Here is a 144,179-nt window from a genome sequence, read left to right on the forward strand (position 1 = left end):
TTATGATTTTCCCAATGGCAGGGAAATCAAAAATAACAAACGGACTAGCTCTCGGGTGATGGAAACTAAAGTGACTGTGACCTGAACCTGACACAACACTGGAAGTAGCCGGGGAGTGTTTCCTACGATGCCCTAGACACCACGCGCCAGCCGGAGATCTAACTACCCCTATCAGAGGAATATACAGGCCTGCCTTACCTCCAGAGATGAACCCCAAAAGGAGATAGCAGGCCCCCACAAATATTGACGGTGAGTCAAGAGGAAAAGACATACGTAGGATGAACAGCAGATTTAGCACAGTGAGGTCCGCTTACTAGATAGCAGAAGTACAGGAAAGAGTTACTTCACGGTCAACTTCAAAACACTACTCAAAACCACCATCCTGAAATTACTTTAAAACTCCAGTGACAACTCATGCCACTGGAGTGGCAATTCCAGTCCACGAGAGCTTCCAGCTACAGAGAGTCACATTGCAGATAGCTGGACAAAAAATAGCATTAACTAGGAACAAAATTCAACTTAGCTGAACTGGAACTTGAGGCAGGAGAATGCAACAGAATGCTACTGATACATTGTTGGCCGGCATCAGACCAGCAGCCAAGCAGGCTTAAATAGGAAACTCCCCTAATGGGTGTCAACAGGTGATCAAGGATAGAAGAAGGCAAATAAGTGGCAATACCATAAAACACCACCGGGGGAGCCCACAAACAGAATTCACAACAGTACCCCCCCCCTTAAGGAGGGGGCACCGAACCCTCACCAGAACCACCAGGGCGATCTGGACGAGCACTATGGAATGCACGAACCAAATCAGGAGCATGAACATCAGATGCTGTCACCCAAGAATTATCCTCCTGGCCATAGCCTTTCCACTTAACCAGATACTGAAGTTTCCGTCTGGAAACACGGGAGTCCAAGATCTTTTCCACCACATACTCCAACTCACCCTCAACCAGCACAGGAGCAGGAGGATCAGCAGACGGAACAACCGGCACCTCATACCTCCGCAATAATGACTGATGAAAAACATTATGAATAGTAAAAGATGCTGGGAGGTCCAAACGAAAGGACACAGGATTGAGAACCTCCAGAATCCTATAAGGGCCGATAAATCGAGGCTTAAACTTAGGAGACGAGACCTTCATAGGAACAAATCGAGAAGACAACCAAACCAGGTCCCCAACACAAAGACGAGGACCGACACGCCGATGACGATTAGTGAACTGTTGAGTCTTCTCCTGGGACAACTTCAGATTGTCCACAACCTGTCCCCAAATCTGATGCATTCTATCAACCACAGCATCTACTCCAGGACAATCCGAAGACTCCAATTGACCGGACGAAAAGCGAGGGTGAAACCCTGAATTACAAAAAAATGGAGAAACCAAAGTGGCAGAACTGGCCCGATTGTTAAGGGCAAACTCTGCCAATGGCAAAAAATCAAGCCAATCGTCCTGATCAGCGGACACAAAACACCTCAAGTAAGTCTCCAAGGTCTGATTAGTACGCTCAGTCTGGCCATTAGTCTGAGGATGGAATGCAGACGAAAACGACAAGTCGATGCCCATCCTGGCACAGAACGCCCGCCAAAATCTAGACACAAACTGAGTACCCCTGTCAGACACTATATTCTCAGGAATACCATGCAAACGCACAACATTCTGAAAAAATAGAGGGACCAGCTCAGAGGAGGAGGGCAATTTGGGCAAAGGTACCAAGTGAACCATCTTGGAAAAACGGTCACACACCACCCAGATGACGGACATCCTACGAGAAACAGGAAGGTCAGAAATAAAGTCCATAGAGATGTGCGTCCAAGGCCTCTTAGGAATAGGCAAGGGCAACAACAACCCGCTGGCCAGGGAACAGCAGGGCTTAGCCCGAGCACAAACATCACAAGACTGCACAAAAATACGTACATCTCGAGACAAGGAAGGCCACCAGAAGGACCTAGACACCAGATCCCTGGTGCCAAAAATTCCAGGATGACCTGCCAACACGGAAGAGTGAACCTCCGAAATAACTCTACTGGTCCAGTCATCAGGGACAAACAGTCTACCAGGCGGACAGCGATCAGGCCTATCCACCTGAAACTCCTGCAAAGAGCGCCGCAGGTCTGGGGAGACAGCTGACAATATCACCCCATCCTTCAGGATGCCAGTAGGTTCGGAATCACCAGGCGAGTCAGGCTCAAAACTCCTAGAGAGGGCATCCGCCCTCACATTCTTAGACCCAGGCAGATATGAGACCACAAAGTTAAATCGAGAGAAAAACAACGACCAGCGCGCCTGTCTAGGATTCAGACGCCTGGCTGACTCAAGATAAATTAGATTTTTGTGGTCAGTCAAGACCACCACCTGGTGTCTAGCACCCTCAAGCCAATGACGCCACTCCTCAAATGCCCACTTCATGGCCAAGAGCTCCCGATTTCCAACATCATAATTTCGCTCAGCGGGCGAAAACTTTCGAGAGAAAAACGCACATGGTCTCATCACTGAGCAGTCAGGACCTTTCTGCGACAAAACTGCACCTGCTCCGATCTCGGAAGCATCTACTTCAACCTGGAACGGGAGCGAAACATCAGGCTGGTGCAACACAGGAGCAGAAGAAAAGCGGCGCTTAAGCTCCCGAAAGGCCTCCACAGCCGCAGAGGACCAATTAGCAACATCAGCACCCTTCTTGGTCAAATCAGTCAAAGGTTTAGCAATGGCAGAAAAACCCGCTATGAATCGGCGATAGAAATTAGCAAATCCCAAGAATTTCTGAAGACTCTTTAGAGAAGTAGGTTGTATCCAATCACAAATAGCCTGAACCTTAACAGGGTCCATCTCCATAGATGAAGGGGAAAAAATATATCCCAGAAAGGAAATTCTCTGAACCCCAAAAATACACTTTGAGCCCTTCACAAATAGAGAATTAGCTCGTAAAACCTGAAAAACTCTCCTGACCTGTTGAACATGAGATTCCCAGTCCTCCGAAAAAATCAAAATATCATCCAAATACACAATCATAAATTTATCCAGATATTCACGGAAAATATCGTGCATAAAGGACTGAAAAACGGAAGGGGCATTCGCGAGACCGAAAGGCATTACCAAATACTCAAAATGGCCTTCAGGCGTATTAAATGCGGTCTTCCACTCATCCCCCTGCTTAATCCGCACCAAATTATACGCACCACGTAGATCGATCTTAGTGAACCACTTCGCCCCCTTTATGCGAGCAAAAAGATCAGTCAGTAAAGGTAACGGATACTGGTATTTAACTGTAATCTTATTCAGAAGTCGATAGTCGATACAAGGTCTCAATGAACCATCCTTTTTACCCACAAAAAAAAACCCTGCCCCCAATGGAGACAAAGAGGGGCGAATATGACCCTTTTCCAAAGATTCTCTGATATACTCCCGCATAGCAGTATGTTCAGGTACAGACAAATTAAACAAGCGACCCTTAGGAAATTTACTACCGGGAATCAACTCAATAGCGCAGTCACACTCTCTGTGAGGGGGGAGAGAATCAGTTTTAGGCTCCTGAAAGACATCATAAAAATCTGACAGAAATGCTGGGATCTCAGAGGGAGTAGATGAAGAAATGGGAACCAAAGGTGCATCCCCATGAATCCCCCGACATCCCCAACTCAGCACAGACATTGATCTCCAGTCCAAGACTGGATTATGAATTTGTAACCATGGTAATCCAAGTACTAATACGTCATGTAGATTATATAACACAAGGAAACGAATAATCTCCTGATGGTCTGGGGAAAGATGCATAGTCACTTGTATCCAATATTGTGGTTTATTGCTAGCCAAAGGTGTAGAATCAATACCCTTTAAGGGAATAGAAACCTCCAGAGGCTCTAAATCAAACCCACAACACTTGGCAAAGGACCAATCCATGAGACTCAGAGCGGCGCCAGAATCCACATAAGCATCCACAGTAACAGATGATAAAGTACAAATCAATGTCACGGACAAAAGAAATTTAGACTGCAAGGTACCCATAGAAAAAGATTTATCAACCTTTTTATCAACCTTCTTTATGCGTTTAGAGCATGCTGATATAACATGAGCTGGATCTCCACAATAGAAGCACAACCCATTTTTGCACCTGTAATTCTGTCGTTCGCCTCTAGACAATACACTATCGCATTGCATATGCTCTGGTGCCTTTTCAGAGGTCACCGCCAAATGATGCACAGGTCTTTGCTCAGAAGATACCGCCATATGGTGCACAGGTTTTTGCTCAGAAGATACCGCCATATGGTGCACAGGTTTTTGCTCAAAAGATACCGCCATATGGTGCACAGATTTTTGCTCAGAAGATACCGCCATATGGTGCACAGATTTGCGCTCCCGTAAACGCCGATCAATCTGGATAGCCAATTTCATGGCATCATTCAGACCTGTAGGCACAGGGAACCCCACCATGACATCCTTCACGGCATCAGAGAGACCTTCTCTGAAATTAGCTGCTAGAGCGCACTCATTCCATTTAGTAAGCACCGACCATTTACGAAATTTCTGGCAGTATATCTCAGCTTCATCTTGCCCTTGGGAAAGAGCTATCAAGGCTTTCTCAGCCAAAATCTCTAAATTAGGTTCTTCATAAAGCAACCCCAAAGCCAGAAAAAACGCATCTACATTTAATAACGCAGGATCCCCTGGCGACAATGCAAATGCCCAACTTTGTGGGTCACCCCGCAATAGAGAAATAACAATTTTAACCTGTTGCGCAGGATCACCAGCAGAGTGAGATTTCAGAGACAAAAACAATTTACAACTCTCTCTGAAATTCAAAAAACGGGATCTGTCTCCGGTAAAAAATTCAGGCATAGGGATCTTAGGTTCAGACATTGGAGCACAAATAACAAAATCTTGTAAGTTCTGGACCTTTGTAGCCAGGTTATTCAGACCTGCAACCAAACTCTGTGGATCCATGATTCAAACAGGTGTAACCAAAGCCATTCAGAGATTAAGAGGAGAGGAAGAAAAAAAAAAAAAAAGGCTGAAGACTGCAGTTTAAGCAAGGAGTACAAATAAGCACTAAGGTGCACTTTCCAAACACAGAAGGAAAAAAAACCTTTTCATATCCTTTCCTGCTTTAGTGCATAGTTTTAACACATGTGGGCCGGCCAAACTGTTATGATTTTCCCAATGGCAGGGAAATAAAAAATAACAAACGGACTAGCTCTCGGGTGATGGAAACTAAAGTGACCGTGACCTGAACCTGACACAACACTGGAAGTAGCCGGGGAGTGTTTCCTACGATGCCCTAGACACCACGCGCCAGCCGGAGATCTAACTACCCCTATCAGAGGAATATACAGGCCTGCCTTACCTCCAGAGATGAACCCCAAAAGGAGATAGCAGGCCCCCACAAATATTGACGGTGAGTCAAGAGGAAAAGACATACGTAGGATGAACAGCAGATTTAGCACAGTGAGGTCCGCTTACTAGATAGCAGAAGTACAGGAAAGAGTTACTTCACGGTCAACTTCAAAACACTACTCAAAACCACCATCCTGAAATTACTTTAAAACTCCAGTGACAACTCATGCCACTGGAGTGGCAATTCCAGTCCACGAGAGCTTCCAGCTACAGAGAGTCACATTGCAGATAGCTGGACAAAAAATAGCATTAACTAGGAACAAAATTCAACTTAGCTGAACTGGAACTTGAGGCAGGAGAATGCAACAGAATGCTACTGATACATTGTTGGCCAGCATCAGACCAGCAGCCAAGCAGGCTTAAATAGGAAACTCCCCTAATGGGTGTCAACAGGTGATCAAGGATAGAAGAAGGCAAATAAGTGGCAATACCATAAAACACCACCGGGGGAGCCCACAAACAGAATTCACAACAGCATCCGCCTTCACATTTTTAGAACCCGGTAGGTAAGAAACCACAAAATTAAACCGAGAGAAAAATAACGACCAGCGCGCCTGTCTAGGATTCAGGCGCCTGGCGGACTCAAGATAAATCAAATTCTTGTGGTCGGTCAATACCACCACCTGATGTCTAGCCCCCTCAAGCCAATGACGCCACTCCTCAAAAGCCCACTTCATAGCCAAGAGCTCCCGATTACCAATATCATAATTTCGCTCAGCGGGCGAAAACTTACGAGAAAAGAACGCACAAGGCCTCATCACGGAGCAGTCGGAACTTTTCTGCGACAAAACCGCCCCAGCTCCGATTTCTGAAGCGTCGACCTCAACCTGAAAAGGAAGAGTAACATCAGGCTGACGCAATACAGGGGCGGAAGAAAAGCGGCGCTTAAGCTCCCGAAAGGCCTCCACAGCCGCAGGGGACCATTCAGCAACATCAGCACCCTTCTTAGTCAAATCAGTCAACGGTTTAGCGACATCAGAAAAAACAGTTATAAATCGACGATAAAAATTAGCAAAGCCCAAAAACTTCTGAAGGCTCTTAAGAGAAGAGGGTTGCGTCCAATCACAAATAGCCTGAACCTTGACAGGGTCCATCTCAATGGAAGAGGGGGAAAAAATGTACCCCAAAAACGAAATCTTTTGAACCCCAAAAATGCACTTAGAACCCTTTACACACAAGGAATTAGAGCGCAAAACCTGAAAAACCCTCCTGACCTGTTGGACATGAGAGTCCCAGTCATCCGAAAAAATCAAAATATCATCCAGATACACAATCAAAAATGTATCCAAATATTCACGGAAAATGTCATGCATAAAGGACTGAAAGACTGAAGGGGCATTAGAAAGACCAAAAGGCATTACTAAATACTCAAAATGGCCCTCAGGCGTATTAAATGCGGTTTTCCACTCATCCCCCTGCTTAATTCGCACTAAATTATACGCCCCACGAAGATCAATCTTAGAGAACCACTTGGCCCCCTTTATTCGAGCAAACAAATCAGTAAGCAGTGGCAAAGGATACTGATATTTAACCGTGATTTTATTCAAAAGCCGATAATCAATACACGGCCTCAAAGAGCCATCTTTTTTAGATACAAAGAAAAAACCGGCTCCTAAGGGAGATGACGAAGGACGAATATGTCCCTTTTCCAAGGACTCCTTAATATATTCCCGCATAGCAGCATGTTCAGGCACAGATAGATTAAATAAACGACCCTTTGGAAACTTACTGCCCGGAATCAGATCTATAGTACAATCGCACTCTCTGTGCGGAGGTAGTGAACCAATTTTAGGCTCCTCAAAAACGTCACGATAATCAGATAAAAATTCCGGAATCTCAGAGGGAATAGATGACGAAATGGAAACCAAAGGTACGTCCCCATGAGTCCCCTGACATCCCCAGCTTAACACAGACATTGCTTTCCAGTCGAGGACTGGGTTATGAGATTGCAGCCATGGCAATCCAAGCACCAACACATCATGTAGATTATACAACACAAGGAAGCGAATAATCTCCTGGTGATCCGGATTAATACGCATAGTTACTTGTGTCCAGTATTGTGGTTTATTACTAGCCAATGGCGTGGAGTCAATACCCTTCAGAGGTATAGAAACTTCCAGAGGCTCTAAATCAAACCCACAGCGTTTGGCAAAGGACCAATCCATAAGACTCAAAGCGGCGCCAGAGTCGACATAGGCGTCCGCGGTAATAGACGATAAAGAGCAAATCAGGGTCACAGATAGAATAAACTTAGACTGTAAAGTGCCAATTGAAACAGACTTATCAACCTTCTTAGTACGTTTAGAGCATGCTGATATAACATGAGTTGAATCACCACAATAGAAGCACAACCCATTTTTTCGCCTAAAATTCTGTCGTTCGCTTCTGGACAGAATTCTATCACATTGCATAATCTCTGGCGCCTTCTCAGTAGACACCGCCAAATGGTGCACAGGTTTGCGCTCCCGCAAACGCCGATCAATCTGAATAGCCATTGTCATGGACTCATTCAGACCTGTAGGCACAGGGAACCCTACCATAACATCCTTAATGGCATCAGAGAGACCCTCTCTGAAATTCGCCGCCAGGGCGCACTCATTCCACTGAGTAAGCACAGACCACTTACGAAATTTTTGGCAGTATATTTCAGCCTCATCTTGCCCTTGAGACAGGGCCATTAAGGCTTTTTCAGCCTGAATCTCTAAATGAGGTTCCTCATAAAGCAGCCCCAAAGCCAGGAAAAACGCATCCACATTGAGCAACGCAGGATCCCCTGGTGTCAAAGCAAATGCCCAGTCCTGAGGGTCGCCCCGGAGCAAGGAAATTACAATCCTGACCTGCTGTGCAGGATCTCCAGCGGAGCGAGATCTCAGAGACAAAAATAATTTACAATTATGTTTGAAATTCTGGAAGCGAGATCTATCCCCGGAGAAAAATTCAGGTAAAGGAATTCTAGGTTCAGATATAGGAGCATGAATAACAAAATCCTGTAAACTTTGAACCTTCCCAGCGAGATTATCCAAACCTGTAGCTAAACTCTGAGGATCCATATTAATCAGGTGAAATCAGAACCATTCAAGGATTAGAAGGAGAGAGAGACGAAGGCTGCAGTAAGCAGAGATGCTAGTGAATCAACTAATGAGCAAACTCAGGAAAAAAAAAAAAATTCTCTGCAGACTTCTTTTCTCTCCTTTCTTCTGCCAATTATTTTAACCCTTGGCTGGCCAAACTGTCATGGTTCTCAATGGCAAGAGACCGTAGTAAAGCATACAAAGGACTAGCTCTTGGAAGATGGGAACTCGAGCTGACTGTGAGCTAAACCTACCGCACAACTAACAGTGGCCGGGTAGCGTGCCTACGTTTTATCCCTAGACGCCCAGCGCCAGCCGGAGAACTGACTGACCCTAGCAGAGGAAAATACAGACCTGGCTTACCTCTAGAGAAATTTTCCCCAAAAGGCAGACAGTAGCCCCCACATATAATGTCGGTGATTTTAGAGGAAATTGACATACGAAGTATGAAGATAGGTTTAGCAAATTGAGGTCCGCTTACTACATAGTAGGAAGACAGAAAAGGGAACTACACAGTCAGCTGAAAACCCTTTCAAAACACCATCCTGAAATTACTTTAAGACTCTAATATCAACTCATGACACCAGAGTGGCAATTTCAGCTCACAAGAGCTTCCAGCCTCAGAAATATTCAAACACAGAGAACTGGAACAAAAATGCAAAACAAACTTAGGACTCAAAGTCCAACTTAGCTGATAGTAGTCTAGGAGCAGGAACATGCAACAGAAAGGCTTCTGGTAACATTGTTGGCCGGCATAGAAATGACTGAGGAGCAAGGCTAAATAGACAACTCCCACATCCTGATGGAAACAGGTGAACAGAGGAGATGAAGCACATAAGTGCAGTACCACCAGAAACCACCGGGGGAGCCCAGAAACCAAATTCACAACAGCTCCCGCCCCGCCTCACATTACAAGCTGTTGTCATGTCGGACGCTGTTCAGACCAGGTCGTCCGACAGACAGCGGTAATTCCGCTTTTGACCACTATTTACTCATTGGTGTCTGCTAGATTTTCTCTAGCTGTTCCGGGGTTAATTTACCTGATCCTCGGATTGGAAGCTGGGCCATTTCCATGGCCTTTAAATAGTTCTCCTGATCATTGGGTGTCGCCGATTAGAGCTTCTGTCTTGCGTTGTTATCTCGGTCTGGAGTGGAGAGCTGGTGGTTGGAGATTCGTTGCTGGTGGTGTATATTCCTTCGTCTTATTTACTCCTTCCTATATATGTGTTTATTTTGCCCGGCACATTTATAGTGTATTCCTGAGTGTCTGCAGCGTGGTGTATATTTTCCTTTATCCTTGTCTGTGCTAACTGTGGGTATTTAAGTATTACCTCTTCACTGGGTGGTGGGTGGAGGTTTCAGCCTAGGGCTGAGCTCAGGAGTTAGGGTGAGTTTCGAGGCCTGAACATGCACACCATCAGTGTAAACTTCAGGTAGAGGGTCAGTCAGGATTTCCCTAGTCTTAGGGAAATTGCAGGAGCCCGGGTTATTAGCTCTCGCTCACCAAGTCTCTCCCTGACATTATAATCGGCCCAACTACATCAAAGAAAAAAAAAAAAAGGGGGTTTCTTTTTTTTTTTTTTGTCATGGATGCCATGACTTCCATAACCCGCCAGTTGGAGGCGCTGTCCCTACAGGTCACTGAGTTGAGGGGGGCAGTGGAGCAACAGGGACTAGCAGTGTCCAATGTGCAAGCTGGAGCGACAGGAAGAGTTACTGAGCCTAAATTTCCGTTGCCTGAAAAATTTGCTGGGGAACGCAGTAAATTTGTTTCTTTTTGTGAAGCTTGCAAACTATATTTCCGTATGCGCCCGATATCTTCGGGTAATGAGGCTCAGCATGTGGGCCTGGTGTTGTCATTGTTAAGTGGCGATCCCCAAGCATGGGCGTTTTCTTTGCCATCTGATTCTGCGGCATTTGTCTCTGTGGAGAGTTTTTTTTCTTCTCTTGGGAAAATCTACGATGAACCTGACAGAATGGCTCTGGCAGAATCTAAGATACGCTCTATTCGCCGGGAGCGAGTTGCAGAGGATTACTGTTCTGAATTTCGTCGCTGGGCGATCGATACCCAATGGAATGATGCAGCATTGCGGAGTCAGTTTATACATGGGATTTCTGGAAGGGTTAAAAAAGCCCTTCTGATGTACGAGACTCCTACTTCTCTAGATTCCGCTATGAGTCTGGTTGTCCGCATTGATCGCTGTTTGCGTCAGGGGAGCATGAGACACCGCCTATGGGAGAGGGTTTAGGTTCACGTGAGGTTGCTGCAGGTGAGCCCACAGAGCCTATGCAAATCGCAGGGGTGTCACATGTCAAGCATCGAGCCCCTGAGCTCAGGAAGCAGGGAGCCTGTTTTTACTGTGGTAAAACTGGTCATTTTATTAACAACTGTCCTCTGCTGCCTAAGAAAAACGCAATGGCGGAAAACTTCTGAGCTCAGAGGGTGTGGAGGAGACCAGTCTGAGCTTATGTATATCCTCCATGGTGGTTTCTCAGTGCATGCTCCCTGCTAAAGTTTTTGTTGCTGGCAGTGAGCTGCCAATAACTGTTTTTGTGGATAGTGGTTCAGCCACAAATCTCATTGATGAGGGGTTTGCGCGCACAGCAGGTTTTAGGATTGAAAAACTGTCTCATCCTATCCACGTGGTCTCCATCAATGCTGCTCCTATCTCTCAGGGGGAGATTACTGAATTTGTGGCTGAGGTGAAACTCCACATTGGAGTTCTACATTCTGAGCGGGTTACATGTAAGGTGCTCAGGAATCTTCCTGCTCAGGTGGTTTTGGGTTTTCCTTGGTTGTCTATGCACAACCCGGTAATTGACTGGAAAACTCAGGACATAATTCGGTGGAGCGAGTTCTGCCAGGAGAATGCCTGGCCAAGTGTGTGGCTGCGGTGACTTCAAGTGTTCCTGAGTCACTTCAGGATTTTGTGGATGTGTTCTCTGAGAAGGGTTGTTCAGAATTGCCGCCACATCGTCCTTATGACCGTTCTATCAGGTTTAAACCAGGGGCCAAATTACCTAAAGCAAGGATGTTTAACATCTCCGGTCAGGAGAGACAAGCGTTAAAAGATTACATTGCGGAAAGCTTGAGCAAAGGGCACATCAGGCCGTCATCCTCGCCGGTGGCGGCAGGGTTCTTCTTTGTGAAGAAAAAAGATGGCGGATTACGCCCATGTTTGGATTTCAGGGAGTTGAAACAGATTACGGTTCGTGATCCATACCCTATGCCTCTGATACCTGATTTGTTCAACCAGGTGGCAGGTGCTAAGTGGTTCACCAAGCTTGACCTCAGGGGGGCGTACAACTTCATAAGAGTCCGTCAAGGAGATGAGTGGAAGACGGCTTTTAATACCCCTGAGGGTCATTTTGAAAATTTGGTGATGCCGTTTGGGTTGACTAACGCACCTGCAGTGTTCCAACATTTCATCAATGATGTGTTCTCGCATGTTTTGGGGAAATTCGTTATCGTGTACCTAGATGACATTCTCATATATTCTTGCGACCGTGATGCTCATTTAGATCATGTCAGGCAGGTGTTACAGCTTCTCAGAGAGAATAAGCTGTATGCTAAACTTGAGAAATGTGTATTTTCTGTTCAAGAGTTGCCTTTCTTGGGTTATATTGTGTCTGCTTCTGGTTTTAAAATGGACGCCGCTAAGGTGCAGGCGGTGCTGCATTGGGAACGTCCTGATAACCTGAAAGCACTTCAGCGGTTCCTTGGGTTTTCTAACTACTATAGGAAATTTATCAAGGATTTTTCCATCATTGCTAAACCGCTAACTGACATGACTAAAAAGGGTACCAATTTCTCTGTTTGGCCTGAGGCTGCTGTGCGCGCATTTGAATTTTTTTAAGAACAGTTTTGTTTCAGCCCCCATTCTTGTGCAGCCAGACGTATCTAAACCATTTGTTGTGGAAGTCTGAGGTTGGTGTGGGGGCGGTACTATCTCAAGGCTCATCTTTGAGTGGTTTACGTCCGTGCGCCTATTTCTCCAAGAAACTGTCGTCCGCCGAATGTAACTACGATATTGGCAACAGGGAGTTGTTGGCAATTAAGTTGGCCTTTGAGGAATGGCGACACTTCTTGGAGGGGTCGGTCCATCAGGTAACTGTTATTACCGATCATAAGAATCTGCTGTATTTGGAGTCAGCCAAGCGTCTGTCCCCCAGGCAGGCTCGCTGGGCATTGTTTTTCACGCGGTTCAATTTTGTGGTCACTTATAGACCGGGGTCTAAAAACACTAAGGCGGATGCTCTGTCCAGTTGTTTTCCGGGGGGAGAACCTCGGGAGGATCCAGTTCCCATCCTCCAAAAGGGTGTTGTGGTTTCGGCTCTCACTACCGAGGTTGAGGCTGAGATTGCCGAGGCTCAGGAGGAGGTACCATCTGAGCTTCCCATCAACAAATCTTTTGTTCTGCTTCATCTCCGCCTAAAGGTTTTGGCGGAGCATCATGATGCCGTCCTGGCTGGTCACCCAGGGGTTAGAGGTACCTTGGAGTTGGTGTCACGTCGGTTTTGGTGGCCCAAGATCCGACAGGACGTGGTCTCATACGTGTCAGCTTGTACCACGTGCACTAGGGCTAAGATGCCCTGCTCCCGTCCTGTTGGCACACTACTTCCTCTTGAGGTACCTAGTAAGCCATGGACGGAAATCTCCATGGATTTCATCACTGATTTGCCCTCATCAGCTGGAAACACGGTCATCTTGGTGATTGTTGATCGTTTTTCTAGAATGTCGCACTTTGTGTCTTTGCCTGCGTTGCCTAACGCTAAGACTCTGGCTCAGGTATTTGTGCAGGAGGTGGTCAGACTTCATAGGGTTCCGTCTGACATCATGTCTGATAGGGGGTCTCAGTTTGTGGCAAAATTTTGGAGAGCGTTTTGCTCACGGCTGGGAATCAAATTATCTCATTCTTCGGCGTTTCATCCTCAGTCAAATGGTCAGACTGAGCGTATGAACCAAAATTTGGAACAGTACTTACGCTGCTTTGTCTCTGATAACCAGGACGAGTTGTCTACCTTTCTTCCTTTGGCTGAGTTTTCCATCAATAATCACCGCCAGGAGTCGTCTGGGGAGTCTCCGTTTTTTTGTGTTTACGGGCTACATCCTCAATTTTGTACCTTGAGTCAGAGGGGCTCCTCCGGCGTTCCGGAGGAGGACCAGTTAGGAACACAATTGTCATCAGTCTAGAGGAGAGTTAAACAGCGCCTGTTGAGTGTGGGTGCTAGGTACAAACGTGTGGCTGACAGTAGGTGTGTGCCAGGTCCGGACCTGAGTGTGGATGACTGGGTGTGGTTATCCACAAAAAAACATAAGACTCAAGATACCGTCCCTTAAATTGGGTCCACGGTTTATTGGTCCATTTAGGGTCACCGCCGTCATTAACCCAGTTGCGTACCGATTGGAGCTCCCTACGGTGTATAAGATACACAACGTGTTCCACAGGTCTCTTCTACAGAAGGTGGTAGGTTCTGTGGACGCGGCGCCTATGCCACCTCCAGTCTTGGTGGATGGTAATTTGGAGTTTGAAGTCTCCAAGGTGGTTGACTCTCGTGTAGTGCATCGCACTTTACAGTACTTGGTACACTGGCGTGGTTATGGGCCTGAGGAGAGGTCCTGGTGTTGTGAATTAGACTTTTTTGGCTCCCTCTTGTGGTCACTAGTGGTATGACTCTGAGATTGTCTTTCCCTAGTTTTGCACCCACCTGGGTCGTTAGTCCAGGGGTGTTGCTATATGAACTTCCTGAATTCTTAGTCTGGTGCCTGGCATCGTTGTAATCAGTCCTTTCTGTTTGCTCCTGTCTGCTGGTCCTGGTTCTTGCAAAATTAAGCTAAGTCCTGCTTCCTTGTTTTTATTTGGTTATTTGTATTGCTCTTATTTTTTGTCCAGCTTGTACTAAATGTGATTCCTGATTTTGCTGGAAGCTCTAGGGGGCTGGTATTCTCCCCCCGGGCCGTTAGATGGTTCGGGGGTTCTTGAATATCCAGCGTGGATATTTTTGATAGGGTTTTTGCTGACCGTATAAGTCATCTTACTATATTCTGCTATTAGTCAGTGGGCCTCTCTTTGCTAAATACCTAGTTCATTCTTACGTTTGTCTTTTCTTCTTACCTCACCGTTATTATTTGTTGGGGGCTTGTATCCAACTTTTGGGGTCTTTTCTCTGGAGGCAAGAAAGGTCTATCTTTTCCCTTCTAGGGTTAGTTAGTTCTCCGGCTGGCGCGAGACATCTAGAACCAACGTAGGCACGTTCCCCGGCTGCTGCTATTTGTGGTGCTAGGATTAGCTATACGGTCAGCCCAGTTACCACTGCCCTATGAGCTGGTTTTTTTGTGTTTGCAGACTTGGTATTTATTTCTGAGACCCTCTGCCATTGGGGTCATAACAGTATGCCAGGCCAAAGTTGAATGTTTAATGCATTGCAGAAGTGGGATAATAAGAAAGGAAATTCTGAGGTTTGTTTTTTTTTTTCCTCTCTTTCTTCCTCCCCTTTACCTCTGAGTGGCTTAAGCTTGCTGCAGACATGAATGTCCAGACTTTGATTACAAGTGTGGATCAGCTTGCTGCTCGTGTGCAGGGCATACAAGATTTTGTTACCAGTAGTCCAATGTCTGAACCTAAAATACCTATTCCTGAACTGTTCTCTGGAGATCGATTTAAGTTTAGGAATTTCAGGAATAATTGTAAATTGTTTCTTTCTCTGAGACCCCGTTCGTCTGGAGACTCAGCTCAGCAAGTTAAAATTGTTATCTCTTTCTTGCGGGGCGACCCTCAGGATTGGGCTTTCTCGCTAGCGCCAGGAGATCCGGCATTGGCGAATATTGATGCGTTTTTTCTGGCGCTCGGATTGCTTTACGAGGAACCCAATCTTGAAATTCAGGCAGAAAAAGCCTTGCTGGCTATTTCTCAGGGCCAGGATGAAGCTGAAGTGTATTGCCAAAAATTTTGGAAATGGTCCGTGCTTACTCAGTGGAATGAGTGTGCTCTGGCCGCAAATTTCAGAAATGGCCTTTCTGAAGCCATTAAGAATGTGATGGTGGGTTTCTCCATTCCTACAAGTCTGAATGATTCCATGGCGCTGGCTATTCAAATTGACCGGCGTTTGCGGGAGCGCAAAACTGCTAATCCTCTGGTGGTGTTGTCTGAACAAACACCTGATTTAATGCAATGTGATAGAATTCAGACTAGAAATGAACGGAAAAATCATAGACGTCAGAATGGGTTGTGTTTTTACTGTGGTGATTCTACACATGTTATATCAGCATGCTCTAAACGCCTTACAAGGGTTGTTAGCCCTGTCGCCATTGGTAATTTGCAACCTAAATTTATTTTGTCTGTGACTTTAATTTGCTCATTGTCTTCCTACCCTGTTATGGCGTTTGTGGATTCAGGTGCTGCCCTGAGTCTTATGGATCTGTCATTTGCCAAGCGCTGTGGTTTTGTTCTTGAGCCATTGGTAAATCCTATCCCTCTTAGAGGTATTGATGCTACGCCATTGACGGATATGACCAAGAAAGGTTCTGATGTTGCTAACTGGGCTCCTGCAGCCGTGGAGGCTTTCCAAGAGTTGAAGCGCCGGTTTACTTCAGCGCCTGTTTTGTGCCAGCCTGATGTCTCACTTCCCTTTCAGGTTGAAGTGGATGCTTCTGAGATTGGGGCAGGGGCCGTTTTGTCGCAGAGAGGCCCTGGTTGCTCTGTAATGAGACCATGTGCTTTTTTCTCTAGAAAGTTTTCGCCTGCTGAGCGGAATTATGATGTTGGCAATTGGGAGTTGCTGGCCATGAAGTGGGCATTTGAGGAGTGGCGTCATTGGCTCGAGGGTGCTAAGCATCGTGTGGTGGTCTTGACTGATCACAAAAATCTGATGTATCTCGAGTCTGCTAAACGCCTGAATCCTAGACAGGCCCGTTGGTCATTGTTTTTCTCCCGTTTTGACTTTGTGGTCTCGTATTTACCAGGTTCAAAGAATGTGAAGGCTGATGCTCTTTCAAGGAGCTTTGTGCCTGACTCTCCTGGAGTCGCAGAACCAGTTGGTATTCTTAAAGAGGGAGTAATCTTGTCAGCCATTTCTCCGGATTTGCGACGTGTGTTGCAGAGATTTCAGGCTGGTAGACCTGACTCTTGTCCACCTGACAGACTGTTTGTTCCTGCTAAATGGACCAGCAGAGTCATTTCCGAGGTTCATTCCTCGGTGTTGGCAGGGCATCCGGGAATTTTTGGCACCAGAGATTTGGTGGCTAGGTCCTTTTGGTGGCCTTCCTTGTCACGGGATGTGCGGTCATTTGTGCAGTCCTGTGGGACTTGTGCTCGAGCTAAGCCTTGCTGTTCTCGTGCCAGCGGGTTGCTCTTGCCCTTGCCTGTCCCGAAGAGGCCTTGGACACACATTTCCATGGATTTCATTTCAGATCTTCCGGTGTCTCAGGGCATGTCTGTCATCTGGGTGGTATGTGATCGCTTTTCCAAGATGGTCCATTTGGTATCTTTGCCTAAGCTGCCTTCCTCTTCCGATCTGGTTCCTTTGTTCTTTCAGAATGTGGTTCGTTTACACGGCATTCCTGAGAATATCGTGTCTGACAGAGGATCTCAGTTTGTTTCCAGGTTCTGGTGATCCTTTTGTGCTAAGATGGGCATTGATTTGTCGTTTTCGTCTGCTTTTCATCCTCAGACTAATGGACAAACGGAGCGAACTAATCAAACTCTGGAGGCTTATTTGAGGTGTTTTGTTTCTGCGGATCAGGATGATTGGGTGACCTTCTTGCCGTTGGCTGAGTTTGCCCTTAATAATCGGGCTAGTTCCGCTACTTTGGTCTCGCCATTTTTCTGCAACTCTGGTTTCCATCCTCGTTTTTCCTCGGGACATGTGGAGCCTTCTGACTGTCCTGGGGTAGATTCTGTGGTGGATAGGTTGCAGCAGATTTGGAATCATGTGGTGGACAACTTGAAGTTGTCACAGGAAAAGGCTCAGCGTTTTGCCAACCGCCGCCGCGGTGTGGGTCCCCGACTTCGTGTTGGGGATTTGGTATGGCTGTCTTCTCGATTTGTTCCTATGAAGGTCTCCTCTCCTAAATTCAAGCCTCGCTTCATCGGTCCTTACAAGATATTGGAAATCCTTAATCCTGTGTCCTTTCGCTTGGATCTTCCGGTGTCGTTTGCCATTCACAACGTGTTCCATAGGTCTTTGTTGCGGCGGTACGTTGTACCTGTGGTTCCTTCTGTTGAGCCTCCTGCTCCGGTGTTGGTTGAGGGCGAGTTGGAGTACGTGGTGGAGAAGATCTTGGATTCTCGTCTCTCCAGACGGAGGCTTCAGTATCTGGTCAAGTGGAAGGGCTATGGTCAGGAGGATAATTCCTGGGTGGTTGCCTCTGATGTGCATGCGGCCGATTTAGTTCGTGCCTTTCACGCTGCTCATCCTGATCGCCCTGGTGGTCTTGGTGAGGGTTCGGTGACCCCTCCTTAAAGGGGGGGTACTGTTGTGAATTAGACTTTTTTGGCTCCCTCTTGTGGTCACTAGTGGTATGACTCTGAGATTGTCTTTCCCTAGTTTTGCACCCACCTGGGTCGTTAGTCCAGGGGTGTTGCTATATGAACTTCCTGAATTCTTAGTCTGGTGCCTGGCATCGTTGTAATCAGTCCTTTCTGTTTGCTCCTGTCTGCTGGTCCTGGTTCTTGCAAAATTAAGCTAAGTCCTGCTTCCTTGTTTTTTTTTGGTTATTTGTATTGCTCTTATTTTTTGTCCAGCTTGTACTAAATGTGATTCCTGATTTTGCTGGAAGCTCTAGGGGGCTGGTATTCTCCCCCCGGGCCGTTAGACGGTTCGGGGGTTCTTGAATATCCAGCGTGGATATTTTTGATAGGGTTTTTGCTGAACGTATAAGTCATCTTACTATATTCTGCTATTAGTCAGTGGGCCTCTCTTTGCTAAATACCTAGTTCATTCTTACGTTTGTCTTTTCTTCTTACCTCACCGTTATTATTTGTTGGGGGCTTGTATCCAACTTTTGGGGTCTTTTCTCTGGAGGCAAGAAAGGTCTATCTTTTCCCTTCTAGGGTTAGTTAGTTCTCCGGCTGGCGCGAGACGTCTAGAACCAACGTAGGCACGTTCCCCGGCTGCTGCTATTTGTGGTGCTAGGATTAGCTATACGGTCAGCCCAGTTACCACTGCCCTATGAGCTGTTTTTTTTGTGTTTGCAGACTTTGTATTTATTTCTGAGACCCTCTGCCATTGGGGTCATAACATCCAGGGTACCAGCCTCGGACGTTCATGCTGACCGGCTGGTCAGGTTGTTTCACCGCCGTTATCCGGACAAGCCAGGTCCTATAAGCCGTGAGGGCCCTGGGGTCCCTCGTAGAAGGCAGGGTACTGTCATGTCAGACGCTGTTCAGACCAGGTCGTCCGACAGACAGCGGTATTTCTGCTTTTAACCACTATTTACTCATTGGCGTATATATATATTGGCAAACTAGTTCCCTTTAGGGGAAAGAAGACACATAACTTTGGGTTGAAAATAGGACTCTCAATAACTGGACTGTAGTACTGAGCTGGGATGTGGTGAAGGAAGGTGAAATAGTGGAGATAGAGACCAATCTGAGTGTGAAAATGATTTGTGCTGAGAAGGAAACATTCATCAAGTTGTGTACCCACTATCTGTTGTACATAATCCCCACCAATTTGTTGTTCGGTAAAAAGTTTATTTTTGACTGGTAATTTCTCGCACTGAACTGTGCAACATCTTTCCCTGACCAACCCAATCCATCAGTAACAAGCAGCCTGATAGGGTGTAGCGCCCCATAGATGAAGTCCACAGACACAGGCAGGACCCCCACCTATATGTAACGTGTCGGAGCGTAAAAGATGAGTACCCTGCCCATGGCTCCCTCCCCGCCTCACATTACAGGCTGTTGTCATGTCGGACGCTGTTCAGACCAGGTCGTCCGACAGACAGCGGTAATTCCGCTTTTGACCACTATTTACTCATTGGTGTCTGCTAGATTTTCTCTAGCTGTTCCGGGGTTAATTTACCTGATCCTCGGATTGGAAGCTGGGCCATTTCCATGGCCTTTAAATAGTTCTCCTGATCATTGGGCGTCGCCGATTAGAGCTTCTGTCTTGCGTTGTTATCTCGGTCTTGAGTGGAGAGCTGGTGGTTGGAGATTCGTTGCTGGTGGTGTATATTCCTTCGTCTTATTTACTCCTTCCTATATTTGTGTTTATTGTGCCCTGCACATTTATAGTGTATTCCTCAGTGTCTGCGGCGTGGTGTATATTTTCCTTTATCCTTGTCTGTGCTAACTGTGGGTATTTAAGTATTACCTCTTCACTGGGTGGTGGGTTTCAGCCTAGGGCTGAGCTCAGGAGTTAGGGTGAGTTTCGAGGCCTGAACATGCACACCATCAGTGTAAACTTCAGGTAGAGGGTCAGTCAGGATTTCCCTAGTCTTAGGGAAATTGCAGGAGCCCGGGTTATTAGCTCTCGCTCACCAAGTCTCTCCCTGACATTGTTCAACAATAGCTGAAAGTGAATGCAAAGCCAAATTCTGATCCTCTATATATTCTCTATACATGGTGGTCGCAGTTGGATGGCTTTTATGCTTTTTTAATCAAAATAGTGTTTACTAAGTGCCCTATGTTACTTACATATACTGTTACTATTTACTTACTAAAGGGTATATGCTCAGTTTGTTTTTTTCTTGGATTGTGGCTATAAAATAGCCACAGTGTGAATGTGCTCCTACATTGCACATATACTAAGTTATGCTCCAGCTAATTTCTTTGGTTTTACATAACGATGGGGCAGTTATATTTCCTGAGCTTCTATTAACAGAATTCGAGAATTCGGAGATATAGCAGCCAAATGGACCGCAGACAGACCTAGATTGGAGTGGTTTATTGACTTATATTGGAGAACTTTCTCTGTCACCTGTGCAAAGCTCATTGACAAGGAAGGGTAAGAATAAAAATATTTTCATGCATTATTAATTGCAAGCTAAAAAAAAATCATCATTGAAAGGTGGAAGCAAAACATAGGATTTAAAAAAGAAAATAAAAAAAGATAACTATATTTCTCTACTATTAAGCATATCTTTTATGATCAAAATAGTATTGACAACTTTAATAAATTTAATGTCAATTTGAGACAAAGGACTTATGTTAATTAGGGCAGTTTTTGCACCTCATTCTATATGTAGAGATGGGAGGAGGGGTTGCGTTTGTATATTTGTCGCTCTCTGACTAATCATCAGGCTGTGCAATGCCTGTATACATTTATTAATTAATATATGGTATTAAAGGTTAAGTTTTATGCATATTTACAACAAAGTAAACAGAGTAAATTTTGGATTTGCTTTTATTTCTGCATTTGTCTTCCTAAATTCATTTTCCAAAAATATAAAATCTAATGGACATGCACGTAAAAATGATACTGCTTAAATACAACTTAACTTCACCCTTTCCCCTTCAAAAAATGCATTATACAGCTACCTCAATGGAAAAATAAGCCCAAGGAGCAATTGCTCTTATAAGTCAAAGATTGTATTGTGACTTTTTGTAATAAAAAAGTCATACATATTTCCTGATTAAAAAAAAAAATGTCAAGTGTCCGTAAACTAGTAAGTAAAAAGGCAAACAAGGTTAAGGCACCTCCAGAACATGTGCACGTGCTCGTCACAAATGGATTAAGCTGGGAAGATAGGTACTAAAATTAAGAAAACGAGTAAAGATAATGAATGTTTGCAACATAGGACAATGATTGTTAGAATATAGGCAAAATCTGAGGACACTAATGTTCGGAGTCGGTAGGTTCACATTTGACTATGGCAGTTGTATTGGGAGTTAAATGTATCTTCTTAAACTGTAATTGGAAAAAAAATCCTAGTAATTAAATTGTAATACAGTGGAAATGTAACTGTACAGACTGGCAATATTTGTCTAGGTGTTTAGAATAATAATTTGTCTAGACAGACGAAGACTGAGGGAATTTCCAAAGTATTGTTATTGTAATCATTTATTTATTGTGCTACATGATTAAAGGGAATCTGTCACCCCTAGGACATTTTTAATCTATCAATATGGGAATACAGGTGATACAATGGTAAAAAATAGTCATACCTGTATGCCTCATATCAGCAGTATTCGTTCTTCCAGGCTCTGGGGAATGCGGTGCTTGGAAGAAAACTCCGATCTTTATTTTTTTATTTTCATACCAGCCCCCTATCATCAGCGTCACACTACCCTGTGACATGTAGAGGTGGCCCCGGAATCCTGCACCTACGCTCTACAATAGCGTAATTACACATCACTTTTACCCCATTTTACCATTGTATCACCTGCATGACATATTAATAGGTTAAAAACGTTCCAGGGGTGACAATTCATATGCAGTAGACAGATTCCAGATACACCATATCACTGATCAATCACTCTGAATTTGTCTCTGCTGCCAGTGCCTCTCTCTTATCCTTCTCTGCATCACTATAATTGAATTTCTGCATTCATCCCAGACTAATACTCTCATCTTGCTCAGTTTTGCAGTTATTCAGCACATTACTGTTTGGAGTATTTTGCCAGTGTTTTAGGCATTTCTCTTCCTATATCTATTTCTGAGCTATGACCTCTGATATCTTCTCATTACTGTAAATTACAATAAAATGGCTGATGCATTTCCTGCCTAGGCTTTTAATTAGTCAATGATAGTCCCTCTTGATTGGTTGTGCTGTACCATTTGATGTGACAAATGCAAGGCAGTATGCAGAAGCTCATGCGGTCACATTTGTAGTCATATTTGCCTTCTGTAATTGATTAATTCATCTACAATTTGTAAATAGATAGGCAATTTTTTAGTAATACACATGCATCAAATCACAAATTGTTAAAATTTGCTGGAACCTGAGAACTTCAAAAAATTGACTTTAATTCAATCCACATTCACAGATTTGATTATCTTTAACCCATTATCTACCAATGTCCTTTTTTTGGGATGCCTAATCTTTTGCTTCTAGCAACTAAGATTTTATACTTTTTATAATTAGGTCCAATTTTTTGTGTTGTGTTTGTAAAATGAATGTTTTCAAAATAGGAAATCATGTCATTGTCATTTTTAATTGAATATTGGGACGCCCTTTTCTGGAAAATCCGCAAAATGAAAATTTCTAATTTGGCAAGTAATGGGTTAATAACAATGTGCCTAAAAAGACCACAAAATTTGATTCAAAGAAGATTTTGATGCATGTATAACACATATTAAAGTGATGATTGCTACTTTTTACAAAGTATAAATAATTGTGACAGATATAAGCTGCACTGGTGATTTAGAATTAACCAGCAACTATAAGAGTTAAAATCGTTTTAGCAGACAGGAAGTGGTTAGCTCAGCCCCAGGGGATATTGGGAAAGTTATAATTGTGTCCTGGATTTTCAAGAGTAAGGTGTGTGCAAGAGAGTCTCCTGTCAGACTGAAATCAGACAAGCTGTATAGACCAGTTCTTACTGGGAAGCAATTGCAGTAAGCATAGAAGCAGTCTGGACAGACAGAAACATCTATATTACCTCAAGATAGAAGTAAGAGAAACAGCACAGGACTCATCCTCCTCCGCCCACTTCACTGCATGAGCAAGGTACAGTTCTGATTAGGTTGAGACAATGTGTGTGAAAAAAGTTATCTGTGAAGAAAAGATATCTGTGAAGAGAAGTTTTCTGTAAAGAGACTTTCATATATGTTGATGAAGCATTGCATGAAGAAAAGTGATTCTGTGTGATGAAAAGAAGCTTGCATAAAACCCCTGTTACCTCTCCTCTACTGTGAAGAATTATAATTAATGGTCGACCTGAGTAAGGTTTCCGCAGGATTCCAACAAGAACTCATCTTTCCTTTGTATCACACTCATATCCTCAGTGACGTGCGTGCAACATTATATTGGAATGGATTAATGCACTGAAGAAATTACAAATAGTTAAAATGGATTTTTATAGCATTAATGTCTTATTTACCCATTTATTTTATGTTACAGTCCCAAATAATATTAATTAACAATGATTGCATCCTTTTCACTTAAATGCTAGTGCCAATGTGTGAGAAAATAATTCTGACAATCGCTCCTCAATATATAGGTTCACTCCAGTGATGTAGATAAAATAACGCAAAATTAGTATGAACACCCTAACTGTAACAAGATCATTGCATTGTTCATTACCATCCTAGGTGAGGACAGTTTGGCATGCCCTATCACCTTCCTATCATTTGAAGATAACAGTACTATATCATACAGTGGACTTCATACTTTGGCTTTCTAAAGAATTCTTTACACAGTAGGCAAAAGTTGGCCAAACCTACCTTTATTGGTGGGGTCATGTGACAATCTAATGTGTATGGGGACCTTCAGGTTTAATCCACATGGGAACCTTCCAGTCCCCTGACAGATAACATTGGAGAAAGGAATGATCCAGCGTGTTGGATTTCCAATAGGTGATCTGGACAATAAACCAAACCAAACATTCCTATGTATTGGAGAGTTGGAGGGATAGCTGTCAGACGAATGATCGTTCAGTCAACAGCTATCTAAGGGGTATGAAGCATTAAATGATGCAAAACTAAATCTCACTGTATCATTTGACAACTTTTTTAGTTAAAATTTTTACAACACTTAAGTGCCACAGATTTGAGACCTTTGTAACAATGCACAGATTCGTAGTGGCTGCAGGAAACAACTTTAGTACTAACTTTGGTTAGTGCTCCTATGGGCAACTTGGTAGTTGCACGGGTTCCTCTATACTCTACAGTCTAGTTTGTAATAGTCATTTTCTTGACAAATGTGCCAACATAATTGCTTTTGACATTTATTTAATCCTTATTAGAACTTGGAAAATTAATTTTGCTAGTTAGTTATTTCAACATCACAATGTTCTGAAGGTCAACTGAGAATTTCCATTGTGGACCAAAGCAAAAATACAATAGCTATGAATCTTGTTACAATTTAAAGGATTATACATGGAAAAGAAAATTGAAAATTACCAACAGTCATAAATAAAAGTATGATATTACACAAAAAACTTATTTTGGATAATTTAATACATATAGGAAATCTTAGCAACTGAGCAGTATAGTCAGATAAAGAATAAATCTATTGTCATGAATTATGAAAATATTTTTGTGTAATTCTTCCTTCTCTGCTATGTCTCTTTTTTTTTAAAGCATGATGAGCATGGAAGCATTGAAATAAGAAATTAGTCAAAAATAACAGTTGGTGTCACATGGGAAAATCACTGGCTTCATTTTATGTGACCTTTTTGTCATATTCCCTTTGTACCTGGACCACCGTTCTTTTTTTCCTATTTTACCTCCTGAGATGGAAGAAATAAGCGAAAATTGCCTCTGCTATCTCAGTTTTGGAAACCAGACATCTGCTCCTTCCTGTTGAGCACTTTAACTTAAAGGTAAAAAATAATGGACTTTAGGTCGTGTCATCAAAACGAATTAAGTTGGTGAGCAAAAGCCAATGCCAGCTGTTCTAGACCATGGGGTGAGCGAAAGTCAGCACTGCTGTTTTATCTGATCTGCACAAGTATTGTATTTTTTATCAGAGCATTGACATTTTCCAGCTCATCTTTCTATTTATTCGCTGTAATTAGTAGGTTGATTCATTTCCAGTTATCACAAAAGCCCAGCTAGAAAAAGAAGAAAAATATTTTTTTATTTTGCCTTTTACATCTGAAAATTCTATCTATTGTCTAATTAATTTCTATCTACAATGCTTGGTCAAATTCCTCAGGAGCACACAGAGAGTAAAATTTGATACCCTGCTAATTAAAAGATATAAGTTATCATCCAACTCAGGCAAACCTCTTCTATAAAATAATTATACAACTATATATATATAAATTTAAAGTATTCAATATTTAGAAGAGGTTAATGTAACCTCCCTGGTCAATCATTTATGGGTACAGGAACAACTTTAAGAGCTCATACTCACTTGCGAGCAAAACGGACGAGTACAATCCGATAAAAAATTGGATTGCACTCGGACCAATGTTATTCAATAGGTGACATCTCATTTGCGATTTTTTTCTCAGCTGAAATTGGACTGAGACACCCTTGAAACTGTTCTAGAAAATGAAGTATTCCTCCCAGAAAATTATTGCAATTACACTTTTTGTTATACACATGTTTATTTCCTTTGTGCGCATGAGAACAACACAAAGAAGGGTGACTTTTTCCAACAGCAATTTTAACCCCTTCCTGACATCTGACGTACTATCCCGACGAGGTGGGGTGGGCCCGTATGACCACCGACGGGATAGTACGTCATACGCGATCGGCCGCGCTCACGGGGGGAGCGCGGCCGATCGCGGCCGGGTGTCAGCTGCATATCGCAGCTGACATCCGGCACTATGTGCCAGGAGCGGTCACGGACCGCCCCCGGCACATTAACCCCCGGCGGTATAGGGAAGCATCGCGCAGGGAGGGGGCTCCCTGCGGGATTCCTTGAGACCCCCGGAGCAACGCGATGTGATCGCGTTGCTCCGAGGGTCTCCTACCTCCCTCCTCGCCACAGGTCCCGGATCCAAGATGGCCGCGGCATCCGGGTCCTGCAGGGAGGGAGGTGGCTTACCGAGTGTCTGCTCAGAGCAGACACTTGGTAAGCCTGCAGCCCTGCACAGCAGATCGCAGATCTGGCAGAGTGCTGTGCACACTGCCAGATCATCTATCTGTGATTTCCCCCCTGGGACAAAGTAAAAAAGTTAAAAAAAAATTCCCCACATGTGTTAAAAAATAAATAAAAAAAATATCCTAAATAAAGAAAAAAAAAAAAATATTATTCCCATAAATACATTTCTTTTGCTAAATAAAATAAAACAAACAATAAAAGTACACATATTTAGTATCGCCGCGTCCGTAACGACCCAACCTATAAAACTGCCCCACTAGTTAACCCCTTCAGTAAACACCGTAAGAAAAAAAAAAAAAAACGAGGCAAAAAACAACGCTTTATTATCATACCGCCGAACATAAAGTGGAATAACACGCGATCAAAAAGACTGATATAAATAACCATGGTACCGCTGAAAACGTCATCTTGTCCCGCAAAAAACGAGCCACCATACAGCATCATCAGCAAAAAAATAAAAAAGTTATAGTCCTGAGAATAAAGCGATACCAAAATAATTATTTTTTCTATAAAATAGTTTTTATCGTATAAAAGCGCAAAAACATACAAAAAATGATATAAATGAGATATCGCTGTAATCGTACTGACCCGACGAATAAAACTGCTTTATCAATTTTACCAAACGCGGAACGGTATAAACGCCTCCCCCAAAAGAAATTCATGAATAGCTGGTTTTTGATCACTCTGCCTCACAAAAATCGGAATAAAAAGCGATCAAAAAATGTCACGTGTCCGAAAATGTTACCAATAAAAACATCAACTCGTCCCACAAAAAACAAGATCTCACATGACTCTGTGGACTCAAATATGGAAAAATTACAGCTCTCAAAATGTGGTAACGCAAAAAATATTTTTTGCAAAGAAAAGCGTCTTTCAGTGTGTGACGGCTGCCAATCATAAAAATCCGCTAAAAAACCCGCTATAAAAGAAAATCAAACCCCCCTTCATCACCCCCTTAGTTAGGGAAAAATTAAAAAATGTATTTATTTCCATTTTCCCATTAGGGTTAGGGTTAGGGCTGGAGTTAGGACTAGAGTTAGGGCTAGGGTTAGAGCTAGGGTTAGGGCTAGGGTTAGGGTTAGGGCAAGGGTTAGGGCTAGGGTTAGGGTTGGTACTAGGGTTGGGGCTAGGGTTAGGGTTAGGGCTAGGGTTGGGCTAGGGTTAGGGCTAGGGTTGGGGCTAGGGTTAGGGCTAGTGTTACGGCTAGTGTTAGGGCTAGTGATAGGGCTAGGGTTATTGCTCGGGTTAGGGCTAGGGTTAGGGCTAGGGTTGGGGCTAGGGTTGGGGCTACAGTTAGGGTTGGGGCTAAAGATAGGGTTAGGGTTTGGATTACATTTACGGTTGGGAATAGGGTTGGGTGTGTCTGGGTTAGAGGAGTGGTTAGGGTTACTGTTGGGATTAGGGTAAGGGGTGTGTTTGGATTAGGGTTTCAGTTATAATTGGGGGGTTTCCACTGTTTAGGCACATCAGGGGCTCTCCAAACGGACATGGCATCCGATCTGAATTCCAGCCAATTCTGCGTTGAAAAAGGAAAACAGTGCTCCTTCCCTTCAGAGCTCTCCCGTGTGCCCAAACAGGGGTTTACCCCAACATATGGAATATCAGCGTACTCAGGACAAATTGGACAACAACTTTTGGGGTCCAATTTATCCTGATACCCTTGTGAAAATACAAAACTGGGGGCTAAAAATCATTTTTGTGAAAAAAAAAAAAGAATTTTTATTTTCACGGCTCTGCGTTATAAACTGTAGTGAAACACTTGGGGGTTCAAAGTTCTCACAACACATCTAGATAAGTTCCTTGGGGGGTCTAGTTTCCAATATGGGGTCACTTGTGGGGCGTTTGTACTGTTTGGGTACATCAGGGGCTCTGCAAATGCAACGTGACGCCTGCAGACCAATCCATTTAAGTCTGCATTCCAAATGGCGCTCCTTCCCTTCCGAGCTCTGTCATGCGCCCAAACAGTGGTTCCCCCCCACATATGGGGTATCAGCGTACTCAGGACAAACTGGACAACAACTTTTGGGGTCCAATTTATCCTGATACCCTTGTGAAAATACAAAACTGGGGGCTAAAAATCATTTTTGTGAAAAAAAAAAAGAATTTTTATTTTCATGGCTCTGCGTTATAAACTGTAGTGAAACACTTGGGGGTTCAAAGCTCTCAAAACACATCTAGATAAGTTCCTTAGGGGGTCTACTTTCCAAAATGGTGTCACTTGTGGGGGTTTTTAATGTTTAGGCAAATCAGGGGCTCTCCAAACGCAACATGGCATCCCATCTTAATTCCAGTCAATTTTGCATTGAAAAGTAAAATAGCGCTCCTTCCCTTCCGAGCTCTGCTATGCGCCCAAACAGTGGTTTACCCCCACATATGGGGTATCGTCGTACTCAGGACAAATTGCACAACAACTTTTGTGGTCTAATTTCTTCTCTTACCCTTGGGAAAATAAAAAATTGGGGGCGAAAAGATCATTTTTGTGAAAAAATATGATTTTTTATTTTTACGGCTCTGCATTATAAACTTCTGTGAAGCACTTGTTGGGTCAAAGTGCTCAACACACATCTAGATAAGTTCCTTAAGGGGTCTACTTTCCAAAATGGTGTCACTTGTACAGGGTTTCAATGTTTAGGCACATCAGGGGCTCTCCAAACGCAACATGGCGTCCCATCTCAATTCCAGTCAATTTTGCATTGAAAAGTCAAATGGCGCTCCTTCCCTTCCGAGCTCTGCCCTGCGCCCAAACAATGGTTTACACCCACATATGGGGTATCAGCGTACTCAGGACAAATTGCACAACAATTTTTCGGGTCCAATTTCTTCTCTTACTCTTGGGAAAATAAAAAATTGGGGGCGAAAAGATCATTTTTGTGAAAAAATATGATTTTTTATTTTTACGGCTCTGCATTATAAACTTCTGTGAAGCACTTGGTGGGTCAAAGTGCTCACCACACATCTAGATAAGATCCTTAGGGGGTCTACTTTCCAAATTGGTGTCACTTGTGGGGGGTTTCAATGTTTAGGCACATCAGGGGCTCTCCAAATGCAACATGGCGTCCCATCTCAATTCCAGTCAATTTTGCATTGAAAAGTCAAATGGCGCTCCTTTCCTTCCGAGCTCTGCCATGCGCCCAAACAGTGGTTTACCCCCACATATGGGGTATCAGCGTACTCAGGACAAATTGTACAACAAATTTTGGGGTCTATTTTCTCCTGTTACCCTTGGTAAAATAAAACAAATTGGAGCTGAAATAAATTTTGTGTGAAAAAAAGTTAAATGTTTATTTTTATTTAAACATTCCAAAAATTCCTGTGAAACACATGAAGGGTTAATAAACTTTTTGAAAGTGGTTTTGAGTACCTTGAGGGGTGCGGTTTTTAGAATGGTGTCACACTTGGGTATTTTCTATCATATAGACCCCTCAAAATGACTTCAAATGAGATGTGGTCCCTAAAAAAAAATGGTGTTGTAAAAATGAGAAATTGCTGGTCAACTTTTAACCCTTATAACTCCGTCACAAAAAAAAATTTTGGTTCCAAAACTGTGCTGATGTAAAGTAGACATGTGGGAAATGTTACTTATTAAGTATTTTGCATGACATATGTCTGTGATTTAAGGGCATAAAAATTAAAAGTTGGAAAATTGCGAAATTTTCAAAATTTTCGCCAAATATTCGTTTTTTTCACAAATAAACGCAAGTTATATCGAAGAAATTTTACCACTATCATGAAGTACAATATGTCACGAGAAAACAGTGTCTGAATCGCCAAGATCCGTTGAAGCGTTCCAGAGTTATAACCTCAGAAAGGGACAGTGGTCAGAATTGTAAAAATTGGCCCGGTCATTAACGTGCAAACCACCCTTGGGGGTGAAGGGGTTAAGATCTCTACACAGGTGTGGAACAGAATTCTACTTGAATATTACACAGGCCTCATCAGAACAGAAAGTTCAGACGTAGTGTGAACAGGCTTTGGGATTCAGCCCTCAGCATTGATAAGTGTAGAGTGTAAGCTCTTATAGACAGCGAGGTCATCTTTCTCACCTGTAAAATGAAAGGTTTTACGGTCAGCTGGGTTCTCTCTATCCTCTTCCCTATGTATTCTTTCCAAACAATTAGCATTGGCATGGAAAAATTAAGCAAGATCGGTAAATTTGCATTTCAAAAGGTCAGTTATATCTACTTGCCACTTACCTGTCAACCTCTGCCGGCTGGTGCTCTGTGGCTCTCCTTTTACACTTTCTCAGTTGCACACATCTTCTTCTGTCTCTTCAATCCAAGCCAGGGGTTCCAGCATGAGTAGGCCTCCCCTGGGCTGTCAAGGCACATGATGTGACATCATGTAATTACAACACATGGGCCTCAATGATCCCAAAGCTATGGCCTTGAAAACGGGAAATGGGAAAGAGGAGGTGCAGGTACAGGTGAACTGTGAGGTGTGCATTTTTTTTTATTTTTATATATCCTACAAGAGATGAGTGAATTTTTTTGAGTGTAATAGAATTCTATTTGTATTTAAAATAATCTTTTTCCCCTGTCACATGTCGCTTCACCAGGCCTGTTCATTGTATGCCTATACTTATGACGGTGTACAAGTCTCATAGGTTACCGTGCATCATACATTATGACATCATGAATATCCAAAGCACACTGATCTCTGAGGCCTAATTGTGACCAAAAGTCCCAGTTTAGAGAGAACAGGTAAGTTATGCATTGCCATAAAAAAGAGGACGTGACAGAGGCAGCTCTGATTGCTTCTTGCTGTCCTTAAGCTGGTCCTCAGTGTTGCTTCTTTCTGCCATCGTAGCTCTGACCAGTTCACTCTAAGCTTCCAGCCGTGACAAGGCGATCACTTTGTGTTGCACATTCTTGCTGTCACAATGTATGATGTGTAGTGTTGAGCATTCCAATACTGAAAATATCGGGTATCGGAATTCCGATACCGAGTTCCGATATTTTTGCGATATCGGAATCGGAAGTTCCCATAGTGCAATAATGCACTATAATTGAGTGTGGGCGGTGCGTGGGCAGAGACTGCGTGTCTCTGTGCGGGCGGGGTCTGTGCGGGACCGTGGGGGCTCTGTGCATGCCTGCCGGAGGTCTGTGCGGGCCTGCCGGGGGTCTGTGCGGCCTGGCGGGGGGTCTGTGCAGCCTGCCGCGGGGTCTGTGCGACCTGCTGGGGGTCTCTGCGGCCTCTCGGGGGTCTGTGTGGCCTGCCGGGGGGTCTGTACGGCTTGCTGGGGCTCTTTGCGGCCTCTCGGGGGTCTGTGCAGCCTGCCAGGGGGTCTGTGTGGGCTGCTGGGGGGTCTGTGCGGGCTGCTGGGGGGTCTGTGAAGCCTGCCAGGGGTCTGTGTGGCCTCTCAGGGGTCTGTGCGGCCTGCTGGGGGGTCTGTGCGGGCTGCCGGGGGGTCTGTGCGGGCCTCTTGGGGGTCCGTGTGGGCCTGCCGGGGGTCTTTATGTCTGTGCAGGCATCGTCCGATGGGACTACAAGTCCCATCGGACGATGCCTGCTACAATGACAGTGATTGACACATTAGCCAATGATGGAACAGTAGTAATCCCATCATCTGGCTAATGTATTGAATGTAAAAAAAAATACTACATACATGCTACATACATACTACATACATACTACATACATACAACATACTACATACATGCTACATACATGCTACATACATGCTACATACATGCTACATACATACTACATACATACTACATACTACATACATGCTACATAGATGCAACATACATGCTACATACATACTACATGCATACTACATACATGCTACATACATACTACATACATACTACATACTACATACATGCTACATACATGCTATATACATGCTACATACATGCTACATGCATACTACATACTACATGCATGGTACATACATGCTACATACAGTCATGGACAAAAAATTTTGAGAATGAGACAAATATTAATTTTTCCAAAGTCTACTGCTTCATTTTTTCTAATGGCAATTTGCATATACTCCTGAATGTCAGAGTGATCAGCTTAACAGCAATTACTGTACTTGCAAAGTCAATATTTGCCCAGAAAATGAACTTTAACCCCCAAAACACATTTCAACATAATTGCAGTCCTGCGTTAAAAGGAGCAGCTAACATCGTTTTAGTGATTGATCCATTAACACAGGTGTGGGTGTTGATGAGGACAGGGCTGGCGATCAATCAGTCATGATTAAGTAAGAATGTCATCACTGGACACTTTAAAAGGAGGCTGGTGCTTGGTATCATTGTTTCTCTTCAGTAATGCTACGTTCACATTTGCGTTGTGCGCCGCAGCGTCGGCGCCGCAGCGCACAACGCAAACAAAAACGCAGCAAAACGCATGCACAACGCTGCGTTTTGCGCCGCATGCGTCCTTTTTTTAATTGATTTTGGACGCAGCAAAAATGCAACTTGCTGCGTCCTCTGCGCCCGGACGCGGGCGCCGCAGCGACGCAAGCGGCGCAAAACGCAAGTGCGACGCATGTCCATGCGCCCCCATGTTAAATATAGGGGCGCATGACGCATGCGGCGCCGCTGCGGCGCCCGACGCTGCGGCGCGGACCGCAAATGTGAACGTAGCTTTAACCATGGTTATCTCTAAAGAAACACGTGCAGCCATCATTGCACTGCACAAAAATGGCCTAACAGGGAAGAGTATCGCAGCTACAAAGATTGCACCTCAGTCAACAATCTATTGCATCATCAAGAACTTCAAGGAGAGAGCTTCCATTGTTGTCAAAAAGGCTCCAGGGCGCCCAGGAAAGACCAGCAAGCGCCAGGACCGTATCTTAACCCCTTCACCCCCAAGGGTGGTTTGCACGTTATGGACCGGGCCAATTTTTACAATTCTGACCACTGTCCTTTAATGAGGTTATAACTCTGGAACGCTTCAACGGATCCTGGTGATTCTGACATTGTTTTCTCCTGACATATTGTACTTCATGATAGTGGTAAAATTTTTTTGATATTACCTGTGTTTATTTGTGAAAAAAATGGAAATTTGGTGAAAATTTTGAAAATTTCGCAATTTTCCAAATTTGAATTTTTATGCAATTAAATCACAGTGATATGTCACACAAAATACTTAATAATTAACATTTCCCACATGTCTACTTTACATCAGCACCATTTTGGAACCAAAATTTTTTTTGTTAGGGAGTTATAAGGGTTAAAAGTTGACCAGCAATTTCTCATTTTTACAACACCATTTTCTTTTAGGGACCACATCTCATTTGAAGTCATTTTGAGGGGTCTATATGATAGAAAATACCCAAGTGTGACACCATTCTAAAAACTGCACCCCTCAAGGTGCTCAAAACCACATTCAAAAAGTTTATTAACCCTTCAGGTGTTTTACAGGAATTTTTGGAATGTTTAAATAAAAATGAACATTTAACTTTTTTTCACACAAAATTTACTTCAGCTCCAATTTGTTTTATTTTACCAAGGGTAACAGGAAAAAATGGACCCCAAAAGATGTTATACAATTTGACCTGAGTACGCCGATACTCCATATGTAGGGGTAAACCACTGTTTGGGCGCATGACAGAGCTCGGAAGCGAAGGAGCGCCATTTGACTTTTCAATGCAAAATTGACTGGAATTGAGATGGGACGCCATGTTGCGTTTGGAGAGCAACTGATGTGTCTAAACATTGAAACCCCCCACAAGTGACACCATTTTGGAAAGTAGACCCCCTAAGGAACTTATCTAGATGTGTGGTGAGCACTTTGACCCACCAAGTGCTTCACAGAAGTTTATAATGCAGAACCATAAAAATAAAAAATCATATTTTTTCACAAAAATGATCTTTTCTCCCCCAATTTTTTATTTTCCCAAGGGTAAGAGAAGAAATTGGACCCCAAAAGTTGTTGTACAATTTGTCCTGAGTACGCTGATACCCCATATGTGGGGGTAAACCACTGTTTGGGCGCATGGGAGAGCTCGGAAGGGAAGGAGCGCCGTTTGACTTCTCACTGCAAAATTGACAGGAATTGAGATGGGACGCCATGTTGCGTTTGGAGAGCCACTGATGTGCGTAAACATTGAAACCCCCCACAAGTGACACCATTTTGGAAAGTAGACCCCCTAAGGAACTTATCTAGATGTGTGGTGAGCACTTTGACCCACCAAGTGCTTCACAGAAGTTTATAATGCAGAACCGTAAAAATAAAAAATCATATTTTTTCACAAAAATGATCTTTTCGCCCCAATTTTTTATTTTCTAAAGGGTAAGAGAAGAAATTGGACCCCAAAAGTTGTTGTAAAATTTGTGCTGAGTACGCTGATACCCCATATGTGGGGGTAAACCACTGTTTGGGCACATGGGAGAGCTCGGAAGGGAAGGAGCGCCGTTTGACTTTTCACTGCAAAATTGACAGGAATTGAGATGGGACGCCATGTTGCGTTTGGAGAGCCACTGATGTGCCTAAACATTGAAGCCCCCCACAAGTGACACCATTTTGGAAAGTAGACCCCCTAAGGAACTTATCTAGAGGTGTGGTGAGCACTTTGACCCACCAAGTGCTTCACAGAAGTTTATAATGCAGAGCCGTAAAAATAAAACAAAATTTTTTTCCCACAAAAATTATTTTTTAGCCCCCAGTTTTGTATTTTCCCGAGGGTAACAGGAGAAATTGGACCCCAATAGTTGTTGTCCAATTTGTCCTGAGTACGCTGATACCCCATGTGTGGGGGGGAACCACCGTTTGGGCGCATGGGAGGGCTCGGAAGGGATGGAGCGCCATTTGGAATGCAGACTTAGATGGAATGGTCTGCAGGCATCACATTGCGTTTGCAGAGCCCCTAATGTACCTAAACAGTAAAACCCCCCCACAAGTGACACCATTTTGGAAAGTAGACCCCCTAAGGAACTCATCTAGATGTGTTGTGAGAGCTTTGAACCCCCAAGTGTTTCACTACAGTTTATAACGCAGAGCCGTGCAAAGAAAAAATATTTTTTTTCCACAAAAATTATTTTTTAGCCCCCAGTTTTGTATTTTTCCAAGGGTAACAGGAGAAATTGGACCCTATATATTGTTGTCCAATTTGTCCTGAGTACGCTGATACCTGATATCTGGGGGGGAACCACCGTTTGAGCGCATGGCAGAGCTCGGAAGGGAAGGATCATCATTTGCAATGCAGACTTAGATGGATTGGTCTACAGGCGTCACATTGCGTTTGCAGAGCCCCTAATGTACCTAAACAGTATAAACCCCCCACAAGTGACCCAATATTGGAAACTAGACCCCCAAAGGAACTTATCTAGTTGTGTTGTGAGAACTTTGAACCCCCAAGTGTTTCACTACAGTTTATAATGCAGAGCCGTAAAGATAAAAAAAATAAAAAATTTCCCCCAAAAATTATTTTTTAGCCCCCAGTTTTGTATTTTCCCAATGGTAACAGGAGAAATTGGACCCCAAAAGTTGTTGTCCAATTTGTCTTGAGTACGCTGATACCCCATATGTGGGGGGGCACCACCGTTTGGGCGCATGGGAGGGCTCGGAAGGGAAGGAGCGCCATTTGGAATGCAGACTTAGATGGAATGGTCTGCAGGCATCACATTGCGTTTGCAGAGCCCCTAATGTACCTAAACAGTAGAAACCCCCCACAAGTGACACCATTTTGGAAAGTAGAACCCCTAAGGAACTCATCTAGATGTGTTGTGAGAGCTTTGAACCCCCAAGTGTTTCACTAAAGTTTATAACGCAGATCCATGCAAATAAAAAAAAAAAAATTTCCACAAAAATTATTTTTTAGCCCCTAGTTTTGTATTTTCCCAAGGGTAACAGGAGAAATTGGACCCCAAATGTTGTTCTCCAATGTGTTCCGAGTACGCTGATACCCCATATGTTGGGGTAAACCCCTGTTTGGGCGCACGGGAGAGCTTGGAAGGGAAGAAGCACTGTTTTACTTTTTCAACGCAGAATTGGCTGGAATTGAAATCGGACGCCATGTCACGTTTGGAGAGCCCCTGATGTGCCTAAACAGTGGAAACCCCCCAATTATAACTGAAACCCTAATCCAAACACACCCCTAACCCTAATCCCAACGGTAACCCTAACCACACCTCTAACCCAGACACACCCCTAACCCTAATCCCAACCCTATTCCCAACCGTAAATGTAATCCAAACCCTAACCCTAACTTTAGCCCCAACTCTAGCCCTAACCCTAACCCTAGCCCTAACCCTAATGGGAAAATGGAAATAAATACATTTTTTACATTTTTTTAATTTTTCCCTAACTAAGCGGGTGATGAAGGGGGGTTTGATTTACTTTTATAGTGGGTTATTTAGCGGATTTTTATGATTGGCAGCCATCACACACTGAAAGACGCTTTTTATTGCAAAAAATATTTTTTGCATTACCACATTTTGAGAGCTGTAATTTTTCCATATTTGAGTCCACAGAGTCATGTGAGGTCTTGTTTTTTGTGGGACGAGTTGACGTTTTTATTGGTAACATGTTCGGGCACGGGATATTTTTTTGATCGCTTTTTATTCCGATTTTTGTGAGGCAGAATGACCAAAAACCAGCTATTCATGAATTTCTTTTGGGGGAGGCGTTTATACCGTTCCGCGTTTGGTAAAATTGATAAAGCAGTTTTATTCTTCGGGTCAGTACGATTACAGCGATATCTCATTTATATAATTTTTTTTTGTTTTGGCGCTTTTATACGATAAAAGCTATTTTATAGAAAAAATAATTATTTTGGCATCGCTTTATTCTGAGGACTATAACTTTTTTATTTTTTTGCTCATGATGGTGTATCGTGGCTCGTTTTTTGCGGGACAAGATGTCGTTTTCAGCGGTACCATGGTTATTTATATCCGTCTTTTTGATCGCGTGTTATTTCACTTTTTGTTTGGCGGTATGAGAATAAAGGTTTGCTTTTTGCCTCGTTTTTTTTTTTTTTACGGTGTTCACTGAAGGGGTTAACTAGTGATATAGTTTTATAGGTGGGGTCGTTACGGACGCGGCGATACTAAATATGTGTACTTTTATTGTTTGATTTTTTTTTATTTAGATAAAGAATTGTATTTATGGGAATATTTTTATTTTTTTATTTATTTATTTAGGAATTTTTATTTTATTTTATTTTTACACATGTGGACATTTTTTTTTTTACTTTTTTACTTTGTCCCAGGGGGGGACATTACAGATCATTGATCTGACAGTGTGTACAGCACTCTGTCAGATCGACGATCTGCTGTGCAGGGCTGCAGGCTTACCAGCGCCTGCTCTGAGCAGGCACTCGGTAAGCCACCTCCCTCCCTGCAGGCCCCGGATGCCGCGGCCATCTTGGATCCGGGACCTGCGGCGAGGAGGGAGGTAGGAGACCCTCGGAGCAACGCGATCACATCGCGTTGCTGCGGGGGTTTCAGGGAAGCACGCAGGGAGCCCCCTCCCTGCGCGATGCTTCCCTATACCGCCGGCACACTGCGATCATGTTTGATCGCGGTGTGCCGGGGGTTAATGTGCCGGGGGCGGTCCGTGACCGCTCCTGGCACATAGTGCCGGATGTCAGCTGCGATAGTCAGCTGACACCCGGCCGCGATCGGCCGCGCTCCCCCCGTGAGCGCGGCTGATCGCGTATGACGTACTATTCCGTCCTTGGGAAGTAGGGCCCACCCCACATGGACGGAATAGTACGTCTAATGACAGAAAGGGGTTAAAACTGTTTCAGCTGCGGGATCGGACTACCAGCAGTGCCGAGCTTGCTCAGGAATGGCAGCAGGCTGGTGTGAGTGCTTCTGCACGCACTGTGAGGCGTAGACTCTTTGAGCAAGGCCTGGTTTAAAGGAGGGCAGCAAAGAAGCCACTTCTCTCCAGAAAAAACATCAGGGACCGACTGATATTCTGTAAAAGGTACAGGGAGTGGACTGCTGAGGACTGGGGCAAAGTCATTTTCTCTGATGAATCCCCTTATCGATTGTTTGGGACATCTGGAAAACAGCTTATTCGGAGAAGAAGAGGTGAGCGCTACCACCAGTCTTGTCTCATGCCAACTGTAAAGCATCCTGAAACCATTCATGTGTGGGGTTGCTTCTCAGCCAAGGGAATCGGCTCACTCACAGTCTTGCCTAAAAACACAGCCATGAATAAAGAATGGTACCAGAATGTCCTCCAAGACCAACTTCTCCCAACCGTCCAAGAGCAGTTTGGTGCCCAACAATGCCTTTTCCAGCATGATGGAGCACCTTGCCATAAAGCAAAGGTGATAACAAAATGGCTCATGGAACAAAACATAGAGATTTGGGGTCCATGGCCTGGAAACTCCCCAGATCTTAATCCCATTGAGAACTTGTGGTCAAGAGACGGGTGGACAAACAAAAACCAACAAATTCTGGCAAAATACAAGCATTGATTATGCAAGAATGGACTGCTATCAGTCAGGATTTGGTCCAGAAGTTGATTGAGAGCATGTCAGGGAGAATTGCAGAGGTCTTGAAGAAGAAGGGTCAACACTGCAAATATTGACTTACTGCATTAACTCATTCTAACTGTCAATATAACCTATTGGTACTCATAATATGATTGCAATTATATTTCTGTATGTGATATAAACATCAGACAAACACTAATAAAAACCAGAGGGCAGCAGATCATGTGAAAATATAATTTTGGTGTCATTCTCAAAACTTTTGGCCATGACTGTACATGCTACATAGTACATACATACTTCATACATACAACATACATATTACATACATGCTACATACATACTACATACATACATACTACATACATTACACACATACTACCTAACATACTACATACATACTATCTAACATACTACACACATTACATACTACATACATACTACATACATACTACATACAATACATTCATACATTGCATACAATACATACATACAGACATACAGTACATTAAACATAGATTACATACTCACCATTACTTGTCATTTTGTTTCCCGAAGCCAGTGTCATCTGTAAAAAAAAAATTAAAATAACAAACAACCAATATACTCCCTGTCTGCAGAAATTCACGAGTGTCCCACGACGATCTCCCGTGGAGAATGGAAGCATCAGCTGATGCGACCGCTCTCCAGGAGCACCAGGAATACAATGACGGGAGGAAGGTATCCTTCCGCACTGTATTTCTCAGCCGCTGTAAAAAAATAGTCCCTAGTTTCACTTTATGCCATTGCTGTGTGAGAAATTTTCCCACGCAGCAATTGCCATAAAGTGTGACTTTGAAATATAGTAACCTCAGTGATGCACTGCAGGAGCCATTGTCTCCTGTCAGTGTGTCACTGAGGGTCCTATAGAGCAGTGACAACACCCGATGTCGCTGTTCTATAGGGGAGATCGTCGTGGGACACTTGTTATTAATTGGACTACGGCGGACAGGTAGTATACGGTTTATTATTTTACGCTTTTTGCAGTCGCTAAAGTATGGTAAGTATGGTTACATGAAGAATATTAAAATACTTTTTTCCTAATGTGTGTGTGTTTTATTAACCCTTTATTACTATTGGATTAATAATAGATAGGCGTCTTATTGACGCCTCTCCGTTATTGACCCGGCTTAATGTCACCTTACAATAGCAAGGTGACATAACCCCTTATTAACCCATATCCCACCGCTACACGGGAGTGGGAAGAGAGGGGCTAACTGCCGGAATTGGTATATCTTACAGATGCGCCATTTCCGGGGTGGCTGCGGACTGGTATTTGTAGCCGGGGGCCAATATCCATGGCCCCTCTCTAGGCTATGAATATCAGCCCGCAGCTTTCTGCGTAGCCTTTCTGGCTATAAAATATAGGGGGACCCCACGTCATTTTTTTGGGGGTCCCCCTATTTTAATAGTCAGTAAAGGCTACGCAGACAGCTGTGGGCTGATATTCATAGCTGGCTACAAATATTGGCCCCCGGCCATCGGCTTTCCCCCTCTGGCACAAAAAATTGCACTTGAGCCCACGCCGTTTTTTTTTTTTTAATTCAACGCTCATTAAGGCCTCTTTCATACTTGCGTCAGTACGGGTCCATCGCTATGCATAGGGCCAACATACCGACGCATGTTGTGAAATTTGTGCACAACGTGGGCAGCGGTGTTATGACCCCAATGGCGAGGGTCTCAGAGATATCAGCAAGTCTGTGGAGTACAAAAATCCAGCTCATAGGGCAGTGGTAACTGGGTTGACCATATATCTACTCCTAACGCCAACACTAGAAGTAGCCGGGGAACATGCCTACGTTGGTCGCTAGATGTCTCGCGCCAGCCGGAGGACTAACTACCCCTAGAAGAGGAAAACAAAGACCTCTCTTGCCTCCAGAGAATAGACCCCAAAAGTTGGATACAAGCCCCCCACAAATAATAACGGTGAGGTAAGAGGAAATTACAAACACAGAGATGAACTAGGTTTAGCAAAGAGAGGCCCACTTACTAATAGCAGAATGTAGTAAGATAACTTATATGGTCAACAAAAACCCTAACAAAACTCCACACTGGAGATTCAAGAACCCCCGAACCGTCTAACGGCCCGGGGGGAGAACTCCAGCCTCCCTAGAGCTTCCAGCAAGAATAGGATACAGATTATGTACAAGCTGGACAAAAATGCAAACAAAAACAATAGCAAAAAGCAAGAAAGCAGACTTAGCTTAATCAAGCAGGAACCAGGATCAGTAGACAAGAGCACTACAGATTAGCTCTGATATCAACGTTGCCAGGCATTGAACTGAAGGTCCAGGGAGCTTATATAGCAACACCCCTGACCTAACGACCCAGGTGAGCATACAAGGAATGAATGACATACCCAGAGTAAAAACACTAGTAGCCACTAGAGGGAGCCAAAAGGTAAATTCACAACAGTACCCCCCCCCTTAGTGAGGGGTCACCGAACCCTCACCAAGACCACCAGGGCGGTCAGGATGAGCGGCGTGAAAGGCGCGAACTAAATCGGCCGCATGCACATCAGAGGCGACCACCCAGGAATTATCCTCCTGACCATAGCCCTTCCACTTGACCAGGTACTGAAGCCTCCGCCTGGAGAGACGAGAATCTAAGATCTTCTCCACCACGTACTCCAACTCGCCCTCAACCAACACCGGAGCAGGAGGCTCAGCAGAAGGAACCACAGGCACAACGTACCGCCGCAACAAGGACCTATGAAATACGTTGTGAATGGCAAACGACATCGGAAGATCCAGGCGAAAGGATACAGGATTAAGGATCTCCAATATCTTGTAAGGACCAATGAATCGAGGCTTAAATTTGGGAGAGGAGACCTTCATAGGAACAAATCGAGAAGACAGCCATACCAAATCCCCAACACGAAGTCGGGGACCCACACCGCGGCGGCGATTGGCAAAACGCTGAGCCTTCTCCTGTGACAACTTCAAGTTGTCCACCACATGATTCCAGATCCGCTGCAACCTATCCACCACAGAATCCACTCCAGGACAGTCAGAAGGCTCCACATGTCCCGAGGAAAAACGAGGATGGAAACCGGAGTTGCAGAAAAATGGCGAAACCAAGGTGGCAGAACTAGCCCGATTATTAAGGGCAAATTCAGCCAACGGCAAGAAGGTCACCCAATCATCCTGATCAGAAGAGACAAAACACCTCAAATACGCCTCCAGAGTCTGATTAGTTCGTTCCGTTTGTCCGTTAGTCTGTGGATGAAAAGCGGACGAAAACGACAAATCAATGCCCATCCTACCACAAAAGGATCGCCAGAACCTGGAAACAAACTGGGATCCTCTGTCCGACACAATATTCTCAGGAATGCCGTGCAAACGAACCACGTTCTGGAAGAACACAGGAACCAGATCAGCAGAGGAAGGCAGCTTAGGCAAAGGAACCAGATGGACCATCTTGGAGAAACGATCACATATCACCCAGATGACAGACATGCCTTTAGACACCGGGAGATCCGAAATGAAATCCATAGAGATGTGTGTCCAAGGTCTCTTCGGGACAGGCAAGGGCAAGAGCAACCCGCTGGCACGAGAACAGCAAGGCTTAGCTCGAGCACAAGTACCGCAGGACTGCACAAATGACCGCACATCCCTTGACAAGGAAGGCCACCAAAAGGACCTGGCCACCAGATCTCTGGTGCCAAAAATTCCCGGGTGCCCTGCCAACACTGAGGAATGAACCTCGGAAATGACTCTGCTGGTCCATTTAGCAGGCACAAACAATCTGTCAGGTGGACAAGAGTCAGGCCTACCAGCCTGAAATCTCTGCAACACACGTCGCAGATCTGGAGAAATCGCTGACAAGATAACTCCTTCCTTAAGAATACCCTCAGGTTCAGTGACTCCAGGAGCATCAGGCACAAAGCTCCTAGACAGAGCATCGGCCTTCACATTCTTAGAACCTGGTAAATACGAGACCACAAAGTCAAAACGGGAGAAAAACAATGACCAGCGGGCCTGTCTAGGATTCAGGCGTTTAGCAGACTCGAGATACATCAAATTTTTGTGATCAGTCAAGACCACCACCCGATGCTTAGCACCCTCGAGCCAATGACGCCACTCCTCAAATGCCCACTTCATGGCCAATAACTCCCGATTGCCCACATCATAATTTCGCTCTGCCGGCGAAAACTTCCTAGAGAAAAAGGCACAAGGTCTCATAGTAGAGCAACCAAGGCCTCTCTGCGACAAAACGGCCCCTGCCCCAATCTCCGAAGCATCCACCTCAACCTGAAAGGGAAGTGAGACGTCAGGCTGGCACAAAACAGGCGCCGAAGTAAACCGGCGTTTCAACTCCTGGAAAGCCTCCACGGCAGCAGGAGCCCAGTTAGCTACATCAGAGCCTTTCTTGGTCATATCCGTCAGCGGTTTAACAACGCTAGAGAAATTTGCGATAAAACGACGGTAGAAGTTAGCAAAACCCAAGAACTTCTGAAGACTCTTAACTGACGAGGGTTGAGTCCAATCATGAATAGCTCGGACCTTGACTGGATCCATCTCCACAGCAGAAGGGGAAAAAATGAACCCCAAAAAGGGAACCTTCTGTACACCAAAGAGACACTTTGAGCCTTTTACAAACAAAGAATTTTCACGCAAAATCTCAAAAACCATCCTGACCTGCTCCACATGCGAGTCCCAATCATCAGAAAAAACCAGAATATCATCCAGATAAACAATCAAAAATCTATCCAGATACTTCCGGAAAATGTCATGCATGAAGGACTGAAAAACTGAAGGTGCATTAGAGGGCCCAAATGGCATCACCAAGTACTCAAAATGACCTTCGGGCGTATTGAATGCGGTTTTCCATTCATCGCCCTGCCTAATGCGCACAAGGTTGTACGCACCACGAAGGTCTATCTTGGTGAACCACTTGGCACCTTTAATCCGGGCAAACAAATCTGACAACAACGGCAAAGGATACTGAAATTTGACAGTGATCTTATTTAAAAGCCGATAGTCAATACAAGGCCTCAAAGATCCGTCCTTTTTGGCCACAAAAAAGAATCCCGCACCAAGAGGGGAAGAAGAAGGACGGATATGCCCCTTCTCAAGAGACTCCTTGATATATGAATGCATCGCGGTATGTTCAGGTACCGACAGATTAAACAGTCTCCCCTTAGGAAACTTACTGCCAGGGATCAAATCTATTGCACAGTCACATTCCCTATGAGGAGGCAGTGCACTGGACTTAGACTCGCTGAAGACATCCTGATAATCAGACAAATACGCCGGAACTTCCGAAGGCGTAGAAGAAGCAATAGACAAGGGCAGGGAATCTCCATGAATTCCATGGCAGCCCCAACTTGACACTGACATAGCCTTCCAGTCCAAGATTGGATTATGGGTCTGTAACCATGGCAAACCTAAAACAACCAAATCATGCATTTTATGCAGAACAAGAAAACGTATTACCTCCCGATGTTCGGGAGTCATGCACATGGTAACCTGTGTCCAAAACTGCGGTTTATTTTTTGCCAATGGCGTAGAATCAATACCCCTAAGAGGGATAGGATTTTCCAATGGCTCAAGAACAAATCCACAGCGCTTGGCAAATGACAGATCCATAAGGCTCAGGGCCGCACCTGAGTCCACAAACGCCATGACAGGATACGATGACAGTGATCAAATCAAAGTTACAGATAGAATAAATTTAGGTTGCAAATTACCAATGACGACCGGACTAACAACCTTAGTAAGACGTTTAAAGCATGCTGAGATAACATGTGTAGAATCACCACAGTAGTAACACAAGCCATTCTGGCGTCTATGAATTTTCCGCTCATTTCTAGTCAGGATTCTATCACATTGCATTAATTCAGGTGCCTGTTCAGACAACACCATGAGGGAATTTGCGGTTTTGCGCTCCCGCAACCGCCGGTCGATTTGAATAGCCAGGGCCATAGAATCATTCAGACCTGTGGGAATGGGAAAACCCACCATCACATTCTTAATGGCTTCAGAAAGACCATTTCTAAAATTTGCAGCCAATGCACACTCGTTCCACTGGGTCAGCACGGACCATTTCCGAAATTTTTGGCAATACACTTCAGCCTCGTCCTGGCCCTGAGACATAGCCAGCAAGGCTTTTTCTGCCTGAATCTCAAGATTGGGTTCCTCATAAAGCAAACCGAGCGCCAGAAAAAACGCATCAATATCAGCCAATGCCGGATCTCCTGGCGCCAGCGAGAAAGCCCAATCCTGAGGGTCGCCCCGTAAAAAAGAAATAACAATTTTCACTTGCTGAGCGGAGTCTCCAGAGGAACAGGGTCTCAGGGACAAAAACAATTTACAATTATTCCTGAAATTTCTAAACTTAAATCGGTCTCCGGAAAACAGTTCAGGAATCGGTATCTTAGGTTCTGACATAGGATTTCTGGTAACATAATCTTGTATGCCCTGCACACGAGCAGCAAGCTGGTCCACACTTGTAATCAAGGTCTGGACATTCATGTCTGCAGCAATCACAAGCCACTCAGAGGTAAAGGGGAAAAGAAAAAAAAATGAGAGAGAGAAAAAAAAAACTCAGAACTTTCTTTCTTATAATCCCGCTTCTGCAATGCATTTAACATTTAATACTGGCCTGGCAAACTGTTATGACCCCAATGGCGAGGGTCTCAGAGATATCAGCAAGTCTGCGGAGTACAAAAATCCAGCTCATAGGGCAGTGGTAACTGGGTTGACCATATATCTACTCCTAACGCCAACACTAGAAGTAGCCGGGGAACATGCCTACGTTGGTCGCTAGATGTCTCGCGCCAGCCGGAGGACTAACTACCCCTAGAAGAGGAAAACAAAGACCTCTCTTGCCTCCAGAGAATAGACCCCAAAAGTTGGATACAAGCCCCCCACAAATAATAACGGTGAGGTAAGAGGAAATTACAAACACAGAGATGAACTAGGTTTAGCAAAGAGAGGCCCACTTACTAATAGCAGAATGTAGTAAGATAACTTATATGGTCAACAAAAACCCTAACAAAACTCCACACTGGAGATTCAGATTGTTCTCCAATGTGTTCCGAGTACGCTGATACCCCATATGTTGGGGTAAACCCCTGTTTGGGCGCACGGGAGAGCTTGGAAGGGAAGAAGCACTGTTTTACTTTTTCAACGCAGAATTGGCTGGAATTGAAATCGGACGCCATGTCACGTTTGGAGAGCCCCTGATGTGCCTAAACAGTGGAAACCCCCCAATTATAACTGAAACCCTAATCCAAACACACCCCTAACCCTAATCCCAACGGTAACCCTAACCACACCTCTAACCCAGACACACCCCTAACCCTAATCCCAACCCTATTCCCAACCGTAAATGTAATCCAAACCCTAACCCTAACTTTAGCCCCAACTCTAGCCCTAACCCTAACCCTAGCCCTAACCCTAATGGGAAAATGGAAATAAATACATTTTTTACATTTTTTTAATTTTTCCCTAACTAAGCGGGTGATGAAGGGGGGTTTGATTTACTTTTATAGTGGGTTATTTAGCGGATTTTTATGATTGGCAGCCATCACACACTGAAAGACGCTTTTTATTGCAAAAAATATTTTTTGCATTACCACATTTTGAGAGCTGTAATTTTTCCATATTTGAGTCCACAGAGTCATGTGAGGTCTTGTTTTTTGTGGGACGAGTTGACGTTTTTATTGGTAACATGTTCGGGCACGGGATATTTTTTTGATCGCTTTTTATTCCGATTTTTGTGAGGCAGAATGACCAAAAACCAGCTATTCATGAATTTCTTTTGGGGGAGGCGTTTATACCGTTCCGCGTTTGGTAAAATTGATAAAGCAGTTTTATTCTTCGGGTCAGTACGATTACAGCGATATCTCATTTATATAATTTTTTTTTGTTTTGGCGCTTTTATACGATAAAAGCTATTTTATAGAAAAAATAATTATTTTGGCATCGCTTTATTCTGAGGACTATAACTTTTTTATTTTTTTGCTCATGATGGTGTATCGTGGCTCGTTTTTTGCGGGACAAGATGTCGTTTTCAGCGGTACCATGGTTATTTATATCCGTCTTTTTGATCGCGTGTTATTTCACTTTTTGTTTGGCGGTATGAGAATAAAGGTTTGCTTTTTGCCTCGTTTTTTTTTTTTTTACGGTGTTCACTGAAGGGGTTAACTAGTGATATAGTTTTATAGGTGGGGTCGTTACGGACGCGGCGATACTAAATATGTGTACTTTTATTGTTTGATTTTTTTTTATTTAGATAAAGAATTGTATTTATGGGAATATTTTTATTTTTTTATTTATTTATTTAGGAATTTTTATTTTATTTTATTTTTACACATGTGGACATTTTTTTTTTTACTTTTTTACTTTGTCCCAGGGGGGGACATTACAGATCATTGATCTGACAGTGTGTACAGCACTCTGTCAGATCGACGATCTGCTGTGCAGGGCTGCAGGCTTACCAGCGCCTGCTCTGAGCAGGCACTCGGTAAGCCACCTCCCTCCCTGCAGGCCCCGGATGCCGCGGCCATCTTGGATCCGGGACCTGCGGCGAGGAGGGAGGTAGGAGACCCTCGGAGCAACGCGATCACATCGCGTTGCTGCGGGGGTTTCAGGGAAGCACGCAGGGAGCCCCCTCCCTGCGCGATGCTTCCCTATACCGCCGGCACACTGCGATCATGTTTGATCGCGGTGTGCCGGGGGTTAATGTGCCGGGGGCGGTCCGTGACCGCTCCTGGCACATAGTGCCGGATGTCAGCTGCGATAGTCAGCTGACACCCGGCCGCGATCGGCCGCGCTCCCCCCGTGAGCGCGGCTGATCGCGTATGACGTACTATTCCGTCCTTGGGAAGTAGGGCCCACCCCACATGGACGGAATAGTACGTCTAATGACAGAAAGGGGTTAAAACTGTTTCAGCTGCGGGATCGGACTACCAGCAGTGCCGAGCTTGCTCAGGAATGGCAGCAGGCTGGTGTGAGTGCTTCTGCACGCACTGTGAGGCGTAGACTCTTTGAGCAAGGCCTGGTTTAAAGGAGGGCAGCAAAGAAGCCACTTCTCTCCAGAAAAAACATCAGGGACCGACTGATATTCTGTAAAAGGTACAGGGAGTGGACTGCTGAGGACTGGGGCAAAGTCATTTTCTCTGATGAATCCCCTTATCGATTGTTTGGGACATCTGGAAAACAGCTTATTCGGAGAAGAAGAGGTGAGCGCTACCACCAGTCTTGTCTCATGCCAACTGTAAAGCATCCTGAAACCATTCATGTGTGGGGTTGCTTCTCAGCCAAGGGAATCGGCTCACTCACAGTCTTGCCTAAAAACACAGCCATGAATAAAGAATGGTACCAGAATGTCCTCCAAGACCAACTTCTCCCAACCGTCCAAGAGCAGTTTGGTGCCCAACAATGCCTTTTCCAGCATGATGGAGCACCTTGCCATAAAGCAAAGGTGATAACAAAATGGCTCATGGAACAAAACATAGAGATTTGGGGTCCATGGCCTGGAAACTCCCCAGATCTTAATCCCATTGAGAACTTGTGGTCAAGAGACGGGTGGACAAACAAAAACCAACAAATTCTGGCAAAATACAAGCATTGATTATGCAAGAATGGACTGCTATCAGTCAGGATTTGGTCCAGAAGTTGATTGAGAGCATGTCAGGGAGAATTGCAGAGGTCTTGAAGAAGAAGGGTCAACACTGCAAATATTGACTTACTGCATTAACTCATTCTAACTGTCAATATAACCTATTGGTACTCATAATATGATTGCAATTATATTTCTGTATGTGATATAAACATCAGACAAACACTAATAAAAACCAGAGGGCAGCAGATCATGTGAAAATATAATTTTGGTGTCATTCTCAAAACTTTTGGCCATGACTGTACATGCTACATAGTACATACATACTTCATACATACAACATACATATTACATACATGCTACATACATACTACATACATACATACTACATACATTACACACATACTACCTAACATACTACATACATACTATCTAACATACTACACACATTACATACTACATACATACTACATACATACTACATACAATACATTCATACATTGCATACAATACATACATACAGACATACAGTACATTAAACATAGATTACATACTCACCATTACTTGTCATTTTGTTTCCCGAAGCCAGTGTCATCTGTAAAAAAAAAATTAAAATAACAAACAACCAATATACTCCCTGTCTGCAGAAATTCACGAGTGTCCCACGACGATCTCCCGTGGAGAATGGAAGCATCAGCTGATGCGACCGCTCTCCAGGAGCACCAGGAATACAATGACGGGAGGAAGGTATCCTTCCGCACTGTATTTCTCAGCCGCTGTAAAAAAATAGTCCCTAGTTTCACTTTATGCCATTGCTGTGTGAGAAATTTTCCCACGCAGCAATTGCCATAAAGTGTGACTTTGAAATATAGTAACCTCAGTGATGCACTGCAGGAGCCATTGTCTCCTGTCAGTGTGTCACTGAGGGTCCTATAGAGCAGTGACAACACCCGATGTCGCTGTTCTATAGGGGAGATCGTCGTGGGACACTTGTTATTAATTGGACTACGGCGGACAGGTAGTATACGGTTTATTATTTTACGCTTTTTGCAGTCGCTAAAGTATGGTAAGTATGGTTAAATGAAGAATATTAAAATACTTTTTTCCTAATGTGTGTGTGTTTTATTAACCCTTTATTACTATTGGATTAATAATAGATAGGCGTCTTATTGACGCCTCTCCGTTATTGACCCGGCTTAATGTCACCTTACAATAGCAAGGTGACATAACCCCTTATTAACCCATATCCCACCGCTACACGGGAGTGGGAAGAGAGGGGCTAACTGCCGGAATTGGTATATCTTACAGATGCGCCATTTCCGGGGTGGCTGCGGACTGGTATTTGTAGCCGGGGGCCAATATCCATGGCCCCTCTCTAGGCTATGAATATCAGCCCGCAGCTTTCTGCGTAGCCTTTCTGGCTATAAAATATAGGGGGACCCCACGTCATTTTTTTGGGGGTCCCCCTATTTTAATAGTCAGTAAAGGCTACGCAGACAGCTGTGGGCTGATATTCATAGCTGGCTACAAATATTGGCCCCCGGCCATCGGCTTTCCCCCTCTGGCACAAAAAATTGCACTTGAGCCCACGCCGTTTTTTTTTTTTTAATTCAACGCTCATTAAGGCCTCTTTCATACTTGCGTCAGTACGGGTCCATCGCTATGCATAGGGCCAACATACCGACGCATGTTGTGAAATTTGTGCACAACGTGGGCAGCGGTGTTATGACCCCAATGGCGAGGGTCTCAGAGATATCAGCAAGTCTGTGGAGTACAAAAATCCAGCTCATAGGGCAGTGGTAACTGGGTTGACCATATATCTACTCCTAACGCCAACACTAGAAGTAGCCGGGGAACATGCCTACGTTGGTCGCTAGATGTCTCGCGCCAGCCGGAGGACTAACTACCCCTAGAAGAGGAAAACAAAGACCTCTCTTGCCTCCAGAGAATAGACCCCAAAAGTTGGATACAAGCCCCCCACAAATAATAACGGTGAGGTAAGAGGAAATTACAAACACAGAGATGAACTAGGTTTAGCAAAGAGAGGCCCACTTACTAATAGCAGAATGTAGTAAGATAACTTATATGGTCAACAAAAACCCTAACAAAACTCCACACTGGAGATTCAAGAACCCCCGAACCGTCTAACGGCCCGGGGGGAGAACTCCAGCCTCCCTAGAGCTTCCAGCAAGAATAGGATACAGATTATGTACAAGCTGGACAAAAATGCAAACAAAAACAATAGCAAAAAGCAAGAAACTTAGACTTAGCTTAAGACTTAGCTTAATCAAGCAGGAACCAGGATCAGTAGACAAGAGCACTACAGATTAGCTCTGATATCAACGTTGCCAGGCATTGAACTGAAGGTCCAGGGAGCTTATATAGCAACACCCCTGACCTAACGACCCAGGTGAGCATACAAGGAATGAATGACATACCCAGAGTAAAAACACTAGTAGCCACTAGAGGGAGCCAAAAGGTAAATTCACAACAGTACCCCCCCCCCTTAGTGAGGGGTCACCGAACCCTCACCAAGACCACCAGGGCGGTCAGGATGAGCGGCGTGAAAGGCGCGAACTAAATCGGCCGCATGCACATCAGAGGCGACCACCCAGGAATTATCCTCCTGACCATAGCCCTTCCACTTGACCAGGTACTGAAGCCTCCGCCTGGAGAGACGAGAATCTAAGATCTTCTCCACCACGTACTCCAACTCGCCCTCAACCAACACCGGAGCAGGAGGCTCAGCAGAAGGAACCACAGGCACAACGTACCGCCGCAACAAGGACCTATGAAATACGTTGTGAATGGCAAACGACATCGGAAGATCCAGGCGAAAGGATACAGGATTAAGGATCTCCAATATCTTGTAAAGACCAATGAATCGAGGCTTAAATTTGGGAGAGGAGACCTTCATAGGAACAAATCGAGAAGACAGCCATACCAAATCCCCAACACGAAGTCGGGGACCCACACCGCGGCGGCGATTGGCAAAGCGCTGAGCCTTCTCCTGTGACAACTTCAAGTTGTCCACCACATGATTCCAGATCCGCTGCAACCTATCCACCACAGAATCCACTCCAGGACAGTCAGAAGGCTCCACATGTCCCGAGGAAAAACGAGGATGGAAACCGGAGTTGCAGAAAAATGGCGAAACCAAGGTAGCAGAACTAGCCCGATTATTAAGGGCAAATTCAGCCAACGGCAAGAAGGTCACCCAATCATCCTGATCAGAAGAGACAAAACACCTCAAATACGCCTCCAGAGTCTGATTAGTTCGTTCCGTTTGTCCGTTAGTCTGTGGATGAAAAGCGGACGAAAACGACAAATCAATGCCCATCCTACCACAAAAGGATCGCCAGAACCTGGAAACAAACTGGGATCCTCTGTCCGACACAATATTCTCAGGAATGCCGTGCAAACGAACCACGTTCTGGAAGAACACAGGAACCAGATCAGCAGAGGAAGGCAGCTTAGGCAAAGGAACCAGATGGACCATCTTGGAGAAACGATCACATATCACCCAGATGACAGACATGCCTTTAGACACCGGGAGATCCGAAATGAAATCCATAGAGATGTGTGTCCAAGGTCTCTTCGGGACAGGCAAGGGCAAGAGCAACCCGCTGGCACGAGAACAGCAAGGCTTAGCTCGAGCACAAGTACCGCAGGACTGCACAAATGACCGCACATCCCTTGACAAGGAAGGCCACCAAAAGGACCTGGCCACCAGATCTCTGGTGCCAAAAATTCCCGGGTGCCCTGCCAACACTGAGGAATGAACCTCGGAAATGACTCTGCTGGTCCATTTAGCAGGCACAAACAATCTGTCAGGTGGACAAGAGTCAGGCCTACCAGCCTGAAATCTCTGCAACACACGTCGCAGATCTGGAGAAATCGCTGACAAGATAACTCCTTCCTTAAGAATACCCTCAGGTTCAGTGACTCCAGGAGCATCAGGCACAAAGCTCCTAGACAGAGCATCGGCCTTCACATTCTTAGAACCTGGTAAATACGAGACCACAAAGTCAAAACGGGAGAAAAACAATGACCAGCGGGCCTGTCTAGGATTCAGGCGTTTAGCAGACTCGAGATACATCAAATTTTTGTGATCAGTCAAGACCACCACCCGATGCTTAGCACCCTCGAGCCAATGACGCCACTCCTCAAATGCCCACTTCATGGCCAATAACTCCCGATTGCCCACATCATAATTTCGCTCTGCCGGCGAAAACTTCCTAGAGAAAAAGGCACAAGGTCTCATAGTAGAGCAACCAAGGCCTCTCTGCGACAAAACGGCCCCTGCCCCAATCTCCGAAGCATCCACCTCAACCTGAAAGGGAAGTGAGACATCAGGCTGGCACAAAACAGGCGCCGAAGTAAACCGGCGTTTCAACTCCTGGAAAGCCTCCACGGCAGCAGGAGCCCAGTTAGCTACATCAGAGCCTTTCTTGGTCATATCCGTCAGCGGTTTAACAACGCTAGAGAAATTTGCGATAAAACGACGGTAGAAGTTAGCAAAACCCAAGAACTTCTGAAGACTCTTAACTGACGAGGGTTGAGTCCAATCATGAATAGCTCGGACCTTGACTGGATCCATCTCCACAGCAGAAGGGGAAAAAATGAACCCCAAAAAGGGAACCTTCTGTACACCAAAGAGACACTTTGAGCCTTTTACAAACAAAGAATTTTCACGCAAAATCTCAAAAACCATCCTGACCTGCTCCACATGCGAGTCCCAATCATCAGAAAAAACCAGAATATCATCCAGATAAACAATCAAAAATCTATCCAGATACTTCCGGAAAATGTCATGCATGAAGGACTGAAAAACTGAAGGTGCATTAGAGGGCCCAAATGGCATCACCAAGTACTCAAAATGACCTTCGGGCGTATTGAATGCGGTTTTCCATTCATCGCCCTGCCTAATGCGCACAAGGTTGCACGCACCACGAAGGTCTATCTTGGTGAACCACTTGGCACCTTTAATCCGGGCAAACAAATCTGACAACAACGGCAAAGGATACTGAAATTTGACAGTGATCTTATTTAAAAGCCGATAGTCAATACAAGGCCTCAAAGATCCGTCCTTTTTGGCCACAAAAAAGAATCCCGCACCAAGAGGGGAAGAAGAAGGACGGATATGCCCCTTCTCAAGAGACTCCTTGATATATGAATGCATCGCGGTATGTTCAGGTACCGACAGATTAAACAGTCTCCCCTTAGGAAACTTACTGCCAGGGATCAAATCTATTGCACAGTCACATTCCCTATGAGGAGGCAGTGCACTGGACTTAGACTCGCTGAAGACATCCTGATAATCAGACAAATACGCCGGAACTTCCGAAGGCGTAGAAGAAGCAATAGACAAGGGCAGGGAATCTCCATGAATTCCATGGCAGCCCCAACTTGACACTGACATAGCCTTCCAGTCCAAGACTGGATTATGGGTCTGTAACCATGGCAAACCCAAAACAACCAAATCATGCATTTTATGCAGAACAAGAAAACGTATTACCTCCCGATGTTCGGGAGTCATGCACATGGTAACCTGTGTCCAAAACTGCGGTTTATTTTTTGCCAATGGCGTAGAATCAATACCCCTAAGAGGGATAGGATTTTCCAATGGCTCAAGAACAAATCCACAGCGCTTGGCAAATGACAGATCCATAAGGCTCAGGGCCGCACCTGAGTCCACAAACGCCATGACAGGATACGATGACAGTGATCAAATCAAAGTTACAGATAGAATAAATTTAGGTTGCAAATTACCAATGACGACCGGACTAACAACCTTAGTAAGACGTTTAAAGCATGCTGAGATAACATGTGTAGAATCACCACAGTAGTAACACAAGCCATTCTGGCGTCTATGAATTTTCCGCTCATTTCTAGTCAGGATTCTATCACATTGCATTAATTCAGGTGCCTGTTCAGACAACACCATGAGGGAATTTGCGGTTTTGCGCTCCCGCAACCGCCGGTCGATTTGAATAGCCAGGGCCATAGAATCATTCAGACCTGTGGGAATGGGAAAACCCACCATCACATTCTTAATGGCTTCAGAAAGACCATTTCTAAAATTTGCAGCCAATGCACACTCGTTCCACTGGGTCAGCACGGACCATTTCCGAAATTTTTGGCAATACACTTCAGCCTCGTCCTGGCCCTGAGACATAGCCAGCAAGGCTTTTTCTGCCTGAATCTCAAGATTGGGTTCCTCATAAAGCAAACCGAGCGCCAGAAAAAACGCATCAATATCAGCCAATGCCGGATCTCCTGGCGCCAGCGAGAAAGCCCAATCCTGAGGGTCGCCCCGTAAAAAAGAAATAACAATTTTCACTTGCTGAGCGGAGTCTCCAGAGGAACAGGGTCTCAGGGACAAAAACAATTTACAATTATTCCTGAAATTTCTAAACTTAAATCGGTCTCCGGAAAACAGTTCAGGAATCGGTATCTTAGGTTCTGACATAGGATTTCTGGTAACATAATCTTGTATGCCCTGCACACGAGCAGCAAGCTGGTCCACACTTGTAATCAAGGTCTGGACATTCATGTCTGCAGCAATCACAAGCCACTCAGAGGTAAAGGGGAAAAGAAAAAAAAATGAGAGAGAGAAAAAAAAAAACTCAGAACTTTCTTTCTTATAATCCCGCTTCTGCAATGCATTTAACATTTAATACTGGCCTGGCAAACTGTTATGACCCCAATGGCGAGGGTCTCAGAGATATCAGCAAGTCTGCGGAGTACAAAAATCCAGCTCATAGGGCAGTGGTAACTGGGTTGACCATATATCTACTCCTAACGCCAACACTAGAAGTAGCCGGGGAACATGCCTACGTTGGTCGCTAGATGTCTCGCGCCAGCCGGAGGACTAACTACCCCTAGAAGAGGAAAACAAAGACCTCTCTTGCCTCCAGAGAATAGACCCCAAAAGTTGGATACAAGCCCCCCACAAATAATAACGGTGAGGTAAGAGGAAATTACAAACACAGAGATGAACTAGGTTTAGCAAAGAGAGGCCCACTTACTAATAGCAGAATGTAGTAAGATAACTTATATGGTCAACAAAAACCCTAACAAAACTCCACACTGGAGATTCAAGAACCCCCGAACCGTCTAACGGCCCGGGGGGAGAACTCCAGCCTCCCTAGAGCTTCCAGCAAGAATAGGATACAGATTATGTACAAGCTGGACAAAAATGCAAACAAAAACAATAGCAAAAAGCAAGAAAGCAGACTTAGCTTAATCAAGCAGGAACCAGGATCAGTAGACAAGAGCACTACAGATTAGCTCTGATATCAACGTTGCCAGGCATTGAACTGAAGGTCCAGGGAGCTTATATAGCAACACCCCTGACCTAACGACCCAGGTGAGCATACAAGGAATGAATGACATACCCAGAGTAAAAACACTAGTAGCCACTAGAGGGAGCCAAAAGGTAAATTCACAACAGTACCCCCCCCTTAGTGAGGGGTCACCGAACCCTCACCAAGACCACCAGGGCGGTCAGGATGAGCGGCGTGAAAGGCGCGAACTAAATCGGCCGCATGCACATCAGAGGCGACCACCCAGGAATTATCCTCCTGACCATAGCCCTTCCACTTGACCAGGTACTGAAGCCTCCGCCTGGAGAGACGAGAATCTAAGATCTTCTCCACCACGTACTCCAACTCGCCCTCAACCAACACCGGAGCAGGAGGCTCAGCAGAAGGAACCACAGGCACAACGTACCGCCGCAACAAGGACCTATGAAATACGTTGTGAATGGCAAACGACATCGGAAGATCCAGGCGAAAGGATACAGGATTAAGGATCTCCAATATCTTGTAAGGACCAATGAATCGAGGCTTAAATTTGGGAGAGGAGACCTTCATAGGAACAAATCGAGAAGACAGCCATACCAAATCCCCAACACGAAGTCGGGGACCCACACCGCGGCGGCGATTGGCAAAACGCTGAGCCTTCTCCTGTGACAACTTCAAGTTGTCCACCACATGATTCCAGATCCGCTGCAACCTATCCACCACAGAATCCACTCCAGGACAGTCAGAAGGCTCCACATGTCCCGAGGAAAAACGAGGATGGAAACCGGAGTTGCAGAAAAATGGCGAAACCAAGGTGGCAGAACTAGCCCGATTATTAAGGGCAAATTCAGCCAACGGCAAGAAGGTCACCCAATCATCCTGATCAGAAGAGACAAAACACCTCAAATACGCCTCCAGAGTCTGATTAGTTCGTTCCGTTTGTCCGTTAGTCTGTGGATGAAAAGCGGACGAAAACGACAAATCAATGCCCATCCTACCACAAAAGGATCGCCAGAACCTGGAAACAAACTGGGATCCTCTGTCCGACACAATATTCTCAGGAATGCCGTGCAAACGAACCACGTTCTGGAAGAACACAGGAACCAGATCAGCAGAGGAAGGCAGCTTAGGCAAAGGAACCAGATGGACCATCTTGGAGAAACGATCACATATCACCCAGATGACAGACATGCCTTTAGACACCGGGAGATCCGAAATGAAATCCATAGAGATGTGTGTCCAAGGTCTCTTCGGGACAGGCAAGGGCAAGAGCAACCCGCTGGCACGAGAACAGCAAGGCTTAGCTCGAGCACAAGTACCGCAGGACTGCACAAATGACCGCACATCCCTTGACAAGGAAGGCCACCAAAAGGACCTGGCCACCAGATCTCTGGTGCCAAAAATTCCCGGGTGCCCTGCCAACACTGAGGAATGAACCTCGGAAATGACTCTGCTGGTCCATTTAGCAGGCACAAACAATCTGTCAGGTGGACAAGAGTCAGGCCTACCAGCCTGAAATCTCTGCAACACACGTCGCAGATCTGGAGAAATCGCTGACAAGATAACTCCTTCCTTAAGAATACCCTCAGGTTCAGCGACTCCAGGAGCATCAGGCACAAAGCTCCTAGACAGAGCATCGGCCTTCACATTCTTAGAACCTGGTAAATACGAGACCACAAAGTCAAAACGGGAGAAAAACAATGACCAGCGGGCCTGTCTAGGATTCAGGCGTTTAGCAGACTCGAGATACATCAAATTTTTGTGATCAGTCAAGACCACCACCCGATGCTTAGCACCCTCGAGCCAATGACGCCACTCCTCAAATGCCCACTTCATGGCCAATAACTCCCGATTGCCCACATCATAATTTCGCTCTGCCGGCGAAAACTTCCTAGAGAAAAAGGCACAAGGTCTCATAGTAGAGCAACCAAGGCCTCTCTGCGACAAAACGGCCCCTGCCCCAATCTCCGAAGCATCCACCTCAACCTGAAAGGGAAGTGAGACGTCAGGCTGGCACAAAACAGGCGCCGAAGTAAACCGGCGTTTCAACTCCTGGAAAGCCTCCACGGCAGCAGGAGCCCAGTTAGCTACATCAGAGCCTTTCTTGGTCATATCCGTCAGCGGTTTAACAACGCTAGAGAAATTTGCGATAAAACGACGGTAGAAGTTAGCAAAACCCAAGAACTTCTGAAGACTCTTAACTGACGAGGGTTGAGTCCAATCATGAATAGCTCGGACCTTGACTGGATCCATCTCCACAGCAGAAGGGGAAAAAATGAACCCCAAAAAGGGAACCTTCTGTACACCAAAGAGACACTTTGAGCCTTTTACAAACAAAGAATTTTCACGCAAAATCTCAAAAACCATCCTGACCTGCTCCACATGCGAGTCCCAATCATCAGAAAAAACCAGAATATCATCCAGATAAACAATCAAAAATCTATCCAGATACTTCCGGAAAATGTCATGCATGAAGGACTGAAAAACTGAAGGTGCATTAGAGGGCCCAAATGGCATCACCAAGTACTCAAAATGACCTTCGGGCGTATTGAATGCGGTTTTCCATTCATCGCCCTGCCTAATGCGCACAAGGTTGTACGCACCACGAAGGTCTATCTTGGTGAACCACTTGGCACCTTTAATCCGGGCAAACAAATCTGACAACAACGGCAAAGGATACTGAAATTTGACAGTGATCTTATTTAAAAGCCGATAGTCAATACAAGGCCTCAAAGATCCGTCCTTTTTGGCCACAAAAAAGAATCCCGCACCAAGAGGGGAAGAAGAAGGACGGATATGCCCCTTCTCAAGAGACTCCTTGATATATGAACGCATCGCGGTATGTTCAGGTACCGACAGATTAAACAGTCTCCCCTTAGGAAACTTACTGCCAGGGATCAAATCTATTGCACAGTCACATTCCCTATGAGGAGGCAGTGCACTGGACTTAGACTCGCTGAAGACATCCTGATAATCAGACAAATACGCCGGAACTTCCGAAGGCGTAGAAGAAGCAATAGACAAGGGCAGGGAATCTCCATGAATTCCATGGCAGCCCCAACTTGACACTGACATAGCCTTCCAGTCCAAGACTGGATTATGGGTCTGTAACCATGGCAAACCCAAAACAACCAAATCATGCATTTTATGCAGAACAAGAAAACGTATTACCTCCCGATGTTCGGGAGTCATGCACATGGTAACCTGTGTCCAAAACTGCGGTTTATTTTTTGCCAATGGCGTAGAATCAATACCCCTAAGAGGGATAGGATTTTCCAATGGCTCAAGAACAAATCCACAGCGCTTGGCAAATGACAGATCCATAAGGCTCAGGGCCGCACCTGAGTCCACAAACGCCATGACAGGATACGATGACAGTGATCAAATCAAAGTTACAGATAGAATAAATTTAGGTTGCAAATTACCAATGACGACCGGACTAACAACCTTAGTAAGACGTTTAAAGCATGCTGAGATAACATGTGTAGAATCACCACAGTAGTAACACAAGCCATTCTGGCGTCTATGAATTTTCCGCTCATTTCTAGTCAGGATTCTATCACATTGCATTAATTCAGGTGCCTGTTCAGACAACACCATGAGGGAATTTGCGGTTTTGCGCTCCCGCAACCGCCGGTCGATTTGAATAGCCAGGGCCATAGAATCATTCAGACCTGTGGGAATGGGAAAACCCACCATCACATTCTTAATGGCTTCAGAAAGACCATTTCTAAAATTTGCAGCCAATGCACACTCGTTCCACTGGGTCAGCACGGACCATTTCCGAAATTTTTGGCAATACACTTCAGCCTCGTCCTGGCCCTGAGACATAGCCAGCAAGGCTTTTTCTGCCTGAATCTCAAGATTGGGTTCCTCATAAAGCAAACCGAGCGCCAGAAAAAACGCATCAATATCAGCCAATGCCGGATCTCCTGGCGCCAGCGAGAAAGCCCAATCCTGAGGGTCGCCCCGTAAAAAAGAAATAACAATTTTCACTTGCTGAGCGGAGTCTCCAGAGGAACAGGGTCTCAGGGACAAAAACAATTTACAATTATTCCTGAAATTTCTAAACTTAAATCGGTCTCCGGAAAACAGTTCAGGAATCGGTATCTTAGGTTCTGACATAGGATTTCTGGTAACATAATCTTGTATGCCCTGCACACGAGCAGCAAGCTGGTCCACACTTGTAATCAAGGTCTGGACATTCATGTCTGCAGCAATCACAAGCCACTCAGAGGTAAAGGGGAAAAGAAAAAAAAATGAGAGAGAGAAAAAAAAAAACTCAGAACTTTCTTTCTTATAATCCCGCTTCTGCAATGCATTTAACATTTAATACTGGCCTGGCAAACTGTTATGACCCCAATGGCGAGGGTCTCAGAGATATCAGCAAGTCTGCGGAGTACAAAAATCCAGCTCATAGGGCAGTGGTAACTGGGTTGACCATATATCTACTCCTAACGCCAACACTAGAAGTAGCCGGGGAACATGCCTACGTTGGTCGCTAGATGTCTCGCGCCAGCCGGAGGACTAACTACCCCTAGAAGAGGAAAACAAAGACCTCTCTTGCCTCCAGAGAATAGACCCCAAAAGTTGGATACAAGCCCCCCACAAATAATAACGGTGAGGTAAGAGGAAATTACAAACACAGAGATGAACTAGGTTTAGCAAAGAGAGGCCCACTTACTAATAGCAGAATGTAGTAAGATAACTTATATGGTCAACAAAAACCCTAACAAAACTCCACACTGGAGATTCAAGAACCCCCGAACCGTCTAACGGCCCGGGGGGAGAACTCCAGCCTCCCTAGAGCTTCCAGCAAGAATAGGATACAGATTATGTACAAACTGGACAAAAATGCAAACAAAAACAATAGCAAAAAGCAAGAAAGCAGACTTAGCTTAATCAAGCAGGAACCAGGATCAGTAGACAAGAGCACTACAGATTAGCTCTGATATCAACGTTGCCAGGCATTGAACTGAAGGTCCAGGGAGCTTATATAGCAACACCCCTGACCTAACGACCCAGGTGAGCATACAAGGAATGAATGACATACCCAGAGTAAAAACACTAGTAGCCACTAGAGGGAGCCAAAAGGTAAATTCACAACACAGCGGATGCAGTGCTCAGGGCCGGACTGGTCATTTGGCAATTCTGGCAAATGCCAGAAGGGCCTCTCTGGTTGTGGGCCACCTTGTCTGCTTCGCTGTTAATCGAATCTATGTTCTCAAGACACCCATACTGTTAAAAGTTGTGACGGAGGTATCATTAAAAATATATGTCTTGTAGTAAATCTTCCTTTCCTCCATGCAGGGTAATATTAGTAATCTACACCATCTGGTTCTTGGGGACAGGGACAAAATGGGCCTGTTTGATTTCAAATGCCAGGGCTGAATTTCAGTCCCAGTCCGTACCTGGCAGTGCTTCAACTCATAGGCTTCCCATTCTGAAGTCCGAGGAGGAGGGGGCGGAGTTTCGGCAGCACATGCGCGGTAGAAAATGGCGGACACGACGGACAGAAAAACGTTCACTTGAACGTTTTTTCGTGCCGACGGTCCTCCAAAACACGATGGATCAGTTGCACGACGGACGCGACGCCTAGCCATCCCTCGCGATCCGTCGGCAATACAAGTCTACGGGTAAAAAATTCATCCTGCGAGCACATTTGCAGGATCTGTTTTTTTCCGCCGGATCCGTTTTTTCCATCGGATCCTTTTTTTATTCTGCCGGATCTGTTTTTTTCCGCTGGATCTGTTTTTTTCCGCCGGATCCGTTTTTTTCTCATAGAGTTGTATTAGCGCCGGATTGAGCCTGTAATAATTATAGGGGATAACTCAGGAGACTCTTTGCGTGGAACAAGACAACTACAGGACACAGTTTTATAAGTGGTAAAGTCTATATTATCACACGGTGATTCAAACAGGTGCAGAGAGAAACTCAAGTCCACAACACTTGATGCAAATAATAAACGCAGCTTAGCAGTCTATAGGAAACTTCAGAGGAAAATGCAAACAAGCAGAAAGTCTATGAAGCACAATTATTCTTGAGGATACTTGACATGAATAAATCCTTGTCTTAGTCCAGGCACAGATAGATATGCTTATTAGGCAGTTCAAATCATATCTTAGCTCAACCAGGGAGGCTTGGTTAACAGTCTCAGGTTATTGCAAAGCAGAAACAGCTTACATGTCCAGCAAATGCAGATGGAAGTAAACACGAACAACAGATGAAGGAGGATTACTGGAAACTTGTGTATGCAGCAGGAACTCAGAGCTGAGTAGCAGGATCACCACACAGGTTCAGGGAGTAATCAGAGGTCAGGAGCTGGATGCAAGGCAGAATACTCTAGCACAGACTGAAAGTTGGGGTGGAGTTTCATAGCAGGAAGACACAGTGCACATGAGACCAAAGACGCCGTCTTGGAAAAGGGCAGTAATGCACAAAAGGTAAAAAATGTTCAGAGTCCTGACAGTGCCTGATGGCCACACGTTTCATCCGTTTTTTGCCGGATCCATCAAAAAAGCTGTTTCCGCCGGATGGAAAACACAAACGGAGGAATGTTTTTTCTGTCCGGTGAAAAAACGCACAGTGACGGATCCGGCAAAAAACGTATGAAACTGAGATGTGAAATGATGAGTCCGGCCTCCTAATTCCTTTTTTTATGCATGTTTCCATTCAAATCATGCACATTTTCCGTTTATTTATTTATTTCCAAAAACTGCATCAAAACTGCGCAAAAACTACACCAAAAACTGCATCAAAACTGCATCAAAAACTGCATCATAACTGCACCAAAAACTGCATCAAAACTGCAACAAAAACTGCAACAAAAACCGCATCAAAAACCGCACAAAAAACTGCATCAAACTGCACTAAAAACGGCATCAAAAACAGCACCAAAAACCGCATCAAAAACTGCACCAAAAAAGTGCACCAAAATCTGCATCAAAAACAGCATCAAAAACTGCATCAAAACTGCACCAGTTTTTGATGCAGGTTTTGATGCAGTTTTTGGTGCAGTTTTTGATGCAGGTTTTTGGAGCGGTTTTTGATGCTGTTTTTGATGCAGTTTATAATGCAGTTTTTGGTGCTGTTTTTGGTTGCGGTTTTATATGCTGTTTTTGATGCAGGTTTTTGGTGCGGATTTTGATGCTGCTTTTGATGCAGTTTTTGATGCAGTTTTTGGTGCAGGTTTTTGGTGTGGTTTTTGATGCAGTTTTTGGTGCTGTTTTTGATGTAGGTTTTTGGTGCGGTTTTTGGTGCAGTTTTTGATGCAGTTTTTGGAGCAGTTTTGATGCAGTTTTTGGTGCGGTTTTTGATGTAGGTTTTTGGTGCAGTTTTTGATGCTGTTTTTAATGCAGTTTTTAATGCAATTTTTGGTGCGGTCTTTGATGCATTTTTTGTTGAAGTTTTTGGTGCTGTTTTTGGTTGCGGTTTTATATGCTGTTTTTGATGCAGTTTTTGATGCTGCTTTTGATGCTGTTTTTGATGCAGGTTTTGGTGCAGGTTTTTGGTGCGGTTTTTGATGCAATTTTTGGTGCTTTTTTGATGCAGGTTTTTGGTGCGGTTTTTGATGCAGTTTTTGGTGCAGTTTTGATGCAGGTTTTGATGCGGTTTTTGGAAATAAATAAATAAATGGAAAATGTGCATGATTTGAATGGAAACATGCATGGAAAAACAGGCCGGATTCATCATTTCACATTTCAGTTTCATATGTTTTTGCCAGATCTGTCCCTGTGCGTTTTTTTGCCGGACAGAAAAAATGTTCCTCTGCATGTGTTTTCTGTCTGGCGGAAACAGGTTTTTTGATGGATCCGGAAAAAAAACAGATGAACCGTGCGGCCATCAGGCGCAATCCGGCGCTAATACAACTCAAAGAGAAAAAACGGATCCGGAAAAAAAATGGATCCAGCGGAAAAAACAGATGCGGCGGAAAAAAACTGATGCGGCGGAAAAAAACGGATCCAGCGGAAAAAAAACGATCCTGCAAATGTGCTTGCACGGTGGTTTTTTTACCCATAGACTTGTATTGCCGACGGATCATGACCGATGGCCACACGTCGCGTCCGTCGTGCAACGGATCCTTCATGTTTTGGCGGACAGTCGGCATGAAAAAACGTTCAAGTGACCTTTTTTTGTCCATCACGTCTGCCATTTTCTACCACGCATGCGTGGCTGAAACGCCGCCCCCTTCTCCCCAGACTTCAGAATGGGCAGCAGATGCGTTGAAACATCCGCTGCCCACGTCATGCACAAATTTCACAATGTGCGTCGTTACGTCGGCCCGACGCATAGCGCCGGACCCTGTTGTGATTCGGTTATTTGGTTCCCCCAGTGGTCGCTTATGGTACTATGTCTTGTGAGCTTTTCACCTGTTTCTATCAGGATGTGGGAGTTTCCTATTTAGCCTTGCTCCTCAGTCATTCCTATGCCGGCCATCAATGTAACCAGAGTCTTTCTGTTGCATGTACCTGCTCCCAGTCTGCTGACCAGCTAAGTTGGACACATTTGTCCTTAGTCTATTTTTGTATGTTTTGTCCAGTTTGCAGTTATGTGATTCTCTGCAACTGGAAGCTCTTGTGGGCTGAAATTACCACTCCGGTGTCATGAGTTGGCACATGAGTTTAAGGTAATTTCAGGATGGTATTTTATAGGGTTTTGTAGCTGACCGCGAAGTCCACTATTGTATCCTTCTGCTATCTAGTTAGTGGGCCTCGCTGTGCTAAATCTGCTTTCATACTACGTTTGTCTTTTCATCTGGACTCACCGTTATTATATGTGGGGGGCTACTATCTCCTGTGGGGATTTTCCTCTGGAGGCAAGCCAGGACTGTGTTTCATCTACCAGGGGTAGTTAGCTCTCCGGCTGGTGCGAGACGTCTAGCGAAAACGTAGGTACGTTCCCTGGCTACTATTAGTTGTGTGTATAGGTTTAGCATCGCGGTCAGCTCTAGTTTCCATCACCCGAGAGCTTGTCCGTTTTTCTATGCTCCTGATGTTCCCCTGCCATTGGGAACCATAACAGGACCCGTACCAAGGCAAGTATGAAAGAGGCCTTAATGAGTGTTTAATTAAAAATACTGAAAAAAATGGCGTGGGCTCCTGCGCAATTTTCTGCACCAGAGGGAGAAAGCTGACGGCCGGGGGCCAATATCTGTAGCCTGCTATGGATATCAGCCCGCAGTTGTCTGCGTAGCCTTTACTGGCTATTAAAATAGAGGGACCCCCCAAAAAATGACATGGGGTCCCCTTATATTTTATAGCCAGAAAGGCTACGCAGAAAGCTGCGGGCTGATATTCATAGCCTAGAGAGGGGCCATGGATATTGGCCCCCCCGGCTACAAATACCAGTCTGCAGCCGCCCCGGAAATGGCTCATCTGTAAGATGCTCCAGTTCCAGCACTTAGCCCCTCTCTTCCCACTCCCATGTAGCAGTGGGATATAGGGTAATGAGGGGTTAATGTCACCTTGCTATTGTAAGGTGACATTAAGCCGGCTTAATAACGGAGAGGCGTCAATAAGACGCCTATCCATTATTAATCCAATAGTAATAAAGAGTTAATAAAACACACACACATTAGGAAAAAAGTATTTTAATATTCTTCATTTAACCATACTTACCATACTTCAGCTCCGGCAAAAAACGTAAAATAATAAACCGTATACTACCTGTCTGCCGTAGTCCAATTAATAACGAGTGTCCCACGACGATTTCCCCTATAGAACAGTGACATCGGGTGATGTCACTGCTCTATAGGACCCTCAGTGACACACTGACAGGAGACAATGGCTCCTGCAGTGCATCACTGAGGTTACTATAGTTCAAAGTCACACTTTATGGCAATTGCATGGGAAAATTTCTCACACAGCAATGGCATAAAGTGAGACTGGGGACTATTTTTTTTACAGCGGTGGAGGAATACAGTGCGGAAGGATACCTTCCGCCCGTCATTGTGTTCCTGGAGCCCCGGAGAGCGGTCGCATCAGCTGATGCTGCCGTTCTCCACGGGAGATCGTCGTGGGACACTCGTGGATTTCTGCAGACAGGGAGTATATTGGTTGTTTGTTATTTTCATATTTTTTACAGATGACACTGGCTTCGGGGAACAATGTGACAAGTAATGGTTAGTATGTAATCTATGTTTAATGTACTATATGTCTGTATGTATGTATTGTATGTAATGTATGAATGCATTGTATGTAGTATGTGTGTAGTATGTATGTAGTATGCATGTAGTATGTATGTAGTATATAGTATGTATGTATGTATGTAGTATGTATGTATGTAGTATGCATGTATGTAGTATGCATGTAGTATGTTGTATGTATGTATGTTGCATGTATGTAGTATTTATGTAGTATGCTGTATGTATGTAGTATGCTGTATGTATGTATGTAGTATGTATGTAATGTATGTAGTATGTTTGTAGGTATGTATGTATGTAGTATGTATGTAGTATGTATGTATGTAGTATGCATGTATGTAGTATGTATGTAGTATGTAGTATGTATGTTTTTTATATTAAACCTATTAGCCGGATGATGGGACTACTACTGTCTTATCATTGGCTAATGTGTCAATCACTTTCACTGTAGCAGGCATCGTCCGATGGGACACATGCACAGAGCCCCAGCAGCCTGCACAGAACCCCGGCAGGCCCATACAGACCACTGGCAGGCATGCACAAACCCCCGGCAGCCCGCACAGAGCCCCCGGCAGCCCACACAGAGCCCCCGGTAGCCCGCACAGAGCCCCGGTAGCCCGCACAGAACCTCGGTAGGCCCGCACAGACCCCCAGCAGCCCGCACAGACCCACGGCAGCCCACACAGAGCCCCGGCAGCCCATACAGAGCCCCGGTAGGCACGCACAGACCCCCGGCAGCCCGCATAGACCCCCAAGAGGCCCGTACAGATCCCCAGCAGGCCCGCATAGACCCCTCCCGCACACACAGACACGCACAGTGTCCGCCCATGCACCATCCACACTCTTCCCCCCTCCAGATCAGGATGTAGAAGGACAGAAAGGGCTTATTTACATTCCGATATTTGTGTCCCATTGACTTGCATTGGTATCGGGTATCGTTATCAGCAATATCCAATATTTTTTGGATATCGGCCGATCCAATCTGATACCGATACTTCTGGATATCGGAAGGTATCGCTAAACACTCGTGATGTGCAGTAGCCTCCAAGGCAAAGGCCTAATTTCAACTGGAATTCATGGCCTAAAGTAAATAAGATGGGAGATACGGCTTGCGAAGGGTGAAAGAAGAAGCGGCTCTAAGGACCGGATGGCAAGCAGTGAACAGTGGAGAGATAGACAAGTAAACTGTGAGGTGAGTATGATTTTTCTTTTTTATTATGATCTGGTGCCTGGGTACACTCAAGAGTATAATGAATGAAATTCAGTTTGCAGATAATAACCTTACTGCAAATCAAATTTCCTGGAAAAATTTGAACGATTTAGCAAATTCGTATTTTGTCAGAACTGCTCCTCTCTACATTCTTCGGTAATTTTGCTTTGAGATCTCAACAGACTCTAGAGCATAATGAGAAAAATCCAAGTTCACCTGGAATAATTTCACGGTGATCAAATTTCTCTGTAAAATCCTTGCAATTTACAAATTTTAACTTTACTATGTATTATCAAATCTTAATTTGGACTGGAGTGTCGATGTAATGTCCAACCAAGAATCATACCATCCTAGAAAGCACACTACAAAAGCTTGAAATACAGTATATTACAAAAGAGAGTACACCCCTCACATTTTTTGTAAATATTTTATTATATCTTTTCAGGGGACAACACTGAAGATATGACACTTTGATATAATGTAAAGTAGTCAGTGTACAGCTTGAAAAACAGTGTAAATTTGGTGTGTAAATAACTCAACACACAGCCATTATTGTTTATACCGCTGGCAACAAAAGTAAGTACACCCTTAAGTGAAAATTGCCAATTTAGCCATTTTCCCTGCTTGGTGTCATGTGATTCATTAGTGTTGGCATTTCTCAGGTGTAAATGGGGATAAGGTGGGTAAAAGTTGATGTAATTGCTCAGACATGCTCTCATAATGGTCACTGGAAGTTCAACATTGCACTTTATGGCAAAGAACTCTCTGAGGATCTGAAACAGAGAATTATTGCTCTATGTAAAGGTGTCCTAGGCTATAAGAAGACTGTCAACACCCTGAAATTGAGCTGCAGGAAGACCAAACAGCAGTTTAACAAGACAGGTTTCACTCAGAACAGGCCTCACCATGGTATACCAAAGAAGTTAAGTGCTCATGCTCAGCATCATATCCAGAGATTGTCTTGTCAAAATAGATGTAGGAATGCTGCCAGCATTGCTGCTGAGGTTAACGTGGTGGGGTGTCAGCCTGTCAGTGCTCAGACCATATGCAATACACTGCATCAAATTGGTCTGCATGACTTTCAGCCCAGAAAGAAGCCTCTACTAAATATGATGCTCAAGAAAGCCCACAAACTAAAGACAAGCAGAAAGAGGACATAGCTTACTGGAACCATGTCTTATGGTTTGATGAAAACAAGATAAACTTATTTGGTTCAGATGGTGTCAAGCGTGTGTGATGACAACCGGGTGAGGAATTAATGTGTATTGCCTACAGTCAAGCATGGTAGTGGTGGTGTCATGGTTTAGGGCTACATGAATGCACCCCAGCTGTGGAGAGCTACAGTTCATTGAGGAACCATGAATGCCAACATGTACTGTGACATACTGAGCACAGCATGATCCCATTCCTTTGGAAACTGGACTGCAGGGCAGTATTCCAACATGATAACGACCCCAATCACACCTCCAAGATGACCACTGCCTTGCTAAAGATACTGAGGGTAAAGATGCTGGACTGGTCAAGCATGTCTCCAAATCTAAACCCTATTGAGCATCTGTGGGGCATTCTCAAATGGAAGGTGGAGGAGTGCAAGATCTCTAACATCCACCAGTTCTGTGACGTCTGTCATAGAGGAGTGGAAAAGGATTCCAGTGGCAATCTGTAAAGCTTTAAGGAACTCCATGCCCAAAAGAGTTAAAGGCAATGGTTGAAAATAATGATGGCCACACAAAATATTTACACTTTGGGCTCAATTTGGCCATTTTCACTTAGGAATGTACTCCCTTTTGTTTCGAGTGGTTTAGGCATTAATGGCTGGGTGTTGAGTAATTCACGGGACACACCAAATTTACAATGTTATACAAGCTGTACACTGACTACTTTACATTGTATCAAAGTGTCATACCTTGTGAGGGGTGTAATCACCTTTGTGACATACTGTACCTACAAGTATCCTCACATTTTTACAAAATTACACAAAGAATTGTAGAAAACATATTTTTTCGAATATCATAAATGCACCTTCCGAAATAAAAACACTATTAACAATAAGCATTATATGTTAAATCTAGATTGCAATCAGTATGAAAAGCAGAAATCAATCAAGCCAGGTGTAGACAAATGATGGTGCTTGTGCAAGAACAGTATGAGCTTACTATTGAACCCACATTGACTTACTAGCCATATACCACCCCATTCATTGTTAAACATGGGTAAGGATGAATATAGCTCTATACATGAAGTCAGTTGCACAGAACATGTTAAATATTTTGTTTCAATTGAAAGCTCTTGTAAAAGATAAAAATGTCCTCTTAACCCTGCGGGATCATAAAACACCGCTTTACAACTTAACACTAAGTTCATTTTTAATAAACATTGTGTTTGCTAAATACCTGTCTTATTATCACTCTAGGAGATGCCTTCGTGGGAAGCTCTTAAATTACTCTGAGTGTGGGTAGAAAATAATAATGTTTAGAGTAAGTTTTTTGATATAAAGATTTCCTTTTTATTCTCATGCTTTCTGGGGTAGAATAAACAAAACAGCAAAATCTTGATGCTTTGTTATTGCTCATAGAACATGTAAGAACTTGAATATTGATATATTTCTTTTGTGTTAAAATAGTGTGCTAATAAATAGGGTTTCATTATTGAGTAAAACGTGGATACATGTGCATAAAAAGAACTACGATATTTGCAAAATTTATTTTTCTTTTGGCATAAACAAATGTAGGCAAGCCTCAAATATGTTTTTCATAGTTTTCAACCATTATCCACCATGTCAGGTGTTATGTCAGGTTTCTCTCTCTTGGTCACAACAGGTATTCATTCACATAACAACAGTGCACATGTTGTCAGGGCTACCACCAGGAATTTCGGCGCCCCACACTGGCAACATTTTGAGACTCTGCTCAGGCTCTGACTCAGCTTCACTTCCTCCCCAGCTCCACCTCCACCCCTCAAACCTTCCAGAGTCCCACCACCCATTCTTGGAAAACTCCACTTCTGCACCATGTCCTCACCAATCACATAGTAACAGATCCCATTGAACACAATATCACACATATAGCCATCAGCTTTTCACCAAAAAATGTTTTAAGCCACCTCCACGACAAGGTAGACTCTTTTGGTCGGACCCTGCACTACTCAAACCTATTAAACATTTCTTAAAATACCCAATACTTATTTTAGGTATATTTTTCTATATGTTTCTTTAAGGGAATGAGTTACATACATTTTTAAAATGAACAATAACACCATATACAAAGGACAAATACCTTCACACTATGGCTGGTCCACATATTACCACCACATAATGACCAAATAATACCACATACAAGGAAAAAATAATATCACATGACAATGCCACAAATTACCACCACATAGTGACTGTATAATACCACATACAAGGGACAAATACCGCCACACCATGACCATACTACATATTAGCACCACATAGTGACCGAATACTACAATACTGATCATTTAAAGCAAAACAAAGCACAATATTAACATTATAATAAGTGCCATTACACACAGGAACTCTGTACAAAGTATACAGTGTATTGTGTCGGTGTACAGGTAATAAAGGGATGACTGATGACATTATATACAGGAGCTCTATATATAGCATCAGATATATAGTGTCAGTGTTCAGGTAATACAATGATTACCAGTGACTTTATATACAAGCGCTCTGTATATAGTGTCAGTGTACAGGTAATACAATGATCACCAGTGACATTATACACAGAAGCTCTGTATATAGTGTATAATGTACAGGTAATATCATGATCACTGATGACATTATACACATGAGCTGTGTACATAGTATCAGTGAACAGGTAATATAGTGATCAACAGTGATATTATACACAGGAGCTCTGTATACAGTATACACTGTAAAATGTAAGTGTACAGGTAATACACTGACTCACCAGTGACATATCTAGTAGAGTAGAGCGAATATGTTTGACTCCCTCCTTATTCAAATAGCTATAGCCCTTACCAAATAAGCTGCAGAGAGATGCCGGATACCTAGATTGCTCCTGCTGATCAGCTGTCTTGTGCCGCAGCTGCATGTGTCATGGGTGTGTGACATATGGTGCAGTATAATGTGGCACAACTGTAAAGGTGCACAAAGAAGGTTCCCAAACCAGAAGCTATATGAAGTAAACTTTGGCACTCAACTTTCGATGATATGCAAATTTTATTGGCAGCCACTTGTACAACAAACGTTTCGGTCATTGACATTGACCTTCTTCAGTGTACTTAATATTTTGGAAAGAATATTTTGTGTGTGGCTCAAGACCAGAATGAGGTCCTATATGGATCCTAGACCATAGAGGTGGTACAAGGCAGAGGGGTCAGTACCGTAATGCTCCTAGTCTGGATTGTAGGAGATATCTTAGGGTCATGAATAGCAGTTATAATTGGAGAAGTGGAGAAGTGAACACCGCGTTCTGCACATACAGCGCTGCCATTCACCGGCAGGGACCACTACTTCGGTCCACTTAGGATCCTATACACAATCTAGATGCACATATGATATCATTATAACCCCGGAAGAGGACTTCTCCAATTATAACTGCTATTCATGACCCTAAGATATCTCCTACAATCCAGACTAGGAGCATTACGGTACTGACCCCTCTGCCTTGTACCACCTCTATGGTCTAGGATCCATATAGGACCTCATTCTGGTCTTGAGCCACACACAAAATATTCTTTCCAAAATATTAAGTACACTGAAGAAGGTCAATGTCAATGAACGAAACGTTTGTTGTACAAGTGGCTGCCAATAAAATTTGCATATCATCGAAAGTTGAGTGCCAAAGTTTACTTCATATGGGTGTGTGACAGTCACAGCACATGCATGGGGAGCCCAATAAATACCCTGTAGTAAATAAATAAGCAGCATTAGTGCAAGAAAATAATATAAGGTACTTAGATAACATAATTTTGATTAAAAAAAAATCAAAAGCCATCCCACTACTCCACAGTAACCCTATGTGGGACAGTCCTAACGTCTAATATTAAAAACCTTACCATTTGTCAAGTGACCTGCATGTGGATAAGGGCTGAGAAGGACTGAGCCCGGCTACTGACAAAAATAGCAAAATCTTTAAACAGCCATCTGATTCTCTCTTTAACTATGAAGAGTACTGGATGAGTGCTCTCCCTAAATAGTAATAATATCACAGGTCTGCAAGGGCAAAATTGTTTAAAAAGTAAAATGTGATTTGTATATACCTTTGATCGCTGGAAGGACCACAAGTTCAAAACAAAAATGAAAGCTGGTGAGAAAAGGGGTCGTGATTCTTTCACAGAAGTCGAGAAGAAACTTCTAGATACCAACAAAGATCTAAAATTTAAGTTCATCATGGGGAACAAACTGAAACATGTCAAAGCCTTGGGTTGTCTGATGAATTTGAAGTTACGGTACATTTTTTACATTACCATTTGGACTACTTTCCTGAAAACCTTGGTGATGATAGCGTAGAGTAAGGATAAATATTTTATCAGGAAATCAGGGAGATGGAACAATGATACCAAGGTAGGTGGAGCATGAGCATGATAGGACTACCACTGCTGGATGCTTCACAGAGAAGATGAGAAGATGCGCAGACCTTTTATAAGAGAAAATGTATCATGAGAAGCTGTGAAGAGAAAAGGAAAAAGTTGCAGAATGAATGTTTAATACATTTTTATATGTAACAGTGTGTACATTTTTGGCTATAATAAAGATTTTACTTGTTCATCTCACTTGTATATAATTTCATGCACATTTTGTGCAAAATCCATATGTGATGGTTGAATATAGAGATTTTTTTTAAAATCAGGGTATAAGAATCAGTCATTGGATATTAAAAAAAAAAAAATTGTAAACCCAAATTTTGCCTACATGTGTAATTATAATAATATTGAAAAAACAACAAAGAGCTAACATATTCTGCAGCACTCTTCAATAGAACAGACCAGATTCTGAGGAACATTTAGGAATGGAGAACAGGGAATAAATAGATTAGGGAGGTAGGGTTATTAACCTATCTAAAGAGCTGTGTTTTTAGAGCAAGTTTAAACTGCGGATACTGGGAATTAACTGGATTGTCTGGGCTACTGCATTCCAGAGAACTAGGGCCACATAAGAGAAGTCTTGGAGAAGTCTATGTGCAAAACTGTAGAGAGCTTTGAGGGTGTGAATGATAAGTTCATATTGTACTCCTTAGCAGATGGGCGATAAATGCAATGATTGACACTGTGTAGGCATCATTGTAGCAGATGGACAGACATATGACCCTGGCTTCTGCATTTAGGATAGAATAGAAAGTGGAGAGTTTAGTAAGAGATAGACACTGATTAACCCCTTCACCCCCAAGGGTGGTTTGCACGTTAATGACCGGGCCAATTTTTACAATTCTGACCACTGTCCCTTTATGAGGTTATAACTCTGGAACGCTTCAACGGATCTTGGCGATTCTGACATTGTTTTCTCGTGACATATCGTACTTCATGATAGTGGTAAAATTTCTTCGATATAAGTTGCGTTTATTTGTGAAAAAAATGAATATTTGGCGAAAATTTTGAAAATTTCGCAATTTTCCAACTTTTAATTTTTATGCCCTTAAATCACAGACATATGTCACGCAAAATACTTAATAAGTAACATTTACCACATGTCTACTTTACATCAGCACAATTTTGGAACCAAAATTTTTTTTTGTGACGGAGTTATAAGGGTTAAAAGTTGACCAGCAATTTCTCATTTTTACAACACCATTTTTTTTTAGGGACCACATCTCATTTGAAGTCATTTTGAGGGGTCTATATGATAGAAAATACCCAAGTGTGACACCATTCTAAAAACTGCACCCCTCAAGGTACTCAAAACCACTTTCAAGAAGTTTATTAACCCTTCAGGTGTTTCACAGGAATTTTTGGAATGTTTAAATAAAAATGAACATTTAACTTTTTTTCACACAAAATGTATTTCAGATCCAATTTGTTTTATTTTACCAAGGGTAACAGGAGAAAATAGACCCCAAAATTTGTTGTACAATTTGTCCTGAGTATGCTGATACCCCATATGTGGGGGTAATCCACTGTTTGGGCGCATGGCAGAGCTCGGAAGGAAAGGAGCGCCATTTGACTTTTCAATGCAAAATTGACTGGAATTGAGATGGGACGCCATGTTGCATTTGGAGAGCCCCTGATGTGCCTAAACATTGAAACCCCCCACAAGTGACACCATTTTGGAAAGTAGACCCCCTAAGGAACTTATCTAGATGTGTGGTGAGCACTTTGACCCAACAAGTGCTTCACAGAAGTTTATAATGCAGAGCCGTAAAAATAAAAAATCATATTTTTTCACAAAAATGATCTTTTCGCCCCCAATTTTTTATTTTCCCAAGGGTAAGAGAAGAAATTGGACCCCAAAAATTGTTGTGCAATTTGTCCTGAGTACGCTGATACCCCATATGTGGGTGTAAACCATTGTTTGGGCGCAGAGCAGAGCTCGGAAGGGAAGGAGCGCCATTTGACTTTTCAATGCAAAATTGACTGGAATTGAGATGGGATGTCATGTTGCGTTTGGAGAGCTCCTGATGTGCCTAAACATTGAAACCCCCCACAAGTGACACCATTTTGGAAAGTAGACCCCCTAAGGAACTTATCGAGATGTGTGGTGAGCACTTTGACCCAACAAGTGCTTCACAGAAGTTTATAATGCAGAGCCGTAAAAATAAAAAATCATATTTTTTCACAAAAATGATCTTTTCGCCCCCATTTTTTTATTTCCCCAAGGGTAAGAGAAGAAATTAGAGCACAAAAGTTGTTGTGCAATTTGTCCTGAGTACGACGATACCCCATATGTGGGGGTAAACCACTGTTTGGGCGCATAGCAGAGCTCGGAAGGGAAGGAGCGCTATTTTACTTTTCAATGCAAAATTGACTGGAATTAAGATGGGATGCCATGTTGCGTTTGCAGAGCCCCTGATGTGCCTAAACATTAAAAACCCCCACAAGTGACACCATTTTGGAAAGTAGACCCCCTAAGGAACTTATCTAGATGTGTTTTGAGAGCTTTGAACCCCCAAGTGTTTCACTACAGTTTATAACGCAGAGCCGTGAAAATAAATTCTTTTTTTTTTTCACAAAAATGATTTTTTAGCCCCCAGTTTTGTATTTTCACAAGGGTAACAGGATAAATTGGACCCCACAATTTGTTGTCCAATTTGTCCTGAGTATGCTGATACCCGATATGTGGGGGGGAACCACTGTTTGGGCGCATGACAGAGCTCGGAAGGGAAGGAGCGCCATTTGGAATGCAGACTTAAATGGATTGGTCTGCAGGCGTCACGTTGCATTTGCAGAGCCCCTGATGTACCCAAACAGTACAAACCCCCCACAAGTGACCCCATATTGGAAACTAGACCCCCAAAGGAACTTATCTAGATGTGTTGTGAGAACTTTGAACCCCCAAGTGTTTCACTACAGTTTATAACGCAGAGCCGTGAAAATAAAAATTCTTTTTTTTTTTCACAAAAATGATTTTTTTAGCCCCCAGTTTTGTATTTTCACAAGGGTATCAGGATAAATTGGACCCAAAAAGTTGTTGTCTAATTTGTCCTGAGTATGCTGATACCCCATATGTGGGGGGGAACCACTGTTTGGGCGCATGACAGAGCTCGGAAGGGAAGGAGCGCCATTTGGAATGCAGACTTAAATGGATTGGTCTGCAGGCGTCACGTTGCATTTGCAGAGCCCCTGATGTACGCAAACAGTACAAACCCCCCACAAGTGACCCCATATCGGAAATTAGACCCCCCAAGGAACTTATCTAGATGTGTTGTGAGAACTTTGAACCCCCAAGTGTTTCACTACAGTTTACAACGCAGAGCCGTGAAAATAAAAAATCCTTTTTTTCCCACAAAACTTATTTTTTGGCCCCCAGTTTTGTATTTTCCCAAGGGTAGCAGGAGAAATTGGACCCCAAAAGATGATGTCCAATTTGTCCTGAGTACGCTGATACCCCATATGTTGGGGTAAACCCCTGTTTGGGCACACGGGAGAGCTCGGAAGGGAAGGAGCACTGTTTTCCTTTTTCAACGCAGAATTGGCTGGAATTCAGATCGGATGCCATATCCCGTTTGGAAAGCCCCTGATGTGCCCGAACAGTGGAAACCCCCCAATTATAACTGAAACCCTAATCCAAACACACCCCTTACCCTAATCCCAACATTAACCCTAACCACTCCTCTAACCCAGACACACCCAACCCTATTCCCAACCGTAAATGTAATCCAAACCCTAACCATATCTTTAGACCCAACCCTAACTGTAGCCCCAACCCTAGCCCCAACCCTAGCCCTAACCCTAGCAATAACCCTAGCCCTAACTCTAGTCCTAACTCTAGCCCTAAAACTAACCCTAATGGGAAAATGGAAATAAATACATTTTTTAATTTTTTTATTTTTCCCTAACTAAGGGGGTGATGAAGGGGGGTTTGATTTACTTTTATAGGGGGTTTTTTAGCGGATGTTTATGATTGGCAGCCGTCACACACTGAAAGACGCTTTTCATTGCAAAAAATATTTTTTGCGTTACCACATTTTGAGAGCTGTAATTTTTCCATATTTGAGTCCACAGAGTCATGTGAGATCTTGTTTTTTGCGGGACGAGTTGACATTTTTATTGGTTACATTTTCGGACACGTGACATTTTTTGATCGCTTTTTATTCCGATTTTTGTGAGGCAGAGTGATCAAAAACCAGCTATTCATGAATTTCTTTTTGGGGAGGCGTTTATACCGTTCCGCGTTTGGTAAAATTGATAAAGCAGTTTTATTCGACGGGTCAGTACGATTACAGCGATATCTCATTTATATCATTTTTTTAATGTTTTGGCGCTTTTATACGATAAAAACTATTTTATAGAAAAAATAATTATTTTGGTATCGCTTTATTCTCAGGACTATAACTTTTTTATTTTTTTGCTGATGATGCTGTATGGCGGCTCGTTTTTTGCGGGACAAGATGACGTTTTCAGCGGTACCATGGTTATTTATATCAGTCTTTTTGATCGCGTGGTATTCCACTTTTTGTTCGGCGGTATGATAATAAAGCATTGTTTTTTGCCTCGTTTTTTTTTTTTTTTTCTTACGGTGTTTACTGAAGGGGTTAACTAGTGGGCCAGTTTTATAGGTCGGGTCGTTACGGACGCGGCGATACTAAATATGTGTACTTTTATTGTTTTTTTTATTTTATTTAGATAAAGAAATGTATTTATGGGAATAATATATTTTTTTTTTTTCATTATTTTGGAATATTTTTTTTTTTTTTTTTTTACACATTTGGAAAATTTTTTTTTTACTTTTTTACTTTGCCCCAGGGGGGGACAATACAGATCGGTGATCTGTCAGTTTGCATAGCACGCTGACAGATCACCGATCTGAGAGAAGTGCAGGCTGCTTCACAGTGCCTGCTCTGAGCAGGCTTCTGTGAAGCCACCTCCCTCCCTGCAGGACCCGGATCCGCGGCCATCTTGGATCCGGATCTGGAGCAGGCAGGGAGGGAGGTAAGACCCTCGCAGCAACGCGATCACATCGCGTTGCTGCGGGGGGCTCAGGGAAGCCCGCAGGGAGCCCCCTCCCTGCGCGATGCTTCCCTGCACCGCCGGCACATCGCGATCATGTTTGATCGCGGTGTGTCGGGGGTTAATGTGCCGGGGGCGGTCCGTGACCACTCCTGGCACATAGTGCCGGATGTCAGCTGCGATATGCAGCTGACACCCGGCCGCGATCGGCCGCGCTCCCCCCGTGAGCGCGGCCGATCGCGTATGACGTACTATTCCGTCCTTGGGAAGTAGGGCCCACCCCACATGGATGGAATAGTATGTCTAATGACAGAAAGGGGTTAATAGAGTTGAGGTAGCCTAGATGAGAAAAGGCATCAGTAAGGGCATTAAGTAAAGAGTTTTTGTAGTCATAAAGGTAAGAAAAGGTTGGATTCTGGAGATTTTTTTGAAATGTAGGTGACATGAGTGAGAGTTTAATAGGATAAAAGGAGAGAAAGAAAGATCTGAGTAAAATATAACTGCCAGACATCAAGCATGCTTTATGGAAGTTATTGTAGAATCGCCCAAAGAATACTGAGCATGGGTAGATTAGTGGAGGGAGGAAGCACAAAGAATTCAATTTTTGAAAGATTCAGTTTCAGATACAGAGAGGATATGATGTTAAAGACAACAGACAGCCACTGACATTTTGTGGTAATGTGAGGGTGATGTCAAAAGAAGATATGCGTATCATAATCTTAGATATGGTATTAAAAATGAAATCTGCAGATAGTTTGTCTAGTAGTGACAGTATACAGAAAAAAGAAGAGGGGATCTAGAAATGAACAAGGAAGAATCCAAAAGTAAGGGGAAGAGGAGAGGAAGAAGAGCCAGCAAGTGGTATACTGAAGGAGGAACAGATAGGTGGGAAGAGACCCAAGAGAGAGGTATCCTTGAGACCAATGACAAGGAGTTGGTGATCCACAATGTCATATGCTGCAGAGAGGTCAATTAGAATAAGAAGGGATATGTGACTATTTGATTTAGCTGTTAGTATATCGATGGAAGTGTTAGTAGGGCCATTTTGATAAGAATTTAAAAAGCATAAACATATTGTAAAGGAGAAAGATAGCAGATTAGACAAGATTAGACCAGGCAATGGACTGCAGAGAGATGGCTTAGATGTTAGTAGTTAACATATCTCCTGGGATGTAACTACTTCACATTCCCAGCCATGCTCTGGATATGCACTAGTGACCAAGCTCCATGGAAACCAGATGTACACTATGAAAGATAAAAGCTTTTATTGCAGGAAAGTGACAGCAGATAGAAAAAAGCAAATCAATTGTAATTCTACTTATTTTCATGCTTTCCAATGAATAGAAGCAAATTAATATCTTGAAAATACCCCATTACGTCATCACTGTTCATTATATACTAGGTGTTTCCAGCTAGTTAACGCTCGGCACGCTCATTGCTATCTAATTAACGCTGCTGGTGATTAAACTAAAGTAAATAATGACAACATTCAATAGCGCTTACGCAGGTGGTAAACTAACGTGTGGTAATGTGTGGGGATGGAGCCTCGTGTGGTAATGTGTGAGGATGGAGCCTCGTGTGGTAATGTGTGAGGACGGAGCCTCGTGTGGTAATGTGTGGGGACGGAGCCTCATGTGGTAATGTGTGGGGACGGAGCCTCATGTGGTAATGTGTGAGGATGGAGCCTCGTGTGGTAATGTGTGGGGACGGAGCCCTGTGTGGTAATGTGGGGGGACGGAGCCTCATGTGGTAATGTGGGGGGCTGAATTATGTGTGGTAATGTGGTGGGGGGCGGGATTATGTGTGGTAATGTGGTGGGGGGGCGGGATTATGTGTGGTAATGTGGTGGGGGGTGGGATTATGTGTGGTAATGTGGTGGGGGGCAGGATTATGTGTGGTAATGTGGTGGGGGCGGGATTATTTGTGGTAATGTGGGGGCGGGATTATGTGTGGTGATGTGGTGGGGGTGGGATTATCTGTGGTGATGTGGTGGGGGTGGGATTATGTGTGGTCATGTGGTGGGGGCGGGATTATGAGTGGTGATGTGGTGGGGGGGGCGGGAATATGTGTGGTGATGTAATGGGGGCGGGATTATGTGTGGTATTATGTGTGGGGGGCGGGATTATGTGTGGTAATGTGGTGGGGGGTGGGATTATGTGTGGCAATGTGGTGGGGGGTGGGATTATGTGTTGCAATGTGGTGGGGGCGGGATTATGTGTGGTAATATAATGGGGGGTGGGATTATCTGTGGTGGTGTGGTGGCGGGATTATGTGTGGTGATGTGGTGGGGGGCGGGAATATGTGTGGTGATGTGGTGGGGGGTGGGATTATGTGTGTTGATAGGGTAGGGGGCGGGGTTATGTGTGGTAATGTGTTGGGGGTGGGATTATGTGTGGTGATGTGTTGGGGGGCGGGATTATGTGTGGTGATGTGGTGGGCGGCCGGGATTATGTGTGGTGATGTGGTGGGGGGCGGGATTATGTGTGATAATGGGGTGGAGGCGCGAGATTATGTGTGGTGATGTGTTGGGGGGGCGGGATTATGTGTGGTAATGTGGTGGGGGGCGTGATTACATGTGGTGATGTGGTTGGGGGCGGGATTACATGTGGTGATGTGGTTGGGTGGCGGGATTGTGTGGTAATGTGGTGAGGGGCGGGATTATGTATGGTAATGTGGTGGGGGGGCTGGATTATCTGTGGTAATGTGGTGGAGGGCGGGATTATGTGTGGTAATGTGGTGGGGGGCGGGATTATGTGTGGTGGGGGGCGGGATTATTTGTGGTGATGTGGTGGGGAGGGATTATGTGTGGTGATGTGGTGGGGGGTGAGATTATGTGTGGTGATGTGTTGGGGCGGGATTATGTGTGGTGATGTGGGGGGCGGGATTGTGTGTGGTAATGTGGTGAGGGGTGGGATTGTGTGTGGTGATGTTGTGGGCAGGATTATGTGTGGTGAAGTGGTGGGTGGGCGGGATTGTGTGTGGTAATGTGGTGGGGGGGCGAGATTGTGTGTGGTGATGTGGTGGAGGCAGGATTGTGTGTGGTAATGTGGTGGGGTGGCGGGATTGTGTGTGGTAATGTGGTGGGGGGCAGGATTATCTGTGGTGATATGGTGGGGGGTGGGATTATTATGTGGTAATGTGGTGGGGGGTGGGATTATGTGTGGTAATGTGGTGGGGGGCGGGATTATGTGTGGTAATGTGGTGGGGGGTGTGATTATCTGTGGTAATGTGGTGGGGGGCAGGATTATCTGTGGTGATGTGGTGGGGGGTGGGATTATGTGTGGTAATGTGGTGGGGGGGTGGGATTATGTGTGGTGATGTGGTGGGGGGCGGGATTATGTGTAATGATGTGAGGGGTCAGGATTATATGTGGTGATGTGGTGGGGGACAGGATTATGTGTGGTAATAGGGTGGGGGGCGGGATTATGTGTGGTAATGGGGTGGGGGGCCGGATTATGTGTGGTGATGTGTTGGGGGTGGGATTATGTGTGGTGATGTGTTGAGGGGGTGGAATTATGTGTGGTAATGTGGTGGGGGGCAGGATTGTGTGTGGTAATGTGGTGGGGGGTGGGATTGTGTGTGGTAATGTGGTGAGGGGCGGGATTTTTCTGTGGTGATGTGGTGGGGGCGGGATTGTGTGTGGTAATGGGTTGGGGGGCGGGATTATGTGTGGTAATGTGGTGAGGGGCGGGATTATCTGTGGTGATGTGGTGGGAGGGATTGTGTGTGGTAATGTGGTGGGGGGCGGGATTGTGTGTGGTGATGTGGTGGGGGGGCGGGATTATGTGCGGTGATGTGGTGGGGGGTGGGATTATGTGTGGTAATGTGGTGAGGGGGCAGGATTGTGTGTGGTAATGTGGTGCGGGGCTGGATTATGTGTGGTGATGTGGTGGGGGGCGGGATTGTGTGTGGTAATGTGGCGAGGGGGCAGGATTGTGTGTGGTAATGTGGTGGAGTGCGGGATTGTGTGTGGTGATGTGGTGGGGGGGCGGGATTGTGTGTGATAATGTGGTGGGGGCGGGATTGTGTGTGGTAATGGGTTGGGGGGCGGGATTATGTGTGGTGATGTGGTGGGGCGGAGCTACTGTGCAGGGGGGATTAGCAAGTAATCATGATGCCTCATATATATAGATATGCGTAGGCATTTTTTTTCATGGCCAGATAAAAAGTTATCCTTTATCACTTTCTACTATACTAGAAATAATGGTAAATTCAGAATAAACAGAGAGTAGGGAAAATTCAAGAATATACAATGGCAAATAGGATTCCTGAACAAGCATGTGGTTAGACAATATAAACAGTAATTGTTCCATAATTGGATTTCACATGGGAAAGTCACTTTTATTAGAAGTGCAAAATGTGTGACCTGTGAACCCTATGTAATATTCTAACTGCTTCTTTTATGAGATTGCAGCTTTATTTCCACTAATAAAATATTGTTTATCCAAGTATGTTAGAGCTAGAAATTGTAATAAAATACTGGATTCTCAATGTGTACTAATTATACAGAGGAAAAGTTGATTAAGAATGGATTTTTTCCAGTGAAATTTGAGCACAACAGAGTACTATGGACTGTGAGCGGAAAAGTAAAAATAAACATTCAGGTTTTAAAAGTTTAAAGAAAAATCTTGATTCATTTTTCTCTGCATGGTGTCAAAAGCACTGATCCAGGACTGGCATCTAGCTGATTATTCTATCGTTGTTGATAGCCTAATGACCTGTTCCCAGAACCATAATAAATGGAAATGCCAACCTGATTCTCTCTGGCTTTTAACCCCTTAACATTTTCCATTTTTGCTTTTAGTTTTTTGCTCACCTTCTTCCCAGAGCCATAACTTTTTTCATTTCTGTCAAAATGGCCATGTGAGGGCTTTGTTTTTGCGGAACAAGTTGTATTCTTGAACGACACCATTGTTTTTAACATATTGTATACTGGAAAACGGGAAAAAAATTCAAAGTGTGGTGAAATTGCAAAAAAAGTGCAATTCCAAATTTTTTTTACCATGTTCAGTAAATGGTAAACCTGACCTGCCATTATAATTCTACAGGTCATTGCGAGTTCAAAGACACCAAACATTTCTAGGTTCCTTTTATTTAAGTGGTGAAAAAAAAATTTAAACTTTGGTAAAAAAATAAAAAGGCGCTGTTTTCCGAGACCTGAAACATCTCCATTTTTCATGATTTGGGCCTGGGTGAGGGCTTATTTTTTGCGTGCTGAGCTGACGATTGTATTGATTCCATTTTGGTGCAGATAGGATCTTTTGATCAACTGTTTGTGCACGTTATTGCAATGTAGTGTCGACCAAGTAAGCGTTTTTACTTTTTTTCTCATTACGTCGGTTAGTGATCAGGTTAATTCTTGTCTGGCGATACCACATATGTGTATGTTTGATTTTTTTTTATTGTTTTATTTTGAATGGGGTGAAAAGGGGATGATATGAACTTTTATATATTTTTTTATTTTTAAAAACTATTTTTTTACTTTTTGCATATTTCAATAGCCTCCATGGGAGACTAGAAGCTGCAGTTCTCCGATCGGCTCTGCTACTGCTACATACAGGAGATGATCAGATCGCTTGTATGTAGCAGAAACGCTCACTTGCTATGAGCGCTGACCACCGACGCGGCACTCATAGCAATCTGGCTATGACACCATAGAGGTCTGTAGGAGAGTCCTGGTTGTCATGCCAACCCATCAGTGACCCGCGATCACGTGACGGGTCACTGATGGGTGGGATTTCCGGCACGCTTTCCCGGAAGGGCGAGTTAAATGCTGCTGTCAGAGATTGACAGTGACACTAAAAGCGTTAACATCCGCGGGTGGAACGCGATTCCACCCACGGCTGTTAGAAGCACATGTCAGCTGTTCAAAACAGCTGACATGTGCTGGGAAAGATGTGGGTTCAGCACCAAAGCCCACATCAAAGGGAGGAAGTCCGACACTGGTGTATTATTACTCCCAACGTCAGAAAGGGGTTTATTGTATCTCTTTTAGGAGGGGAACACAAATGAGTGTTGAAGAGATAAGTCCTACTAGGTCCCCCTACCCTGCCATTTCTTATCTTTCTGTGAGATATGGATTGTTACCTACTAAGGGAATAATGCCAAAATTTGATGGTACTGTGCAGGACAATTATTCAAGTCACTTATCCTTTTGGGAAATAATTTAGAGCACTTATCTTTCTCAGGTGGCTAAATGGGGCACATAAATTTTAGTACATACAACAAGTATGTCAGGCACTTATATTTATGGGGTATCATGTGCGCAAACTATTTTTAGGAGATGATACAAACTGTGGCACTTTTATTTTTCTGAGGCAAAGCTTAGTGCACAAGGTAGACAGGGGGAATAAGATATGATGCTATCTCTGACACTTTCATTTTAGGGACAAAAATATCTGAGCAGTAAACACTGTAAAAATGATTCATGTCAGAATAAGTTACTATGGAGGCTTAGGTCAAATGGTGAAGTACTGTAAATGAAATAGAATGACCCCAATTTGGCATCTTCGAGCCACTGAATGTCATTCCTAATTCAGCCTTTAACATAACCAAATCAGTACTCGAGTTGCTGCAGCGTGGATATTTATTTCTGCATTGGCTTTTGTTCTAGTACAGTTTAAAGTGATGCAGGATGGTAGGTAATCGTCTCCCGTGCCTCGGCATGTTACATGAAAGTGGGGGTCCTTGTTAGGTATGTGAACTTGTGCTGTGAGAGCAGCATGTAACTAAAGTGGCTGGTTTGCAAGGACAACATGTTGGACAACTCAAAGAAGGAGACCACCATTTGAAAATAAACTTTTTACTGAATGGGAATTTGGTAGGGAATAAATACAAGACATAGCAGGTAGGACTATCTTGTTGTTCTGCATCATTAGCGGCCATTACATAGTCCATTTTTAACACCATCTTTGACTGCATAATAATCACCATCTTCCATGTAATTTGAGCCTTCCCTGCATCATTTTGCTCTTCTAGCTTCAAGACTCAATGTTGCTGACTACGCCAAGTGTAATGTGGCATGGAGCGAAAGCCGTGGTACTCATCTCCTGCGTCCTGGCATCTGAATGAGGGAGACCACCATTTGCAAATAAACTTTTTACTGAACAGGAACTTAGTAGAGAATATATACATGAAATAGTGGGTACATAGTCTTATGAACGTTTTCTTCATAACTCAAAACATTTTCCACACACAGATTCCTACTTCTTTCTTCTATAGTTTTCTTTTCTACTTTACTTTCTCTATTGTTCTCTGTCTTCACTGCTTCTCACTACTTCACCACAACCCAACTCCACCCAACAGTCCTGCTTAGCAAGAGTCCTTTACTCGACCCATGGTTCTGGATCTTCTCTTCCCCCAGGGAAGATATGGTGCCAACATGACCATTACTTATCTTCTCTAGAGCTGATGCTCTGGAACTCCTGCCTGGGACAATTGATTTGTCTCACACACTCTGTCCTGTCTATGCCCGTTACTTTTAAGAGTTATAAACTCTGGGTCTTTCTGCTGCACTTCCTTTTTCAGGACCATTTTTCAGCAATTCAATCTGTCTCTCAGTCACTCTCCTCATTTCTGCTCCAGATATCACTATGTCTTTATACATAATGGACCTTAAGTCTTCTTTCTATGCACTCCAGGCCATATTTTACCTTCTAACAAGACATTGTCAATTTCCTTGCTGAGAGAAAGGAAAAGAGGACCAAGCTGATCTTAAGTGCTTACATTGTGCTTACATAAGAGCTTACACTTTATAGGAGGAGAACCCAGTTGATCATAACAGTTTACACTTTACAAGAGAGAGGACCCTGCTGGCCAAAAGAACTTATGCTCTACAAGAGAGAAAGGACCTTGCTGACCATGAGTTTTAAAGTCTTTAAAAAAAACATCTGCAATTACTGCTCCTGAAATAAAGATAATTTTTGGATCACCGTTTGTCAAAAAGTCATGGCTTCTTTCTTGTACACCATCTGTATATTAACACTGGCATGGCAGGCATCTGCCCATGAATGAAATATTTTTTAACCATTTTTCAGTCTTAAAAACATAAAAAGTTTGTTACTGCAGTGTGCTATTAAACAGGCTGTTACCAAAAACACCATTTTTTCCTATAGCCATATATGTTGAGATAACTGTTATATTACTAATGTTGTTAAAGAGCTTAAAAGATCTTTACTGCAATCTAAGGAGACATGCCTTTGATCACAAATTGGAGGCTTTGAAACAATTGTGATTAGCACAGAATCAACTAATATATATTATATTCATTTTTACAACCCTTAAAGATTTAAGTGATAATTTAAAGTCTTATAAGAACGCAATGGCAAAATTAGATATTTTTATTCTTTACATACTAGTGTTGCCACCGGCCACCATATACACATATACAACATTGTGTTTAGCACAGTAATATAGCTAAATGATTCAAGAATTAGTAGACTAAATTACCTTTTCTTCAGGCAGTAACCAGTCCTTTGTTGAATGATTAAAAGCATTGATTTACTAATGCATTCATGCGCTTTCATTTGTAAACGCAAACTTTCTCCGTATAACGGTATTGGCAGTGTGATTTACTTTTTTAATGATTTTGCAGGGCTGATATGATTTAAATGTTTGGGTAAATGGGACTTACTAAGTGAAATCTTTAATTCAATAGAATGATAACATTTCTAAAGAAAATTGGATTTTTACAATGAAACAATTGTTATTGTGAATCAAAGTTATAGTAAGCCTATTCAATTATTGTGACAATTTAATAATTGTAAGAAAAGTTAACTCTTAAGGAAACTCATGTAGGAACACCTAGTATGCCATTAAAGTAACTTTAAAACTGCCCGGAGTGCTCATTGAATACCCTGCTACGGGGAGGAACTTAAAGGGAACCTGTCACCTGAATTTGGCGGGACAGGTTTGCGGTCATATGTCCTCCGTAGTTCACACGTGCGCAATGCAATCTTGTCCTACGCACGCGCAGTATGCTTTGCCCAACTGCGGGCAAAGCCGAAAAGCATTAGTGCACATGTGCCGGCGCACTATGTCCCGGAAGTATTTTGCTGTGTTCCGGGACATAGTGCGCCGGTGCATGCACACTAATACTTTTTGGCTTTGCCCGCAGTTGGGCTAAGCAAACTGCGCATGGGCAAGGCAAGATTGCCTTGCGCAGGCGTGTACTACAGAGGACACAGCATGAACATCAATCAAATATTGCAGCCAGCATGCAGCCAGCGGGTAAGGAAAGGGTGAATCAAACAACCAAAACCCCCGCCCATATGACCGCAAACCTGTCCCGCCAAATTCAGGTGACAGGTTCCCTTTAACTTTTTTCCATCTGGCAGCCTCATGCTTTCAGTCATAAAAATGCAGATGCAGTCCCTTACATAGTGAGTGGCGGCTGAAAATACACCTCGACATTGACTGATTTCCAGCTCTGTACTGTACATGGATGTCGTTACAGCCACTGCTCACTATGTACTAAGTAGCGTCTGTACCCGAGCCGGACGCACCTCTATGACTGAAAGCCCAAGGCTGTTGGGAGGAATAAAGTTAATTTACTCCCAGCAGATGGGCTTTCAGTGTGGTGGCTGCATGGCTTCAGAATGCAGCTAACCTGCAGATTAACCTCATAAGTTTCACAAGTCGGGTTACCCTTATATCTAATTTAAAGGGGTTGTGCAGGTCTTTCACAAAAATCGGCAGATCTATGAATCCTTACATTGTGCACATTGTGCGCTGTGGGGATTTTCCCCTGCAAGCATCAAGACTAGGTCATCATGTGACCGTAATCATGTAACATGCATACTCCTTGGCCTCACTCAGTACAAGTAAATTGAGCAAGATTGCATATGTCTAGTCGGAATGTGGCCGATAGTATGTAAATTGCATGCTTGCGGTCAATGGAGAATCCTCACAGTGTTTGCTGCCCGCAAAATGAAGAGTTACAAGTCTGCAGTCCCATTGAGTGATTGCAGACTTTTGTAATAATCCTGGGCGACCCCTTTAAGCTTCTTCTCTGCCAGGTTTTTTCATACAGTTTCCGTGTTATTTCTCTGGTTACATTTATATATGTTCTACACTCATGTATACAAAAACATCTGTATCAGCAAGAAATCTGCAGATCAGGCAAAATTTGTATTCACCTGTCACTGTGGATTTTATCTGTGTAAATTCAATTTTTAGAGAAGTTATTCTCCATGAAGTGAATGTCCCTTACTGTGCTCCAGACCCCAGAGCACGCACAATAGAGGTAAGCTGTAAAAAATAAAAAAAATAATTATAATCATCTTACTGTCCTTATCTCTGGCCTCACTGCTTCACACAATCACCACTCTTGTCCTAATGGGCATCATCTTATCATTAATGCAAGAGCAGAATTCCTGGGATGCTTTATGCAAGGCTGGGACATCTGGCTCTGCTGAGCCCCGCAACAGTCTGTGCAAATGGATTTTTGTAGTATTTGAGTAGAATTCACTTTCACTGGAATAATTTAACTCATGTCTAGTAACAGCCAATGGTTTTTATCAAATAAAATCTGTTTAAGGCTTTAATCACTCAATCAGCAGCATCAACAACCTAGGGCTGAATGTAAAAAGCCTTTATTAGGTCTTTCTGTTTGTAGTAGTCCTCAATATATCATTCAAGCAAGGTCAAAATCAAGCCATCATGAGTCTAAATGATGCAGGTAAGTCAATACTAAAGATTGCAAGAAGATTGAAAGTGCCTTCAAGAGCTGTGGCAAGAATCATTAAGCAGTGTGATCAGGACTGCCAGAGGAAAGGCAGACCAAAAGATACATCCATGTGATATGTATATTAATGCCTTAACTTCAGAAATCATGAGTTATCAGTCCCGTATAGTCCAACTGAATTAACCAGCAAACAAGCCCTTCCAGCTTTGGACAATTTTCATGTTTCCCTTCATCCAAGAGCCATAAAGCTTATACAGGGTGGGCCATGTATATGGATACACTTAAATAAAATGGGAATTGGAAAAAATAAAGCTGGATCCAAAATGGCCGACTTCAAAATGACTGCCATGGTCACCACTCATCTTGAAAAGTTTTCCCCCTCCCATATACTAATGTGCCACAAACAGGAAGTTCACCAACAATTCCCATTTTATTTAGGTGTATCCATGTACATGGCCCACCCTGTATTTTTGTGTCTGCATAGACATATGAGGGCTTTGTTTTTGTGGGACGAGTTGCACTTTTGAATGACGTCATTCATTTTATCACTTAATGTACTGGGAAAAGGGAAAAACATTTCAAGTGAGGTTAAAGTGCAAAAAAAAAAAACAACACAATTTTGACACTGTTTTTTTGGAAATTGCTTTTATGGCACATATTGTGTGGTAAAAGTGACTGGGAAATATGATTCTCCTCATCAGTACAATTACGGCGATACCAAAATTGTTCAGCTTTATTTTAGTGTGAAATAAATGAAAATAGAAGCAATCAAAAATAAACAGGAAAAATAACAAAATAAAAAAGCCACTGCCAGTCTAAATCCCTGTGTCTAGCCTGACCCCTGACAAAAAAAAAACAGAACAAAAAACACATGTCCAATAAATTAAATAATTACCTAAAAGGGACACGATAATTTGACATACATCAAGAAGAGGAGACATTGCTCAATTTTTTGACTGAAAATACTTTGGTCAAAACCTGGTTAGCAGAAAAAAAATGTTGAAATCCTGCTCACCTAGTTGAAATGCAGTTCGTGGATGTTGTCCTAGGGTGGTGCAGTAATGGAAATTGTGTCAGCAGCAGGTAAAGATTCACATGTTGGGTTTATCTCACATTAAGTCCACAAATCAAAGTCCTTTATTTTTCCACGTTAAAACTAACGATTAACCCCTTGTGACCAGAGGTATTTCCTTTTTGCATTTTTGTTTTTTGCTTTCCTTCTTCGCAGAGCCATAGCTTTTTTACTTTTCTGTCAATATGGCCATGTGAGGGCCTGTTTTTTGCTGGACAAGTTGTGCCTTTGAAAGAAACCATTGGTCGTTTTTTTTAACCATTTTCACTAAATGCTAAAACTGACATTCAACATGATTTTCCAGGTCATTACAAGTTCATAGACACCAAACATTTCTAGGTTCTTTTTTATTTAACCCAGGGCTGGTTTTAGACATATTGGGGCCCCAGGCAAAATTCAAATTGGGGCCCCCATGTCAATATAAAACACATACATGTTACACCGATATCGGTGTCACCAGTGTTTTCATTCTGTGTGCCATCCATGTGCCATCCGTGTTTTTCGGGTATGGATAATGGAAATTAAATAACAAAGCTTCTCATATGCTTTCCATGTTAAACGCGTACAGCACATGGATGGCACATGGACGACACACGTTCAGCTCAGACAGCACACGGGAGGCACACAGACGGCATGTTTACATGGACTCATAGACTTGTATTGGACCTTGTCATCTGTGCTGCTGGGAAAACATGGACATGAGTGCACAACCGTAGGTCAAATAGGGCACACGTGGCATCTGTGAAAAACATGATAAGTCGTGTGACGGGGGCTGTACAGTCACATAATAGAAAACAGCAGAATTGCAAACTTTTACTACATCCTACCTCACAAACAGCAGAATAGAAAGCGATTAAAAAAAAAAGAAGTCCTACTTGTCCCCCAACATGCTCTGCTAAATCCCCTGTGGCTCCGTGTGGCCGATGGTTCAGGGGACCTGATGGCTATTATTCACTTTTTTTTTTTAAATTCGTTTATTAATTTCAGAATAAATCATACAATATACAGATTTGCATTCATTATTATCAATTACAGCATAAAGTACAGATAATTGCAATGCATTGTTGTGTCTATTATAGATAAAGTATTGCAAGAACAACAAATTGTGTATGTCAGATCACTGATGTCCTATAAATCATTATATAACATCAACTACAATAACTACTAGTAGTACGCCGCCTAAAAGAAAGTTCCACATTATTTCGCCCTTCAGATGATGCCCCTAAACCATAAACCCAGCTTCTTGTACAAATATCCAATTAGTGTGGACCTATAAAGTATGATAAGAGGAGTTCCATCTACCCCAGATCTTCTCAAATTTGCCTGGACATCCTCTATTTTGATACAATGTTTGTTCATATGGGATAACCGAATTCACCAAATCAACCCAAGCTCTAAGAGATGGGCAAGAACCACCCATCCATCGTAACGCCAATACCTTCCGTGCCATAAAAAGCGTCTCTCGTAGAAAGATCCCAGTATAATGGTCCCAGGTTTCCGTATCCCACACCCCAAATAAGCAGGTCAATGGCTCAAGAGGGACAGGGATCGACATTAGAGATGTTAATAATGTCGTCACCTCTTTCCAGTAATGAAGAATAACAGGGCATTTCCATATCATATGAATAAAATCTGCATCGAGTGAGTGACACCTCAAACAATCTGATGAGTGGAGGCGACCCATTTTAAAGAGTTGTGTCGGTGTCAAATAGGACTGATATATTATATACAACTGGGTTACCCTATTATTGATTGATGGGGAGACTTTAGTTGGAGATTCCAGGATATCTTCCCATTCTTCTCCTAGTACATCAGGAAGAAGTCCCTCCCATTTCCCCTTAATAGATTGTATAGTAGACCCAACTCCCACAGACAGCAGATAGGTATATTATGAGGAAATAAGGCCTTGAGGACCTTGCGAGTTGAGAATTCCTATTAAAGGTAAAGATGAAATAGCTCGACCTGTATCCATATTCCTCATGTGCGATTGAAAGGCTGACCTTAGCTGTAAATAACGGAAGAATTGAGATCTCGGGATATCATATTTATTCTGTAATTGTGCAAAAGACATAAAGGTCCCCTGGTTATGTAGATCGCCTACCGAGAAGACAACATGCGAAATCCAAAAATCAGTGGATGGGTGGTTCAGCAGTACTGGAAAATAATTATTGCTCCACAAGGGCATTTCAGCTACAGTATCTACAAATCTAGTGACTTTTTTAATTTGCCTCCATATTAATCGTGCCAGCCAGAGTAAGGACAACAAACGAGGAACACTAACTTTTTCCAGCTCCAAAAAACCTAGTGGGCAATCAATCCGGGCAGAATGGAGCAGATGGCTCTCGGAGTTTATCACCTTAGCCTGCCCGGCGAGATAATCTAAGTAAAAATCTGGTAAAGCCACTCCACCCCCCTGCTTTGGTCTCTACAGAGCAGATAACTTGAGTTTGGGCCTAGCCTTCCTCCATATAAAGGACGTACTTAGGAAGTTTAGATTCGCAAAGAAGGATTTAGGTATTGGCACAGCACTGTGTTGAAAGCAGTTGCTAAGTTTGGGGAGCAATATCATTTTAATTAGATTAATATGGTCAGCAACAGAGAGCGGGAGTTTGTTCCAGGTTGCAAATTTAGATTTGACCAAATCCAGTAATGGGTAGATATTAAGTTGTAAATCAAATTGACTATGTTGAGACATGAGGATGCCTAGATATTTGAAATTAGAGACAATGGGCAGCAACGAGAGAGTTTCAAGATGGGGCTTTGAGGTATGAGAAAGAAGTAACAGAGTAGATTTGTCCCAGTTTATATATAGACCAGAGAATTTACTAAATTTATCTATAGTGATTATTACTTGTGGTAGTGTTTCCTCTGCTTTATTCATAAATATCACCATATCATCAGCATAAAGACCAATGTTATCTACACGACCTGCTATATCTATTCCCTTAATATCAATGGAGGACCTTATGCGTATTGCCAATGCCTCTATCGCCAGGGCAAAAAGAGCCGGGGACAGAGGACACCCCTGACGAGTTCCCCTATGTAATGAAAAGGGCTCAGAAATGGAATTGTTTACAATTATACGTGCTTTAGGTTTCATATAAGTGTACCAATCCCTCTCAAGAATTTGTCCCCAAACCATATTTCTGCAAACATGCAGACAGAAAGGGCCACTCAAGAGAGTCAAAAGCCTTGGCTGCATCGAGCGATACTAGTGCCTAGTTATTATCTAATTCCAGAGAGCTATATTGAATCACAGACTGAACCCGCCTAATATTGATGGAAGTACTTTTACCAGGCATAAAACCAGTTTGGTCTGGGTGTATAAGATCTAATATGATCGTGTTCAGTCTGGTGGCCAAGATTTTAGTAAAAATTGTATAATCTACGGTAACTAGTGATATGGGGCGATAAGATCCACTGTCACGTCATTGTCGCTGCTACACTCTGCGCCCTGTCATACTTACCTGTCCTCGGCGTCCCGGCGCGAGTCCTCCTCTGCTGCATCTTCCTCTCAGCACTCGCTGCCGCCCTCTGCTGTCCGTCGGGGGCGCACACAGGCCAGGTTCTGCTCTGTGCATGCGCACTACTAATCTACCTGTCGGCGCTTGTCTCCTTCCTCTCTTTCACCCTGGAGGACTTTCACCCGAAACTGCTGTGTTGTGCCTGTATATTAATCTGTTTCCGTCCACTCTTCCTTGCCTGGTGATCATTTGTTTCTTCTAATGCTCTTGGCCGCACGCATGTCTTTGTGCTCTGCTTTGCATAACCCTGCTTTATCCTTCGTTTCTTCCAGCGCAAGTTCCGTGCCTCTGCAGCCTTGTGTCTTCTCGTGATCCTGCAGTCCCAGTACCTCTGCAGTCCCGTGTCTCCTCGTGACCCTGCAGTCCCAGTATCCCCGCAGCTCTGTGTCTCACTCTTCCCGTATCCCCGTGGTCTCAGTAGTACTGCAGCTCCGTATCATAGCCCTCTTGTGTCTTTACAGTCCCTTTATCTCTGCAGTCCTGTGTCTTAGACCTCCCGTGTCTCTGCAGTCTCAGTATCCTCGCAGCTCCGTGTCTCTGTCATCCTGTGTCTCCGCAATCCCTGTATCTCTGTGGTTCTGCGTCTCAGCCTTTCTCGCCAGTCTGGTTTCTTTTCCATTTCCTCTGGTTCCTGGTCTCCATTTTGTCTCTTTGTCTGTCTTGGTCCTTCAGCTTCCATGGCGATAGTCCTTCATGGGCCTGCCCCTAACTCTCCCTGTATAGGGTGCAGTCCACCTGGTCAGCTCATCCGTGGAGGGATCATCGTCACGTGTAATACTATTGTAGGAACTCGAGGATTCTGATAGCGTCGGGCAATGAACAGACAGAGACGGGTTTCTTTAGTGCGAATAGTGTATTTGTACAACAGCAATAACACCCAAAACAATATACTGATAACCCACAGTGTCCTGGAATGAAACAAGTCCTTGAAACATATACAGCAAATCGACAGAGTTCTTAAGGCAAAGTCCTCAGCAAGGTGATCCAAAGGTGAGTGTGACAGGTCACGTGGTGCAGATCCAAACACAGTCATTGCAGAAAGAGTCAAATCCAGATATGAAGTAAACACAGGGAAGTCCAGAACAAGTCCACAAGTTCATCCCAGGTGTGGCATGAACACAGGTAAGTCCAGAAACTAGTTCACAAGTTGATCCCAGATGTGGCATAAACACGGGTAAGTTCAGAAACAGGTTCACATTTAAGTATTATACTGGTGTTGTTTCCAACAGCTCCCACCAGGGGGAGTAAATGAAGGATTAAGTAGCAACACACAGTCCAGAAACAAAGTTCAAAAACATAGTTCCAAAAACACAGTTCTTACCAGGAGGAATGAACCAAGGGTTAAGTTCCAAGTCAGCAGACTAGTGATAACATAGAGAGTGTACGTAGCTTACATATGCAGGGAATGTCCAGAACCAGAGGTAGAGACACACTCAGAACCAGCAGCTGAGCTGAAGGAGAAAAGAATCACAATACTCCAGCAAAGAGGCTGACACCTGACCCGGGTTTTAAACAAACGAACAGGACGTAGGGCAGACAAAAACAGCAAACTCCATCTTGACAAAGGGCAAAATTATTCAGAAGGTGACTTGGAAAACGCGGAATACTGACATCCCGGTCCAGAGGGTCCACTAATTCTTTTCCCTTGTAGAATCGTCACAATAATGTTTAACGTCATAAAATGTTTCAGGCATAGATCCTCCCTCCCATACCCCCCAAAGCACCTTCAATAGGAGTGGCGCCAGCTTATCTCGATTGTTGTGAATTCTGCTCTTGGGCTCCCTCCGGTGGTTGTAAGTGGTAGCGCTGCTGTCTCTGAATCGCAGCATTTATCAGGTGTGTTCACTTTCTGCAAATCTGACTGGGCTATTTAGTCTTGCTTCACCCTTTAGTCAGTGCCAGTTGTCCATTGTTCCTGGAGGATTCACATCTTAGCCTGGTCTCTCCTGCTTTGCAGTTCTTTTCAACAAAGATAAGTTCTGGCCTTGATTTTTTGCTGTCCACATGCTGTGGCCTTATTGTTCAGTTCTTTTCCATGTTTTTGTCTTGTCCAGCTTGGTCTGTTTAAGGATTTGTTTAGCCAAGCTGGTATCTCTGGAGATGCAGATATACCCTCCATATCTTTAGTTAGCTGTGGAGTTTTTGTATTTTCTGTGGTGGATATTTTCTAGTGTTTTAATACTGACCGCATAGTACTCTGTCCTATCCTTTCTATTTAGCTAGAAGTGGCCTCTTTTGCTAAATTCTGATTTCAGTCTGTGTATGTTTTTTCCCTCTCCTCTAACAGTCAATATTTGTGGGGGGCTGTCTGTCCTTTGGGAATTTTCTCTGAGGCAAGATAGTTTTCCCTTTTCTATCTCTAGGGGTAATTAGTTCTCCGGCTGTGTCGAGATGTCCAGGGAGTGCTAGGTACATTCCACGGCTACTTCTAGTTGCGGTGTTAAGTTCAGGGTCTGCGGTCAGTACAGGTACCACCTTCTCCAGAGTACGTCTCATGCTGCTCTTAGGCCACCAGATCATAACAGTACAACTGGCCAACAATGAGTTAACTGCATCTCAGAAGAAGGGAAGGAAAGTGCTGAGCCATTTTTTTTCTGTAGTCTGTTGTGTTTTTTTTTTCTTCCCTCTTTACCTCTGGGTGGCTCAGGAGTTCGGCGCTGGTATGAATGTTCAGGGATAGGCTTCTCGTGTGGATCAACTTGCTGCTAGAGTACAGGGTATTTCTGATTATATCATTCAGACTCCGGTTTTAGAGCCTAGAATTCCAACTCCTGATTTGTTTTTTGGGGATAGGTCCAAATTTCTGAGCTTTAAAAATAACTGTAAACTGTTTTTTGCTCTGAAACCCCGTTCCTCTGGTGATCCCATCCAGCAGGTTAAAATTGTTATATCTCTGCTGCGTGGTGACCCCCAGGATTGGGCATTTGCCCTGGAACCTGGGAATCCGGCATTGCTTAATGTAGACACCTTTTTTCAGGCGCTTGGGTTATTGTATGACGAACCTAATTCAGTGGATCATGCTGAGAAGACCTTGTTGGCCCTGTCTCAGGGTCAAGAAGCGGCAGAATCATATTGCCAGAAGTTTAGAAAATGATCTGTACTGACTAAATGGAATGAGGATGCCTTGGCGGCAATCTTCAAAAAGGGTCTTTCTGAATCCGTTAAAGATGTTATGGTGGGGTTCCCCACGCCTACTGGTCTGAGTGATTCTATGTCTCTGGCCATTCAGATTGATCGGCGCTTGCGCGAGCGCAGAGTTGTGCACACTATGGCATTGTCTTCCGAGCAGAGTCCTGAGCCTATGCAGTGTGATAGGATTGTGTCTAGAGCTGAACGACAAGGATTCAGACGTCAGAATAGGTTGTGTTTTTACTGCGGCGATTCTGCTCATGTTATTTCTGATTGCCCTAAGCATACCAAGAGAATCGCTAGTTCTGTTACCATCAGTACTGTACAACCTAAATTTCTGTTATCTGTGACCCTGATCTGCTCATTATCGTCATTTTCTGCCATGGCATTTGTGGATTCAGGCGCCGCTCTAAACTTAATGGACTTAGAATTTGCCAGACGTTGTGGTTTCCCCTTGCAGCCTTTGCAGAGTCCTATTCCTTTGAGGGGCATTGATGCTACACCGTTGGCTAAAAATAAACCTCAGTTTTGGACACAGCTGACCATGTGCATGGCGCCAGCCCATCAGGAAGATTGTCGTTTTCTGGTGTTGCATAATTTGCATGATGCTATTGTGCTGGGTTTCCCATGGTTACAGGTGCATAATCCGGTATTAGATTGGAAATCTATGTCTGTGACTAGTTGGGGTTGTCAGGGGGTTCATGGTGACGTTCCTTTGATGTCAATTGCCTCCTCCCCCTCTTCTGAAATTCCTGAGTTTTTGTCAGATTTCCAGGATGTATTCGATGAGCCCAAGTCCAGTTCCCTTCCACCGCATAGGGACTGTGATTGTGCTATTGACTTGATTCCAGGCTGTAAGTTCCCTAAGGGCCGACTTTTCAACCTGTCTGTGCCAGAACATACCGCCATGCGGAGCTATGTTAAGGAGTCCTTGGAGAAGGGGCATATTCGGCCATCTTCTTCACCATTGGGAGCAGGTTTTTTTTTTATTGCCAAAAAAGATGGCTCCTGGAGACCCTGTATTGATTATCGCCTCTTGAACAAGATCACGGTCAAATTCCAATACCCTTTGCCTTTGCTTTCTGATCTGTTTGCTAGGATTAAGGGGGCTAGTTGGTTTACTAAGATTGACCTTCGAGGGGCATATAATCTTGTTCATATTAAGCAGGGTGACGAATGGAAAACTGCGTTTAATACGCCCGAAGGCCATTTTGAATACCTTGTGATGCCATTCGGACTCTCTAATGCTCCATCTGTGTTTCAGTTCTTCATGCATGATATATTTCGGAATTATCTTGATAAATTCATGATTGTATATTTGGATGATATTTTGATTTTTTCAGATGATTGGGAGTCTCATGTGAAACAAGTCAGGATGGTATTTCAGATCCTTCATGATAATGCCTTGTTTGTGAAGGGGTCTAAGTGCCACTTTGGAGTACAGAAGATTTCTTTTTTGGGCTTCATTTTTTCTCCCTCATCTATAGAAATGGATCCGGTTAAGGATCAGGCCATTCATGATTGGATCCAGCCCACATCCGTGAAGAGCCTTCAGAAATTTTTGGGCTTTGCTAATTTTTATCACCGTTTCATTGCCAACTTCTCCAGTGTGGTTAAACCCCTGACCGATTTGACGAAGAAAGGCGCTGATGTGACGAATTGGTCCTCTGTGGCTGTTTCTGCCTTTCAGGAGCTTAAACGCCGATTTACTTCTGCCCCTGTGTTGCGTTTCTCTTCCTTTTCAGGTTGAGGTTGACGCTTCTGAGATTGGGGCAGGGGCTGTTTTGTCTCAGAGGAATTCTGATGGTTCCTTGATGAAACCGTGTGCCTTCTTTTCTCGAAAGTTTTCGCCTGCGGAACACAATTATGATGTCGGCAATCATGAGTTGTTGGCTATGAAGTGGGCATTTGAGGAGTGGCGACATTGGCTTGAGGGGGCCAAGCACCGTATTGTGGTCTTGACCAATCATAAGAATCTGATTTATCTCGAGTCTGCCAAACGGCTGAATCCTAGACAGGCCCGATGGTCCCTGTTTTTCTCCCGTTTTGATTTTGTGGTCTCGTTTCTTCCGGGTTCTAAGAATGTTAAGGCTGATGCCCTCTCTAGGAGCTTTTTGCCTGATTCTCCTGGGGTCCTTGAGCCGGTCGGTATTTTGAAGGAAGGGGTGATTCTTTCTGCCATCTCCCCTGATTTACGACGGGTTCTTCAGGAATTTCAGGCTGATAAACCTGACCGCTGTCCAGTGGGGAAATTGTTTGTTCCTGACAGATGGACTAGTAAAGTGATTTCGGAGGTTCATTGTTCTGTGTTAGCTGGTCATCCTGGGATTTTTGGTACCAGAGATTTGGTTGGTAGGTCCTTTTGGTGGCCTTCTTTGTCACGGGATGTGCGTTCTTTTGTGCAGTCCTGTGGGACTTGTGCATGGGCCAAGCCTTGCTGTTCCCGCGCTAGTGGGTTGCTTTTGCCTTTGCCGGTCCCTGAGAGGCCTTGGACGCATATTTCTACGGATTTTATTTCGGATCTTCCGGTTTCCCAGAGGATGTCAGTTATCTGGGTGGTTTGTGACCGGTTTTCTAAGATGGTTCATTTGGTACCTTTGCCTAAGTTGCCTTCCTCTTCTGATTTGGTTCCATTGTTTTTTCAGCATGTGGTTCGTTTGCATGGCATTCCGGAGAATATTTTGTCTGATAGAGGTTCCCAGTTTGTTTCTAGGTTTTGGCGGGCCTTTTGTGCTAGGCTGGGCATTGATTTGTCTTTTTCTTCCGCATTTCATCCTCAGACAAATGGCCAAACCGAGCGAACTAATCAGACTTTGGAAACTTATTTGAGATGCTTTGTGTCTGCTGATCAGGATGATTGGGTGGCTTTCTTGCCATTGGCCGAGTTTGCCCTTAATAATCGGGCTAGTTCTGCTACCTTGGTTTCACCCTTCTTTTGTAACTCTGGTTTTCATCCTTGTTTTTCTTCGGGGCAGGTTGAGTCTTCTGATTGTCCTGGGGTGGACTCTGTGGTTGACAGGTTGCAGCAAATTTGGGCTCATGTTGTTGACAATTTGGTGTTGTCTCAGGAGGGGGCTCAGCGTTTTGCTAACCGTCGTCGGTGTGTTGGTTCCCGGCTTCGGGTTGGGGATTTGGTCTGGTTGTCTTCCCGTCATGTCCCTATGAAGGTTTCTTCCCCTAAGTTTAAGCCTCGGTTTATTGGCCCTTATAGGATTTCTGAGATTATCAATCCAGTGTCTTTTCGTTTGGCCCTTCCAGCCTCTTTTTCCATCCATAATGTTTTTCATAGATCTTTGTTGCGGAAATATGTGGTGCCCGTTGTTCCCTCTGTTGATCCTCCTGCCCCGGTGTTGATTGATGGGGAGTTGGAGTATGTGGTTGAGAAGATTTTGGATTCTCGTTTTTCGAGGCGGAAGCTTCAGTATCTTGTCAAATGGAAGGGTTATAGCCAGGAGGATAATTATTGGGTTGTTGCCTCCGATGTTCATGCTGATGATTTGGTTCGTGCCTTTCATTTGGCTCGTCCGGATCGGCCAGGGGGCTCTGGTGAGGGTTTGGTGACCCCTCCTCAAGGGGGGGTACTGTTGTGAATTCTGCTCTTGGGCTCCCTCCGGTGGTTGTAAGTGGTAGCGCTGCTGTCTCTGAATCGCAGCATTTATCAGGTGTGTTCACTTTCTGCAAATCTGACTGGGCTATTTAGTCTTGCTTCACCCTTTAGTCAGTGCCAGTTGTCCATTGTTCCTGGAGGATTCACATCTCAGCCTGGTCTCTTCTGCTTTGCAGTTCTTTTCAACAAAGATAAGTTCTGGCCTTGATTTTTTGCTGTCCACATGCTGTGGCCTTATTGTTCAGTTCTTTTGCATGTTTTTGTCTTGTCCAGCTTGGTCTGTATAAGGATTTGTTTAGCCAAGCTGGTATCTCTGGAGATGCAGATATACCCTCCATATCTTTAGTTAGCTGTGGAGTTTTTGTATTTTCTGTGGTGGATATTTTCTAGTGTTTTAATACTGACCGCATAGTACTCTGTCCTATCCTTTCTATTTAGCTAGAAGTGGCCTCCTTTGCTAAATTCTGATTTCAGTCTGTGTATGTTTTTTCCCTCTCCTCTCACAGTCAATATTTGTGGGGGGCTGTCTGTCCTTTGGGAATTTTCTCCGAGGCAAGATAGTTTTCCCTTTTTTATCTCTAGGGGTAATTAGTCCTCCGGCTGTGTCGAGATGTCCAGGGAGTGCTAGGTACATTCCACGGCTACTTCTAGTTGCGGTGTTAAGTTCAGGGTCTGCGGTCAGTACAGGTACCACCTTCTCCAGAGTACGTCTCATGCTGCTCTTAGGCCACCAGATCATAACACTCGATATTTCCTAAATTGCTCAATGGGAAACCCATCTGGTCCAGGGACCTTCCCAGAAGCCATGTCCGCTATAGCGTATTCTATCTCCTCCAGGGTAAACTCAGCCTCCATAAAGGCCCGTTGGGTTGAGCTCAATGTTACACCTGATATATAGTCTAAACATTCCAAAACATCAAGGTCGCTACTAGATTTATATAACGATTTATAGTAATCATGAAAAGAGTGAAGTATTTCGTCAGGGGAAGATTCTAATGAGCCATCTGGTGCATGAATCTGCAGTATTGTGTTAGAGGTATTATGCTGGTGCACTAAGAAAGCCAAGAATTTACTGGCCTGATTTCCCAGTTCAAAATAGGATTGACGAGTAAAAAGAATAATTTGCGCTTAGACTTTAGCGTCTGCATGCTGAGTATACAACCTCTGAGAAGCTAGCCATTCAACCCTATTACCATTAGTTTGCTATTATTCACTTTGCAGCTATAATATAAGGTAAAGCCACAAGACCCCTGCAGCCCAGTGCTACGACTGTAGAGACCCCAGGAGCCACAAGACTCCTGCAGCCCAGTGCTGAGACTGGCACAGACCCCCGGAGCCACAAAATGACTGCAGCCCAGTGCATAGACTGGCAGAGACCCCCAGAGCCACAAGACCCCTGCAGCCCAGTGCTGAGACTGGCAGAGACCCCCGGAGCCACAAAATGACTGCAGCCCAGTTCGTAGACTAGCGGAGACCCCCAGAGCCACAAGACCCCTGCAACCTAGTGCTGAGACTAGCGGAGACCCCCAGAGCATCAGTGCTGGAGCCGCAGGGGATTTATAATTTCATGCTAATTATTTATACATTCTCAGAAAACCCCTGTAGTGTCTGTTCACACGTACCATTTTTGCTGCAGATTGATCTACAGTGTTGGCAGGAAATATTCAGTGTTTTTGCAGCCTTTTCACTTGCATTTTTGTGTCCCATTCATTTGAATAGGGAAAGAAACGCTGAAAGACGACAGCAACAGATTTATTAAAAAAAGTGTCCTCTGGCCGCTGTTCGTGTCTGGCAGAATGCACAGGGAGCAGTAAAAGAAAATGTGAACAGGCCCTAATGTAAGACACAGGCATTAGACTTAACTTATTTTTTAGATTATAAGATGCACTGTTTTTCCCCAAATTTTTTTGGGAAAATGGGGGTGCGTCTTATAATGCAGATATACCTTACCAGCCGTGGTGGGGCAGGGTCCAGTGTCTCTGCAGGCCTCAGGCTTTGATGAAGGGGTGATCGCATGTGCGGTGGTGGCTGCGGGTGTTCGGTTCTGCGGGTGTACGGTGCTGTGGGGGCTCTGCCGACATTTTGTGAAAGGCCAGAGCCCCCGCAGTTGCATGGTTTCCTATGGGGTTGGCTCCGGGAAAATGGCTGCCAGGGGCTGCGCATGAGAAGATGGAGATCTCGGCACCAAGATCTTGGGAGATGAGATTTCAGCGCTGAGATTTCATCTCCCGAGATCTTGGTGCCGAGTAGGGTTGAGCGAAACGGATCGGTCATTTTCATAAAACGCCGACTTTTAGGCAAAGTCGGGTTTCATGAAACCCGAACCGATCCTAGTGTGGGATCGGCCATGCGGTCGGCGATCAGAGCGCCAAAGTCGCATTTCGTATGATGCTGTTACTGCCGTTTTTCATCCAATGAAGGAAGACGCAGAGTTTGGGCAGCGTGATGACATAGGTCTCTGTCCCCACCATCTTAGACAAGGGCATGGCAGTGATTGGCTTGCTGTCTGCGGCGTCACAGGGGTTATAAAGGGGCGTGCACGCCGACCGCCATCTTACTTCTGCCGATCTGAGCATAGGGAGAGTTTGCTGCAGTTAGTCAGAAGCAGGGACAGAGTTAGGGAGGAAATATAAACCCCCAAACCGCTTGTGCTGGAGCGATTTTCACTGTCCCACACCACCTTTTTGTGCAGGGACAGTGGAGGTCGTATTTTAGTGCAGCAGCTGAATAGCTGTGTGCACGGTGCTGTGCAAACCAACTGCTTTTTTCAAAGCAAAAATCCTGTTGCTCCTTTCTGCACAGTTACCTGTCTTGTTTATTTGTCTACCAATTTTTTTGCTCAGCAGTCCTTTCTATTGCTGCCATACTTGTCCTGAGATCATTGTAGGAAGCTTGTTATTGCAGTAATTTATTTATTTATTTTTTTTATAATAATTACAGCCACTTTCTGCCACGTTCATAGTGTTGTGTTATACCACTGGGCCAGAGTTGTGGTTCAGTGTCTCCCCCCAAAAGTGAGATAGTAATTCTCACACAGTTTATATTCTGCAGTACTGCTAGTGTGTCATATATCAGGCAGCCACTTCCTGCCAGGTTCATAGTGTTGTGTTATACCACTGGGCCAGAGTTGTGGTTCAGTGTCTCCCCCCAAAAGTGAGATAGTAATTCTCACACAGTTTAGATTCTGCTGTACTGCTAGTGTGTCGTATATCAGGCAGCTACTTCTGCCACATTCATAGTGTTGTGTTATACCACTGGGCCAGAGTTGTGGTTCAGTGTCTCCCCCCAAAAGTGAGATAGTAATTCTCACACAGTTTAGATTCTGCTGTACTGCTAGTGTGTCGTATATCAGGCAGCCACTTTCTGCCACGTTCATAGTGTTGTGTTATACCACTGGGCCAGAGTTGTGGTTCAGTTTCTCCCCCCAAAAGTGAGATAGTAATTCTCACACAGTTTATATTCTGCTGTACTGCTAGTGTGTCGTATATCAGGCAGCCACTTTCTGCCACGTTCATAGTGTTGTGTTATACCACTGGGCCCGAGTTGTGGTTCAGTGTCTCCCCCCAAACGTGAGATAGTAATTCTCACACAGTTTATATTCTGCAGTACTGCTAGTGTGTCATATATCAGGCAGCCACTTTCTGCCATGTTCATAGTGTTGTGTTATACCACTGGGCCAGAGTTGTGGTTCAGTGCCTCCCCCCAAAAGTGAGATAGTAATTCTCACACAGTTTATATTCTGCTGTACTGCTAGTGTGTCGTATATCAGGCAGCCACTTTCTGCCACGTTCATAGTGTTGTGTTATACCACTGGGCCAGAGTTGTGGTTCAGTGTCTCCCCCCAAAAATGAGGAAGTCTGGTGGAAGAGGCCGTGGGCGGGGGTTGCCAGCTAGTACTGATCGTGGTGGTGGTGCTGCATCTGTTGGTAGTGGCAAAAGCACAGTAGCACCTAAGGCTGGAGGTGTTGAGCCTGTGTCATCGTCTGGCTACACAAGGACTCGAAGGCTCCCTTACCTGGGAGTAGGAAAACAGCTTTTAAAGCCGGAGCATGAGGAAAAAGTTTTGTCTTTCCTTGCTGACTCAGCCTCTAGCTCTTTCGCCTCCTCTTCCCAAAGTTCAAAATCTAAGAGCAGCCAGTCGTCAGTGGATGCTTCCGGTCCGGAAAAAGATGTTTCCTTGTGTCCTTCTCCCAAACCAAAAGTGAAGGATGCGTCAGGCGACACTACAGGTTACTCCATGGAGCTCTTTACCCATATCGTGCCAGGGTTAGAAAGGGAAATTGTACACTGCCCGTTACAAGAAGAATCGGACATGGAGTGCACTGATGCACAGCCACAGCTAGATTATGATGCTGTTCCATTGACTCAGATCACTACATTGACCTCGCAGTTTCCTGAGCCAGAATGTGACCCTGATGAGACTATGGTACCCTGTCCCGAACGCTATAGCACCGGCTTACACGGTGACACTGAGGAAGGTGCACATGACATTGTGGAGGAGGAGGTGATAGATGACCCAGTTCTTGACCCTGATTGGCAGCCATTGGGGGAAGAGGGTGCTGCTGGCACTAGCTTACAAGCGGAGGAGGGTTATCCGCAACAAGACCAATCTACATTGCAACAGCTGTCATCAGCCAGGCCCGTATCAGGCCCAAAACGTGTGACAAAAACAGTTTTAGGACAGCATGGCCAACCGCTGAAAGTTGCACAGCGTGCAACGCCTGAAAAGGAATTCCATAGTAGAAAGAGTGCAGTGTGGCATTTTTTTGACCAAGATCCCAATGATCAGTCTAAAGTGATCTGTAAGAAATGCTCAAAGACCTTTAGCAGAGGGAAGATTCTTCAAAATTTAAATACAACGTGCATGCGTAGACATTTAACCAGCATGCACTTGCAAGCCTGGACTAATTACCAAACGTCCTGTACTGTTGGTGCACCTGGTTAGAATGAAGGAAGTCAGCAACACTACATTGCTTCCCTCACTGTAAGCCCACCGGTTCGGACACCACCAGCAGCAAATGTGGAGGGATCGTCGCAAGGCCAAAGCAGGCAGGGAATCAGAAGATTATTGGTAGGAAGAACTGTATGTAGGCCAACATCACCAACTGTCTCTCAATCCTCCATGTCCACCACCACAACCACCGCTAGTTCCACCATCTGCAGGTCTCCTGTCCAGCTCACCCTAGAAGAGACTCTCATGAGGAAAAGAAAGTACTCATCCTCTCATCCACGTACACAGGGTTTGAACGCCCACATTGCCAGATTAATCTCATTAGAGATGATGCCCTACCGGTTGGTCGAAAGCAAAGCTTTCAAAGACCTGATGGCCTATGCAGTACCACGCTATGACCTACCCAGTCGCCACTTCTTTGCGAGAAAAGCCATCCCAGCCCTCCACCAGCATGTCAAAGACCGCATTGTCCATGCACTGAGGCAGTCTGTCAGTGGAAAGGTGCACCTCACCACAGATGCATGGACCAGTAGGCATGGCCAGGGATGTTACGTGTCCATCACGGTGCACTGGGTTAATGTGGTGGATGCAGGGTCCACAGGGGACAGCCATAGTGGGACAGTTCTGCCTAGCCCACGGTCTAGGAAACAGTTGGCAGTAGGCGTTCGACACCCCTCCTCCTCCTCCAGAAGCGACAGCTCGTCCACAGAGCGCAGTCGCCTGGCAACTCCATCCCCAGCTGCCAGTGTTGCACATGAGGTGTTTCATTATGGAACAGCTAGTGGTAAGCGTCAGCAGGCTGAGTTGGAAATTAAGTGTTTGGGCGACAACAGACACACCGCGGAAGTACTGGCCGAGTTCTTGCAGCAAGAAAGTGAGTCATGGCTGGGCAGTGTACATCTTGAGGCAGGCAAGGTAGTCAGTGATAATGGAAGGAATTTTATGGCTGCCATAGCCCTTTCACAACTCAAACACATACCTCGCCTGGCTCACACTTTGAACCTGGTGGTGCAGTGCTTTCTTAAAAATTATCTGGAGTTACCAGCCCTGCTCCTGAAGGTGCAAAAACTTTGTTCGCACATCCGCCGGTCGCCCGTACACTCCAGCCGTATGCTGAACCATCACTGGTCGCTAAATCTTCCACAGCAACGCCTAATTATAGATGTTGCAACAAGGTGGAACTCCACACTGCACATGGTTCAGAGGCTGTGTGAACAGAGGCGTGCTGTCATTTATTTGTGGGAGGATATGCATACACGGGCAGGCAGTTGGATGGCAGACATGGAGTTGTCTGGTGTGCAGTGGTCGAAGCTACAAGACCTCTGTCAAGTCCTTAAGTGTTTTGAGGAATGCACACGACTGGTAAGTGCAGACGACGCCATCATAAGCATGAGCATCCCACTTATGCGTCTGCTGATGCAAAGTTTGACACACATTAAGGAGCAGGCATCTGCAGCCGAGGAGGAGGGAAGCCTTGATGACAGTCAGCCATTGTCTGGTCAGGGAACTGTCCAGGACGAGGTGGGGGATGAAGAGGATGAGGAGGATGATGGGGCTGAATATGTATGGGAGGAGGGAGCTTCTCAGGGGGCAATAGAAACTGGTGCCGTTGCAAGGTCTGGTACAGGTTTCTTGCGGGACACTTGTCATGTAGATTTGCAAGAAAGTGCTCCTCAACCCAGCAGAAGCAGTGAATTGACACCTGGAACATTGGCTCACATGGCTGAGTATGCCTTGCATATCCTAAAAAGGGACCCCCGCATTGTTAAAATGATGACCGATGACGATTACTGGTTGGCCTGCCTACTGGATCCACGCTACAAAGGGAAATTGCAAAATATCATGCCACATGAGAACCTAGAGCAAATATTCACTACCAAACAAGCAACTCTTGTAGACCTTTTGGTTCTGGCATTCCCAGCACACAGCGGCGGTGATGGTTCTCACACGAGCCGTAGGGGGCAACATGGCAGAGGTGCTAGCGGTGCAGAAATCCGAAGTGGCGTTGGACAGAGGGGTTTTATGACAAGGTTGTGGAGTGATTTTTCAATGACCGCTGACATGACAGGGACAGCTACATCAATTCAAAGTGACTGGAGACAGCATTTGTCCAGTATGGACTTTTCCTCCTTTATCGATGTTCTCCCTCACAGGTCATTCCCCTTTGATTACTGGCCATCTAAACTAGACACCTGGCCTGAATTGGCAGAATATACATTACAGGAGCTCGCTTGCCCTGCTGCCAGTGTGCTATCAGAAAGAGTCTTCAGTGCTGCTGGTTCAATACTGACCGAAAAAAGGACACGTCTGGCTACCCAAAATGTTGATGATCTAACCTTCATTAAAATGAACCAATCATGGATTTCACATTCTTTTGCCCCACCTTCCCCTGCTGACACGTAGCTTTCCTTTAAAAAGGTCTTGCTTTTGGACTCCTCTTACTGACTGCTCCAATTAGTCCATTTGCTGCTAAATGGGCTGACTCCCCCCACGGGCCCATGGTCACCACTTGGCGCAAGCACCCGTGCGAGTGCCGTTTGCCTGGACAGGTGGGTGTGCCCACATTTGGCCGACGGCACTGGCACAGGGTCCCTTATCGTACAATTAAGTGTCTCTGGCGGTGGGGGTGCACACCCAACGTCAGACACACCGTCGTAATATGAGGGGCCCTGGGCCAGTACCACCGCCTACGAGAGAGTGTTCCCCCCCAGCTCAAACTGTGCTCCACCGCTGTTTAGTCGGTGCTGTTAAATCCTTCAATGGCTCTGCCTATACAAATTGAGAGATGATAGTAAATATATACAGGGACCATGCCCTCCATTTTGACCTGTGAATACTGTGCGCGAACTACCACTATCTGGTACTCAGCAGAGGAACCGACCCCTGTACGTTGCTTTGCCACCTGTTTATTTACGAACATTTTTTTTGCAGACATTTAGCCCGCTTTACTATTTAGGCCAATGTACTGTGTCAGCCACTTATTCCAGTTGTCCTCCACTGAACAAAGCAGTGCCACCAGTTTACTCCTGTTACCAGTTTAGAACTGCATTGAGCCAACTTTTTTATTTTAGGCCTAGTAAGTCTGTCTGCGCCAGTCCTACTAATCGTCCTCCGCTGACCAAAAAAATGCTGCCTGTGTACCCGTTACCCATTTTGAACTGCATTGAGCCTACTTTTTTTATTTTAGGCCTAGTAAGTCTGTCTGCGCCACTCCTAGCAATCGTCCTCCGCTGACCAAACCAGTGCTGCCTGTGTACCCCTGTTACCCATTTTAAACTGCATTGAGCCAACTTTTTTATTTTAGGCCTAGCAAGTCTGTCTGCGCCAGTCCTACTAATCGTCCTTCGCTGACCAAAACAATACTGCCTGTGTACCCGTTACCCATTTTGAACTGCATTGAGCCTACTTTTTTATTTTAGGCCTAGTAAGTCTGTCTGCGCCACTCCTACTAATCGTCCTCCGCTGACCAAAACAATGCTGCCTGTGTACCCGTTACCCATTTTGAACTGCATTGAGCCAACTTTTTTATTTTAGGCCTAGTAAGTCTGTCTGCGCCACTCCTACTAATCGTCCTCCACTGACCAAAACAATGCTGCCTGTGTACCCGTTACCCATTTTGAACTGCATTGAGCCAACTTTTTTATTTTAGGCCTAGTAGGTCTGTCTGCGCCACTCCTACTAATCGTCCCCCGCTGACCAAAACAATGCTGCCTGTGTACCCGTTACCCATTTTGAACTGCATTGCGCCTACTTTTTTATTTTAGGCCTACTAAGTCTGTCTGGGCCACTCCGGTCCTGACAATCGTCCTCCGCTTAACAACGCTCTGCCGCCTGTGTACCCCTGTAACCAATTTTAAACTGCATTGAGCCAACTTTTTAAATTTAGGCCTACTACATGTGTCTGTCTGCGCCACTCAATACAGCTGTCCTTCACTGCACAAAGCAGAGCCTCAATTTGCAGCCGATATCACATATTAAAGTGCATTTGGCCTACTAGTTTGGTTGGGCCTACTAACGGTGTCTGCTTCTCCTTGGTATTCTACTGTGTTTTTCTCCTGAGCTTCAATCTTCAGGCTTTCGACCTATAGGAATTTTAAAACTGCATTTGGCCTACTGGTTGGGTTGGGCCTACTAACGGTGTCTGCCGCTCCTTGCTGTTCTCCTCCACTGAACAAAGCAGTGCTGCCTGTTTACTCCTGTTACCAATTTTGAACTGCATTTAGCATACTTTATTCTTTGGGCCTATATCTGTGTTTCCTCCTCATCCTGCCCATTGCCCAGCCACTGCTAGATGAGTCTGCCGATACATTGACCCAGACCACTACATTCCCCTTGCACTCTACATAGCCAGTATCTGACCCTGCAGAAAGTCTGGTTCCCCTTCCCGCATACTATACCACCTTACACGGGGACAAAGAGGAAGGTGCAGATGAAAGTGCAGGTTCCTTCAACAGGTGGGGGGGCATACTCGTTGGCGACATCACTGGCACGGGGCCCCTCATAGTACGCAAAAGTGTCTCTGCCGGTGGGAGGCACCCCCGCCGTCAATCACAACGCCGTATATTGAGGGGCCCTGTGCCAGTGGCAATGCGAATGAGTGTGCCCCCCCTGCTTGCTCAGGATCACAGCACTTGCAAAGTTGAAATACTTACCTCTCCCTGCTCCACCACCGTGACGTAGTCCGCGTTTCCTGGGCCCATGAAAAACTTGAGCCAGCCCCACTCCCCCCACAACTGTTGCCAAATGACCCCTAAATTTTCAATGGCTAACTATTATTATAAGGCAAATTAAGATTGACAAGCTTAAGTAACAAGAATTGATGTTTTTGGCATTAAAATGGGCTCTGTTGGTGTTTTCCTGTCCTCCACTCACTGCCTACTTTGATTCTCCATTGACTTGCATTGGGTTTCATGTTTCGGTCGGATCCCTGACTTTTTGCAATAATCGGCCGATTTCACCCGACCCGACTTTTGACAAAGTCGGGTTTCGCGAAACCCGACTCAATCCTGAAAAAGTAAAAGTCGCTCAACCCTAGTGCCGAGATCTCCTGCGCACGCGCCGCCCCAGGAGCTATTTTCCTAAGAGTCCACCACATAGGAAACCATGCCATGCAACTAGGGCGACATGGTGGCTCAGTGGTTAGCACTGCAGCCTTGCCGCGCTGGGGTCCTGGGTTCAAATTCCACCAAGGGCAAAATCTGCAAGGATTTTGTATGTTATCCCCGTATTTGCATTATTTTTCTCTGGGTACTCCGGTTTCCTGTACACACATTATATATACTTTATAAACATAGAGACACACTATATAAAGTATATACACACAGAAACATTCAGTTTATATATAGCATATACAGTATGCTCACATACTTATACAGTTTATCTATTTACACAATATACTGCACACAAGCAGTATACAAATATAGTATACATACTATATACTGTATGTACATGTGTGTATATATACACTCACATGCCCCACAGATATACACAATCATACTGTATACTGTAAATATGTGCACACATACTATATACACTTATACAGACACACACACACTGTATACTGCACATGTACACACAGATACACATATACATGTATACTTACCAGGTTTTGTGGCTTCACTTGTACAGATCCATTCCCAGGACAGTGCTAGGAGCAACCATGATAAGGGGAGAGGACACAGGGCTGCAGGCATCTTCCTCCTGGCCTGGCTCTGACCTCTGTCTGCTGTGCTGTAATCGGGCCCCTACCCCTCACTTGCAACTTCTAACCGAGAGAGAGAGAGAGAGAGAGAGAGAGAGAGAGAGAGAGAGAGAGGTGGAAGAGGGTTTGGGAGAGATGCTGCGGGACTCACTGCTTATTCACTGCTGTACACCCTCTGGGCACTTCATAAAGGGGCTGCAGTCACAGGATGCCCCATTTGTGAGTGGGGGCCCCAGGCTTCTGCCTGTGCCAAATGCTGACCCTGATTTAACCCCTTAATGACTGGAGCTTTGCTCCTCCCTTTACCAGAAGCATAGCTTTTTTATTTTTCTGTCAATATGGCCATTTAGGGGCTTATTTTTTGCTGGACGAGTTGTACTTTTTAACGACATCATTGGTTTTACCATGTTGTGTAGTAGAAAACGAGAAAACAATTCCAATTGGGGTGAAATTGCAAAAAAAGTGCAATCCCAAACTTGTTTTTTGTTTGGCTTTTTTGCTAGGTTCACTAAATGCTAAAACTGACCTGCCATTATAAAACCTGCAAGATAAAAAATTGCACATTTTTTTTATCTTGTAGGTTTTATATGTTTTGTGGCCAATGTGAACATGCGTTTATGTGCTGCATGTGTACCTACTTAAGTCAAGTTCAATTTTTTTTTTCTTTGTCTTATTGCATCATGTGCAAGCCAGGGTGTGGCCTCCCTTTTCTGAGCTGGAGATTGTATATAAAGCTTCCCCAGACTGGTGTTTCACTGGTTGGGCTCAGTCCTGTTGTCTGCTCTTAGGGTACCGTCACACATTGAAATTTCCATCGCTACGACGTTACGATTCGTGACGTTCTAGCGATATCGTTACGATATCGCTGTGTCTGACACGCTACTGCGATCAGACACCCTGCTGAGAATCGTACGTCGTAGCAGATCGTTTGGAACTTTCTTTCGTCGCTTGATCACCCGCTGACATCGCTGGATCGTTGTGTGTGACAGCGATCCAGCGATGTCTTCGCTTGTAACCAGGGTAAACATCGGGTAACTAAGCGCAGGGCCACGCTTAGTAACCCAATGTTTACCCTGGTTACTAGCGTAAACGTAAAAAAACAAACCGTACATACTCACCCGTCGGTGTCCTTCAGGTCCCTTGCCGTCTGCTTCCTGCTCTGAGTGCCGGCCGGAAAGTGAGAGCAGATCACAGCGGTGCTGCGCTCTGCTCTCACTGTACGGCTGCACTCAGAGCAGGAAGCAGACGGCAAGGGACCTGAAGGACACCGACGGGTGAGTATGTACGGTTTGTTTTTTTACGTTTACGCTGGTAACCAGGGTAAACATCGGGTTACTAAGCGCGGCCATGCGCTTAGTTACCCGATGTTTACCCTGGTTACCCGGGGACTTCGGCATCGCTCCAGCGCTGTGATTGCAACGTGTGACCGCAGTCTACGACGCCGGACCGATGATTATACGACGCTGCGACGTCACGAATCGTGCCGTCGCAGCGATGAAAATTTCAATGTGTGACGGTACCCTCAGTCACACTGAGGTCAACATTGACACATGGTAAGGTTTTTGATATTAGACAGTGTAGGATTGTCTTGATCAGAGTTACAGTGACGTGGTGGGATAGTTTTTATGCTATTTTTGATCAAAAACAGTATTACTAAAAACTGTATTATTTAGATGCACTTTTTTGCTTTTTAGTTTTTACTTATTTACAGCAGGGTTTTTGCACATTTTTTTGCAAGTTGTATATGTTTTATGGCCAATGTGAACTTGCGTGTATGTGCTACTGTACATGTGTATCAACTTAAGTCATGCTCAATATTTTATTTTATTTTATTTTTTTTTTACCCTGCCATTAAAATTCTCCAGGTCTTTATGAGTTCATAGACACCAAACATGTCTAGGTTCTTTCTTATCTAAGTGGTGAAAAAAAAAATTCCAAACTATTCAAAAAACTGTGCAATTTTCTATTACCCGTAGCATCTCCATTTTTCGTGATCTGGGGCTGGGTGAAGGTCTATTTTTTGCGTGTCGAGCTGACATTTTTAATGCTACAATTTTGGTGCAGTTACATTCTTTTTGATCACCTGTTATTGCATTTTAATGCAATGTCGGGGCAACCAAAAAAACGTAATTCTGGCTGTTTGACTTTTTTCTCACTACGCTGCTTAATAATCAGTTTAATTATTTTTTTTATTATTGATTCGGCGATTCTGAACACGGCAATCCTAAATATGTGTAGGTTTGATATCATATTATTTTTTTTTTTATTTATTTATTTATTTTATTGTGGAAGGGGGGTGATTTAAACCCTTCATGACCTTGGGATTTTCCGTGTTTCATTATCGCTCCTCTCCTTCCCAGAGCAATAACTTTTTTACTTTTCCGTCAATTTGGCCATGTGAGGGCTTATTTTTTGCAGGACGAGTTGTACTTTTGAACAATATCATTGGTTTTATCATGTCGTGTACTAGAAAACAAGAAAATTCCAAGTGCGGTGAAATTACAAAAAAAGTGCAATCCCACACTTGTTTTTTGCTAGGTTCACTAAATGCTAAAACTGACCTACCATTATGATTCTTCAGGTCAGTACGAGTTCAAAGACACCTAACATGACTCGGTTATTTATTATTATTATTTTTTATCTAAGTGGTGAAGAAAAATTCCAAACATAGCTTTAAAAAAAAAAAATAAAAAATTGCGCCATTTTCCGATACTCGTAGCGTCTCCATTTTTCATGATCTGGTGTCATTTGAGGGCTTATTTTTTGCGTGCCGAGCTGGTGTTTTTAATGATTGCATTTTGGTGCAGATATGTTCTTTTGATCGCCCGTTATTGCATTTTAATGCAATGTTGCGGCGACCAAAAAAACTTTAATTCTGGCATTTAGAATTTTTTTTCTCGCTACGCCATTTAGCGATCAGGTTAATGCTTTTTTTTTTTTTTATTGATTGGGCAATTCTGAACACGGCGATACCAAATATGTGTAGGGTTAATTTTTTTTATTTATTTTTTTATTTATTTTGATTGGGGCGAAAGGGGGGTGGATTTAAACTATATATATATATATATATATATATATATATTTATATATATATATTTATTTTTACTTTTGCCATGCTTCAATAGCCTCCATAGGAGGCTAGAAGCTGGCACAACGTGATCGGCTCTGCTACATAGCAGCGATCTGATGTTCGCTGCTATGTAGCAGAAATGCAGGTGTGCTGTGATCCCCGACCACAGGGTGGCGCTCACAGCTAACTGGGATCAGTAACCATAGATGTCTCAATGACCTCTATGGTTACTATTCAGAAGCATCGCCGACCTCCGATGAGGGGGTTGGCGATGCGCTCATTTCTGGCCGCCCGGCCAGAAGCGGTAGTTAAATGCCGCTGTCTGCGTTTGACAGTGGCATTTAACTAGTTAATAGGCACGGGCATATCGCGATTCTGCCCGCGCCTATTGCGGGCACTTGTCAGCTGTTCAAAACAGCTGATATGTCCCGGCTTTGATGCGGGCTCACCGCCTGAGCCCGCATCAAAGCGGGGCTTCTGACCTCGGACTATCCCGTCCGAGGTCAGAAAGGGGTTAAGCTTTTATATATATATATATATATATATATTTTTACTTTTTTCATATTTTTAAAAACATTTTGTTTTTAATTTTGGCATGCTTCAATAGCCTCCATGGGAGGCTAGAAGCTGCCACAACTCTATTTCCTCTGCTACATAGAGGCGATGATTGGATCGCCCTTATGTAGTAGAATTGCTGCATTGCTATGAGCACAAACCACAGGGTGGCACTCAAAGCAATCCGGCATCAACAACCATAGAGTTCTGCAGGAGACCTCTGTTTCTTAGGCACCCGTCAGGAAAGTATGCAGAAATTTCCTGAGAAAATCCTGAGGTTTTCCGCAGGAATTCTGCACGTTTTTTTTCTCGCGTATTTTGAGCGTTTTTTGTGTGGATTTTTTGCTTTTTTTACGGAGGTTCCCAATGCAATAATATAGTGGGAAATCTGCTTAAAATCTGCAAAATTAATGAACATGCTGAGTATTTTTCCGCATGCGTTTTTTTTCGGAAGAAAAGCGCAACATGTGCACAAATTGTGGAAACCGTTAAAAATGATGGGATGCTTAATGTATGTTTTTTAAGTGTTTTTGCCGCAGAAAGCCGACAAAGCGCAAAAAATGCAAAAAATCCACGAATAATCCAGAACGTGTGCACATACCCTTATGCCGATGCACCGATGACCCCCGATCATGTGACTGGGTCACCGGTACGCGCATTTCTGGATTGAAGCGCTTGTTAAATGCCGCTGTCAGTTTGACAGCAGCATTTATCTAGTTAATAGGTACAGGCAGAACGCGATTCCACCCATGCCTATTGTGGGCACATGTCAGCTGTTCAAAACAGCTAACATGTTGCGGCTTTGATGCGGGCTCGCCGCCAGAGCCCGCATCAAAGAGGAGGTTCTGCCATTGGACGCACTACTCCGTCCGATGGCAGAAAGAGGTTAAGTGGTGAAAAAAAAAAAAATCCAAAATTTGGTAAGAGAAAAAAAAGGTGCCATTTTCTGAGATCTGTAGCATCTCCATTTGTCACAATCTGTTGCTGGGTGATGGCTTGTTTTTTGCACACCGAGCTGAAGTTGTTATTGAAACCTTTTTGGTGTAGATACAATCTTTTCATCGCTCATCATTGCATTTTATTGCGATGTAGTTCAGACCAAAAAAATGTCATTCTGACGTATTTAATTTTTTTTTTTTTTTCTTGTTACGCCGTTGAGCGATTGGGTTAATTTTTTTTTTTTTTTATATTGATAGATGAAGCTATTCTGAACACGGCGATACCAATAAGTGTATATTTGATTTTTTTATTATTGTTTTATTTTGAATAGGGCAAAAGGGGGATAATTTGATTTTTATATTTTTAATATTTTTTACAAATCTTTTTTTTTTTTTTTTTTTTGCATGCTTCAATAGTCTCCATGGGAGACTAGAAGCTGCAGTACTTTGATCTCCTCTGCTTCATCCGTCCCGTCCTGACAACCATGGACAACATCTTCATCTTCTAACTGTTGTGCGCCCATCACCTCTTCCTCTTCCATATGCTCCTCATCTCCAGCATCTTCACTATCAGTTTGTCTTGTACCATGAGTCCCCCTCGATTGTTGTAATCCATCCTCCTATGGCACCCGCCTGCGACACCACAGTCCTCAACTTAGAGATATTGTTATCCCTTACGCATCCTCCTCTGCTTCCTTCTCTTCCTCTGGGACCACCACCTCCTCCCTCAGACTATTCAAAGCGTGCTCCAGCATCTAGATGACCAGAATAGTGTTGCAGATGATGGCATTGTCTGTGCTAGCCATCTTAGTAGCCATTTCGAAACTGTGCAGAGGTCCTTTATCTGTGCCCAGTCCACAAGCGTGATTTTCTCCATGTCCGTACTACATTGGCCAAAGCTATGCAAAATTACATACTGCACCAGGGCTTGTCGCTGCTGCCACTGTCCCTGCAACATGTGCAAAGTGGAATTCCACCACATCAGCACATTGCATATAAACCAGTTAACTGGTAGGCCAAAAGACCTCTATAGCGATGAAAGTCAATGACATGCAGGGTGTGAATGTCCGAAGTGAGCACAGAGCTATGGTGCTTTCTGCAGCAGTGCATCCAGGTTTGATTTCTGTACCACCAGGCTGAGGATGTGAGCCATGCAAGGCACGTGTGTGAGGTTGCCCTGGCATACAACATATTAATTTAAACAGTGCCTGACTACAGTGAGACCTGGCTGTAAAGATTCTTTCTGCAGTGTTAGGGTATGTGCACATGCTGCGGATATCGCTGCGGATCTGCAGCGTTTCTGCAGCTGCGGATCTGCAGCGTTTTCCCATGCATTTACAGTACCATGTGAAGCTATGGGAAACAAAATCCGCAGTGCATATGCTGCGGGAAAAAACGTGTGGAAACGCAGCGGTTTATTTTCCGCAGCATGTCAATTCTTTGTGCCGAATCCGCAGCGGTTTTCAATCTGCTCCAATAGGAAACTGCAGGTGAAAAAACGCACTAAAAAACGCGATAAATCAGCAGTAAAACCCGCAGCGGTTTTTCACTGTGGATTTTGCAAATCCGCTGCGGAAAATTCCGCATTGGAATCCGCAGCGTGTGCACTTAGGCCAGTCTCACACATCCAGATAATTCCGGTACCGGAGTTATCCGTGTCCGTGTGCTCACGTGGCACATTAGTGTGGCACACATGTGGCAGCAGTGTGCCGCCCGTGTGCCCACTGAGGACCACACGGACCGTGCAGGAGACAGCGCTAGAGATAAGCGCTGTCCCCTGCATCTAGTGCTGAAGCTGGAATTAATTCCTTCTTCCCAGCAGTGTTCGCTGGAGAGAAGGAATGAAAAATCATTGTTTTATTTTTTTTTTTCTGGTTAAAATCAAGTTCCCGGCAACCTCCCCCCTCCCACCCCCTGTGCGCCCGCCCGCTGGAAATAATGCACTCACCCAGCTCCCTCGATGCTTCTTCCTGTATGAGCGGTCATGTGGTACTGCTTATTACAGTGATGAACATGCGGCTCCACCCCTATGGGAACTTGATTTTAACCAGAAAAAAATAAAAAAAACAATGATTTTTCATTCCTTCTCTCCAGCGAACACTGCTGGAGAGAAGAAATGAATGGCGGCTTCAGCACCACAAGCTGGGGGACAGCGCTTACTGTAGTGCTGTCTCCTGCACGGCACACAGACAGCATCCATGTGCGGTACGTGTTTTACACGGACCCATTGACTTTAATGGGTCCGTGTGATCCGTGCGCTCCCACGAACACTGACATGTCTCCGTGTTTTTAAAACGGACACACGGTCTGTGAAAACACGCTGACATGTGCAGAGACACATTGATTTTAATGTGTCTACGTGTGTCAGTGTCTCCGGTACGTGAGAAAACTGTCACCACACGTACCAGAGCCACTGACGTGTGAAACAGGCCTCAGCCTGAGAACACAAGTCTCATTAAGGGAGAGGTTGAGGGTGCAGGTGGAGTCCCTAAATTAGGTGGAGGAGACAGAAGCAATGAAGGAAGTGTAGATATAGAGGATGGTCCTGCAAACCTTGGGAATGTCAAGATTTGTGCAGCAGCCCCTTCCCAATTTGTCCCCCCGTAGCCACCGGAGTCACTCAGTGCCCAGTCAGTGAGATATAATGCCCATAGCCATGTTTGCTTATCTAGCTATCAGTGGTGAAATGCACTCTGTCAGACATAGATTTTTTTCAAGGAACCATGATGTTGTCTGTAACATGCTGCTGTAGCACAGGCACCACTTTCTTAAAGTAATGGCAACTGAGCAACTGGTACTGGGGGACTGCAATGGCCATCAGCTTTCGGAAACCAGCTGTATCCACCAAGCAGAGGGGCAGCATTTCTGTGGTCAACAGGTTGGAGATAGTGAAGTTCAAGCTCTTAGCTTTGTTTCCTCCTACATATGGCAATCTTTTGTGACCACAACTGTGGGACCAAGGTCTGTCTGCGGTGCTGGGAGAAGATGAAGTAGGGTGTACACGACACACTGCTGGACTGTGAGTGAGGTGCGAGCAGAAATGTTATGGTGAATTGAGAAAGATGTGGTGTGCTTGGTGTCTGAAATCGGTTTACAACAGCAGGCATGTCCACTTTCATAACAGCTGACAGGCTCTCAATTACCCCTACTGTAGTGGGTAAACAAGTGAAGGTTCTGCAGCAGGAGACCTGCGTGAGAACACTTGCCACTAGTGTTGAGCATTCCGATACCGCAAGTATCGGGTATCGGCCGATACTTGCGGTATCGGAATTCCGATACCGGTATTCTGATACTTGCCGCGTATCGGATACCGGAATCGGAAGTTCCCAGATTCAAAATGCACAAATTCATCCAATGAGAATGATTCCAAGTGTGGGCACATCCTGTTCAGCATGGAGGGCATGAAACTACTGGCAAGGCTGTGATTGGCTGCTGAAATGATGTCATGATGCAGTTTAAAAGTCGCTGGCGCCATTTTGCGATCACTCTGCTGTGAATTCAGTTAGTGACAGGACGCTGTTTGCTGACTGAGGGACAGTTTAGAGATAGCGATTTGCTTCTTTGTGCTTTCCAAAGGCTAATTTAGCAACCGCTGTGTTCACCTACTATTCACCTTGCTTTTGCCTTGTAGCGCTGTTTTCACAGCGATCTGCAAGGTCTGTGTGTGTGTGTGTGTGAGTGCAGCCCACTCTCTAGTCTGAGTGCAGCCACATAGGCCATCCATAGCTGGTTGTATTCAGTTCAGGGAGGGTGGTTCATTGCCTCATACTGTTCGTTTTTTTTTTTTTTTTCCAAGTAGTGTAGTCTGCTGCTAATTTATTCAAAAAAATCCTATTAGTGTCTTTCCACCCGTCTCCAGCTAATTTGTGGAAAAACACTACATAGGATAATGTAGAGGAGGGTTTTTGGGCCTTGCAGCGCCGTTTACGGCTGTCTGCACGGTCTCCGTGTGACTGCAGCTCGCCCTGTAGTCTGTGAGCAGCCATAGCCTGGTTGTCTCCAGCTCAGGGTTCTTCACTGCGTCATACCGCAAAATCAATTTTCCTTTTGTTTTAAGTAGTGCAGGCTGCTGCACATTTTTTCAAAAAATTCCTATTAGTGTCTTTCCACCCGTCTCCAGCTAACTTGTGGAAAAACACTACATAGGATAACGTAGAGGAGGGTTTTTGGGCCTTGCAGCACCGTTTACGTCTGTCTGCACGGTCTCCGTGTGACTGCAGATCTATCTGTTGTCAGTTCAGCCCCCAAAAAATAAATAAATAATAAAGTTCACCAAACACACCAGTGACACCACTTTACATTTGTGTAGGCCACATTAGCTCATATTAAAGTCTAGTCCACACTTTAGAAAATTAGTGTTTCTTATACCTGTTAGGAGGAGTTGTTCAGGAATAAGCACACAAAGCCGTTAGTACTTTTCTGCTTATCTTTATCAGTCAACCAAGATGAAGAAGGCAGTGAGTAAGGCACGTGGGCGTGGGCGTGGGCGCGGAGCAGGGAGGGGACGTGGGGATTCTGTGCCTGCTGCGGGCACCGGTGACTCATCAGCACCCACTTTCACAAGGGAACAGTCATTCATGCGCAGCTTTGTCGCAGAGCGCCGTACACCGCTGCTGCGTGAAGAACAAATTGAAGCCGTTGTCGGATGGATGGCAGCTAATGCATCAACTTCAATTAGTGCCACATCCTCTCAGACACAGAGCACTGGAGAGCAGCCATCTGTCTCTTCACCACCTGCCAAATTGCCCAGGCAGACAGAGAGCCCAGGACAGGAGCCGTCTCTACTTCTGTTCTCTGAATCTCTTGGCTTGGAAACAGGGGGCCAGCCAAGCAGCATTGGAGAAATGGAAGAAGAGGCAGGGTGCAGTGATGCCCAACAGCTTTTTCTCTCTTCCTCTGAAGAGGCGGGTGGGCCAGTGGCTCCGTTCACCACATCGCAGGCCGCATCAGCTGATGATGACACTCAGGTGCCACTTACTGGTGCGTGCTCTGCTGCTGAGACTACCCAGGAGGAGCAGTTGGGGGCAGAGGGTAGTGTAGATGATGAGGTCCTTGACCCATCTTGGCGTGAGGGACAGGAAGGTGGCGGAAGCAGCTCTGAGGAAGAGATTCCCCGTACGGCCCAAAGAGGGAGAGGGAGGGGGAAGACTGCGGATCCTGCAGCCTCCGCTTTGGCACCCGTTAGGAGCATGTCTCTTCCAAAAGCCAAAAAGGGCGCTCCCAAGACTTGCAGTGCCTGGTCCTTTTTTGACACAGTTGCAGATGACATTTGCTATGTCAAATGCAAGGTGTGTCATCACAAAGTAAAAAGAGGTCAAAATGTCAGCAACCTCAATACCTCCAACATGTGGAAACATGTGCGCAACAGGCACGCGGCGGAGTTACAAAAACACACTGAAGAGCTAGGCCAAACAACAGCAGCAGCTACCACCTCTTCAGCTCGTGTTGCCTCTTCCTCCAGCTCACACGCAGCTGGTTCGGCTTCCTCCCAGGATCGCCGTGGAAGAACCTCTGGCCCTGTTGTCCAGAGACCCGCTGTAATTCCACCCGCAGCACCACTTTCCCAGTCATCCACACACTCCCAGCCCAGTCTACAGCCATCGGTAGTACAGGCATGGGAGAAAAGGCGGCCTTTCTTGTCAAACCACCCACGAGCACAGGCTCTGACTGCAGGCATTGCCAAACTTCTGTCACTGGAAATGCTGTCATTCAGGCTGGTGGAGACTGACAGTTTCCGTGACTTGATGTCATAGGCAATCCCACAGTACAATGTGCCCAGCCGCTTTTACTTAAGCAGGCAAGCCGTCCCTGCCCTGCACAAGCATGTGGAGGGACACATAAAACACGCGCTACTGAACGCCGTCAGTAGCAAGGTCCACCTCACCACCGATGCGTGGACCAGTCAACATGGACAGGGGCAATACCTTTCCCTCACTGCCCATTGGGTTAATGTCGTTGAGCCGGGTACAGACCGTGCGAGTGGCGCAGGACGTGTCCTGCCCACTCCAAGGATTGCAGGAATCCATTCTGTACACATTGACTCCTCCTCCTACACCAGTTCCTCAGAATCATCGCTGCATGAGCCGTCACAGTCCACCTTCACATGGACCCGTGATGAACGTGTACCTGTTACGACCGACATGAGCACAGCCGTGGCCAAACGTCAACAGGCCGTCTTGAAATTAATTTATTTGGGGAATCGAAGCCACACAGCGCAGGAGCTCTGGAATGCCATCAAGCAGGAGAGCGATGTGTGGTTTGTGGCAGCGAATCTCCAGCCAGGCATGGTAGTGTGTGATAATGGCCGAAATCTGGTGGCAGCTCTGGGCCTCGGCAACCTCACTCACATCCCATGTCTGGCACATGTGCTCAATTTGGTCGTGCAGAGTTTTCTGAGGGACTATCCGGATCTTGATGCACTGCTGCACAAGGTCCGCCTAGAGTGTGCTCACTTGCGGCGTTCCAGCACGGCAAAAGCGCGCATTGCGGCTCTGCAGCGCCGACACCGCCTGCCGGAACATCGCATCATATGTGACCTACCTACCAGGTGGAATTCCACGTTACATATGTTGGAGCGGTTGTGTGAGCAGCAGCAAGCTGTAATGGAGTACCAGCTGCTTCAGGCGCAAAGAAGTCGCAGTCAGCGCCGTACAGACTTCACAACCACAGAGTGGGCCACTATGAATGACGTCTGCCAGGTTTTGCGTCCCTTTGATTATTCCACGCGGATGGCGAGTGCAGATGATGCACTAGTCAGCATGACTGTCCCCCTTATCTGCCTGCTTGAAAAATCACTGCAAGCGCTAAGGGATGATGTTGTGGAAGAGGTGGAGGATGAGGATTCAGCATTTCCATCATCTTCTGGACAGTCAGTGCCACGTGGTTCCTCACAAATGCGTAGGCAGGGGACAGTTTGTGAGGAGGATGAGGAGGAGTCAATGGAGGAGGAAGACATCCGTCCAGAGGAGGGAGTTACACAATTGTCCAGTACTCAGTGTGTACAGCGAGGGTGGGGTGATGACGAGCGGGCAGAGATCACGCCTCCAGCAGGGGACAGCGTTTCTTGGGCAGTTGGCAGTCTGCAGCACATGGTGGATTACATGCTGCAGTGCCTGAGAAACGACCGCCGCATCGCCCACATTCTCAACATGTCTGATTATTGGGTGTTCACCCTCCTCGATCCTCGCTACCGGGACAACGTAGAAAGCCTCATCACACCGTTGAACCGGGAGCGAAAAATGCGGGAGTACCAAGACACACTGGTCAATTCCATCATCTTCTCCATTCCAACTGAGAGAAGTGCTGCTAGTGCATTCCAAAGCAGCTCAGTGCGTCCAGGCAGTGGTGGAGGCTCTGCACAAAGAGGGAGCAGAAGCAGTGCCTCTGCCCAAGGCAAGACCAGTATGGCCCAACTGTGGCACAGTTTTCTGTGCCCCCCACAAAAGTCTACACCATCACAGACGGCTCCAGTCAGCAGGAGGCAACGGTTCCGTCAGATGGTGACAGACTACATGTCTTGCCCTCTTGCTGTACTCCCAGACTGCTCTTCCCCTTTCAAGTTTTGGGTCTCAAAGCTGGATACATGGCCAGAGCTAAGCCAGTATGCATTGGAGGTGCTGTCTTGCCCTGCGGCCAGTGTATTATCGGAACGTGTCTTTAGTGCTGCAGGTGGTGTACTAACTGACCGTCGCATGCGACTATCCTCCGATAACGTTGACCGGCTTACTTTCCTGAAAATGAACAAGGCCTGGATCTTGCAGGAATTTGCCACTCCTCTTCCTGATTAAATAATTAGGTGACCGTCTACAGTATCCAGGTCTCCTGTTGTGTTCATCTTTCTACCACCTGAACTTAAATTCCTGGGCTCCAACACCGCCAGTTGAGGCTCAGAAGTGCCGTCTGCACAGTCAAAACATACGACCCAGTGTTACTGGGTTTCAGTAACGTCAGCTGATCCCCAGCTGTGTAGCCGGCGTTGTGTCAGCGTGGCGGTCGCAGGACACATTAACTGAAATGTAAGGGAACCTGTCCCCCCCCCCCCAAGGCGTTTGTTACTGAAAGAGCCACCTTGTACAGCAGTAATGCTGCACAAGGAAAAGGTAGCTATTTTTGTTTAGCTCCTTGCACACGCAGAACTTAACACTTATAAAATGTGTCCACTGATACCGTAAAACCGTCCCGGAGGTGGGACTTTCCTTCGTAATATGATGCAGCACAGCCGTCATTCCTACCCCCTTGGCGCCGTGCCCCGGCTCCTCAGCGTTGTTTGATTCCGTCCCGGAGCCTGCGCTGTTATGTTATCCCTTGGCCAGGCACACTTAGCGCTGCCCGTCTTCTGACATCATTTGGTGTCAGGATGGCTGCGCCTGTGCGGCCGCGCTGGCCGAGAGCCCGCCTCGCAGTGTCTTCTGATTTAATCCCGCTGGGGGCCTGAGATCCATGGACATGCGCAGTGCATATCTGAACCTCCACCTCTCACTCATCTCCCTACGGCTTCTTCAGACTGTGCGGTGTCAGCTGGTCCCTAATAGCATGCCACGGCCGTGACACCGCACAGTCTTAAGAAGCCGTAGGGAGGGGAGTGAGAGGCGAGGATATGCACTGCGCATGGCCACGGATCTCAGGCCCGCGGTGGGATTAAATCAGAAGACACTGCGAGGCGGGCTCTCGGCCAGCGCGGCCGCACAGGCGCAGCCAGCCTGACACCAAATGATGTCAGAAGATGGGCAGCGCTAAGTGTGCCTGGCTAAGGGATAACATAACAGCGCAGGCTCCGGGACAGAATCAAACAACGCTGAGGAGCCGGGGCACGGCGCCAAGGGGGTAGGAATGACGGCTGTGCTGCGTCATATTACGAAGGAAAGTCCCACCTCCGGGACGGTCACACGGTATCAGGGGACACATTTTATAAGTGTTTAGTTCTGTGTTTGCAAGGAGCATCATGAAAAGAGCCACCTTTTCCTTTTGCATCTTTTTTGCTGCACAAGCTGGCTCTTTCAGCTACAAACGCCTTGGGGGGGGTTAAAGGTTCCCTTTCGACTTTCTCCAATCAGGCTTCGGCCTATATTGTGTTCCTCTGCTTCTCCTCCTGTCCCTGGGCTCCAACACCGCTAGTTGTTGCCTGGTAGTGCTGTACGCACAGTCCCAACAGTCCCTCCTCTGTTAATGGGGTTCAGTAACGTCAGCTGTTCCCCTGCTGTGTGTGTGGCAATCCCTCCTACCTCCTCCACCTCCTCCTCCTCCACCTGTCCCTGGGCTCCAACACCGCTAGTTGCCGTCCAGTAGTGCTGTACGCACAGTCAACAGTCCCTCCTCTGTTATTGGGGTTCAGTAACGTCAGCTGTTCCCCTGCTGTGTGTGTGTGGCAATCCCTCCTACCTCCTCCACCTCCTCCTCCTCCACCTGTCCCTGGGCTCCAACACCGCTAGTTGTTGCCTGGTAGTGCTGTACGCACAGTCCCAACAGTCCCTCCTCTGTTATTGGGGTTCAGTAACGTCAGCTGTTCCCCTGCTGTGTGTGTGGCAATCCCTCCTACCTCCCCCTCCTGTCCCTGGGCTCCAACACCGCTAGTTGCCGTCCAGTAGTGCTGTACGCACAGTCCCAACAGTCCCTCCTCTGTTATTGGGGTTCAGTAACGTCAGCTGTTCCCCTGCTGTGTGTGTGGCAATCCCTCCTACCTCCACCTCCCCCTCCTGTCCCTGGGCTCCAACACCGCTAGTTGCCGTCCAGAAGTGCTGTCCGCACAGAGCCAAACACCTCGCCAATGTGTTAGTGGGGTTCAGCACTGCCAGCTGTTCCCCTGCTGTGCAGCCGGCAACGTGTACTGCGACCGCCACGCAGGCACAACAAGTTAAATTTAAGGGAACCTGTCCCCCCCCCCCAGGCGTTTGTTACTGAAGGAGCCACCTTGTGCAGCAGTAATGATGCAAAGGGAAAAAGTGCCTCTTTTCGTGGTGCTCCTTGCACATGCTGATCCTAACACTTATGAAAAGTGTCCCCTCCTACCGTGATACCGTCCGGTTGGTGGAACTTTCCTTTGTGATGTGACGCAGCACAGCCGTCATTCTTACCCCCTTGGCGCCGTGCGCCGCCTCCTTAGCGTTGTTTGAATCAGTCCCGGAGCCTGCACTGTTAGGTTAGCCCTTGGCCATGCACACATTTTGCGCTGCCCGTCTTCTGACATCATTTGGTGTCAGGCTGGCTGCGCCTGTGCGGCCGCGCTGGCCGAGAGCCCGCCTCGTACTGTCTTCTGATTTAATCCCACTGGGGGCCTGAGATCCATGGACATGCGCAGTGCATATCTGAACCTCCACCTCTCACTCATCTCCCTACGGCTTCTTCAAACTGTGCGGTGTCAGCTGGTCCCTAATAGCATGCCACGGCCGTGACACCGCACAGTCTGAAGAAGCCGTAGGGAGATGAGTGAGAGGTGGAGGTTCAGATATGCACTGCGCATGTCCATGGATCTCAGGCCCCCAGTGGGATTAAATCAGAAGACACTACGAGGCGGGATCTCGTCCAGCGCGGCTGCACAGGCTCAGCCAGCCTGACACCAAATGATGTCAGAAGACGGGCAGCGCAAAATGTGTGCATGGCCAAGGGCTAACCTAACAGCGCAGGCTCCGGGACTGATTCAAACAACGCTGAGGAGGCGGCGCACGGCGCCAAGGCGGTAAGAATGACGGCTGTGCTGCGTCACATCACAAAGGAAAGTTCCACCTACCGGACGGTATCACGGTAGGAGGGGACACTTTTTATAAGTGTTAGGTTCAGCATGTGCAAGGACCATAATTAAAAGAGCTAAGTTTACCTTTTCCAGCATTAGTGCTGTACACGATGGCTCTTTCAGCTACAAACGCCTGGGGGGGGGTTAAAGTTTCCCTTTCAACTTGCTCCAGTGCAGGCTTCGGCCTACACTCCGCTCCCTCTACTGCTCCTGCTGACCCTGGGCTCTAACACCGCTAGTTGGGGCCCAGATGTGCTAGCTGCACAGAGCCAAACACCAGCCAATGTGTCAGTGGGGTTCAGCACCGCCAGCTGTTCCCCTGCTGTGTAGCCGGCATCGTGTCCTGCAAAAGCCACGCAGACACAAGAACTGAAATTGAAGGGAACCTGTCCCCCCTCCCCCAGGCGTTTGTACGTTTTCCAGCCACCTTGTACAGCGGTAATGCTGCATGTGTGCAAGGTGGCTCATAAACGTATTCTCCTCGCACATGTGGAACTGAAAACACGTCTGAAATGTGTCCTCTGTGTGACCATTTAACCGTCCCGGGGGTGTGACTTTCCTTTGTAATGACACGCTGCAACCCCCTTGGTAGCGCTGCCCGTCTTCTGGCATCATTGTTTGGCTGCCTGCGCCTCTGCGGCCGCCCTGACCCACACAACGCCCCTCGGTGTCTTATTTCTTGGGACTGCGAGGGTGTGATTGATGGGCATGAGCAGTGCATCAGTTCGCCTGTCCCTCATCTCCTTCCGCCTTCTTCAGACTGTGCGGCTTCATGGCCGTGGCATGCGATAAGGGATCAGCTGACGCCGCACATTCTGAAGCGGGTGTAAGGACCCGAGTGTGAGAGGCGAACATATGTGCTGCGCCAGGCCATAAATCCCAGACCCGCAGTGTTTTAACAATGTTAAGACACTGCGGGGCTGGGATTCATGGTCATCGCGAACCGCACCGGCCGACATTAAATGATGTCAGAAGATGGGCAGCGCTAACAGCGCTAGGCCAGGGGATAACACGACAGCGCAGACTCCTGTACAGCAAATAACAACGCTCAGGAGGCTGCACCCAGCACCAAGGTGGGATTCTTGACATCTGTGCTGCGTCTCATTACGAAGGGAACTCGCGCCTCCAACACAGTTTGACTGTATAAAGGGCTAAATGTTATACGTGTTTCATTCAGCGTGTGCAAGGAGAAAAATTAAAAGAGCAACCTTTGACTTGTGCAGCACTACTGCTGCATAAGCTGTGGCTCTTCTACTTTGTAACACCTGAGGGGGGGTTAAAGGTTACCTTTGAAATTGGTTCAATTAGGCTTCGGCCTACACTCTGCTCCCCCTGCAGAGCCCGGGCTCCAACACCGCCAGTTGGGGCCCGGTACTGCTAGCTGCACAGAGAAAAACACCAGCCAATGTGTCAGTGGGGTTCAGCACCGCCAGCTGTTCCCCTGCTGTGCAGCCGGCAACGTGTCCTGCAACTGCCACGCAGGCACAACAGACCCAAAGCTGCCGCCAGTGCAGGCTTCGGCCTACACTCTGCTCCATCTCCTCCTCCTGCTGACCCCGGGCTCTAACACCGCCAGTTGGGGCTCTAGGAAGACCAAGCTTGAATAGGTCCCCATCCTGGTTCCAGCACCGTCAGCTGGTTCCGGGCAGAGCCTTTGGCTTAGGTGCCTCCCTCTGGGTATCCGAGTTCCACCAACGTCAGGTGGTCCTTGGTAGTGCTTTCAGGCACGGGTACCTCCTGCTTAGTAACCGGGTTCCAGTAACGTCAGCTGGTCCTCGGTAGTTCCATTGGCTCTTGGACCTTCGGCTACCCATCCGGGTTCCAGCACCGTCAGCTGGTTCTCGGCAGTGTCTTTTGCTCTTGTACCTTCTGCTCCCCATCCTGGTTCCAGTACCGTCAGCTGGTTCCGGGCAGAGCCTTTGGCTTAGGTGCCTCCCTCTGGGTATCCGAGTTCCACCAACGTCAGGTGGTCCTTGGTAGTGCTTTCAGGCACGGGTACCTCCTGCTTAGTAACCGGGTTCCAGTAACGTCAGCTGGTCCTCGGTAGTTCCATTGGCTCTTGGACCTTCGGCTACCCATCCGGGTTCCAGCACCGTCAGCTGGTTCTCGGCAGTGTCTTTTGCTCTTGTACCTTCTGCTCCCCATCCTGGTTCCAGTACCGTCAGCTGGTTCCGGGCAGAGCCTTTGGCTTAGGTGCCTCCCTCTGGGTATCCGAGTTCCACCAACGTCAGGTGGTCCTTGGTAGTGCTTTCAGGCACGGGTACCTCCTGCTTAGTAACCGGGTTTCAGTAACGTCAGCTGGTCCTCGGTAGTTCCATTGGCTCTTGGACCTTCGGGTAGCCATCCGAGTTCCAGTTCCATCAGCTGTTTCTCGGCATTTTCTCAGCCTTCTTGTACCTTCTGCTACATTTCCAAGTTCAAGAGACTAAACACGATGACCCGGAAGACCACCCCTAAGATGACGACGACACCAGAGACGACAACCACCGTGATGACGACGACCCTGGAGACGATGACCCTGAAGACCACCCCGATGACGACGACCCCGGAGACGACAACCACCGTGATGACGATGACCCTGAAGACCACCCCGATGACGACGACCCCGGAGACGACGACCCTGGAGACGACGACGACCTGGAAGACCGAGAAGCAGAAGAACAAGAGGCTGAAGAACAAAGAGCAGAAGAACATTAAGCATAAGACTAAATATCAGAGCAAAAGATATTATCTAAATTATAAGCAGAAGAAGACTAAGCAGTGTATGGGGGTGAGTCCGTTCCTCCTCGTGGTGCCCCTGGATAAAGCCTGATGCTGCAGGCCAAACTGAACGCGGACAAATGTAACTCTTTTGTGACAGGCAGAACGGAAGGTGTAATCTTCAAACTTTTATAGATAACAACTACGGGAATGTCTGTCACAAATAAGAATATGGTGAAGAAGTTGAATATGAAGAAGAACAATAGTTAAATAAAAAGAATATGAACAATGTAACAAAAAAAATAATGGGTAGAAGATGAAGAAGAAGATGAATAAGGTGAAGAAGTTGATGTCAAAGAAGCTGATGATGAGGATAATGAAGAAGAAAGTGTGGGAGAAGTAAAAAAGAAGGTGAAGGGCGTGGAAGTAGTGAAACATCAATATCTGACAAAATAAAAAAAAAAAAAAAAAATAACAGTCAAAATCTTTCTAACGCCGAACGTCATAAAAAAAATAAAAATCCTGCTATTCTATTTGATTGGGCTAAACCTCTGTGCCTTTAATGTCTCCGCCACCTCCCCCAATACATCCTACATTATTCTTAGTTGTTTTCCTTCATGTAGAATGAACCTACAAGTTTATAAAGGGTTTATTTTAATTCCGATATTTTCGTCCCATTGACTTGCATTGGGATCGGGTATCGGTATCGGATTAGATCCGATACTTTGACGGTATCGGCCGATACTTTCCGATACCGATACTTTCCGATATCGGAAGGTATCGCTCAACACTACTTGCCACGGTTATGTTTAAGAAAGAAGCAGATGCGTTTTATGGGTCAGACAGTGGTTGGCCAGGCCCGCTAGACCGCATTTTAGTGGAGAGATTCCCAGTCTAATACCTGTTGATCGCGCATGTGCTGGTTCATGCATGTAATAGTCAAATTATTGGAATTTTTGCCTCTGCTAAGTAGTTTTTTACAAAGATGGCAGATAATATGAGTTGGGTCCTGCTTTGCAGTCTAAGAAAAGGTCCAGGCTATGTAGTCTTGCCACCCCTGCAAACTGCAGACACACGACCACTGCTGACCACAGTCAGTTGTGGCTGTGGTTACAGTGCTTGTTTTGGTTGCATCACTCCGTGTCTGTGCGGGAAGCCACAACATAACTTCCTCATCTTCCTCTTCCTCCACTTCCTCTGCTGAGCTACTCAGCTGTGTGTCTCTGGATTCAAACCAAGTGGGATCTACAACCTCATCATCATCCTCTATTTTCTACAGTTCCTCGCCCTGAGAGTAACCCTACTCTTTCTGCCCTGACAACACAGTACAGTCCTTATGTGTCTGAGGTATGAGTCTCAACAGTATGACCTTGGTGGTACGCAATTTCAGCGTGCTGTTCGCAGTGCGTGATCCCGTTGACGACACAAGAAGACTAGCATCTCCGGAATCTTGGTTTACGCTTTTGCGTCCGCGCTACAGTTTCTCGCCTCCTGACCAGCTGCAGGGCCGAGGTTGAGGCTGGTATCGCGCATGCCTAAGGCCTTTTTCACACTAGCGTCGTGCACTGCACGTCGCAATGCGTCGTTGTGGAGAAAAAATGTGTCCTGCAAAGTTGTCTGCAGGATGCGTTTTTTTCTCCATAGACTTTTATTAGCGACGCAGCGCGACGGACCCTTACTGATGCTAGTGTGAAAGCAGCCTAAGTCTTATGACATGCCGGATGTGACGGTAATGTTTTCGCATGAGAGAAGTTTTCGCAATAGCCAGCTCTCACTTTTTGAAATGATGGAAAAAGCTACGTGTAGCCAGCTCTCACTCGGCCATTTAATTCACTGCTTGACAATGAACACCAGATGGCGCCTGTGCTTTACAAATCATTCAATAATTGTCAGTCGTAATTCAGCTGCATTTCTGCGAATTGAACACCGGATGGCAGCTTTAAGACCATTAATTCACTAATGACCAATGTCAATCTATGAATTGAAAAACCATTCAAATCTGTACAAAATAGAAAAAAATTGCGTATCAAGCGAGCAACGCCACGTTGAGTTTCGTGTCCATTAAACATTTTTTGGGGTGTGCTTTAGTTTTAGGCTTGTGTGCGGTTGCTTGTTAAAAAACACAATACGTTTATGTCCGATTTTGATAAAGTAGTGTCTCTTACAGAGCTTTGCACATGACCGTTTTTGTGGTCAAAACCGCATGCGTTTTTGGCAGACAGTTTTGTTAATCTGTGTAATTGTTGCTAAACATCAGATTTGTGCGATATATGAAAATGCGCACATGGTAAAAAACCGCATGTGTTGTTGGTGCGATATTGAAAATATGCGTATAGTACGCTCTAAAAACGCTTAGACGTGCGCTAATTCCTATGCAAAATTGCTGGTTCAAAAACCGTGTACGTTTTTGTCAGGATTTGACCAAAAATGAGAGCTGGCTATCAGGGCCCAAAATGAGTGCAATAGCCGGCTGTCATCCTCAGTATGTCATATTCAACAGTGAGAGCTGGCTAATGGTGCCAAAAATGAGTGCAATGGCCGACTCTCATCCTCAGTATGTCATTTTCAATAGTGAGAGCTGGCTAATGGTGCCAAAAATGAGTGCAATAGCTGGCTCTCATCCTTGGAATATTTTCAGATGCACAGAGGCAAAAAGAGGCACAGAGAGCTATAGAGAGAAGACTCACATCTTCTGTTGCCGATCGACAACAAGCTGGGCTGTTCAATGTGACATATTTGAATCACTTCACCAGTCTCTCAATTTGTGTTGCCAAGGCACAGTGAGAGACAGAGGCGCAATTAGGCACAGAGAAGCGCTATGAGGCACATGAAGGTGGAGAATTATAGAGAAGCAGAGCAAGGCACAGTCATTGAAAGGCACATATAGGCTTGGACAGTCACACAGAGGCACAGTGAGGCACAGAACTCAATAGAGAGAAGACTAACATCTTCTGTTGCCGATCGGCAACAAGCTGGGCTGTTCAATGTGACATATTTGAATCACTTCACCAGTCTCTCAATTTGTGTTGCCGAGGCCCAGTGAGCGAGAGAGAGGCACAGAGACAGGCGCAATTAGGAATAGTGAGGCGCAGAGAATGATAGAGAGGCAGAGAAAGGCACAGAGAGTCATTAAAAGTCACATACAGGCTGGGACGGTCACACTGATGCACAGAATGTGTTAGAGATAAGACTCACATCTTCTGTTGCCGATCGGCAACAAGCTGGGCTGTTCAATGTGACATATTTGAATCATTTCACGGGCCTCTCAAATTGTGTTGCAGAGGCAATGAAAGAGGCACAGAGGTGCAGAAAGGCACATGAAGGCAGAGATTGATAGAGAGGCAAAGAAAGGCACAGAGTCATTGAAAGTCACATATAGACTGGGACGGGCACAGTGAGGCACAGAATGCGATAGAGAGAAGACTCACATCTTCTGTTGCCAACCAGCAACAAGCTGGGTTGTTCAATGTGACATCTTTGAATCACTTCAAAGTCTCTCAATTTGTGTTGCTGGAGCGAGAGGCACAGAGGTGCAGTGAGGCGCAGAGAGGCATGTGAAGTCCAAGAATGATAGAGGCAGAGAAAGACAGTCATTGAAAGGCACATATAGGCTGGGACAGTCACACAGAGGCACAGAACTCAATAGAAATAAGACTCACATCTTCTGTTGCCGATTGGCAGCAAGCTGGGCTGTTCACAATGTGACGTATTTGAATCCCTTCACCAGCCTCTTAAATTGTGTTGCAGAGGCACAGTGAGTGAGAGAGAGGCACATGAAGGCAGAGAATGATAGAGGCAGAGAAAGGCACCGAGTCATTGAAAGGCACACAGAGGCACAGAATGCGATAGACTCACATCTTCTGTTGCCGATCGGCAACAAGCTGTGCTGTTCAATGTGACATATTTGAATCACTTCACCAGTCTCTCAATTTGTGTTGCCGAGGCACAGTGAGAGAGAGGCACAGAGAGATGCGCAATTAGGCACAGTGAGGCGCAGAGAGGCACATGAAGAAAGAGAATGATAGAGGGGCAGAGAAAGGCACAGTCATTGAAAGGCACATATAGGCTGGGACGGTCACACTGAGGCACAGAATGCGATAGAGATAAGACTCACATCTTCTGTTGCCAATCAGCAACAAGCTTTGCTGTTCAATGTGACATCTTTGAATCACTTCACCAGTCTCTCAATTTGTGCTGCTGGGGCCCAGTGAGCGAGAGAGGCACAGAGAGGTGCAATGAGGCGCATAGAGGCACGTTAAGGCCGAAAATGATAGAGAGGCAGAGAAAGGCACAGAGTCATTGAAAGGCACATGTAGGCTGGGATAGGCACAGAGAGGCTCAGTGAGGCACAGACAGGCACAAAAAGCAAGAGAGAGAAGACTTGCATCTTCTGTGATCGGCAACAAGCTGGGCTGTTCAATGTGACATTGAACAGCTGGGCTGTGCTGTGTGTCATCTCCTCCTGTATACAGTATATACCTGTGTCATCTCCCCTGTATATAGTGTATATACCTGTGTCATCTCCTTCTGTATATAGAATATACCTGTGTCATCTCCTCCTCTATATAATATATACCTGTGTGTCACCTCTATGGGCAACACAAGCCGTGTGACCTGTTGAGGAGAAGAACATGCATACATACACTGTTTTATACATAGATAATATATAATATTATATATTACAAAATATAATAATAATATAATATATACTCCTAAATCAGATGTTTCAAAGCCCTCTTCTGCAATTGAGCCAAAACTAAGATTGTTGCCACTACAATGGCCCTACAGGCACCACCATAGTGGTAAAGGGCCTTGGCCAACCATCCAAGTAGTCTACAAAGTTCTATATGTTCTTAATATCATTTATAGATGAATTAATGCATATTTTGTTTTTCTTTTTTAGCCCATCCACTGAGGAGCCTATGGTTCTTCCTACTGTTGTTGAAGACGCTAGGTAAGAACTACGTAACAAATTTCTAAAAACATTTGTAACCGCTTTAATATGAGTAATGGAAGCTTCTGGTGTCAATAATCACCTTAATATTTTCTTGCCTTTTCCAGTTCAAGTGCCAATTTGCCCCTGCAGAAAAAAATGACCTGTGGTTGGGTTTCACAATAAGCATGATTTAAAATCCACTATTTTACTGAGTTTTAAAAAATATTTGAAGGGGAAATGTTCAGCATCGACCATAAAGCCAATGGTAAGTGTGATTTTATCAGTTTGCGTGTATTTGATGAATCCTTACAGATGTGAACCCAATTGTATCATCATTTGTTTAATTTTAGATACAAATCGTTTCCCGCTTTCTCTATTTTCTAAACTCTGAAGAGATCTCTGTGGACTTTTTAAAAAAACTTGAGGGCTACCAGAGAATATTTTCTTTCCCTGGAAAGACTGAAGACCAGTGAAGAAACCATTTTAAAGCATATTAGTCACCTGCGGAGTTTTATAAGTTTCCTACTCTGAGGACTAACCCAGTGACCTCGACGAAGAAACTAAAAATGCAGTTGGTCCCTTTAAGGAGACCCTAAAGGTCATAGAAAATAAATTGAACCAGAAGCTTGCTAAAGGCAGGAAGAGGGGGTAAGTGGCTCAAGTTTATACTGCACCTGCAATTTGATTTTCTACTGTCATGGGGATGGAAAATGCCATAAAAAAATCATGGAAAAGCAAAGGAGGATTATCAGAGAGTCTAGATTTAATATTACTTGTTCTGCCATGCAAGGTTGGAAGAAAGTAATGTTTAGCTTTTAGAGTCACAGGCAAGTCTCCCATTTTCATACCATCAAATCAATTCCAACAAAAAGAATGAACCTGTAACATACCTACTTTTATCACCCACAGATTGGAAGAAGTTAGTAATAAATGAGGCCCTCCTTGTTTTTTCTGCCAAGCATTTTCCACTACTAACAAATGTTTTATCCGCAGGTATCAGCTGCCCAGAATAACATGGATGATGTCAATAAACATCTATAAAAAGTGGGCTGAAGAAAGTCTTTCCCAAGTGGAAAGAACAGGCCAATGCATATTTGCAGTTTGACACCAAACCAGACACCGTGGATACATCTCTATTGGCTGCAGGGATGTTATTAATGGCCACACTAAAGGGAGATGATCAAGCAGGAACCTCCAAGTAAGAGACCTAACTTTATCCCCACAGGCATTCCCAAAATCCATCTTTTCATTGCGTGAAACTTAAGTAATTATCTCTTATAGCATGTATCATTCGTACCAAGTTCTTGGTTAAGTAGACTACTAGGTATCAACACTTGTATCAGTTTTTCATATCTTAACGGTCTTTTTTTTAACTTCACAGATCTACATTGCCCAAGAGGAGGAGGATCAGGGGAGAAGAAGACAGTGAGGGACAAACCGATGAGTAGTGTTGAGCGATACTTTTCAATTGAAAAGTATCGGTATCGGATTGGATCGGCCGATATCCAAAAAATATAGGATATCACCGATACCGATACCCGATACCAATACAAGTCAATGGGACACAAATATCGGAAGCTATCCTGGATTGTTCCCAGGGTTTGAAGGAGAGGAAACTCTCCTTCAGGCCCTGGGATCCATATTCATGTAAAAAATAAAGAATGAAACCGGTGCAAGCGTCTGCCTCCGTTCCTAAGAATGCAGTGAGTTAAGGACCTTCGATGACGTCGCAGTCACATGAGCGGTCACGCGATCAATCACAAGATGCCGACGTCATCGCAGGTCCTACACTCACTGCATTCTTAGGAACGGAGGCAGACGCTTGCACCGGTGAGAGCCAGGGTCCATCGGAGGGGTGACTATATCCATATTTTTTATTCTTTATTTTTTACATGAATATGGATCCCAGGGCCTGAAGGAGAGTCTCCTCTCCTCCAGACGCTGGGAACCATACGCACCGCACACACCTGGGAACTTATAGGAACTTCCGATTGTGATATCACAAAAATATCGGAATTCGGGATCGGAATTGCGATACAGCGAATATTTGCCAATACCCGATATTTGCAGTATCGGAATGCTCAATGCTACTGATGAGCACTGTGTGATGCGCCCACAATTCCTCCACAATACCATCCACGCACTGATGACCCAACTGTACCCCCTTCAACTACCCTGGCAAAGAATGGTGGCCCCAACACAGTATAATCCACAAATGTGACCTCCCCATACAGCCCTGCTTGCAGTACAAGGGGCCTATATACAGTATAATGGCCCCTACTATCACTGCACATAGTATAATGACCCCCCACACAGCTCTCCGCACTGTCGGTTGAACCCCACATAAACTTCACATTGTATATTTGCTTGCTCACAATATAGTGACCCTCAAATAGGCCTCCATTAAGTATAAAGGCTCCCTCATAGCCATACACATAATATAATGCCATCCAAATATTATAATGGCCCTACATAGTCCTCCATATGGTATAATGTACCCCCATTGCCTTCTATAAAAAAAAAAATGCTTCCTCATAGTCTATATATGGCTACTTTCACACTAGTGTCGGGCTCGGCCCGTCGCAGTGCGCCGGGCCGAGGTCACCGACGCTAGCGTTGTCTCCGCAGCACAACGGGGGCAGCGGATGCATTTTTCCAGCGCATCCGCTGCCCCATTGGGAAGTGCGGGGAGGTGGGGGCGGAGTTCCGGCCGCGCATGCGCAGTCGGAAAAAGCAGACCGTCGGGAGCAAAAAACGTTACATGTAACGCTTTTTGCTCCCGGCGGACTGCCACAACACGGCTCAACCGTCTCACGACGGTTGCGATGTGTGGCAATCCGTCGCAATGCGTCGCTAATGTTAGTCAATGGAGAAAAAACGCATCCTGCAAGCACTTTTGCAGGATGTGTTTTTTCTGCAAAACGACGCATTGTGACGGATTGCAGTTAACGCTAGTGTGAAAGTAGCCTATTATAATACACCACATAGTCCTCAATATAATTTAATCTAGCCTCCATATATTCTAATGCAACCTGTATATAATATTCTGTAATCTCCATAGTATTCAATTATTAAGCAGTCTCTATAGTTCTTCATATAGTATAATGTAGCCTCTATAATCCTCCATGTAGCCTCTCTATTTATCAATATTGCGAAATGTAGCCTCTATACTACTCTGCGTAGGATACAGCCTCCATAATCCATATAGCATAATGTGTAACTACAGTCCTATCACCAATAGCGTAATGTCGCCCTACTGTCCTGTGATCCATAACCTAATGGGGCCATGCAGTAAATAATAGTTAATACACTTAATTTTGTATTAAACATAAATTGATTATATAGTCAATAATTTTTACCACAAATAACTTTGCGTTTCAGGATCTCATAACTTATAATCTCTCTCTTTTTAACTTTACAGAAGTTCCATTGGCATTGCAGTAGAAGGAGGCAATCGAGGACATTCTGAGGCGGAACAAACTGACGAGGAAAAAACAGTCCAACCGACTGACAATGCTGAGAAACTGTTCCATTACAGCAGACTAATTGAAAAGTACCCTGTAGGAGTGGACAATTATCCGCCATCCCTGTCCACCTGCAGTCAGTGCACAGAGAATTTTGCAAAGTACTGTCAGGATAAATGGAGGCAGCAACAGTACAATTTACGGGTTTCAAATGCAATCAGTAAGTTGTTTTTTTTTAATGGATTGTTTTCTAATTTTCATTTTAATTCTGTCTAGCAGAAGATGCATTCTTTGGGATGTGCTGCCTTAACATTTTATGTTTGCTGAATATCTTATAGTATTGTTTTTTTTTCTTGTATATTTTTTTTCAGGCATTTTCCCAAAGATAAAGACTTAAAGCACTATTTGGTTGTCCAATGCTGTTTTTTCAATCTACCTGGCCTAAAAATAGGGGATCCAGAGCACGTTATCAAGCTTAAAGAAATGGTGAGGTCACAAAACTGGAAAAGTCTTATCACAAATGATCAAATGAAAGGTGAAGGACTCCACACCACTCATGGATTTACTAAGGTGACATTGTTTGACTATCATGGGGCGCTTATAGCTGGAAATGAGGCTGAAACATTACATTCAACTGTGCGTGAAAATGAATGCTATATGTTTTTTTTTGTTTTTTTTTATATTGGTGAAAAGGTGTGGTGTTATGATTTCAGGGAGGCTCCATGCAAATGTCTCCCAGACATGCCTTCAACATTTGGACGAAAGATAAATCATTCACAAAAAAATTACAATGTGAAACCTGTACTTAAATACATACTTGATAATCACACCCCATCAATCCTATTTATGGCTATTTGTGATCTCAAACTAGGGGTAGAACTTTTGTTTGATTATGGAGTGAAACAGAATCAATTTGGAGAAGCTTCAAGTGTCTCCTGGCTAAACACATGACTTTATAACATTTAGAATATTTTACTTTGTTTCCCCTTGTTTGCGTAGCTTTCCTCAAGGTGATTTGGTTTCCTTCCACACCCCAAAGACATGCTGATAAGGAATCTGGATGGTGGACCCAATGTGGACAGTGTTTTGGGTTAACTGAACTGAAGTTAATTACACTTTATAAGTGAATAAATTATTGTTGTTGTCCAAAGTAATATAAATAAATATTTTCCTTTTACCATTTCCTTAGTGGTGTTATGTTTAAACTAGTTGGGCCACACTTTAAAAAAAAAAAAAAAATATTCAGAGGATGAGAGCCGGCTATTGTGCTCATTTTTGGCACCATTAGCCAGCTCTCACTTTTGAAAATGACACACCCAGGGTGAGAGCCGGCTATTGCGCTCATTTTTGGTACCATCAGCCAACTCTCACTCTTGAATATTACATACTAAGGATTAGGGTTGAGCGAAACGGATCTGACAAATTGAAAATATCGCCGACTTGGCAAAGTCGGGTTTCATGAAACCTGATCCCACTGTGGGATCGGCCATGAGGTCAGCGATCATCGCGCCAAAGTCGCTTTTTGTATGACGCTTTCAGCGCCATTTCTCAGCCAATGAAGGAGGACGCAGAGTGTGGGCAGCGTGATGACATAGGTCTCGGTCCCCACCATCTTAGAGAAGGGCATGACAGTGATTGGCTTGCTTTCTGCGGCGTCACAGGGGCTATAAAGGGGCGTGCATGCCAACTGCCATCTTACTTCTGCTGATCTGAGCATAGGGAGAGGTTGCTGCAGCTTCGTCAGAAGCAGGGATATTGTTAGGGAGGACAAATTAACCACCAAACCGCTTGTGCTGTAGTGATTTCCACTGTCCAATACCACCTTTTCTTTGCAGGTACAGTGGAGGCTAGATTTTTGTGCATCAGCTCTGTAGCTTATAAGGCTCCCTGATAGCTGCATTGCTGTTTGTACGCCGCTGTGCAAACCAACTGCTTTTTTAAAAGCAAAAATCCTGCTGCTCCTTTCTGCACAGTTCTATTGTTTATTTGTCCACACTTTTGTGTGCAGCAGTCCTTTTTATTGCTGCCATACTTGTCCTGAGATCATTGTAGGGAGATTGTTATTGTAGTACGGTCCCTTTTTTTTTTTAACCCCTTACTGACCTCGGACGGGATAGTACGTCCGAGGTCAGCTCCCCTGCTTTGATGCAGGGCTCCGCGGTGAGCCCGCATCAAAGCCGGTGTAACAGGCCAGATTATACCCCCAGGCCAGACTATACCCGGGGTTAAAGTGGCCTAGGCTAGATTATACCCCGGGTATACTTTGGCCTAGGCCAAACTATACCCCGGGGTATAAAATAGCCTAGGCCAAAGTATACCCCTCCAGGCCAGATTATACCCCCCAGGGTAAGCTGAGGGAAAGCTGCTCATTCTTCTAGGTCACAGCTCCCCCTCCCATCGGGCACTGCTCCTTTTCAAGCTCCTCCACCTCTGGTGACGCCAGGGATCTCCCTTTCTAAGCCCCACCCCCTCCCTATAGTCACATGTGACATGAAATCTTCAGCCCTGCTCGTGCCAGCTCGTTGTCTTGGCGCCTTGGATATGCTTGGAAAAGGGCTTTGTATACCTAGGGGGCACTGACGAGCACTGAGGGGTGGGTGGGGAACCCCTTTACTGGTTGCTATGGGATATAGCATGATCACTCTATCCTAGCAACACCTTGGATACGCTTGGAAAAGGGGTTTATCTAGGGGGCACCATTGCAGCACTGCGGGTGGGTGGGGAAACCTTTTACTGGTTGCTATGGGATTTTACATGATCACTCTATCCTAGCAACGCCTTGAATACGCTTGAAAAAGGGGTTTATCTACCTTGGGGGCACTCTCGCAGCACTTAAGGATAGGTGGTTAACCCCTTAGGTGGTTGCTATGGGATTTTACATGACCACTTTATCCTAGCAACGGCTTGTATACGCTTGGAAAAGGGGTTTATCTACCTTGGGGGCACCCTTGCAGCACTGTGGGGAAGCCGGGGAACCCTTTTACTGGTTGCTATGGGATTTTACATGACCAATTTATCCTAGCAACGCCTTGTATACGCTTGGAAAAGGGGTTAATCTACCTTGGGGGCACCCTCACAGCACTGCGGGGTGGGTGGGGAACCCTTTTACTGGTTGCTATGGGATTTTACATGGCCATTCTATCCTAGCAACGCCTTGGATACGCTTAAAAAATGGGTTTATCTACCATGGGGGCACCCTCGCAGCACTGCGGGGAAGCCGGGGAACCCTTTTACTGAGGAAGGAAACAGCACAAAAATTCAAAAGCTGACTTAGGCCATAGTATACCCCCGGGGGATAAACTTTATACCAGGGGGTATAAAATAGTTTTTATAGTATTTCTCTAGGCCATAATGTTATCACTTCACTGTTTTTCTCACCCTATTGCTTATTTGTTGAAAAGTGTGCAGATCTGAACTGACAGTAGATGGCGCTGTCCTGTCAGTGCATAGTTAATGATAACTTGTTTTGTATGTTCTCTATGACACCTCTCTGCTCTCTATGACACCAAATCTTTTCCAATTTTGACAACCATGGAAGATCAATTGTATGACCAGCTTTTGAGATTCTACACTGCAACAGAACAAAGGTACCCTCAGTATACCTACGATCTACCTCCTGAGAAACGTGCAAATGCCAAGTCCCAGTTTAGACAAACAGCAAAGCCATATCGAGCCCAAGGAGGAATTGTTTATCATAGGGAAAAGGAGGTTCTTACTAAAAGTCGACTGCCAAATATCCTGAAGGCCTGTCATGACAACCCAATATCTGGGGGCCATTTTGGCAGAGATAAAACTTTAGCCAAAATCTCTGACCGGTTTTACTGGAAGGGAATGAAAAATGACGTTCACCAGTATGTGAAAGCCTGTCAAAAATGTTTTGTTATAAATCCCAAAATCACAAAGGAAGCTCCACCACTCAACAGTATATCAGTGCCTGGAAAAGTATGGAGCTTAGTTGGGATTGATATGATTGGCCCTCTTCAGGAAACATCAAATGGCAACAAATATATAGTTGCTGCCACTGATCATTTCTCCAAATGGACTGAAGCAACAGCTGTCCCAGATAAGAGTGCCAAGTCAGTGGCAAATTTTTTGTACTCCGTTATCTGTCGCCTTGGCTGTATGGAGACTCTGATTAGCGACCAGGGACGAGAGTTTGTAAACTCGATCATTGACAACCTGATGGAACATTTTCAAACAGATCACCGTATTTCATCTGCATACCACCCACAAACAAATGGCCAGCGGGAACGTGATAATCGGACACTTAAAGAAGCTCTTAGTAAGCTTGTCAATGACCAAGGAAACAACTGGGATCAATTCATCCCTGGTGTTCTGTTTGCCTATCACACATCTGTGCATGCTTCAACCAAGGTTACTCCATTTGAGGTCATGTATGGACGGAAGGCCAAGCTTCCCATGGACCTTAATCCCTCAAAAGATGATACGGTGGATCCCATGCCCATTTCAGATCATGCCACCCCTGATGTGCTAAATACACTGTCAAGCATTCTTAAAAAGCTGCACTCAGACGTCAGTACCAACATCCACTCTGCTCAAGAACACCAGAAGTGTGCCTTTGATCGCCGACACAAAAGCAACAAAGAAATCACTGCTGGTACCATAGTTTATATCAAGAATCAGCGCCGTATTCAACGCATAGGTTCAAAGATGGAACCACGCTGGATTGGACCTTATTTAGTTGTGGAATCCTTGACCAAGGGACGAGTAAAACTTAAGAACAACAAAACTGGCAAGATATTAAGCAACACATACCACACCAGCAACCTAAAGATTTACCAGGATAAAGAGGCTTCTCCACCATCCGATGATGATTATTCCAGTGACTCTGCCACACAGAAAAATAAGCAAACTAAGGCTTTCAACCTACTACCAAGTTCAAGAAGGAAGTATCTTAGCACCACTCTTGGCCTTACGTTTAGTAAGGTTGTATACTGTGGATGCAGACGAGACCTTGAACAACCACGGCGTACATATAAAACCAAAGGTGATGGAAACTGCTTCTTCCGGGCCATCAGCTACATCTTGACAGGAACAGAGGACAACCATTCCCTTCTCAGAGATAAAGTCATCCACCATATGAAAACTGACTTGACAAAAAAACTACAGGACTACTTGAACCAAAATGTGAATGAATATGTGAACATCTCTGGAATCTCTCGTGATGGAGTCTGGGCAACTGATGCAGAGATCATGACCACGGCGAATCTGTTGAGTTGCAACATAATAATCTACACAAACGTCGGTGACTCCATGGATTGGTTGACATATCCTGCAAGCTTCAATCTGCAGTCAACAACTGAACATGCACTGTATCTTGAAAATAAGCACGATCATTTCAATGTTGTTATCAGTGTTTAGCTTTAAACGTTAATTTGGTAGCAAGGACATGCTAGACTAAATGTCATAATACACAGAATGACTGTTGGGCGATTTGTTGCCCCAGATAATTGCATTGCATGATAAGTGACTTATAGCTAATGAGAAATTATTGCCCCCCCTCCCACCGCTAGGTGGTGCTGGCTCTGCTTCTACAAGCTCCAACGGCACTAGCCAGGTGCCGCTCTCCTCTATGGCGCCTGGCTGTGACGTCGGCGCATGGAGAGGCAGCGCCACCTAGCGGCAGGAGGGGGACCCCGTCTACCAGGAGACGGGCAGCGGCGGTTAGCGAGGGGGGGTAATCGGGCAGCCCCCCTAAGGTAACTATAAAATGGGGGGGTATTTGTAATGCATATGCATTACAAATACCCCCCTTTACAACTACTTTTGCCATGGGCAAAAGTTTTGTATAGTGGGAGGTACTCTTTAAGAATTGTCAGTTTGGTTTCTCAATAAAATGTTGAAGCATTAAGTAATTCTTGTGTATATCACTCAATGCAAATGATTTCATTGGGGTATAATATGAGCTGAGAGGTATAAATTGGGCTAGGCAACTTTAACCCCAGATTAGTTACATAATCTGGCCTGGAGGGGTATAGTTTGGCCTAGGCTATTTTACACCCCGGGGTATAGTTTGGCCTAGGCCAGTTTATGCCCGGGTATACTCTGGCATAGACCAAATTATACCCGGGGTTAATCTGGGACAGGGTTACTTTGGCCTGTTACACCGAGGAACCCTTTTACTGGTTGCTATGGGATTTTACATGACCACTTTATCCTAGCAATGCCTTGTATATGCTTGGAAAAGGGGTTTATCTACCTTGGGGGCACCCTGCTTGCTATAGGGTTTTACATGGTGTAAGTACCTTAGATTGATCATTTGAAATCGCTTAGCAACCAGGAAAAGAGTTCCCCAGCCTCCATGCAATGCTGCGACAGTGCCCCCAAGGTAGATAAGCCCCTTTTCCAAGCGTATCCAAGGCGTTGCTAGGATAAAGTGGCCATGTAAAATCCCATAGCAACCAGTAAAAGGGTTCCCCGGCTTCCCCGCAGTGCTGTGAGGGTGCCCCCAAGGTAGATAAACCCCTTTTCCAACCGTATCCAGGGCGTTGCTAGGATAAAGTGGCCATGTAAAATCCCATAGCAACCAGTAAAAGGGATCCCCACCCACCCCGCAGTGCTGTGAGGGTGTCCTCCAAGGTAGATTAACCCCTTTTCCAAGCGTATACAAGGCGTTGCTAGGATAAATTGGTCATGTAAAATCCCATAGCAACCAGTAAAAGGGTTCCCCGGCTTCCCCGCAGTGCTGTGAGGGTGCCCCCAAGGTAGATAAACCCCTTTTCCAACCGTATCCAGGGCGTTGCTAGGATAAAGTGGCCATGTAAAATCCCATAGCAACCAGTAAAAGGGATCCCCACCCACCCCGCAGTGCTGTGAGGGTGTCCTCCAAGGTAGATTAACCCCTTTTCCAAGCGTATACAAGGCGTTGCTAGGATAAATTGGTCATGTAAAATCCCATAGCAACCAGTAAAAGGGTTCCCCGGCTTCCCCGCAGTGCTGTGAGGGTGCCCCCAAGGTAGATAAACCCCTTTTCCAACCGTATCCAGGGCGTTGCTAGGATAAAGTGGCCATGTAAAATCCCATAGCAACCAGTAAAAGGGATCCCCACCCACCCCGCAGTGCTGTGAGGGTGCCCCCAAGGTAGATTAACCCCTTTTCCAAGCGTATACAAGGCGTTGCTAGGATAAATTGGTCATGTAAAATCCCATAGCAACCAGTAAAAGGGTTCCCCGGCTTCCCCGCAGTGCTGTGAGGGTGCCCCCCAAGGTAGATAAACCCCTTTTCCAACCGTATCCAGGGCGTTGCTAGGATAAAGTGGCCATGTAAAATCCCATAGCAACCAGTAAAAGGCTATAGTCTGGCCTGAGGGTATAGTGTGGCCTGTTATAGTTTGGCCTAGGCTGTTTTACATCCTTAGGTATAGTTTGGCCTAGGCCAAAATATACCCAGGGTTAAATGTAGCCTAGGCCACTTTAACCCTGGGGGGTATAATGTGGCCTGGAGGGGTATAGTTTGGCCTAGGCTATTTTACACCCCGGGGTATAGTTTGGCCTAGGCCATTTTATGCCTGGGTATAGTTTGGCCTAGGCCAGTTTATACCCCGGGGTATACTCTGGCCTAGGCCAAATTATACCCGGGGTTAATCTGGGACGGGGTTACTTTGGCCTGTTACACCGGGACATGTCAGCTGTTTTGAACAGCTGACATGTGCCCGCAATAGCGGCGGGTGAAATCGCGATTCACCCACCACTATTAACTAGTTAAATGCTGCTGTCAAATGC

The sequence above is a fragment of the Ranitomeya variabilis genome, chromosome 2 (assembly GCF_051348905.1).
Source record: "Ranitomeya variabilis isolate aRanVar5 chromosome 2, aRanVar5.hap1, whole genome shotgun sequence".
Classification (NCBI taxonomy): Eukaryota; Metazoa; Chordata; class Amphibia; order Anura; family Dendrobatidae; genus Ranitomeya; species Ranitomeya variabilis.